This window comes from Pecten maximus, chromosome 18 (assembly GCF_902652985.1).
Source record: "Pecten maximus chromosome 18, xPecMax1.1, whole genome shotgun sequence".
Classification (NCBI taxonomy): domain Eukaryota; kingdom Metazoa; phylum Mollusca; class Bivalvia; order Pectinida; family Pectinidae; genus Pecten; species Pecten maximus.
This window is the reverse complement of record NC_047032.1, coordinates 11,761,759-11,905,937: the sequence shown is the minus strand read 5'-3', so window position 1 is coordinate 11,905,937 and position 144,179 is coordinate 11,761,759. Positions and strand designations below refer to the sequence as shown.

Here is a 144,179-nt window from a genome sequence, read left to right as displayed (position 1 = left end):
ATGTAAGCTATTAAGAATTTCACATTCTAAATTTCCTATTGAAAGAGAAAGGTGGAATAAGCCTCGCGAGGAAAGGTCATCTGCATGGAGTGAATCTTCAAAACAAATCAACATACTAAATATCACGGTTTAATTTACCAAAGGAAAATAAAAGGAAGAATTACTTGATGTCAATTTTACAGAAAAAAAAAGAAGAAAGAAATTAAACTTCTTGAGAAATATGTTCAAAACGAGATATTCATTAAAGTATATTACAAAAATGTATGCTGCAATTGTTTGTTTAATTTAGGTAAAGATTTAGCGATACAGTACTAGTGTTCATTATTTCAACGACAACCTGCGTCTACACACTGTCTAGGCAGCAAAGATACCATGGTTGACTGACCGGTATAGTATACTGGTTGATTACACTTTGGTGATGTCATCTTCTTGGCAATTAGTAGACGACCAATTAAATGACTACAGCTAGAGAATAATACGAAGCCAATTGAAGAAAATGACTTATTACACATGTGTCATCTGATTTAACTACCAACACATCTAAATTGAAGATAATTTTAAAGAATATACGGTAAGATATATATCATTTAAGTGTCACTCATTTTTAAATGCATAAAAGCACATAGATATAATACATTAAAATGTCCAAACTTATCAGACTTACGAGACACTATAAACATTTACATTTCCAACATTAAAAGTAGATATGCATGAGATCGAATTAATTAACCAATGACGGTTATATAACGTCACAATGAAGTTAAACTCAACCAGTGTTCAAAAATTTGAAATGTGAGTTTATTCACGTCAAATCCTTCTATAGATTAACTGTCTATGTAAGAGCACTGACAAATATATATTTGGTATCAGTGGCGTAGCTCGTAGCTAGACCTGTTTCGATGTGTACGCAGATGTGGTGCCGAAGGTAACAAATGATTTTTTATAGGCCTTTCGAGCACTTTAACGTGTTCTAGTGCCAATTTTCTGGTATAACAAAATAAAGAACAATTACTAATTGTAATGGGAAACATTTACAGAAGTCCCCCAAATGACCCTGCAGTCGTACCGCTGTTTCCGCCATCCATCAAAACCACTAAACACCAATTTTCAACAAAATCGAATAATATTTAAATTTCGACAAATCGGAGCATAGTAAATGACGACCATTTTGTTGGTTACGATAGTGACCGGTGTCCTATGTACCTAGATACCAAATTGCAGAAAATCTGACAATCTCTGAAACTTTATTTTTCATCCTTTATCTTTCAACTTACAAGAGTCGCTTGTGACATGGGGCGTATGCAGAAACCAAGATATTAAATCAACTGTATGTCCTCCGCCTCCTTTTAAATCTTAATATATATTGAATAATGTATTAATGCTACCTTTATGCTATTTGCATTTGGAAATAAACAAACTTTTAAATCTTTGGGTTAGATAAAAAAAAAACTGACGTGGTTAGAATTGTGGACTTCCAGCAAAACCTGTAAGGTGGCGCTGCTGTTACAGTTTGAAAAAAAAGAGAAATTGACCCAAATGACATGTATCCTACGGTTTTATGCTGCACAATGTTATATCAGCAAATATCACACAAAATTCTAATTATGGATACCCATAATTCAAGGTACGTTTCTTTTTACTCGCTTCTTTTTGTTGTTTGGTGGATAATTTTTTTTTCGATGCGTAGACAAGTAACTGATAAATATACCAAATTAAATGGATAATACATGTAGTTGAAATACCAGGCATAAACTTTTTATGTTGAAAAATGTGACCGATTCAAACATATGGAACATTAAGAAAAAAAATCCTATGTCGCCACTTTTCCTAGCATTTCGTAGTAAAGTTGACCACTGATGAGGTCACCTTGCCAATCCACAGAGCAATTAACTAATCAGTGTCAACTAACACATTGGGCACAGGTAAGTTTTGATACTAGCTATAGGCAAGGTTATAGCCTGTTTTGGAAAAGTAGCCGATTCTTAGGTGACTATTTACCGGTGTAAACTCGTGTACAGTATTTATTTTACATATCTCATAGAAAATGCCTTTGCTGCTTTAATTAAAGACAATAACCGTAGATTAATAGACCATTATAAGATTTTTTAATATTTCAAACTTGAAGAAGGATTATTGATAACTATCAAAAAACCTGATTTTCGCCGCGATATATTCATGGTCTACTCTCGATATGTCAGAAAAAAGCGTAAAAGGTTGATTTTTTTTTTAATTTTCACTGATAGTTATATTTTCAGTTCCTGGTTTAAACATATATTTTTAATTATACAATGTATATCAAGTCAGGTTCAAAAAGCATTACTAATGAAGCTGAATATATATTATTTTGGCTTGAATTTGAGGCAGATCATTCGTCATTTTTTGTAATCAATATTGATGTATCACGTTTCTAGAGTATTCATCGGGTACGTTTTGTTGTTTAATAAAATTACATTTATCAATTATATTGTTTGAGTGAGTAAGTAATTAAGGCGACTGTCTCACAGCTGTTGTTAACTTATGGGGTTATCAGTATTTTTGACGTCATATATCCCGGCAACGTCAAATAAAGTCCGCCTATGAAGGTAAATCTTGGCTTTTGTTTTATTTTTCTTTATATATACACACATATGATGAAGTTAACGAATTTTCAAGTAATATATATGTAAAACTGATGATTGACAAAAGAGTTATATTTTGCACTAGCGCTTTCACTGTATGTCTGTTTTGTCATTCCTTACTATGTAAACGGATTACAGACTCGTCCCAAGAAGAAAAGAAAAAAACAAAACATTTTGCCACAAAATGCATTCCTATCGCCCAAATTTTAAAACCATTTAGCCACTTGGAACCATATATCCCCAAGTGTCATTTCGCCACAAAAGCTATATCGCCCAATTATTTTTTTCTTGAAGAATAGATGCACAACTGTAAGATTCAGTGAATATTTTTTATGTTCCTGTCATAATTTGACGTTAACTATAATTAACTATAATTGATACTGGAGATAACTGCTCCATTAGAAGAGGTGTGTAATAACCTCAAGACTCAACTGCCAAAATAATTTCATAAATTTTGGAAAATGTTTCTTTTTCTGGATTGTTACTATTAATAAAGTTTTGTTGTCATAATAACAACAACCAAAACACATAGTGAAAGTCCATTATAGAAAGTGAATGATATGAAATCGATATGGCAATCGAGTTTCTGCCCTTTAATAATAAGTTACAAGTTTGCCCGGGCTTCATCAGTTGAGAGGCAAAAAGGATCAATTTATATAAAAAAAAAAAAGAATTAGAATTATTGAGAAAAAATAATAAAAATTGATCTGAAATCAATCCAGAATAAATTTTGAAATAATATCTAAAGGAATCAATTAAAAAGAATTATCAATAAATTCAAAAACAATTTCAAGAATGAATTTCAAAAATCAAAAATTGATCTTAACAGAAAAACAGCCAATTAAAAATTGATCTGAACAAAGAATTTAAAAAATATTAAATACATTTTAAAATGATTTCATCAATTAAAAACAAATCTTGAAAGGTTACACAAAAATGTCAAAATTGATCAGGTCAGTAAATTCAAAAATGTATTATTCAAGAATAAATTTCTTAACATTTCAAGAATGAACTCAACAAAATTAAGAATTTAAAAATATTTAAAGACTAAATTCAACAATGACCTGAAAAATGTATTTATAAGATTTATATTAAAAAAAGATACAAAAAAGGTTAAATTAATCCGAAGATCGAATTCAAAAACTTATTTAAAAAAATGAAAACCATTAAAAGCATCAATGATCTGAAAAATACATTCAAAATTTATATTTGAATAGTTTCATAGTTGCAATTAAAATTGATGTAATGATTGAATTCAAAGCTTTATTAATAAAATTTAAAAATTATCTGGAGAATTATGTTTAAACAGTTTCATGTAAAAGTAAAACAAAATAATCTTAAGATTGATTTAAAAAATTTCTAAAGAATAAGTTTTTAAAATATTAAAAGTTTTCAAAAAAATATTTCAAACAATCAAAAAAAGTATTTAAAGACTTATTTCAACAATGACCTGAAAGATGGATCTAAAAATTAGTATTTGAAAAATAAGTAAAAAAATATTTAGACTTCATGTCAAAATTAATCTGAAAATTTTAATTCAAAAATTTATTAAAAAATACATTTTAAAATAATTTAACTCAAAAATGTATTCAAAAGATTTAAAGAATATTTAGAACTTGATTCAACAATGACTTGAACAATGGATCTAAAAATCGATATCAGAAAAATCTAGTTTAAAAGTTTTATCTACAAGTCAAAAAATAATGTTAAGATTGAATTGAAAAACTTTTTAAAAAATATTTGAGGAATGCATTCAAAAATTTATATTTGAAAATTTCGATTGCTTATTGATCTGATGATTGAACTCATTAAAAAAGTTAAGCTTACAAGCTTACAAAATATATTTTAGAATTTTCAATATTAAAATTATTTCAAATCAGTTTGAATAATTAATTTAACATCGATCTGAAAATGAAATCTGTGGTTAATATTTGAAAAATTACATCAAAAAGCGAAAAAAATTGACCCCAAGAATAAATTTAAAAATCTATTTTTTCTACAATGTATATAAAAAATTCAAAAACACATTTCAAAACATAGTTTTTTAAAATATTAAAATCATCAAATCAAAATATTATTTAATAGACCAAGTAAACACATCACCGCTCCAGCCGCCATGGTCTTTTGCTCCTTTCTGGATCTGAAAAAGTATTAATCTAAAGAGTGTTATTTGGAAATATTTAATATAGTATCGTTTTACTAAATAATTTAGTAAAATCAATATTAGATTCACATCGATATAGTCGCACAAATGTTTTTCTAACCAATTTTGGTTTTATGATTTTATTTCATTCGATTTGCACATATTTTTGAATATTGGTAATATATCAATTGAATTTTGGTTTTACATTTAATTTTTAGATTTTTTTTCGTTGATGTTGAACTATCTTAACTTTATGTTTTGTTTAATTTTTAATTCATTTTTTATTGTTTCATTTATTTGAGTTTTTATATCTACTTTGTTTTCATACTGATATAATTTTGAAATTGTTTGATTGTTGTTCACTTAAATCTAATTATTTTTTTAGACATTTTAAATCTAGTTGATTTCTTATTTCTATGTTTTTATATTAACCTTATTCTGTATATTTCTTTATAAATTTTTATCAGTGTTATTTTATTTCAGTTTTAATAAGATGATTATTATTAATTTTATTTAACTTTAATGAAACGTAGAAAAAATACATGACATAACTATGTTCATCAGCCGTAGTTCAATAAGCTGCTGCTCCTTAAAAGGAACAGAAAAAATACATCTGACAAATAATCTGCCCTTCAATCCTACAACAGCAAAAAGACAGAAAAAAAATCATAACCTAGAATGGCGGGAAATACCTGACCGGATATCCGTCGGCTATATCTCCGTCGTGGTCCAATGGGCGGCTGGTCCTTCCGGGATCTGCAATGTATTGATATAAGAAGCATTAGAATTTGAAATTATTGAAAGAAAGTATCGTTTTACCAAAACTTTTGGGAAAAATTTTTTTTAAAAAAGGGGAAAATCGGTATTTTGGAAAATTTTATACCGGCCGTAAACGAGAAAGGGAACTTTGTATAAAAAGCTTTTTTGGGGGGAAAGGGGGAAAAAAAAAAAATTAACTTTGGTGGATTTAAAAAGAAGGGGTTTGAAGACCGTAAAACTTGAATTAAAAACTTTTTTTCCTGTAAAAAAAGGAAAAAAAATCCCCCTTCATTACCCCAAAACCCCAATTTTCTTCCAAGGGGCGGTCCTGGGGAAAATTTATCTGGGTTAAAGGGGGTTTGGTTTTTCCCCCCCAATTTTTTTTAAAATGGGAATTAATAGGCGATAAATGGAATTTTGGCAATTTTATCACCCCCCCCCGGATCTGGGAAAATTTTACAAGAACTTTTGTGAAGGGAAAAAATGTAAAAAATCATTAAAGGGAAAACCCCCAAAATTGTTAAACCTTTAAATTAAATTTGCCCTTTTTGAATTACAAAAAAAAAAAAAAAAAAAAAAAGGGGAAAAACTCCAACCCCGGGGTTTTTCCCCCGGGGGGAAGGGGGTTTTTCCTCGGGTCCAAGTATGTTTAAAAAGCAGGGAAAAAAAAAAAATTTTAAAAGAAATTTTGAAAAATTTTTTAAATTTTTTAAAAAAAAAACCCCCCCTAAAAAAGGGAAAATTTTATACCCCCCGGTTGATCCAAAGGCTATATGTAAAAAAGATACTTTTTAAAAAAGGGAAAAGGGGGGACAAAAAAAAAATTTCCTTCCCCCCCCTTAAGGTTTGAAGTCCCTTGAGAATTTGAATCTGAAAAATAATCGCCCTTCATTCCCCCAAAAACAGAAAAAAAAAAAAATTTTAAAAAACGGCCGGAAAATTGCGGAATATTTTTCCCCCCGGGGGGGCCCCGGGGGGGTTTTTTTAAAAAAAAAATTGTTTTTAAAGAAAAAAATTTTTTTTAAAATCGTTTAAAAGGGGTTTTTTCCCCCCGGGGAAAAAAAGCGGGGAAAAATTTGTTACCCCCCCGGGTTTGTTAAAACCTTTTATAAAAACGTTTTGGGGGGGAAAAAGAAAAAATCAAAAAAATTTTTTTCCCCAAAAGGTTGTTTTTGTAAGAACTTGTTAAAAATAATTCCCCTTCACCCCAAAAGCAAAAAGCAAAAAAAAAAATTTTCCTAGACTGGGGAAAATACCTGACCGGGAAATTCCGTCGGCCATTATCTCGTCGGGGCCCAATGGGCGGCGGGTCTTCCGGGATCTGCAAGTTATCAAAAAAGCATTAGAATTTAAATTTTAAAAAAATTTTTTCCAAATCGTTTTAAAAGGGGGAATTTAAAAACCCCCGCGTTTTAAATCAAAAGACATTGGGGGAAAATTTTTTCCCCGGGCCCCGGTCCGATGAAAGGGTACATACTGTATCAAAAGATACTTTTTGGGGGAAAGGAAAAAAAGAAATCTTTCAAATTGGGTGCTTTAAAAACCCCCAAAGGGTTTTTAATGTATTGTAAAAATTAAATTTTACAAAAAAAACCTTCGATCCTAAAAACAAAAAAGACAGAAAAAAAAAATTCCCTAGAAGCCGGAAAGACCTAAACCGGGGGATACCCCTTTGCCCAATGGGGGGGTCTTGGGATTTTTTGGGGAAAAAGCTTGAATTTGAAATTTTTGAAAGTATTTTTTACAAATCTTTTCGGAAAAATGGGAACTTTATTCACCCCCCCGCGATAAATAAAAATTTTTGGACAGTTTTTTTCAGGGGCCCTCATGATCTCAAGACATACATTGTTCAAAAGAACTTTTGAAGGGAAAGGGAAAAAAATACAGAAAATCATTAAAATTGGTGTTTCAAAACCCCCAAATTAAAGTAGCCTTGTAAAAACTTGAATTGAAAAAATTCAACCTAACCAAAACAGAAAAAAACAAAAAAAATTTACCGAGGGCCCGGAGATACCGCCCGGGATACCGGGGCTTATACCCGGTGGTCCAAGGGCGGCGGGTCCTCGGGTTGCAAGTATAAAGAAGTTTAGAATTTGAAATTGAAAAAAAGTATTTTCCAAATCGTTCGGTAAAATGGCGAACTTTAATACAACCCCGCGACAAATCGAAAGACTTTTTTTACAGTTTTGTATCCCAGGCGCGTCACGAGTCGGGAAAAATTTGTATCAAAAAGTATGTTTGGGGGGAAAAGGGGAAGAAAAACAAAAATTAAACTTGGTGATTTAACCCCCGGGAAGGTTTAAAACCTTTAAGAACTGAATTAAAAAAAATTGATCCTAAAAGAAAAAAAAAAAAAAAATTCTAGACGGGCCGGAAAGACCTGACGGTTTCCCGCGGTTCCGTCGGGGGGGGGGGCCCGGTCCTTGGGGGATTGCAAAAAATTAAAAATTGGGGAAAAAAAAATATTTTTTTTTTTTAAAAAAAAATGGGGGTATTTTAAACCCGCCCATCAAATAAAATTTTGGACAAGTCACCAGGCCCCCTAATACAAAACATACTTGAAAAAAAATTTTTAAAGGGAAAAAAAAAAAAAATTAAAATTTTGGGTTTTAAAAATCCCCTTAATTTAAAATGAAAACTTAATTACAAAAAAACCCAAAAACCCAACAAAAAAAAAAAAAAATTTTAAGATCCGGAAAAGGGGGCCCTTTGGCTTTTTCCGTGCCCCCCGGGGGGGGGGAGCAATTTTTTAAAATTTAAAAAATTTAAAAAAGTTCGTTTACCAAATCTTTTAAAAGGGGAACATCCGGAAAATTTAAGAAAACCGGACGTTTTATAAAGGGCTATTTTTGGGCAAAAAAAAAATTTGGTGGGAAAAAGGGGAAGCAATGAAAAACATATTCAAACTTGGTGCATTCAAAAACCCCCTTTAAGGGTTTTGGGGGTTTAAAGGGGAATTTTAAAAAAAATTTGCCTTCACCACAAAAAAAAAAAAAAAAAAAATTTTGGGCCAAATTGGGACCTTTCCCCCGGCCATATCTCCGTCGTGGTCCAATGGGCGGCTGGTCCTCCCGGGATCTGCAATGTATTGATCTAAGAAGCATTATAATTTGAAATTATTGAAAGTATCGTTTTACCAAATCGTTTCGGTAAAATCGGCGATACTTTATATACACCGCCGCGATCAAATCGAAAGATACTTTTGGACAGATTTGTATCACCAGGCCGCGTCACTGATGCTACAAGGCACTATCACTTGTATCAAAAGATACTGTTTGTAGGGAAAGGGAAGCAAATGTAAAGAAACATCATTCAAACTTGGTGCATTCATAACCACCCGTTAAGGTTTGAATGTAGCCTTGTAAGAACTTGAATCTGACAAATAATCTAACCTTCAATCCTACAACAGCAAAAAGACAGAAAAAAATCATTACCTAGACTGGCCGGAAATACTGACCGGATATATGTCGGCCATATCTCCGTCGTGGTCCGATTGGCGGCTGGTCCTTCCGGGATCTGCAATGTATTGATCTAAAAAGCATTAGAATTTGAAATTATTGAAAGAAAGTATCGTTTTAACCAAATCGTTTCGGTAAAATCGGCGATACTTTATATACACCGCCGCGATCAAATCGAAAGACACTTTTGGACAGATTTGTATCACGAGGCCGCGTCACTGATGCTACAAGGCACTCGATCAATTAGATACATTACATACTTCTGTTCCATTTTCTATATTTCTCCTCGCTTTATCCTTACTTGTATCATCTTTCTTTCTCTTTTATCTACTTGTCTACTGTTTACTAAACCTTGACATTGACCGAAACCAATATGTATATTCAAGAGCCGTTTTCTTTCTCGGAATAGTTTATAATGCTATTATTGTGAATGTTTCCGATGGGATCACTGTGCGGTTGACTAATTTTGATAATGGTTAGAAGGTGATATATCCGCAATTTGGCACAGAGTTTCTATCGGAGGTTTTTACAATGTAGCTTATGGGGGACTAATTTTTAAGAAGATTCATTTTAAAGGTCACATCAGTGCTAATTTTTTTTTAGATATTTTATCTAGTTTGATAGCAAGTTTGATATCCTTCGTCTTTATGTGCATACAGTCACAATTTGACAACATATTTGATTACAATATTTTATTATTACTGTTGATATTGGACATGGATATAGAATCAAACCCTGGTCCCGCGGAAAATGAATTGTCTATATTTCATTTAAATACTAGGAGTATAAGAAACAAATTGGAATATATTAAAAATATAGCAGATGAATTTGATATCTTGTGCTTTACCGAAACCCATTTAGATCACCATGTACCATTTTCTGAATTAACTATACCGGGTTTATGGAGCCGTTTCGAAAAGATAGAAATTTCTCAGGTGGAGGTTTATTAGTATATTATTCTGATTCGTTGAAATGTATTCGAAGATACGATCTTGAATTTGTACATGGAGAAAATATTTGGATACAAATCGAAATGGACAGGCAAATTTCATTACTGTGTACTTTATATCGACCGGAAGGTTCATGTCATCCTTTTTGGGAAAATTTTAAATATTCTATTGAGAAGGCCTTAGAAATTACAACGAATGTGGTAATTGTTGGAGATATAAATATTGATTTTTAACCATATCGCATAACCATATTTTAAATCAAATTATGTTAGAAATGGACTTAACCAATGTTATTAATGAACCCACTAGACACGGATTGACGAGACATAGCTTATTGGACCCTATTTTATTGAGTGATAATTCTAGATGTACAGATTCTCATGGTATTAAGATAGATCGTAATATAAGTGATCATGACGGATGTGTAGTATTTCTGTCTATACCCATTAGTCTATCCCGTAACTATACCCGTCAAGTTTGGTCATATAAAAATGCAGATTTTAATAAGTTAAATAATTTGATTAATACATTTGATTGGGAACCTTTTTTCCAAAATTTTGATTCTGTTGATATCGCCAGTGTTAGATTCACTGAACAGTTTTTATCATATGCTTCGGAATGTATACCAAAAAAATCAGTTGTTATTAGACCACAAGATAAACTATGGATGAATTCAGAACTCAGGAAAGCTATGCGGCTACGAGATAGACTCCGTAAAGTATTCAAGCGTGTTAAGTCCATTTCCAATCTAACAAAATATAAACAACAAAGAAATAAGGTCAATAATATGAAAAAGGATGCAAGGGAGTTGTTTTATGATAAAGTTGGGGACATTATTGATAAACTTGACACTAGTAACCCTAAATCTTATTGGAGACTTGTTCGTAAATTATATAAACAATCTGAGTCGCTGGAAGTTATTCCACCACTTACTAACCCAGATAGTGGAAATATTGAACTTGGTGATGTCGAAAAAGCCAATATTTTGAATAACTATTTTTGTTCTATTTCAACAATTAATGATAGGGAGGTTCCATTACCTAATTTTAATCTTAGAACTAATTCTTTCCTTGACTCCGTTGTAGTCAGATCCGACGAAGTTTGCGATATTCTGAAAATTCTTAAACTAGGGAAAGCATCTGGTCATGATACCATAAGTGACCATATGTTAAAATTTACTACAAATTCCATATGTAAACCTTTGTCAATTTTGTTTAATATGTCTTTTAATCAAAAAAGTTTTCCTGAAATCTAGAAGAAAGGCGTTGTACTTCCCCTTTTCAAAAAGGGTGATAGACATTTAGTGTCCAATTATCGACCAATTACTCTTCTGTCTTGTATCGGTAAAGTTTTTGAAAGAGTTGTTTTTAAACACATTACAATTATTTTCATGAAAACTCCCTTTTCTATGAAAAACAGTCTGGTTTCATGTCATGTCACTCTACAGTGCACCAACTTATCGAAATTTACCACAATATTTGTTGTTCACTAGAGGGAAAAAAACACGCATGTCTTATCTTTTGCGACATCTCCAAAGCATTTGACCGTGTATGGCATAAGGGTTTGTTAATTAAATTAGAAGCATATGGTATTAGGGGTGATCTTCTAGAGTGGTTAAAAAATTATATTTCTGATCGTCAGCAACAAGTTATAGTTAAAAATGTGTACTCCAATACAGGTTACACGACTGCTGGCGTACCACAGGGAAGCGTTTTGGGACCCCTTTTGTTTTTAATATATATAAATGATATTGTTGATAATATGAATAGTATATCTCGTTTATTTGCTGATGACACTTCGTTAATGTATTCTTCATCATCTCTTTTAGACATTCAAAGATCTCTTAATAATGACTTGCAAAAACTCAATAAATGGTCTCAAGACTGGCTCACTAAATTTAACCCACAAAAAAACTGATGTATTGCTAATAACAAATTCAAAAAATATTCCACCCTTGAACCTTACTTTTGGAGAAGAAACTTTGAAATTAGTTGGTAACCATAGACATTTAGGTGTGACTTTCAGTTCGGATGCAAAGTGGTCCCTGCACATAGCAGAAATAATAAAAACATGTATGAAAAAGGTATCGGTGTTAAGGAAATTCAAATTTTTGTTGAGTAGAAAAACTTTATTACGAATTTATAGAGTATTTGTGTTGCCTGTATTGGAATATGCCTGTGAGGTATGGGGTGGTTGTTCTCTGGCAGATGTAAATAAACTAGAACAAGTTCAACTTGAGGCAGCAAGAATCATTACCGGCATGTCATCTTTCTCTAGCAAACAATCTCTATATAAAGAATCCCAGCTCCAACCTTTATCTGAAAGAAGAAAGTTCCGTAAACTTTCAATGATGTATAAACTCCACAATGATTTAACTCCTTCCTATTTCAGCAATCTTCTTCCTCCAAGAGTAGGTGAACGTAATTCGTATAATGTTAGAAATAAAGAAAACTATACCGTTCCAAATTTTCGATTGTCTACTTCTTATGAATCCTTTATCCCATCTTCTGTTAGGTTATGGAATAATTTACCTATTGATGTCAGAGAACAGCCATCCATTAGTAGTTTTAAATCCAAAATAGAAAACAATCGTGATATATTACCTATTTATTATCTAACTGGAAATAGAAAATTAAATGTTTTACACACAAGGTTAAGACATGTTTGTAGTAGCTTAAACTATGATTTGTATAGAGTAAATATAGTTAATGATCCAACCTGTGCATGTGGTAATGAGTGTGAAAACGTGTATCATTATTTTTTTGATTGTATATTGTACAGAAGAGAGCGAAACTTTATTTGATAATCTCTCCCGCTATTGTAATGTGACTCTTAATGTTATTCTCTGGGGTTCTCCTAAACTATCTGATGAACAAAATGGCTATATTTTTCAATATGTTCAAAAATTTTATTAAATCCAGTAATCGATTTTAGGTCATCTCTCTCAATGTATTGATCTAAGAAGCATTATAATTTGAAATTATTGAAAGAAAGTATTGTTTTACCAATTATTGTATTGGCCATATTGTCATCCATAGGTCCGTGATCTGCAAGTGATTTATTTATTATTGAAAGTATCGTTTTATTATTTCGTTTATTTTACCTGGATTTATTGGGTTTTTATTCAAATATTTTATTTTTTATTTAATTTTTTTCTTCATGTTTTATTTTCATCCTTTATACAATTCATTGACACTGACTTATTGATGTTAATTATCGATTAATTTGCCTATTTATTATTGATGATTTTTTTTATTTTTTATTTTTTTATTTATTTTATTTTATTTCATTTATTTATTGTTATTGTGTTTTTTCAACAGTTTATTGTAGTTTAGTTTAAGGTTGATTTTATTTCATTGTTTTAATTTTATTGCTTTTGCTTTTGTTTAATTGTTGTTATCTGTAATTTTTGTTAAGCAGCTTTTACGTCACTCTTCGAAAAAACAGAAACAGACATTACCTAAGTTTTGAAGGTAGTACATCACCAGGCAATCAATCGCTCATATTGTCACTCCTGTTGTTCAGGTCCTCTGTTTCCATGATCTGCAATTTGCTATTCTAAGAAGTGCAGAAAAATGAAAACGGTCAAATTAAAACATATATACAGCATACACATTGCTACAGTAATAAAATATTGAGTTCCTAGTATAAAGGCTCAAGCCCAAGAGCAGCAATCTGATTCTATGTATTTAAAATAGTCAGTTAAAACATATATACACAATACATATTGAAACAGTAATAAAACTCCAGATCTTAGTATACAGCCCCCCCCCCCCCCCCCCCCCAGCCCCACCCACCTAACCTAACCTCAGTAATAAAAAAATCAAGGTCCCCCTCTCAGTCAATGTATTCAAAACGGTCAGTTAAAATATATATTGATAGTAATAAAACACTCAAATTCCAAATATAACCCCCCCCCCAATCCCCATCCACCCCCCCCCCCCCCCCCCCCCCCCGAAAAAAAATCTTATGCAAATGAAAACAGTCAAGTTAAAACATATATACAGAATACAGAATATATATTCAATATTCAATTTAAATACAGCCCCCCCCCCCCCCCCTTCCCTATTCCCCCGTAATGTCAGTTAACATATTTAAATTATGCGTTTAAGACCTACAAACAGAAAAAATGATATAATAATAGAACACAACTTAATATATGGGCTCACGCCCCAAACCAGCAATATCAGTCTAGTTAATTAGAATTGTTCTTTAAAACATACATAACGAATCAATTTATGTAGTTATAAAACAAGCTCTTGGAATAAAACCCCACCCCTCCCCGTCCCACCCCACCTCAGAAATTAAAAAAAACTCAAGGTCTTGGTATACAGGCTCAGGCCCAACCTCCTACCTCTCCCCCTCCCCTAATCTCAGCAAGGTATTTAAAATAGTCAGTTTTAACATATATACACAATACATATTGAGAAATGAAACATTTGAGTTCTTAGTATACCGGACCCCTCCCCCCCCCCCCCCCCCCCCCACGAACCAGTAATTAAACATTAAAGATTTAGTATACAGCCCCCCCCCACCAGTAATATAACATTAAAGTTCTTAGTATACAGGACCTCCCCCCCCCCACCAGTAATAAAACAGTAAAGTTCTTAGTATACAGGACCCCCCCCCCCCCCCCCCCCCCCCCCCAACCAGTAATAAAACATTAAAGTATATAGTATACAGGACACCCCCGAACCAGTAATAAAACATTCAGGTTCTTATTATACAGGACCCACCCCCAAGAGTAATAAAACATTCAAGTTGCTAGTATACAGGGACCCCCCCCCCCCCCCCCCCAACCAGTAAGAAAACATTCAAGTTCTTAGCATAAAGAAGCCCCCCCCCCCAACCAGTAATAAAACATTCAAGTTCTTCGTATACAGGACCCCCCCCCCCCCCCCCCCCAACCATTACTAAAACATTCAAGTTGTTGGTATGCAGGACCTCCCCTCCCCCTCCCCCGCCACCCCACGAGTAATGAAACATTAAAATTCCTACTATAAAGGACCCCCCCCCCCCCCAACCAGTCATGAAACATTAAAGTTCTTACTATAAAGGCCCCCCCCCCCCCCAACCAGTCATGAAACAATAAAGTTCTTACTATAAAGGACCCCCCCCCCCCCCCCCCCCCCAACCAGTAATAAAACATTGAAGTTCTTCCTATACAGGAACCACACACCCCTCCAGTAATAAAACATTAAAGTTCTTACTATACAGGACCCGCCCCCCCCCCCCCCCCCCACCCAACCATTACTAAAACATTCAAGTTGTTGGTATGCAGGACCTCCCCTCCCCCTCCCCCACCACCCCACGAGTAATGAAACATTAAAGTTCTTACTATAAAGGAACCCCCCCCCCAACCAGTAATAAAACATTGAAGTTCTTACTATGAAGAACCCCCCCCCCTCCAGTAATAAAACATTAAAGTTCTTACTATACAGGAGGACCCCCCCCACCCCCCCCCCCCCCGAACACAAGTTATAAAACATTCAAGTTGTTACTATAAAGGACCCCCCCCCCCCCCCACGAGTAATAAAACATTCAAGTTGGTAGTATACAGGACCTCCCACCCCCCACCCCCCAACCAGTAAGAAAACATTCAAGTTCTTAGTATAAAGACCCCACCCCCCCCCAACCAGTAAGAAAACATTCAAGTTTTCAGTTTACAGAGGAACCCCCCCCCCCCCCCCCCCCCCCCCCCCCCCCCACCTTTCACGGGTAATGAAACATTTAAGTTCTAACTATACAGGACCCCACCAACCCACGAGTAATACAACATTAAAGTTCTTAGTACACGGGACCCCCCCCCCCCACCAGTAATAAAACATTAAAGTTCTTATTATACAGGACCCCCCCCCCCCCCCGACCAGCACTAAAATATTACGTTCTTACTATACATGATCCACCCCTCCCACCAGTAATAAAACATTTAAATTCTTACTCTACAGGAACCCCCCCCCCCCCCCACCCCCCCCCCCCCCCCACCCCCCAACACCAGTAATAAAACATTCAAGTTCTTAGTATACAGGACCCCCCTTCCCCACCAGTATTAATACATTCAAGTTGTTAGCATACAGGACCCTTTCCCCCCCCCCCCCCCCACGAGTAATGAAACATATAAGTTCTTAGTATACAGGACCCTTCCCCCCCCCACGAGTAATGAAACATATAAGTTCTTAGTATACAGGACCCCCCCCCCCCCCCCCTCGAGTAATGAAACATATAAGTTCTTAGTATACATGACCCCCTCCCCCCAAAAAAAGTAATAAAACATTAAAGTGCTTACTATACAGGAACCCCCGCCCCTCCAGTAATAAAACATTAAATATCTTACTACACAGCCCCTCCCCCACCAGTATCAAAACATTAATGTTCTTAGTATACAGCACACACACACACCCCAACCAACCAGTAATAAAACATTAAAGTTCTTAGTATAAAGGCCCCACCACCCCGACCAGTACTGAAATATTACGGTTCTTACTATACATGATCCACCCCTCCCCCCAGTAATAAAACATTAAAGTTCTTACTATACAGCCCCCCCCCCCCCCCCCCCCACCAGTAATAAAACATTAAAGTTCTTGTTATACAGCCCCCCCCCCCCCCCCCCCACCATTATTAAAACATAAATGTTCTTAGTATACAGGACACACACACCCCCAACCAGTAAAAAATCATTTAAGGTCCTAGTATAAAGGACCCCCCCCCCCCCCCCCCCCCCCCCCCCCCCCCCCCCCCACCGACCAGTAATAAAACATTAAAGTTCTCAGTATACAGGACACCCCCCCCCCCCCCCCACCAGTAAAAAATCATTTAAGTTCCTAGTATAAAGGACCCCCCTCCCCACCAGTAATAAAACATTAAAGTTCTCACTATACAGGACCCCTCCCCCCCCCCCTCCCCCCAACCAGTAATAAACATTCAAGTTGTTGGTATGCAGGACCTCCCCTCCCCCTCCCCCACCACCCCACGAGTAATGAAACATTAAAGTTCTTACTATAAAGGACCCCCCCCCCCCCCCCCCACCAGTAATAAAACATTAAAGTTCTTGTTATACAGCCCCCCCCCCTCCCCCCCCACCATTATTAAAACATAAATGTTCTTAGTATACAGGACACACACACCCCCAACCAGTAAAAAATCATTTAAGGTCCTAGTATAAAGGACCCCCCCCCCCCCCCCCCCCCCCCACCAGTAATAAAACATTAAAGTTCTTAGTATACAGGACCCCTCCCCCCCCTCCCCCCAACCAGTAATAAAACATTCAAGTTCTTTGTGTACAGGAACCCCCCCCTCCAGTAATAAAACATTTAAGTTCTTACTATACAGGACCCCCCCCCCCCCCCCCCCCCCCAACCATTACTAAAACATTCAAGTTGTTGGTATGCAGGACCTCCCCTCCCCCTTCCCCGCCACCCCACGAGTAATGAAACATTAAAGTTCTTACTATAAAGCTATTAAGTTTTTGGTGCAAAGTGTTGAAAGGTATTAACATATCACTTTATAATTGTACTAGGGTGCTGATAATTGGCAATAGAGTCCCTCTGGAGTTAAACTATCCCCTGCCGGAGTTAAACTAAAAGATGTTTTTGGGATAAAACCAGAATTTTCAAATTTTTGGACTTAGAATATTTCTGCGTTAAGTTTTTGGTGCAAGTGTTGAAAGGTATTAATACATCACTTTATAATTGTACTAGGGTGCTGATAATTGGTAATAGACTCCCTCTTGGGTTAAACTATCCCCTGCCGGAGTTAAACTAAAAGATTTTTTGGGGAAAAAACCAGAATTTTCGAATTTTTGGACTTAGAATATTTCTGCGTTAAGTTTTTGGTGCAAGTGTTAAGAGGTTTTAATACATCACTTTATAATTGTACAAGGGTGCTGATATTTGGCAATAGAGTCCCTATGGAGTAAGACAATCCTTTCCTGGAGTAAAATTAAAAAAAAAAATGGATTTTTTCTTTATAAATCTGTGTTTTTTTTTGTTTTTTATTCTTTGGACTTTGTGTTAAGTTTATGGTGTGAGTGTTGAAAGGCATAGTAATACATGGTATTAGGTTCCTTGCGGGGGTTAAACTATTCCCTTGCCGGAGTTAAACTAAAAGATTTTTTTGGGGGAAAAACAGATTTTTAAAACATTTTGTGTAGATGTTGAAAGCTATTAACACATCATTTTATGATTGTACTAGAGTGCTGATATTTGGTAAAAGAGTCCCTATGGAGTTACACTATCCCTTCTTGGAGTGAAACTGGAAAAAACAAACAATGTGAAAATGCTCACATTAGACAATTTATACCGGTCCACATTTTTCAAGGGAGACAACTCTCATAAGGATAATATTTTAACAAAAAATTGAAGAAATATGTCCAAAATCAATTACATTTGTATTAAATATATTCATTTAATCTACAACAGCATATCTTGTCTCCCGAATGTTTGTCAATAAATAATTTATATATATATAAATTGGTATGGTTTTGAAAATTGCATGAATTCCCAAAACACAATCTGATCAAGTACACAATATAAATATTATTAATGTAATTTGCGAAACCATTCCTATTTGTGTATTTTAATGATTTATTGACAAACATTTTGCGAGACGAGCTATGCTGTCCTCCAACAGCTCTTGTTTTTATCTTACAATCAATTCCGGAATATCAGTGGTATATGTATTTGCGTTGAATTGTAGTTGATTAAACACCACTTTAGATAGGTTTCACTTCATTATAACGTGTAACATTTATATGCTCGGCCCGATATCTAGCTACTGATACAGTAAACGAAAATGCATTTGACGCTTTTAAAACAGACAAAAGTCACCGTGTCTAGTCGCAGGGGCAGACGTAAGAAATAGCATCAGCTAGGATAGAAAACAAAATCTACTGACATGGCCTCTTTGTAGTGGCGTGGCCTTCGGTCTTGATGTGGAGATTTTGTATGTGGGATTTTTTTTTAATGGGTCAACATTTGGCGATCGTGGATTCCTTGTCTTTATATATACATAGCTATCTATGGCTATTTTTCAGACTGGACATATCGGTTTTGACGAGGACTGGCGGCGTCGGTATACTTGAAAAGAAACTTACTCGGCCTACCTGTCATTCCTTGTACGCGTATGCAAATGCAAACGTCACAGGCACGTGCAATATCAAATGCTCATGGTTCACTGTTTGGAGATCCCTATGGAACTTTGCCTTTATCACCTGGATTTTGAACATTTGACCAAAATGCTTCTAAAAAATTTTATGCAAAATACACGATCATTCACCTGCCCAACAAGCTGCACAGGTAAGCGCACGCAAACCGCCAAGTGTATTCCAACAGACCACGCCGAATGGGACGGGTGGTCCACCATGGCCGGAAACTATGTATTTAACGGGGCTCAATTTACCCCCTCCCTTATCTTCTTCGTCTCAACCACGACCCTCTTCGACGCCACTACTGTACATGTACCTCCAGCTCCCGCCCCTCCTCCGATCCCAGCAGCAGCTTTTCAGATGATGACAGTCACAGGGACTTGAGAATTTGTTTAAGTCTACATGTATTTGGACCTCCCCTAATGTGTGTAGCACATTTTCAGACATTTTGGGAGGCTAGATCAAAATTCGGTAACAATTACACTTTAAAGTGTACCCTGAACGAAAAACGATAATCAAATATGTTATTCTTTGTAACCACCAAAGAAGAATGTCGCAAACCGCATCAAAATCGGTTGGACGAGTGCCGAGATATCGCACATCGAAGTACGCGATTTGCACCTGTCGGTCGACTGCTAATCAGCGTATCGGTCAGTCACGCTGATTTGGAACTCTTCAGTCTATGACGTCACAGGTTGAACGGAGTGACTGTTATGGTGGCCAGTAGCATAGAGGACAGTGTGAACAGAAGCAGCACAAACATGTCTGAATACGATCTGGACATGAGATATGAGGTTGTTGAATTTGACGAATATTGCCGACAAGAAGTCGGAATCCAACAATATAAGTTTGAGTTTAAAAAAAAAAAAAATAGTGAAATTGACTCTGAAAATGACCGCTTGGTTAACACAGACTGGTGTAATAATCGGTCGATCACCAATAAATGTATATTAGTTAAGTGTTTACCATTTCTTACTCATTACCAAAGAAAGGAACACAGTATCAACATTTTTAAATAAAATAATGTGCTATTTCATTCGCAAATTAATATTCAAATAAACATACCAACAATACAACAGTTCTGGATACTCTCGTTTGTGAGAAAAGACGAACACACGTACAGTAAATTCATGCGTTATATAGTCTATATTCTATAAAAAAAAAACGCTTCTAGTCATGAAGGGCACTTAATTTAGAAAGTGATATATTATAATCATCATGATCTTCAATAGACTAAATCTCTCCCGTATGAATACCAGTGTTGAAGTCTACAACAAACTTCTACATGTACATATACCGATTTTATCCCCCTTTTTTTTACATGCCATGGTCTCAGGGATTAAGGACGATTAAATGCTTGAGAAAGATATAATTTATATACGATCGTTGTCATTGAAATTATATAAAATTGATACTTTCTGCACAGGTATAAAGCATAGGTACTTATTAAAACCATCATTTTAGCTCCGTTTTTTATGATAAAACACATACAACTTATTTCATCGTGACTAATCATTATTAATACTAAAACTTATAAACTCGCAATGATTTTCGTGTATGATTTTTTTTTCAAATTTTATGTATTTTTTGCTATTATTTTTTTAATTGTGTCATTATTATGAAGTGATCGAGATCCTTGTGGTTTTGCTTTCCATTCGTGTCCCAAGTCATATCTTCACTTAAAAAGGGACTTTTAAAAGATGTATAAACATGTTTGAATGGGTTAGTATACCACTAAACAATTACCAGGTGTGAAATTACGGTCCACAAGCTCGTCACACCTGTCACTGCACCACAGGTGTCTGTGATTTCTGGTGTTCTAATCGACACACGCCGATAATTGCTTGTGAGTTCACGTGTTTGGTTTCTGTGCACTTCAAAAAAGTTCCGAAGACATGCTTTTACAGGTTGTACATAAAGTGAGCTTGAATTTTATTAAAAATTGCGTTTATGCTATAGGGAATACATTTTCAAGTTGTTGAAATCAAACACGTTATTTTTGGAATGCAGTGAGTTTCGTTTTCCTTACAAACGAAAAAATTCATATCTCAAAGGTTTATCTATAGAATAATTAACCTAAGTTACCTCATTCATATATATATACCCATGATGTTGAAAATTTACTCTATGAATCTTGTCTGGGAGTTAATAATCTTTCATGGACACGTTTTATCAATTGCGGACAATTACCCAAAAATCACAAATAACGGTATCATTGCTGTTTTGGCTAATAAAAAATTCAAAATGATTAGCATTTATTTCACATCTTGTATGAATTGCATTTTAAACTTGTATTACTAGAAGTATTATAACCGAAATCAATACTGGTACATTTGTATGTAACAAACCGGTCATGCCCTCATAATAAAGGCTATATGATCGATGTAAGTCATTTTAAACGGCCCGTTATTCAAATGTCATACATGTTACAACGACTCGTTAAAATAATTAAAAAAAAAAAAATTAAATATACATGTTATATACGACCTGTTATAATATATACGACCAGCTGTTATAATAGAAAATAAATAAGATGATACACGTTGTATTTGGCCCGTTAGAATAGAAAATTAGTAAGATGTTACATGTTGTATATGGCTCGTTATGAGAGAAAATGGCCCGTTTAAAAAGAAAATTATATGTCCCTGGTTTCGGTAGCACTTGTTATTAACTAATTCACAAATATAACTCAGAGAGTTTATTCAGCACTTTCATTTTTGTTGTCTTATTCGCATTAATCACAGGCACGTGTTCACGTTTGTTTCTATATATTTCCTATATGGCCGCTTCGATCGTGTTCAACCTGTGACGTCACAGGTCAGAGGTCACCAAAACGAGGTATTCGGCTTTGGGCTTCAGGTGTGTTTTCGAGAAAAATCGCAATTACTCGGTAATGGGTCGACCGATTTTGATGCGGTTTTCTGCATTCTTGTTTATTAATCAATACCAATAATATATTAAAATATAATTTTTCGTTCAGGGTACACTTTAATGTTGCTTTAAATACTTGGCTATGGTATGGTGTTCCGATAGAAAGAGCGAAAACACGATGACGAAGGAGCGAAGGAACAAAGACACGATGGCAAAGGAGCGCTCCTTCGCTCCTTCGCGTTTAGGTTGAAGGAGCGAAGGAGCGATTTTGGAAACCATTTCGAGAGCTGGGCGATGAAACTGCAAATATATAATTTTAAAGGAAAATATTATAGAGTTATAAAAAATATGGATGAAAATATCAAATCATGTGTAAAATACAATTGGAAGATATCTGATTTCCCCCCTTAATCGGGGTTAGGCAAGGGGAAATATCTCGCCCATATTATTTTCTATGTTTTAAAATGATCTAGAATGTTCAAATCTCTGAAAAGTGTTCCTTTACAAAAATGATTTCTGAAGAATTTTCAGATGAAATATTTGTCCTGTCAAAGTATACGCTGATGATGCTCTTCTCTTTGCTGAAACGCCAGACGGGTTACAAAAAGCAATGGATATTTTTCAGAAATATCGTGAAACTTGGAAATTGGATGTAATTGTTGACAAAACCAAAATTATGTTTTGGCTCTAGGTGAGCTGTCATCAGAGGTTCGACCAGAGCTGAGACATGTAAACAACACTCTGAGATAAACAACATATATACGTACAAATTTTCGTGTTGGGCTCACTCCTCTAATTGTCTATCTATTGGGCTTGAAGTGGTTAAATGGACTTTGATTTTATCAACAAGTGTGGCTAAATTCACTATTTTATCAACAAGTGTGGCTAAATTCACTATTTTATCAACAAGTGTGGCTAAATTCACTATTTTATCAACAAGTGTGGCTAAATTCACTATTTTATCAACAAGTGTGACTAAATTCAATATTTTATCAACAAGTTTGTCTAAATTCACTATTTTATCAACAAGTGTGGCTATATTCACTATTTTATCAACAAGTGTGGCTATATTCACTATTTTATCAACAAGTGTGACTGAACTTCACTATCAACAAGTGTGGCTAAATTCACTATTTTATCAACAAGTTTGTCTAAATTCACTATTTTATCAACAAGTGTGGCTAAATTCACTATTTTATAATCAAGTGTGACTAAATTCACTATTTTATCAACAAGTTTGTCTAAATTCACTATTTTATCAACAAGTTTGGCTAAATTCACTATTTCATCAACAAGTGTGGCTAAAATTCACGATTTATCAACAAGTGTGACTGAACTTCACTATCAACAAGTGTTAGTAAAATTCAATATTTATCAACAAGTGTTTCTAAAATTCACGATTTATCCACAAGTGTGACTGAACTTCACTATCAACAAATGTGAATAAAATTAACTATTTTATCAATAAGTGTGACTCAAATTCACTTAATATTTTTTCAGTTAAATTCAGTGTGGGAATTACTTTTAACACTGATTCACTCATGCTAATTTGTAAAAAGTGATATTATTAGTACAAAAAGGCCATTCAGACCTATAGGCCTAATATGTGATATTATAATTATAAGGTTGAAGCAATGATATTTTAACCAGGGTTATAAAATAATTATATATGTCCCTGGCACAATCAAATATTTTTGTCTGGTTATACATTTATTTCAAGAAATGTGTCCACAAATACTGTATAATCAGAAAATACACAACAGTTACTTTACCAGAACAATAATGTACAAGTAGTGCTGTACTCCAGAATAGCTTTCTTGTGGCCTTATAGAAAATTGTCATCCTGAAAATGAAAATATACATGGAGCAAATGGAAATTTATATAAACTAATTCAAAATTTAACTGAATAAGTTGAACCTGAAAAAAGAAAGAATACAAACCATACTAACTAAATGGTCTAAAAGTAATAATAAAATGAAACACGTTTTTTATAGTCTAGTATGTGGAGTCAGTCATTAAAATACACCTGAGTTATGTAATGTTTTGGCATATGTATTGGTTTAGATCAGTTAATGTTGATCTTGTCGCTATTTGACGTTCCTAGAATGTCCATCACTTAGTCAGATATTAGTATGGCGGATGTAATAGGTAATTGCATGATGGGTATTAAAAGCACATGTTGAGACCGCCATGTTATGCGTTTGTTCGCTCTGTGTGATGTCCCGAGATAACAAGTTAGTAGATTAGAGACCTGAGAATTCCCGCCAACGTACATACTATATTACTTACTGTATTGCTATCTAAAACTTACGACAAGGGAAGTAACCCGTACAGGAAGTGGATTTTTTTTAAAATACCCCTACCCGTGTTATTTGTTTTTAGTTTCTTTTGAATTGGTAATAGTACGAGAGTAATTGCCTATTGCGTCTCAATTATCAGATAGAAGACACTCTGAACAAAGAACAAAGATAACAATTTCTTTACTACTTATGTCTTTTAATTGTTCCTAAACTTACAAGTAAATGGCGAATGATGGTCAAAAACTTCAACCACGTCACAGCTAAAGAGTTGGAAGAAACTGGGAACAGGATATTCCTTCAGACTCAAAAGCTGATATTATCATGTGATGTAAAATGATATAAACTTTCCAAAAAAGCAGAGCAATATGTTGTCTACTAGAAAAATACCGCCAGCACCTCTGCAGGTCGTGGTCGAAGTCTTGACGAATTGGAGAACGTGCCTGTAATATAAAACAGAATAGCCCAAAGCAGAAAAGGTGTGAAAAAGGGGAGGGAGGGTGGGGATTTGCCTTTCTCGGTAGCTTTTCCAAATATGCCTACTGGATATACTGTGCAAAGGGGGATAACTCCAAGATTATGGGAGGTAACTTGGTACACTGCACACAGAAATGAAGAGAAATACTGCATGCAGTGGTATAATTCATGTGCATACTAGAAAAAGGAATTTTATAAATTCATATCAAATTAGCCAGACAATTAATAAGGCGGTCTTGATAAATTAAATTAAATTAAATTTTAGAAATAATTTTTATTAAATGGTCACACTCTATAATATTTTATTTGCGTTTAAACAACAGTCTTGTGATTGTTATACAAAGTGCATGTACTATTTATTATGGTTGCTACGATAGCGTAACAATCTTAAACAGTGTGTTGTTAGGCACATATTGTGGTTGCATTGTGATGGATCTTGCATCTTTTCTGTAAATAAACTTAATAGAGATTAGTATGGCGGACGATGCAGACCAACAACCAGATAACATAGCAACAGAAGAAGAGGAAAATCAAGAAAAGGAAGATATTCATGAAGATGGCGAAAAAGAAATCCCGGAGTTAACCGTTACTGAAGAACTCACGGAAGATGCTGAGGCATTAAAAAATGAGCTCGACAAAATCGTGGTGCATCCCCCGACTATTGACCTATCGTAAGTATTTTAATAACGGCGATTAGATTATATATTTTTGGAACAATATAGTAAATTGAATGATATTTCGGCTGTTTTGTTATGTCCGTGTGCAATATCGACTGTAGTAGTCTACGTACGCAAACAAGTGTCCAGGGCGTATTCTATCACGCCCAGGAAGTCGTAATTTACATTTTTTTCATATAGTGATTATACCCTTATCGAACCGAATGCCAAATTTCATTTCATAATACTAAATTTTAACATAAATCTTACAAAGTTACGATGAAGTTGCCCTGTAGTCAGTAATTGCAACCAAATATGGAATATTGCTTAAAATCGTTGCCACCTCAAATTATTGCAAATAAAGATATTAGTAATATTTCGATTCATTTTCGAGGTAACACGATGATTGATAGATTTCGACCTTTGAAGATGATATTGACAGCTGAATGGGTACAAGCCGATGTATAATAGTGCTGTCACACTGGAATGCCATAGTTGAACACCGTAGAATGATACCAGCCCGGTAATATTGTATTGAACATGGGTTACCAATTCTTACAGCCCGAGGTAGTATAATACCCACCCGGTCACATTGTATTGAAAATGGGTTACCGGTTCTTACAGTCCATATTAGTATAAAACCCACCCGGTCACATTGTATTGAAAATGGGTTACCAGTTTTTACTGGACGCCTCTTTAAAAGCAATCACCAAACAGAAACAAATTTAAGACCTAGAAATTACGTAAATTAGGAGTTTTTTTGACGAACATCAAAAATATGTTAATTAACTTTAAACCCCTATAAACTCTTCCGACCATGAAAGTCTGAGAAACAAAATTAATAGTGGTGTTAGTCACAAAGACTTGATCTTCGAGCAACATTTATGCCAAATACAAACCAAAAATACGTGAATTAAACATCATTTTGTGTGTCTTTGGTTAATAAGACAACATATCGCTTATATATATACTTCTTACCAGGATACAGCTAAGGTAGAGATATTGCTAAAAAAATATTTGATTGGCTCCTTCACATTTTCTTATCGAGATTCCAGCCAATCAGATTAAAGGTAACATACGCTATAGAAGCTCATATGGTTTCTAGAAAGTTAATATCAACTGGTTTAAGCCATTTAGCAGACTATTATTGAATCCCTTTTTGCCTGGCAGAGATGACTACTAGATGATTACATGTCCTGTTCCTAACATTCCAAAAGCACTGCTAGGTTATATACTTAAAAAACACCAATGACTTGTAGGGCTTCTTGTCCACCATATATATTTATCACAGCATCTGCACGCCTTCATGGGCGCAGCCATTTTGTTGAATGTACTTTTTAATATCCCCCCTCTAAACTGAAGAGTTCTATTATGAAAGCGTTTTGTTAACTGATTTTTATTTATAGAGTGACGTTAATGAAACAAGTTAATCAACGGGTGATAAGTGTAGCGTATCGTAGTGCAATCAACCATGCAGTATCCAACGATGGCAATAGAGAAGGTATCGGAGACTCAATCCTGTAGAGAGACGTCGCTATGATCAATCTTGTACGACATGAAATGGCGTGGTCCGGATCGTTCATATTATTCTGTGTTTTAATCCCAGGTAAGTTTGGCACAGTAAATAGTGAGATGGACTAAACACAGAATATAACTTAGCCTTAACTAAAAATAGTGACATTTTAAGAACTTACTTCGTCTGGGTGTAGAACTTTAACGCCGTGTTCGGTGGTTTTTGTTTTTACTAAATAGATGGATGCATTGTTAAGCGGTACTGTATACCTGCATCATTCTATATGTTGTTTGTGCAATATATTAATTTCATTTTGTTTAACATATATTCTTACTTGTTTAACATGGTAGGTTAATCGGCAGGCTTTCGTAAATGACGAGAATGTTGTGTACGCAGGGAATGGGTATAAATCCCGAATCCACGGTCAATGTATTAACTAGAATTAATAGATGCAGCCAAAACATTGCCTCAATACTCATATCTTATATATAATAGTGGAATTGATCTTAAACCTCATAATTTAACTGGGTATTTCGAAAAAAAACTCTCTATAACAGATTCAGATTCAGATATGTTTATCAAAGTATCACGTATTGATATATGCATTATACATACAATACAGGCATAGCTTCATTAAAACATTAGAATACATCAACACCCAGCCATATTTGGCTTATGAGACACTATCACTGTACATGTAACATTTTCTTAATAGAATCGATTTATTAAACATTTGATGAAGAATTCTATTTCCGCTGTTGCATATAAAACAATGATTTGGCAACATCTTTTTGTAAATCATCTATAGTACTTTTCATTCTTTGGTGTTTCATCTTTCTGATCTGTCTTTTGCAGTATGGACCTTGGACCCCGTATTTGTATTTATCCGTTTTCCATATTCCTTTCTTTTTTCTTTCTTCCTGCAGTTTCTTGTCATCCTTTCTGTTTCGTGAGATCGTTTCTTATTTCGACATTTGAAGAAACTAAACGTTTTTTTCACTTTTTTTCTTTTAATATAATCCTAGTTTAAATGGGCATTTCTTCGTTTGAATAAAGTTTATGTCGTCAAAAAATAAAATAAAATAAATACGTATTTTTTCCCAAGCAGTAAAAGCTATAATCTTTACATAAATGATACGGTTTTAATCTCAAAATTAACTAAAAGTTCTTCGAGTATTAAGTTCTAAAAATTCTTAATTCGACTAAGTATCAATAATTACCGCAAAGACATAAGGTATTTGTATTTGATACGCATTTTTCTTGTACATTTCGGCGTTCATTTCATTACATGAAGGCATAGACACTCACATAATCATCGTTGGACATAGATTTCATCAATAGAAATTGTGCATGTTTCTGATGATAAAACAGAACAGACGTCAAAGTTTTCCGGATTTATTGGCATCATTTAATGAGATAAACCCCACTGAAGTATCTGAGAGAACTTTAAAGAGAAGACTCAGTGATTTGGATCATAAAAGGTGCGCTGTAAAATGGTGTCGAGATCATCGGACATGGACAGTTGAACAAAATTGGAAAAATATCATTTTTACGGATGAAAGAAAGATTGTCTTAGGTCAGGATAGAAAAGTATATGTCTGGAGAAAACGCGAAGAGACATGGAAACCGGAATGCTTTGGTCAGTATAGTGCTCATTCGCTACGATCAAATATCTCGGTCATGTTTTGGGGTTGTATAACTTTTCAAGGAGTGGGGATATTGACCCCAGTGGAGGGTAATATTAATTCTGAGAAATATATAAATGTTTTAGATACACATTTGTGGCCAGTTGTTGCGAAAATGTTTGAAAATTCTTATTGGATATTACAAGAGGACAACTGTCCCGTTGTGACATAGGAGAAAACCATCGACTTGTAGGTTGTCCAATTGCTGATATTTTAGATGTAATGTAAAGTGTCCGATACGATATGGGACCGCTCATTGGGACAAACGATCGACTAAAAACATCAAGAATTCAACTCAAAGGGACAGAAGATCGACTAAAAAGATAAATAATTCATATCAAAGGGACAAAAGATCGACTTAAAACATCAAGAATTCAACTCAAAGGGGCAAAAGATCGACTAAAAAGATCAAGAATTCAACTCAAAGGGACAAAAGATCGACTAAAAAGATCAAAAATTCAGCTCAAAGGGACAAAAGATCGACTAAAAAGATCAAGAATTCAACTCAAAGAGACAAAACAGATGAACTGAAAGGGACAAAATTTCAACTCGGAGGGGCAAATAGGAGTAACTCAAGCGGGCTAAAAGGAGTAACTCAAAGGGGCAAAAAATCAACTTAAACGGTCAAAAAAGATTAAGTTAAAGGGGCAAAAAAATCAACTCGAACTCAAAGGGGCTAAAAATAAAACTAAAAGAAATTAACTCAAATGGGCCAAAAATTCAACGCAGAGCGGCAAAAATCAACTCAAAGGCGATGAAAAACAATTTAAAGGGGTTAAGATCAATACAAAACGGCATAAAATCAACTCGGGGAAAAATTAAGTCAAATGAGCAAAAGATCAGCTGAAAGGGGGAAAAGATCAACTCAGAAGTACTAAGGGGATAAATTCAATTGGGCAAAAATTCAATTACAAGTGGATACACTTAATTTAAAGGGGTTAAGATCAACACAAACTGGCGCAAAATCAACTCAAAGGGGGGAATTAACTCGAAGGAGCAAAAACTCAACTGAAATGCTTAAAAATCAACTCAAAGGGACGAAAGGGATTAACTCAATGAGGCAGAAAGTCAACTTAAACTGCAAATGCGAGGGATTGGGAGTGGGAAACATTGGAAGAAAATTTGTTAAGAAACATAAAGATCAAGATTCCACAACAAGTCGCCTATTAGAAATAATGATTTCTTTCTCTTTGTTTAAATTTGGTGTCCCCCTAGATGGCCTCATATGACATAGACTGTTACCGATGTACCCTAGATTACCTCATCATCACATTGACTGTCACGATGAACAAATAGAATAGTAATGTTTGATAAATGAGACTGATGTATTTCATTGTTTTTAATAATTAATTAATGTATAGAGATATTTTGTTTGAACCCCGTGTAATTACAGGTACCTAATTCTAAATGAGGATTATCATGGTGATCTAGTTCTCGCTCCACTTACTTCATGCTCGAGTGATCTACAATAGATAATACACACGTTGGCTATCATCCCACCTGTTTTAGGTAGCGCATCCTATCGACCACCTGCGATAAAAAAATGAGGTTACTGAAAACATCATGTACGCGTTCATTAGCATGACGTGTTTAGGAATAGTCGTCATGGTAACCTGAGACAAAATTATAACACTTAGTTTACGTCATTGTATTTTATCTAATTATATTTTCATCTGACTATTAATTATAACCACCGGCACCGCAACATCATTTGGTAAAAGAGGCCTGTGATACAATTAGAATGTCTATTGTCCGGAGACAACTATATTCTGTATCCAATTACCATGATAATCATCTGTAATGCTTTGTTGTCTATCGGGTGTACTAATTACACCCCCGATAAGTTGATGGCGTGAGGGTATTAGTACCATCTGTGATGCCATGTTGTCGATCAGGTGTAGTTTTTACATCTCCGATAAGTTGATGGCATGAGGGTATTAGTACCATCTGTGATGCCATGTTGTCTATCGGGTGTACTTATTACATCTCCGATAAGTTGATGGCATGAGGGTATAAGTACCATCTGTGATGCCATGTTGTCGATCAGGTGTAGTTTTTACATCTCCGATAAGTTGATGGCGTGAGGGTATGAGTATCATCTGTGATGCCATGTTGTCTATCAGGTGTAGTTTTTACATCTCCGATAAGTTGATGGCGTGAGGGTATTAGTACCATCTGTGATGCCATGTTGTCTATCGGATGTACTTATTACACCTCCGATAAGTTGATGGCGTGAGGGTATTAGTACCATCTGTGATGCCATGTTGTCTATCAGGTGTAGTTTTTACATCTCCGATAAGTTGATGGCGTGAGGGTATTAGTACCATGTATGATGCCTTGTTGTCTATCGGATGTACTTATTACACCTCCGATAAGTTGATGGCGTGAGGGTATTAGTACCATCTGTGATGCCATGTTGTCTATCGGATGTACTTATTACACCTCCGATAAGTTGATGGCGTGAGGGTATTAGTACCATCTGTGATGCCATGTTGTCGATCAGGTGTAGTTTTTACATCTCCGATAAGTTGATGGCGTGAGGGTATTAGTATCATCTGTGATGCCATGTTGTCTATCAGGTGTAGTTTTTACATCTCCGATAAGTTGATGGCGTGAGGGTATTAGTACCATCTGTGATGCCATGTTGTCTATCGGATGTACTTATTACACCTCCGATAAGTTGATGGCGTGAGGGTATAAGTACCATCTGTGATGCCATGTTGTCTATCAGGTGTAGTTTTTACATCTCCGATAAGTTGATGGCGTGAGGGTATTAGTACCATGTATGATGCCTTGTTGTCTATCGGGTGTACTTATTACACTTCCGATAAGTTGATGGCATGAGGGTATAAGTACCATGTATGATGCCTTGTCTATCGGGTGTACTAATTACACCTCCGATAAGTTGATGGCATGAGGGTATAAGTACCATGTATGATGCCTTGTTGTCTATCGGGTGTACTAATTACACCCCCGATAAGTTGATGGCGTGAGGGTATTAGTACCATCTGTGATGCCATGTTGTCGATCAGGTGTAGTTTTTACATCTCCGATAAGTTGATGGCATGAGGGTATTAGTACCATCTGTGATGCCATGTTGTCTATCGGGTGTACTTATTACATCTCCGATAAGTTGATGGCATGAGGGTATAAGTACCATCTGTGATGCCATGTTGTCGATCAGGTGTAGTTTTTACATCTCCGATAAGTTGATGGCGTGAGGGTATGAGTATCATCTGTGATGCCATGTTGTCTATCAGGTGTAGTTTTTACATCTCCGATAAGTTGATGGCGTGAGGGTATTAGTACCATCTGTGATGCCATGTTGTCTATCGGATGTACTTATTACACCTCCGATAAGTTGATGGCGTGAGGGTATTAGTACCATCTGTGATGCCATGTTGTCTATCAGGTGTAGTTTTTACATCTCCGATAAGTTGATGGCGTGAGGGTATTAGTACCATGTATGATGCCTTGTTGTCTATCGGGTGTACTTATTACACCTCCGATAAGTTGATGGCGTGAGGGTATTAGTACCATCTGTGATGCCATGTTGTCTATCGGATGTACTTATTACACCTCCGATAAGTTGATGGCGTGAGGGTATTAGTACCATCTGTGATGCCATGTTGTCGATCAGGTGTAGTTTTTACATCTCCGATAAGTTGATGGCGTGAGGGTATGAGTACCATCTGTGATGCCATGTTGTCTATCAGGTGTAGTTTTTACATCTCCGATAAGTTGATGGCGTGAGGGTATTAGTACCATCTGTGATGCCATGTTGTCTATCGGATGTACTTATTACACCTCCGATAAGTTGATGGCGTGAGGGTATTAGTACCATCTGTGATGCCATGTTGTCTATCAGGTGTAGTTTTTACATCTCCGATAAGTTGATGGCGTGAGGGTATTAGTACCATGTATGATGCCTTGTTGTCTATCGGGTGTACTTATTACACTTCCGATAAGTTGATGGCATGAGGGTATAAGTACCATGTATGATGCCTTGTCTATCGGGTGTACTAATTACACCTCCGATAAGTTGATGGCATGAGGGTATAAGTACCATGTATGATGCCATGTTGTCTATCGGTTGTACTTATTACACCTCCGATAAGTTGATGGCGTGAGGGTATTAGTACAATCTGTGATGCCATGTTGTCTATCAGGTGTAGTTTTTACATCTCCGATAAGTTGATGGCGTGAGGGTATTAGTACCATGTATGATGCCTTGTTGTCTATCGGGTGTACTTATTACACTTCCGATAAGTTGATGGCATGAGGGTATAAGTACCATGTATGATGCCTTGTTTTCTATCGGATGTACTTATTACACCCCCGACAAGTTGATGGCGTGAGGATTTAAGTACCATGTATGATGCCTTGTTGTATATCGGGTGTACTTATTACACCCCCGACAAGTTGATGGCGTGAGGATTTAAGTACCATGCATGATGCCTTGTTGTATATCGGGTGTACTAATTACACCCCCGACAAGTTGATGGCGTGAGGATTTAAGTACCATGCATGATGCCTGGTTGTCTATCGGGTGTACTTATTACACCCCCGACAAGTTGATGGCGTGAGGATTTAAGTACCATGCATGATGCCTGGTTGTCTATCGGGTGTACTAATTACACCCCCGACAAGTTGATGGCGTGAGGATTTAAGTACCATGCATGATGCCTTGTTGTATATCGGGTGTACTAATTACACCCCCGACAAGTTAATGGCGTGAGGATTTAAGTTCCATGCATGATGCCTGGTTGTCTATCGGGTGTACTTATTACACCCCCGACAAGTTGATGGCGTGAGGATTTAAGTACCATGTATGATGCCTGGTTGTCTATTGGGTGTTTTTATCACAATGTATTACGGACACCTGTCCAACCACTTGTTCAAGTTCAAGTTCTTTTTTACTTTGAGGTAATTAGCTAATCAGTTTAGATTACAGTATATACAGTGTATTTACATATTCATAACATTATTATTACTTGTATCTATCAGTAATTACGTATTACATATTTGCACACTCGAAATATTTCATCGAGGTACTAGTAATATTTCTAAACTTTTCTTATTTGCAAGCTTTATATACTAAGAGACTTATTAGGAAAAAAAATGATAGCAGTCTTCACAGGGATGCCCACATTGACAACCAGGTGAATCTACGAGAGAGTATTTTGAGAGTTGTAAACGAAATTGTTGCTCTCAGACTATATGTGGATTTCGCAAATTATAAGGAACTACATTACCAATATACATTAGCAATAAGTCGATGAGAAAACCTGGTGCCAGATTATTTACTATGGAATAAAATAAAGAAAGTTTTCGAGCGTCTCTTCTCTTCGCAAGAGGTAACCATCCGGTTTCTTCATATGAGAAATCTGTTTTTGTAAATATGGGTAGCCCTGTTACTTTTCTTGAAGCTTTTAAACATATTTTCTTTAATGAAAAGGAATTTATTGTACCGCAGTTGTCCCATACTTCGCATACATATTCAAGTAGAGGTCGTATATAAGTAAAACACATTTTTTCTAGTCAATTTCTATATAGAATAAGTTTTATTTTACGAAGGGTAGCTAGCTATATATTTAGTTTCTTTATTAACTATGTATTCTACATGAATATTCCATTTACAATCATTGGTAAGGATAACTCCTAAATGTTTATGCTGGTTAGTGATTTGGATGGGGGTATTGTTAAATGTGTGAAGGACGGAACAAGTAGAAGTTGTCTATTTGAGATAACTAGGGCCTCAGTTTTGGTAAGGTTTAATAACATCAGCATTCATTGGACCAACGTCAAGTTTTTTAGGATGATAATTTTAGCATTTTGTGGCTAATACCGTCAGGGCCTGATGTCTTATTAGCATCTAGAGTTTTTATAATGTCTTCCACTTAACTGGAAACCATCATGTATTTCTGATAAAATAGAATCAGTCCTCCTTTCAAAAAATGGTAGGTCTTTATCTATGACATTATCTGATAGAGTACACACAGAGCTAAAGTAGTTATTTAACAGTTCACATTTCCTATCGTTGTCGTATATTATTTCATTTGTAGTACTATCTAGTAGAGGAGACATATCTGTATATTTTTTTTTAACTTTAACAAGGTTTCCAAGAAGTTTCCAATATGTCTTGGGGTTGTTATCACTATTACCTATAACTGTATCTATGTTGTCATCAAATATCTCTTTAGCCCTCTTTATCAAATTATTTACTTTATTCCTCATATACTTATATTTATTTTTGTTGGACTCAGTATTATTGTTAAACATAACCTTTTAAGTCTGTCTCTTTTTCTTATATTACGTCTTACCATTCCATTCATCCTAGGTTTATCACTATCGCGTACTACTATTTCGTTAGAGGGTATATATTCTTTCAACAGCTTTAAAGAATTTCTGAGTAAAAAAAAAATATGCACATTTCATTAACATTTGAAAGGTTGGTAAAAGTATCAATCCAATGTATATTATCTATCGTTACCTTTAGTTTATCTATGTCGGTTTGATCATATAACCATACCCGTCATTTATAATAATGTTTAATCTTAACAGGAATATTTATAATTGCAAAAACTGCATCATGGTCACTTATTTCAATAACATTAGAAAAAATGACATTAACCGTATCACTTACAATTATGGGGTCAACCAGTGTAGAGGAGGTATCGGATTGTCTAGTTGGTTCGGTAATCACATTGGTGAAGATATAATTGGACAAAATATCATAGATCGCCTCTGATTAGTTTCAGAAAATCAATATTTAAATCACCTGTAATCAATATATTTGGTGATTCTTCTAACGCGGTTTCAACAGAATGCCGTATATGCTACCACAATTCACTAATATTGTGAGCTGGGGGTCTGTAAACGTTACAAAAAAGATATAAATTATTACGAAATTTTATTTGAGACCATATCACTCCATCGTTATCAAATTCAAGATCAGTTCTTCGTTTGTCAACAAGTGATTTGGAAAAATATAAAGCTACCCCTCCTCCTCCAAACATGGTTCTTTCTTTACGAAAAGGTTCAGAAAAACCGTCAATTTTAATTTCGGAGGTGGGTATAAAGTATTAAAGTATACATAAAACATCGACATCATCTATCAGAGAGCACAAGTATTGAACATTGTTTCTCAAACTTCGAATGTTTAAATAGAGCAAACTAAGATTACTAGTAGCCGAGCTGTTATTGGAATTGGGCCCGGGGTTTGGGTGGATATCTCCAGCTATTAGTAAAATAATCAAGGTTGAGTTAAAAGGATGATGGATGTAGTGCGACAAATGCAGTAGCAGAATATATATCCGGTGGAGACAGTTAAGATTGGAGATAGCTGTTTTAAACACTTTGAAGAAGTCATTGTTGAAAATAAAGGTGACTGGTATACATGCTAACTTACAATAAAAGCATCCTATGGCAGCCCTCCAAGCGCAAAAATCATTACCCGTCATGGAGGGTCAAAAATAGATATATTGGGGAAATAATGGTAGTCTGTCATAGGTGACTTGTGCTCACACGTTCATGTATATATCCTGGGAAGGGCGGATAGGCGGATAAAGAAAGGATAAAGAGAAAGGAGAAAAGGATGAAAGCCATCAGGACGACAAGGCAAACAACTTTAAAAGGAGGTGGACAGAAGGAAAGTGGGGGAAGGGATACAGAACTGAAAGAGAGATTGGTTTTGATGAAGAGACAAAAAGAAGATACATTGTAGATAGATAGATATTAAGAATATATTTCCTAAATTTGCAAAACAATGATACACAAATAACAAATGGAACTCGCCTTCAATATTATTTGGGTCACACAAATCACAAACTCATTGATGTCGTCCAAAGTTACGATATCTGCTAGGTACCTTTTTGATATTAAGCAATTGATTTCAGCAATTTCAACTTCAATTTCAACCGATATCGGCCTTTTAAGATAATTCTGTGTAAGCTATAAGTTTTGTTCAGATTATAAAAAATATTGTTTCTGCACTCTCTTAAATATATTTTGTTGGTTTTTGCCCGGGTACACCGGTTTCCTCCTTCTCAAACTGCTCGCGCGCCTCCATCCGGGCCAACCAGCGTGATTAACATAAGTTGATATAACTTGTTACGAAATTTTGAAAAGTTCACACTTTGTCACAAATTAATCCTCGTTTTGACGGTTAAACGCATCATTGGTACATGGAGCTATATTTTGAAACCAAAGATATAATTTTTGGTTACAGTATCAGCATGTGTGATTCTGGAGACCATACTCACCACAAACTCTAATTCTGTCAGCATTGGCGTTAATGAAGAAGAGATAACTGCTGGAGCGAGATCTCGATTGTACTGCGCGGCATTCTGTGACCAACACACGTCATGTATCGGTATCGGCTGGAATCAAAACACCAAGACATGCAGAAGGTTCACAAGGACACTTACTCCAGAAGTAGCACACTCGAGTCTCATCGAAACTGATAAAGGTATGTATCGTAATAACTTTGATATCAAATTCCTGTTGATTTGTTTCTTTGGAATTTACGCAAGTGCTGCTTGTAGTTTGAAAATTATCAAATACATTATTATTATAAATTCAATTGAATTTTAGTGTTAATGAAACATATCTTAACATTTGTTCAGGCTGACTTGACATCCCTTGCTATATGCTGTAATTCTACATTTGATTCTGACCATCACAACGGTATCTTACACTATCTTAGGATACTATTCAATTATGCGGCTTTAGTTGTCGGTATCTTAACTTTATGTATTGATAAGATCTGCTTCTGAATTCTAAATACCGTCTTACAAAAACACCAGCAATTAGATCAGTTTCAGATTGAACGTAATCATGATACATAACACTGCGCATACTCACTCCCGGAAAAAGGTAGTAATAAATGGCCTCAGACGATAATTATATTTCCGGGTCTACGAATGTAGTACATATGGAAATTTCAAGGCTGTTGCTAAATAATTTTTCCCAGCTTATCTGTTGCAGATATGTAACAAACAGTTATTATGTTATTGAAAAGGTTTTAGAAAGTATGGATATGTTAGAACAATGTTTTACTTTTCAGTGATGTATACAAAGATGTTTACAAACTACACGACCATAGCTGGAATGTTCGTCAAATTTGTCTATACTCCAGAAGCGTCCTGGCAACAAGCTCAGTCCTATTGTGTAAACGAGGGAGGCAGACTGCTTGTTCTAGACACGATGGCGAAGCAACATGCCGTTCAAAGTCACATCATTATACAAGGTATCGTTACTTATAAACATTATAATTCTACATAAAGGGGGAATGCATAAAAAAGAGAGGTCACAATTAGACGTACAAAGATATCGAATTTCATAGTTACATAATTCATAGATGTAAAAAGATGTTGTAATTTACTGTTAAATAATAACTGCTCCCTATGCATTTGGAAATAAAGCGTACTCCCGGTGGCTTCCGGTTTCTGGTTTAGAAGCATTAACACTTGAAAACACAGAAATTTAGTCTTTAACACGGACTTATTGATTTATTACAAGACATATATTATTTTTTAAACTAGAGATATCTCTATTTAAAATAAATATCTCGAATTTAATATCTTTACATTGATTTCGCCATGTGTACTTTTAAAACGGTCCCGACATCCTTACTGTGGCTAAAGCTTCCGTTGCCCAGGTAGCTTCTGCAATTATTGTCGACAACAAAACGAATTTATATCAGAAACACAGAAAATATATAATTCCGTGTTGGAACACTTCTCTCCTATCGGTAAACTGATAGACCTAAAGGGGATTCACCGCTTTTCGTGAAATATACACACATATTTCAGCACACCAGCTGGGTTTCCGAAATATTTGTTGAAATGCATGGTATCATCAATGAAAAAAATCAGGGTGAACTTTTAGCATCACTATAAACAATAATAGTATACCGGCCAAGTCCAGGGAAGGATGATTGAATCGGACAGTGATTAATCTAGTATTCAGCTGTGACGTTTGACTTCGCGGTGTCGTCTTTGAATATTTGCGTGGAGTCATTTAAGCTAGTGTTAATGTTAATAAAACACACAAACACATTGATTGGCCTACTATAATTTCATTTCGTAACATTTTATAATTCATAATATATTACATTACAATTAGTCGTTCATCTTAAAAAAAACACAATAAAATTTCCTTCATTGCGAACTGTATTTCGTCGCGTAGTGATTCGGCTCACAGAATTTAGATGCTTCGTTGTGAGAATTTTGAATTGTGAGAACTCGTTAGCCTACTTTTGTAAAAAAAAAAAAAAAAAAAAAGAAGGAGAAAAACAAGTAGCCTACTTAGTAAAATTAGCCCAACGTAGTAACTTACAGTTATGGGATAAACATGTTTCCAAACGAGTGAAGGTTGTAAAAAACATGGTCGTGTCATTTCTAGATTTGAACATTAACTGGAGTTAGACAAGCATGACAAACAACCGTCACTTCTTGGGGAACCACTATCTTCGAGGGCTAATTGATAAGTTGTGAGTCTCGTATTGAAGGATTTGAATTTTGCCGGACATATTGTATTACTTTTCATCATAATACCCTTCAGTATCTATACACTTTTTCCAGCGGTGTTTAAGGGCCTCAATGTCACTTTTATAGAACTCCTTTTCTTGACTGTTCAGAAAAAAAACATCCACTGCATGTTAGGGTTAGTGTTAGGGTCATTGTGCCTGAAATAGCTATTTTCAGTTTTGGAAATAGACGAATGTTTGATGGAGCGAGATCAGGTGAATAAGGCGGATGCTCAATCAATTTAAAGCCATAATCGTGATTGGCAGCCATGGCAATGACAGACTCTTTCGTCCTAACCCTAACCGATTTTGCAAAAGCCGCTTGTCTTGTTTACTTAAGAGTGCTACCTTGTCGATATAAACTAACCAAAAGAGACCAGTCCTAGGGCATACGGCCCTATATAGTCAGAGAAAAGTAGGTCTTAAAAAGAACATCCTTTAGTACCTCCTTCAATACGAGGCTCACAACATATCAATCAGCCCTCGTATAATACCAAAATTTACATGCTTTACGCTGTAACCGCCCTCCAAATGTTTGCGTTATTAGAGTACTATCAAATCTATCCACGTTCGTCCAATTACTAGAAAGACAGTTAAACCATATGTGAATTTCCAACATCATTCTGCAAAATATACATACTTTAAAATAACTTAACTAATATGTTCCAAAACATACATGTGTGAAGAGTTACACAACATACTAAGCCAATAGTATGTAATATCCAGTACTATTGCATGGTTAATACATCATCCTGAATTTAACACTTGTGTAGTGTGTACGGTATGTCTAAATGTATGAGACATTTTTTTTTTCACTATTCTGTACATTATATACATATGTATTGTATTACGCTATTGTACTTTTGTTGACCTCTTGTTACACACAATATTATGGCTATATACTAATAAAAGATCTTAATTAATATATTGTCTTGAAAAGGAAATTCTGCGTTCCGTACTGTACCTTTATTTGTTTGGTCTGTAACTCATGGTCTTAACATTGGTCATTTAAGGGCGATATCAATTAATTGCGTTCATTTGTTTATATTAATTATATATATTTCTATAACATGGTAATCATTTTTTTTTTTTTTTTTTTTTGTGAGAATCAATGTTCACATTATGGGCAATACAACATCTTTTTAATTATGATCTTTAATTTATCATTACAGCACCAGAGCTTCGCCATTGGCATATAGGCCTAGTTCTTGTTAACGGAATACCGACTTGGACGACAGGTCAGGCACTGGACTCGAATATAACTGTATGGACTGACAACAATGTGAACTGTTTCGGATTCCTGCGTGCTGTTTTTGATGATGCCGCTTGCAATATTCCTAGTTCTTTCATATGCGAAAAGTAATTAAAAAGATGACAACATTAAGAAAACTAGGAAGAATGATGCTATTTTTGGGAGGGATATTGGAGAATTCAAAAATAAAGCCTGATGCGTTCAACTACAACTTAATCATTAGACAACACTATAGGTCTGACTTTCGCTAAATCTTCTGCAACGGACACTGGCTGCTATGTATTTCAGGTACATGTATTTGTTTCATGCTGTGAAAATATATTTTCGAATTTAGCAGATAAAAGAAGGCAAGGCCCAACAAACCTATTACGATCGGTTTGAAACGTGTTTGAAACGGAGATAAAATGCAATCTACAACCGATACAGATTTCACATCAAACCAAAGTCTGATAGAGAGAAATTTGAACAGTTCGTAACAGAACAGCAAGTTCTAGTTAAAGATTGAAGTAAGTTGCTAGTAATGAGATGGTGCATGAAAAATTCCAAAATATGTGTGAAAAAAAATAACAGTATTGGTAATACTTGACTAGAGCATTTATCACTGCTCGGGCTAGAGATAAGTCAAAGACAGAGTAAAACCAAACCAAGGAGCAGGAAACCGTTTACTAAAAAGACAATGGACAAAAAAAGGCTACTGTGATGTCGATTGTGGTTATAGCAAGAAAAAGAAGAAGAAGGAAAAGAAAAAAAACGCAAGCCGAAAAAAAAAACCATTACAGAATAAATGACAACTTTATCGCCATATATTTGCGTTATAGACTACACAAGGAGACATAAAAGGACCGATAACAACGAATGCACCAAGAGGCAGTTTTAGAAAGATAGTCGGAAGCGAGTGCTTTATAGAACCATAAACTGATAATTCCGATAGGTCATGCGCCAGGAAATATCTAAATTAGTACACTAATCTCATCTTGGGATTGTAAACCTAAGTCCTTGGCCAGCGATATATCCTACCTTGGCCAGGTATGGCTACCGATATTGAAAACACCGTCCAGAGGTTACCTTGTATGCAAACATCACGAGGGAATCCGAAGGAACCGTTAGTGGAACAAGAATTACCCGATAGACCTGGATTAGAGGTAACAGATGATTTGTTCAATTACAATGGAAATTAATACCTCGTATCAAATGACAATTACATAAAGTGGCCCGAATTAGCAAAACTAGACAATTTAGGTAGTACAATGTAGTAGTTGAACATCGCTTTATGAAATACCTGACTGACAATGGATATCAGTTCGTATCCGAGGAATTCAAACAGTTCTGTACCGATTATGGATTTAAGCATCGAACGCAAAGTCCACGTTTTCCGCAGTTAAATGGTCAAGCGGAAAGAACCGTCTAGACAGTCAAGAACGTATCTCGCAAAGCCTATTATCAGTTCGTTCAGTGCTCGAATGTCGAAACACCCTTATTCATGCCCCTGGCCAAATATCTCTGTGACGTAGGCTGATAACTGACCTGCCAACGACAATATCGTTATTAGAGCAAACGTCGACGGATAAGAAGAAACTCGAGCTAAGCATAAATACGCGACAGGGTAAGGCCAAACACAGTTATGACAAACACACAGGACACAAAAATTAGAATGTGGTACCCGTGGCAGCACCACAGGAGCATCCGCCTGGTACACCTGTACCGATCCCGGGAACCCAAGGACCCGTGGTAGCCCGCGAGGTGGTAGGGAGTTGCACACCCTGAATCGCTACAGACTGACATGTCCGATAAAATTCGAGTTACTTCGCAAACTTTAAAATATTTCCATTTGAATTCGTGAAACGTTTTAATATGTTGATAAAATGCTTAACTCTCATATAACTTTTAGTAACTTAATTCGAAAAGTTGAATTAGGACAGTTATATGAAGAAATACAAATGCACTGAAGATGGGTCCAATTTTTAAAGTTTTCTTTTATTTCAGAATTCTCCAGTCATTCTTCATATATATCATATATATTTCATTGAAAATTATTGAAATACCTGGATACTTAATGTTATACACTCTCCGCGTCGCATGAAGTCTGGAAAAAATATCATGTAAAGCCAAACAAATTGCATCACACACATGTGATATGAATAAACAGCAAATCTCCAATCAAAATTTTTCATCGGCGTCATATCATTCGGTAACCTATACTTTTACTTTCTTTATTCTGTTGATTGCATTTCAAACCCGAGTTTTATTCCAACTATTACATGAACTAATTCTACAGAAAATGAAAAATAAAGATTGGTATATTTTGCTTTGCCGTTTCCGTTTATAATGTTATGAGTAGTTTCCACAAGTTTGAACCACTTTCATAACGTACTCTGGATATCTTTCTGCAGGGAGGTTTTACTCTATGAAGGATGCGACCCCAAACCATTACAGTAGTCCAACCGAATCTATCACGTTTAAGTGTACGTTGACTGCTTCGGCGATTCAATCACAACATCTGCAATATATAGAGGATATCTAACGGTGTCTTCAGTAATACCAAATATATTTCACGAGTGTGGCTAATATTTTGATATTTCATATATTTGGTATTACTGAAGACACTGTTAGATATTCTGTTTGTTACATTTTTTATCAACGAAAAACCTACCCCGTATGCTAACTAGGCCTACAGCGAAAGTTTGCATACAAAAAAGTAGTTCCCCCTGTCCAGGTGCTGACATATATGTCGGGCTTTCTGATTGGTCAATTATTTTGGTATTTTCTAATCAGTAATTTTATTGATCAAATCAGCAAAAGTGATATTTTTCAGATATGATATTTCTAGTGAAAAATATCACTTTTATAGAATGAATAATTTTTGATATTTCACTGGTAAAAATGTAATAAACCATTTCTCTCCTGTCTGAGTAATACAGAGATAATCTAGACTCGTCAGCGAAATTCACATGCATCCAACGATATTTCCCAAAACTGAGAATCAAGTCCAGACCATTTCTAGTATATATAAATAATATGAATGACTGCGTATCAAGTAAACTTAAGCCTTTTTTCTGTTGATACTCTTTTTTATGATATAATAGATAATACCGAAAATGAAATTGCATTGAAACTTATAAATGGTTTAAGTAATTTAGGTATGTGGGAAAAAAATGGAATCAATCTATTTCAATCCGCTGAAAACAGAATCTGTACTTTTTTCGAGAGAACTTATTAATCCGTATATTTTCCTTTCTGATGATACATTTAGTTCTGTCTTAGTTGAGCAGTTCTTAGGTCTAACTTTCAGTAGTGATGGCAAATGGACTCGCCATAATACTATATCTATGACCATGCCTTTGAAAGAATGAAAAATTTGAAAATGTTAAAGCACAAAGTAAATCAAATACGTTCTATGATATCTTTCATAGGGCCAATATTAGAATATGAGGATGTTGAATGATACTGCCGCAATCAAAATATAAAAAGCTAGAATATGAGGCCGCGGTGGCCGATTGCTTTAGGTGTCCCGACACTTTAGCACTAGCCCTCCACCTCTGGTTCGCGAGTTCGAAACCCACGTTAGAACGTTAAACAAAATTGAACCAAATTCTAGAATCAAAACAATAATTACAGGATCCAAAAGAGAGACATAACACAATAAGTTTATGCAGAAACTGGTATTGGATCTCTTAGTTTTAGACGAAAACAGTACTATCGTGAAAACGTTTAAATAATGAAAGTTCTAAATATCTAAGAGATATTGTTGAACCCTTCCTTAAAGAAAATGAAAATGCTAGGAGTACAGGTTTTTTTTCTTCAACAATCAATGACATTTTCCCACTCCGTTGTGAAATTATAATATAATATAATACGCAACTTTCATTATAAATGGCATCAACTATTGCTTTAGTGCTGCCATGTCATGATGTTAATTTTGATTAAACAACAACATATTGTTTTTGATTGACTTGACTGGACGGTTATTATTCTCTAACAACAATAATGCTTTGTTCATTGTACATTATAATGTTGTTTTATAATCAAACTATACGTATAACATTATATGAAATGCTTTAAAAACAGAGTTACTAGTAAATTGTCATGCATTCCTTATTATGCAAATGGCCGGTTTATACACAGGGACTTTATTTCCTGTTTCCCACAGAATTCTTGCTTGGGGCTCAACAATAAATCTGCATCATTGGTATGAAGATAATTGATATTATGAACTTCTTTTACATTCTAAAATAAATAGGAGTTCTCTCCCTTTAATTGTTAGAGTTGCTACCACTGCAGAATGATGCATGTAAATATCAATTTGATGAAATAATTTGGAAAGGACTCACATAGAAGAGTCAATAAAATTGCGACAATGTACGATAGCAATTCGGCTATGGCCATTCATTAGCAACAAAGTTGCTCTACCCATTTACATTTTCCTTCTATTTTTTTTTTTTTTTTTTTTGTATATTTCGCATTTGTATTAAATATTTTGGAGACTAAATTATAGAGGGATAAGGCTACACATTCGCTTAAAGCAAAGGCAAATGAACATTGTCAGATGAGAAAAACTCCTAAGGTAGATATATTTCATTTGATAGGATTTTGTAGATCCTTAATATAATCTCCTAGTTGTCGTTTACTGGACAATGGCATCTCGGTCGCCGTTTATGTGATGTACATATGGGTATTATGGCTTTGATATTGATATTCTCTATATTTACTGCTCATTTTATGAGCGACGCATGTGGTTTCTTCAGCAATAACATGTGAACTATTCAAAATAATTGAGTACACATTGCATATATAAATACGGCAAGATACACTTCTTTTCACTTACTACTAGATAAGTAGTACCGTTAGATTAATATTATATTCGTTATAACAAATCTCGTCCGTACCAAAGAAATAGATTGAAAAAAAGGCTTTACAAATATTACTTTTTAAAAAATGAAAATTTTATTGCGTTTTTGGGTTCTCTGCATATGGATGACTTTTTTTGCGTGTGGAGACAATGAATACAATCTACATAGACTTGATATCTGTCGGCAAACATATCATTCATGTAAAAGTGTATTAAGGAATGTCTACTGTAGTTGTGACCGGATGTGTATTTACTATGATAACTGTTGTTTTGATGCCGCAACTATTACAGGTGGATGGAAGGATATGAGTGACGATGATCAACACCGACAGTACCTTAAAATAACAACATGTGAAATCATTGCTTTCAGATTTAACGATTATTTAAGTCAGGGGGCGTTCATGATATCGTCCTGTCCTGCGTCATGGGATAGTGACATGGATACAAGGAAAGCCTGTGAACTGTATACAGAAACTGATGTTCGTGACATATTGCCCGTTGTTGATACCAGCACTAATTTATCGTTCAAAAACCGCCAATGTGCCAAATGCCACAGAGTCAAAAATTATATACCGTGGTTATTGGAGATCAAATGTTCAGAAGAAAGGCTACCTCCGTTCCGTTCTATAACTGAGGGAGTGATGACTAAACTTCACAGTGACCATTGTAGTTACCGCTTTATACCACCTAATGATGTCACAGTGCATTACTGTTATCAGGAGTTCGACTACAGCATAATATCAAACATTTCTGAACTGGACAACAACTCAACCTGTCGAAACCGCGTATTTAGTCCTGTTGGTATTGACCAAGGTGAATACATACACTATTTCAGAACTTTACAATGTCTTATTGTTAATGAAGGCCCTTTATATCAGGAACTTCTGGATGACACAACCTGTGATTTTCTTTCAAAAAATCTATTCGTGGTGGTAGCAACACTGAGCAACCTTATTGATTTCTCCGATTTTTTTCGAAAGAGAGTGGCGAAATGTAAGGAGGAAGAAATTCAATTATCTGACGAGGTAAGAGTTTGGTGTTAATGTTTGATGTTAATTTACAAGGATCGTTCGTCACATTGTAGGTTCAATATTAAAATGAACTCCGAAACATGTTTAATCAATCTTGAACATCAACTTCTTAAAAACATTATACTGTGGCTTCAAACAAAACATTTGATTATTCCACTCTACAGTTGAGTGTAGACTAAAGATTACACTCCGAGTGCACTCCAAGTTTACCTGGAGTCCTATCAGGCTCCAATTCTACCGGGGTCCACATGTATCGCATGTACCTGTAACTAAGTACATATATATATATATACATACTTTTTATAGATACATTGTAGATGTGTACTCGTGCACATTTAGACTAATAACATATGTATCAATAAGATATGTGTTTCTGTTTTATCTTTGTATATATCATCTTATTATTTTCTTGGTTCATTTTGAGTGGGTTAACTAACAATGCATCTAATATGGTTGATTTTCTTTTATTACAAAACCCAATGTAAAATAACTGAATAGATCTGGCACTTCAAATAAAGTTATTTTCTTTGAAAAATGTATGGTAGCATTAATATGATTTATGAGTTTTAACAAGCCACGTAAATAAATAGAAATTGGGAACAAACTTTTTGGCAAGTTGTTGGTGGTCTCTCAAGATGTAGAGTATATATGTGCATTGGAACTATCTTGTACTCGAAGTGCTACTGTTTTTAATATTTAAATACAATTAATTTCCAACAGTTGACTTTTTTCTTAACATACTATACAAAAGAAAGCTGTTGTTTTTCATCCGCTTGATAGAATATTCCGGATCCAATGTCTAGTTTTGATTTACAATTTAATACCAGACTAACATTTCCGTTTGGTAAACCAACTTTTTCGTTGTCATGTTATGCTTGCCTTATTAAATCAAAGTCATACATGGAGTTTTTTTTACAGTTATATTAGATAAAAAGGCAACTTTTAGTCAACTTGACATTGAGGATACTAATCAATACTCAAATATACATTTATACTCTACCTAATAATATCATGATGACTACTTTTACTTTTTAAATGTCTCTGATATTATAATGGAAGTATGTATAGAATATTAGTGATCGATTTGTAAATCACGATAGATCAATAAGACTTTCATGTATGAGTTTAGTAAATACTTATCAAACGTTCTATACACTAACTGCAGATGGCTTTATGTCATTTAATTTACAAGTTCGGACATTTAAATTTGTGATTTCATAATTGGCTTGATCAACCATTGTACATTCATGATTCTAACCTGCATCTATTACATAAAATGTATGAGTGACACATAACAGTGGCGTAGGACATTCACAAATTTAGTGATAAAATCTCCTCCGAAAAAGGGACAATTTACCTAGAATAGGTATTTACTTTAAAAACTTATTATTTTTCCTTTATAATTGACAGGTTTTTAACTTTTCAAATATGATAGAATGTGTATCTTAAGCGAACCCTATATGCTGCTTATTTGTCAACAACAGATGCCAGTGCCGTTTCATTTTATACGTTGTTTCATTCGTACCTGTCGGTAATTATAGTATTACTCTATGCACGTTAAAACCGCGCATTCTTATCCGTGTTGTGTTTCTGTCTTGTTCTCATTATGAAATAATCAACTTCACAAATTATCATCAACTTATCGAATCTATGTGATGAAGTTAAGCAAAATTTCGTATTAAGAAATATATATTGACTTACCAGACTAGTGCAGACGACCGACACACAGGTCTGAGGATTGATATACTAGTATAAAAGTCGGAATGTTCCGGATGTACAAGATTAAGTTTTTATCGTTGCCTTCAAGAAAACATTTTCGGTTCGAAAATTTACAGATATTTATCGAAAAAGATATCAAAATTCGTTAGTTTTTTTCCCTTTTTTTAGATTTTGGATGTCAAAAGGTGGGGTGTCAAAAAGATATGTTTCCCCCACGTGAGTTTCGAACTCGCAACCCAGATGTGGAGGTCTAGTGATAAAGTATCAGGACACCTTAACCACTCGGCCAAATTTGTTAATGGTTTTACGTCTTATTTTGACATTTTAAGATGGTTATTTCTGTGAACACATTACAGTACCTGTAGCTGGCTACTAAAACTCGCCTGACACAGGTCTCAGGTGGGTCTGGTCAGAGTCAGTCATGCATGACCATTAATAGTAGCAATTATAACAGATACTGACACTTATCATGGGTAGTACACAACTACATGCTTGTGTGAACATTATGTCAGAACAGTAAACCAGGTAATGCTCCTAAATAATTGTTTTAATGATGCATTTGAATATAGAGCCTATATGAACTAAATGTATTTAGTTTATTTTATAATTACTTGCCGGTCAATAAGCAGTTAATATCAAACCTGCACTGAGTACACATTATATTTGCCTTTCATGTAAAGGATGTCTTATGAAAAACCACATAAATTATTAATATTGTAAACTTTCAATATTAATCATCATAATTACATAATATAGATACACTATCTAAAATTCCTTTAAAGTCGTGATATATGTACAAAAATAAATATTGAAATTATAATTTTATATCCAATTGCATTTTAATGAAATATGAAATGATAAGCAATGAACTTTCATAGAAACCTGATTAGAGAATAAATTGTATAAATGTCTTTATGGATCTTTATAAATATAAATTTAACATGTAAGCATTATTAAAACCGTGTATTTACAATAAAACAAATATTTCTAGTAGGCTAAACGTTAAACTAAAAGTTAATAGTAATATTAACAGAACAAAAGGAACTTGTAAAATGTATGTACATGTATTGATATATACAGTATAGTACTAATATATATGATATATAGACTGATTATGGACCCGGGGCAGACTTGTGTCTTATAGGACTCCAGGTAGACTCGGAGTCCACTCGGAGTCCACTCCCAGTTTACCCGGAGTCCAAACGGAATGCACTCCAAATCCAAATGAAGTGCACTAGGAGTACACGTGGGTGTAACCCTCAGTCTACATTCAACTACAGGGGTATCAGCATTTTAGTTAGGATATTTTGTGTTTCCTTTTCGTTTTTATTCCGTGTTAGATCACTGATATACCAATAAAAAAGCCTTATTTCTCTGTTTTGTAAGTGAACAAACGCAGAGAAAAAATGTTTTGAAACACCCACAGAACCGCAATATTTTGTTAAACGTGATCGGGAATACCAATATATTGTGATCGGAAATAAATCATTCTGTTGTTATTTTTCTTAGTTTTTCCTTTAATTTCCAACAGGATGGCTGTCATTGTTTGTACTGTCCTGCCCGTTCAGAACCATCAGGTGGAGAATGTGTTGATATAGAAATTACAAGTGACGGCTTCATACTCGATCTCTTATTTGAAGTGAATACAGATTTCAAAAGTGTCCTAACTGTGCAGCAAAGTTTAAAACCTATATTAGATACCTTGGTGAGAGATTTCGGATACCGTAGAGGGTCATTGCTCATGTATAATTATGTAGATCTGAAACACTTTCATGCTATACGGGGATCACTATTGAATTCAGAGGAACAATGTTCTGTCATTCAAATACACATCAATGTCAAAGGAATAGCACTAACCGGTGATGCACTGGAATCTGAAAGGCCTTGGGTTGCCAAGTATTTCAACAACTTCACGAAAATGAATTCAGATGGCAGCGTTATCAGACATATAGCGAATATTCAAAATATGTCGTGTATGACGAATATTTCCTTTCGTAATCCATCATATCTACTGGATATGATTTCAGTCGACAATGATTTACCATGCCCCGCAGTGAAACTACATTGCACTGGAAACGAATCTGACAGAGGAGACGTGATAAAAAATGTATCACATTCGTACTTCCATTTCAAAGGGACTCCTGTTTCACCATTGGATGTCGTCTACGCGAACGAAGACTGCTTTTTGTGTATTGACACGTTAACGTCGAAATACCAAAAGAATTCTCCTGAGTACGATACTACGGACAGCTACAGAAGTTATATCAACACAGCATGTGCGTCTATATCTATAATCTGTATGATCTATTGTCTGATTCAGTATTGTATTATTCCGATTTTCCGGGATGGAAAATCCGATTTGTTAATTGTCCTAATATTCTTCTTACTTCTCTCCCAAACCTGCTTCTTTTTGTTGTCTCATTTTGAAATTCCAAGCAAGGTTTGTGAATGGGTTGGAATATTTCATCATTTTACATGGTTAGTCGCATTTGTATTCATGTTTCTCTGTCCATATCGCTTTAATGCTGAGATAAGAGATCTTCAAACATATAGCAGATCTGAAAGAATGATGGTTACAGTTAAGTATATATTGGTCGGACTTTCTTTACCTTTAGTTGTCATTATTTGTATCAAAACCACAAACTCAATTTTAGCGCCTACAGAGGAATGGTATGGTGGACGTCTTTGTTTTATTTCACAAAATTTTGTCGTGTTATTTGGTTTCGTTGTCCCAGTATTCATGATTTTGTGTGGAAACGCATTTTTGTTTATTAGTATCATTCGCTTTATAACCTCAACCTCTATTGCTGTCAATTCAAACAAGTCTAATATGATGATATTTATCAAAATATCAACAATCATGGGGTTTAGTTGGATTATCGGAATTATTGCAATAATGTCTCAGTCCGAAGTACTTCTGCTAGTTTTTGAGGTCCTTTCAAATCTGCAGGGAGCTTTTATCACATTTTCATTTTCTTGTACAAGTCGTGTCAGAGCCTTTTACAAGAACTGTTTTAAGTGAGTCAAAATAAGTGAAAAGCTTAATAGATAACGTCTTTGCTTTTTGTTTGTTTGCTTGTTTTTGTTGTTGTATTTTTTCGTTAAATTCAAATCATAATAATTTGCTGTAATCATTAGCGAGAAACAAACAAGAACGTATCAATTTGGATGGGAGGAGAATATTGTCCTGTCTAGTCACTTTTCATAGGTCTCGCAGTTTTCGTCTCATATGTGATTGTTGGGAAGTTGACGGTGATCAAAAATGCCATCACAGGTTTCCCTAATTATTGAAATTACTTTTATATAGAAAAGCATTGGAATTTATTGGACAAGTGACAATATTCAGAAAATACACATTTCATTGAAGTTGTTTTGAAATTCATATGTAAAATATCGATACTAATTGTTCTAAGCAATCAAATGTTTTATCACAAGAAAAATGCCTAAACAACACACGGCCGAACATCTTTTCGACCGATTTGAAGACGTCGTGTCCGATTTTGAACTAAATTTGAATGTTACTTCAGTGGCTCACGATAATGCCCCAAATATAGTTTCTGCGATAGCACAGTCAGAAGAATACAGTAACTTTGTTTTGGACACATACTTTATCATGAAAACTAGCAATCAGTGCTGTGTAAATACGCTTGAATAGTACGGTTTTAATATATGAGCAGTTCTTGTTTTGGTTGTTTTTAATTTTTGCAATGTCATGATAAACGATTAAGCGCTTACTCTCCGGAAAGAATTTCCGAGTAACCTGTTAATGAAAACCTACCGGTTTCACAACCCTAATATAGACATATTCTGATACTGCATCAAAAACATGTCATTGTTTAAAACGCCTATTGTGTATTGCTATGAGAAAATACTTCTTCTGTGATTAGCAAAGAGGTGTCATGCAGGTTTGTAGATATTCGGACAATGAATAAATGTCCATTCTAAGGTAAACCAAGGCATTGAGTATTGGTGTTGTAAAAGGTCTTAAGTGTTGTTCGTATTGATGATAGTGTTAATAGTGGGTCGATACGTGATTTTATTATAATTATATAAGAATATGTGTTACAATTGGATACAGTTATTGTGTTATACATATTTATATATCAGTATTGTAAGTTGTGAAATATTTGTAGCTGTATCAACGGTCTTTGTGTGTAATGAACACAACGTGTTTGTAGTTGTTAGGATGCTAATATAAGAAAATTGAATGAAAGATAACTGAATTATTGTCCATGTTTAGTGTGTTAAAATATTCTGTGAGGAAATTTGACACTTATCCTTTGATTTATATTCATTATCAATAGGAATTCCCATTAACAACAACGTTGATAATATCATCATTCGAACGAACGAACAAAACCGTAGTATACCAATACTTATATAACCCTTAAAAGGGAAATAGCAGCTCAAATTTTGAAAAGTTTTGATAATTCAGTTGTTAATCATATATCTCTGATAAAGCTTCATGGTAACTTGTCACCCCGGACAATCAACAGATACAAACCGCTTGTTTAACTACGATACATGTTTCGCATTTCCCGCTAGACTATGTTTAATCAGAAATAAATGAAAAAAGTGCTTTGATTTCCAAAACCACTAAACAAATCTCCATGGTAATAAAGTGAAAGTGATAGGTAGGCAACCTGTACACATTATAGACATAATGATAATGTTTCATTATACACCGCGAAATCACTATTTCTCAAAATTCGCCAAAATTTGAAATTTTACCAAAAATAATTCCTGTCTCTAAATAGAAACTTATCAATCAATGTGTACATTCAATAAAGCGATAAAGACGCAGTAGGTTTTTCTAACACTACCTTAAGAATGAACAAAGTAATCCAGATGTCAATACAATGAAACTATGTCCCAGATTTGGTAGGAATAACAGTTATACAGTTTTAGACGAAGAACTACATTAAAAAGTGCAAAACTGTTCATATTCCCAACATCTCATATTTTAAAAAACAATGGACCATTAATTCTAGGCGATTTTCTGTAAATGAAGTGTTGGTTAAGATGTCTATCTAACTATATATCGTTTGATGTTTTAACATTTGACCAGAAAAGTGAAAAACTAACGCCGTGGGAAAAGTTAAACTAGTCGTTCTTTGTGACTGTTCGTGGCAGACGTTGAAAAAAGACTATTACATTAGATTGGAATTTGAATATCGTTGAACTTGAACGTTTGATATTGGTATACTGAGTAAAATAGTATCGTGTGAGAAATTGAGAAATGTAACACTAAATGAAATAGTGAGATAAAAACAAACTTGAACATCCACATGAAATTGAAAACTATAAAATTCCGATACGAATGCACCTTCAAGTTTATCACAAAAACACTTAATTCACATTGATTAATTTCTCTATGTTTTTCAACCACCCTCCTTATGGTCTTCTTCGAGCATCTACTATAGTTACTATAGTCTTACTATTGTAGAAGCAAACTCACTATGGTTTCCTGTAATGCGCATGTGAAGAGAAACAAGAATTTACAATGCGCATGTCAAGTCGACTTTATCAAGCACTTGATCCAACTACAGCAACAAGTCTTCGTTTGCACATGCGTTACCATTTAAAGACACGGCAGTGATTGGTTGTCATTAATACGCGTATGTAATCACATTAGCCGGAACAGCCTGTCTATAGTAAATAGTTGACTCTCGAAGTAGGCCTAAATAGTAATCCGGCAATATTTGACCAATGAAATGATCAAACAAGGGTTGACTATAAAGTTTTTTCGCATACATATATAAGCTACCTTCTAGGGTAGGTTCATTTCGTTGATTCGATATGTCGTGTTTATGTGATATTGATGTGGCTTGATGTATCATATATGATTATTAATCTTTCATATGTCCAGCTTCCTAATCGGAAATTCAGTTATTATGTCATCAATATAACATTTCCGATAATGTTGTTTTATGTACAGTTGTGTTTTGTGTTCATACTAAAATTAATATCACAGGGTCTTACAGGGTATTCAAATCAAAAGCAAACACCGATTTTTTTCGAATAGATTAATTAGATAAATAAATGTCGAGATTATTTTTACATATCTATAATAAAAACATTTTTCATACTAGCTGTTAAGAATTTACCAATGCTGTCGCATCTTTAGGTGTTTTACAGATGAAAATAAAGACCGAAACCTTGATTGGACCGTCTAATCTTGTTTTTTTCAGTATTTTACATCGTATTTAATTGAAAATTATTTATATACATGCATACTGAGTATATATACTCTACAGGTTGCAAGAGGTCTGGAACATTATCAATGCAGAACCAGGATGATGGCATCACGGACATGCGATACAATTAAACAACCACACAATCCAAATTCAACCCACTCGAAACAGAATAAGAACATTTTTGAGATATTATCATTCCTGACATTTTCTTAAGTTAACAATACAGTTAGTTCTGTCTTAGTTCAGAAGCACTTAGGTCTAACTTACAGTAGCGATTGCAAATGGGCATACTATTTTAACTATCTTTATTACCATGCCTATAAAACAATGAATATTTGGATATTTTGATAAAACATAAAGTAGATAGAAAATGTTTTATGACAATATATACATACGATGAAAACAACATTAGCTTGTACTAATGTATAATATCTTAAATAATAAAAGTAAAAAATGTCTAAGAGACACTATTGAACCTGTCCCCAATAAGAATGAAAATGCTAGGTATCCTATGAGAAATAACATTATTTAATCACTTGCTATGAAGAACTGAAAATCATCGTAACAGTTTTTTCCGTCAATGATCAGAGAATTTGATATACTCCTTTTTTGATATATTACTAAAACCAACTTAACAACACTTGAAAAAATCAGTTGACTCTCACAGCCACATGGACAATCCAATCCAGCTTAATCTACGTAGATTAATCAGGTCACGTGATTTGAATTGAAGAAGCTACAAAGCCAAACAATCGATATATTTATATTCAAACAATACAAGAAGACGGATAGCATTATAAACTTCTATTTATTGATATAAAAACACATTTATCAACCTACAACTCTTAATTATTTTGTTAGATTTGGAATAATATTGCCACAGCTTCCAGCCCTGTTCCCTATGGAGAAATACTCATATTGTTTTCATATCCTCCTGACCGCCTGTGTTAGATACTTTAATTCCCGCCAGTGCCAGTAATAGAGATGATATAAATCCCCTCCGTGTAGACATGGGTGCAATCCAAGATCTGTTTTTTTTTTTATTATTATTACTTTCTTCCTGTCCCATTGGTCTCTAATGTGGACAACGCCTCCTAGAGATAATGTTAGAAAAAAAGTGGATCCCTCCGATACCCGTGAGTGGATCAACCTAGGGGGTTCCAAATATTGGAATAACCCTAACCTATATACCTGGACTACATATTCCAGAATCCTCTCAGGATCGTGCCACGTGAAAGGGTCTAAACCCTGTCATGCCATAGCCATGGGCCTATAACCCTTCTTAAGCCAACCCACCCCTCCCCTTAAATTTTATACCCCCACCCACCTATCCAACTAATATAGTAATTGATAAGTGCACATCATCATTCCTGTTGAGCGGTTTTTCCTGTTATAGTTGGATGCATAATGACCCTCCTCTGCCAAAATTTGTCTTCTAACCGCGGCATTCACCCTTTCCGTACTTTATCTATATTCACGTGATTTATTACATCATGCCAGTAGCACCGGAAAAGCATATCCGATCAAGTTATGGTTTTATTTGGGAGCAACATTTTGACACGTAAGACAGAACATTCTATATGATCCACATACTTCTCCTTGCTGAAGTCGTTAGCCCAAAGGTGTATAACAAGAGTATCCATTGGTGGTGTGGCCTTAAGGTATCTTTGTTATGATTCGTCTAATCCATCGCAATCCCAAATTGCCGTACTAGGAAACTACCATCCTCTTTCGACTTTTTCAGCCCGAGGGATGATCAACCTGGCCTTGAGTTAGAAAATAATTCCCGCCCATCTTATACGTGATGATGCCCGCAATCACGACAGATGAATATCATATAACGTAGATAATTTTGCCATAATTAGGTTTTTTTTCATTACCATATAAGAGTGCATGCAGGACTATGCTGGTATATGTCTCGGGGAAAATATAAGTCAGTTTGAAAAAAACTATAACAGTTTACCCCAAATCCCCTGGAAATATGGCCATTTACATACCTCTCATGTAGTACAAACCCAATCCTCGATGTTAACTCCACAGAATGAAAGTGACTTCTCTAACACTGATGGATAACTCTCATAATCACCATCTTTCTTAGAAACTAAGAAATCTTAAGTGCTGGAAGTGGCTGTAATTAGATAGACGATTCGTCCAGCTTCTCTTTCTTTCTGAATGTTTTACTGATTATTTAAGATGATAACTGAAGATTGTTTGCCTTAGTGATAAAGTAAAGTCAGAAATGAATCCCCCCCCCCCCCCCCCCCAAAAAAAAAAACAAAACAAAAAAATGTCACACATAAATGTCTTATGAAACAGGTGTGTCTCCATGTCAAAGATATATAACTTTAAAAATCAAATTCTATTGATCTCAGAAGTTAACTCGTCTGCCATGTATTTGATCCAGCAATCTACGTTTACTGATGAGGTCAAACAACGGTCGACTATAAAGTTAGTGTGTGTCCAACGTACATTTATGTTATCCTGTGGGATGCATGGATTTATTACATTGTTTGTCGTGTAATATGATATCATTGTGGTATCCTACATTATACTTGTTTCATATCATTTCAATATATAGCCATAAACATGAGGTCTATTATCACACATGCCATTCATATAATATCTCCAATGATGCTTGCATTTAATACTATTTTTATTATCATTGAAAGCTGAACTTAGATTTTTATAATATAGTAAGCATATGAAATAGTATTTAACTTAGTTCGAGGGATGTTAGATCGTGAGGCAAATCCTCAAAGTTCTTGCTATAAAGAGATATTGAGATCAAAGATCTTCAACAATTTATAAGTTGAATGAATCTATGGTCAATAGGTCAATCTGAGCTATTGAATCCTTTGTTGTTGTAGACGTCAATATGAAGAGTTTGTCGGGTAGCACAGTAGTAACACACTTGCCTTTCACCTAGGAGACCGGGGTTCGATTCCCCGATCGGACGTTAAAAGGTATAGGGTCAGCAGACTACCCTTACGATCAACTGCCCGACTTCGTGGGTTTTCCCCGGGTACTTCGGTTTCCTCCCACAGTAAGACCTTCTCCTCCCGCGCTTCCATCGGGGCCAACAAGCGTGATTAAAATAAGTTGATATATAAAGTTTACAAGTTTACGTCAACATAAAGACCGAAACTTTAATAATATTACATTGCCTGGTTTGTTTCTGGTTTGTATTTTACACTGCATTTAAATATAAATATATAAACATCTATAACCATATACAGATCACTAGGAATTCGCATAAAAAGCTGTCCAGACCTGCGACGCTTTAACAGATATGTGATACAAATACATAAACAGAACAAGGATGGTAGTATTGCAACAGCAATACAAAGTCCCGTGCCTGACATAGGAGTGCACCTATTTATTTCCCATTTATTTCCGGCAGAACTCAATAGATATATTAAACTAGTTTTCCCAACAGAACAACAGGAAGAATATTTCAGGTAGGTGAAACAACACGGAAGTTATGCCCGGACAAGCTCTAATTTCGAAAAAAAGGACATTTAACCTCAAATGACCTATGACTTTGAGCTATTTTACTCGCCAGGTGACGAGATATAGCCATTTTTACTCGCATTTCGGACTTTTTACTCCAAAACAAATGTGGGATGCACAACTACATGTTATACTGATCATGTATACCAAGTTTAGTTAAAATCGGAGTAGTACTTTAGAAGGAGTTGTCCGGACAAATGTTGCGTGACAGACGGACGGACGGACGGACGGACGGACATATAGTCCCCCCGTTTTTCAAACGGCAGGGGACTAATAAAGCAATTAGATCATCAATATACTCATCGACATTATCTATCTCCACAGACTCTACCTATGAGTATACAGTAGTCATGACAACCAGTATGTATTAAATACTAAGAATTCACGCTTGAATATCATTATTCAGATATTCAGGATACCCAATAGTGTCAAGGGAATTTGGCATTGCAATAAAGACACTTTCCATTTTTGTAAATGAGCTTTTGAATTAAAAAGAAAGAAAGAAAACGAGAATAAATTGTATTGCTTTATCTGTGTTTTAATAGAAAGTTCAATAATGAGAAGTGTTTAAGAGATTCCGTGATCTCCACTTGACATCAAAAGTTCGTATAAGAACAAATAATTTTATGGCAATAGCCTTTGACTTTCAAAGGCAATCTTCCTGGCGCTCAGGTAAGTTTTATGCGAATTATCACCCTTCTACAAGATTGTAAATTGGGTTCTATCTTATTGTATTGGTAACGTGGAAAACGCCGAAGTGCTAATAGGCAAAGATAGCTAGAAGCTATTAATCAGTCAAACCAAATCAATTTACTTTTAAGTTACATGAGGCCACAACAAATAGTTATATATATATTTAGAAAACCATTCCAGATACTAGATTCATATCCTATGATTTTGACACGTGTTTCGTATGTAGGATTTCTTCCCTAAAATTGCAGCACAATATAACTATTGTATTTTGTTTTCTTTTTAATGATAAAAGCATGGCAATATCTTTTGTGACAAGTATGAATTGAATTTGATAAGTTAACACACTGTTCTATGTGTACATGTCATTTTTATAGGAAAGCTTAACACAAAATGCATCCCCCAGATCCCTTTTTGTGGATGGTTGTTTCCCCCTTTATATTGTGGTTGATAAAGAATTGATGACGTCCGCGTCCACTGGTGATTTCAAGCGAATTTCCTTTAATGTCGTAAATAGTTACTGTTGCATTTTTCCAAACGCCAACTTTTTCCTTTGGAAGGTAGTCGATAGCTTCCTGGAGTAATCTGCGCATGCTCCCCTTTTCTTCATTGTCCACCGTACCTTCGTTTCCGCATTGTTTGAGTATAAGGCGCCCCAATTCTCTTTTATTGAATTCTTTGATCGTCACTTTGTCATCCTGGAAATGATAAAACGGTTATAAACAAAATTTTACCTTATGTTTCGTTATCTACCCGAGCTTCTTGAAAGGTGATCACCACTGCAGCATTTGACAACTTCCTAATGAAAGGAATAAAGGGCTTATTTCAAATAGTCTGTATCCCTATCTAAACTCCACGTTACACTAGGCTCAAAAATATGTGTAATTACACAGATATTTACGGATTTCCCCCCTCAAATTAACTGGTCAGACTGACAGGTTAACAAGCAAATGAGGTTCCAATATATATATCCCCCGAATCCCATAATGCAGTGCGAAAAGTGTGTTCTGTTATAATTTTAATATGGCCGGAAAAACACATGTTTGAGAGAAAACAACAACATATTTAAAGAGCAGAATAAGTTTGGCGAGGAGAGCATTTAAAGATATCTTCTGTTCAAGTTCAATTGTTGTAATGACATCAAAATGAGAGAAGAGGAGAGCTCTTAAGTTTTATGAACGTTTTTCTAATTAATTTGTCTGTTTCGTCAATAAAAATATGTTTAAATCATTCACTTGGATACTTGGTACATACAACTAATAACTAAACAAGCAGACGACACTTTCTGTTCCGCGTTCGTCTTTAACCTATGGGAGAGTAGTCTGAAGTTACACTTGACTGTATTTTTAACTACAACAGACTACACAAGGAACGTAAAAGCACGCAGACGGACGCACACAATGCATACTTGTATATTTAAAACAACACAATAACATTTAAATGAAACCGAGATTTATTCATCAATGATTTTTTTAATAAAACATAATCATTACATATCACCACAAGAAGCCTGACTTCTGATTCAGTGTTATTACCTGGACGGTTAAAACTAGCAGACACACATTATGACACAAAACTTTGCTTCAGTAGTCTTTTCCCGGATAATTAAAATGATAACCAATAAAACAGAACATCATAATTACAGACATATATTTACCTTAAAGGAAAGTTCTTGATCATAACTGGGATCCATCATTCGGTGTACTGCCAATGGTGTTAACGATCTGAGCTGAATAGTCCTAGAGGATGTCTCGAATTTGTTGTCAATAAACACTCAGTAATTTGTTTGCTCTATATGCCAATGTATCTTATGGTTCTACATGTATGTACAGGATGTTAAATTCAGTGCGTCTTTATAGAAAGGTTTGGAACAATTCTGTTTTATTGATTACGCACATATGCGTTTCATGGAAAAGCTCTATTTATAGTACCTTGCAAGGCATCTATGCAGCTTTCCAGTTCAAACCAGCTGTTTCAGGAAATCCCAGTCTTTAAATAAGTCCACGTAATATTGATTACATGATGTCATCGTCTGACAATCACTGCTTTCGTACCTCTACACAGAGATATAACGCCACGAAAGGTAAGTAGCTTTTATATACTTAGTATAAGTTAAATATATTTGTGATATTGTGAATAATGAGTAAAATGTTATTGACAACATTTTTCATTATATCCAGAAATGATCTTTTAATGTTTTATTTAATGTTATTGTTTGCTTTGATTTCGAGTCATTTTATGCTGAATGAGGAACTATTGCCTACAAAAGACATTTGTCCATCATGTGCAATAATGAACTCGAGCTATTTGAATAGGAAGGCAACTGTGTATCAATTATAAACGAAGAAATGTAATTCTGAAAGTTCTTATCAATGACCGTTTATCGCATATGGGTCAGTGTTGCGCCCCACCGTTTCGCTCATTAGTGCAGTCATATGTAAAATATAATTGTTGTATATCATAATAATCAGTTTATTCCGATTACATCAAGTTGCTTACAGGTTCCCAGTCCTGTTTGCACCGGTGGGCATAAAAGTTGTAATTTGGGAATACTTAGGATGAACGATATTTTACGAAAAAGCTAAATTTTGAATCTACTTCAAATTATTCTACTGTTTCGGTACATTAGTTACTGTTGCCTTGGAGTACTCAACACAAGATAGTTCCGGAATTGCGAGCCACCATAACCTCTACTCGAAAAATTAAGTGGTTAAATCAGTACACTAAATGGAAACTAAAGTCAATTAGTATTTCAAACTGAAGACTGTACAAAAGACGCTTAATTGAACAGTGCCTTTGATTACGCATTTATGGTGAATATCGATGAGGAATGTAAATATTGGCTTTATATTTGAAACTGGGCATAAATGGGTCCTTTCAAACACTGTAGACTTTAAGCCTACCAGCCAAGCTTACAAACCAGCAACTCAAAAGTATTATGGAGAAAAATAAGGCAGGAAAAACTATTTGTATAGCAATTGTGTCCCTGAAACCATAGTTGCCGTATTTTTCAGTAAGGCTCAAAACCATTCTGTCAAAAAAATTGTATCGCCTTCAAAGAAAAATTTGACACTGGACTTGCAGACAGTTGAGCTAAACCGTACAGTGCACCTTGTGACGTCGTCAATTTTCATTATAACATTCCAGTCTCCCAGTTTTATAGGTTTGTTCAGGTACATTGCAAACGCACTATCTCTCAAACCTAAATCATTACTGGTTTTCCTTTCCATTGCCCTTCATTATACAGTAACGTCCATCTTAATTGAAAATGATTACTTTTTCATCTCGATTTTTCTTTCTTTTTTTATCTTAAAATGATATGATTTGATGCCAAACTTCAATACATTATTTTCTTTCGTTCATTTGAAATGAAAATAAAACGTTACGTACTGCTTGTGATTTCAAATATCTTCCAAACAACTTGGTACTTTATTCTGATAACAAAGTGGCCCGGGATGTTGTTTTTTTTAACTAAAAATGCCAATTTACAACACATTTTCGGGTAGAAAATTAAAAACGAAAAAGCATGATTTTATTGAAGTAAAACGGCGCTTTTTCAGGACGAATAAAAGCGGGGGGGAAACCTGTCTAATAGGTGCCATTTAAGAAAGTCAAATCTGCAACTTGCTAGTAGGTGCACAAGAATAGTCTAGAATAGACAAGTTATTTTCTAAATATCACTCCATGTCGATGTTAATGTAAATACATGTAGTCGTTAACAAGAATCAAGTGATTGCAAATGAAATGTAAATTAGCAATAGTTTATGCAGTTTCAATATTTACTTTTGACCCACACACAGGGACACACCATTTCGTAATAGCACACAGGTGCCCTGTCTTCTTAATGTAGAGAATACATGTGAAAGTATAGTATACTAATGAATCAGTTGTTAAAAACTGCTGTAGTCCCGAATGCAAGGCTATCTGATAATGTATTCCACACCTAATGCATATATCCCCGTACCGTTGTCAATGTAAATAAACGTAAACAGGACATGTAAGTCATATGCAGAATTGACACGACATACCTGTTCCCAGAAATCAATTGATGTCGGGCCTCAGGTACGTTCCGAGAACGGAACAAGGAACAAAATGCAATGATAGAATAATCGATTTCTTAAATTATGATAAAAACGGTATACGCATGTATATATATATACATTGGCATGATTCATAAAATTGTCTTCCTTCCTCATTTGTGTTACTCGAGTATTTTGACAAATATTTTCTTTTTGTTCTCGAGTAACTTAATCATCACTGTTTAACTTATAAACAAGGAAAACATGAAAATCATTCCCTGAATATTGGTGAACATGTTTGCTTACCTTTAGAAATCTCAATTTATCATTTTTTATTTGTGATGAACATTCATTCGTAACCTTAATTCACAACCAGTGGTGATCAATTACAGGTAATCATCAAGGCATTATTAAACTTGTGTTCATAACAACAATAAATACAACGTTTTTTTACGGGCACAGATTATGTGATTACATTCGTATGTATTCCAATGAAATAAAGTACGCAAACACCTTAACACTAACACGGTTTAGAGTTATATGTTGGAAGCTATGGAGCAATTGTATTTTCATCCGAATTAGAAGAAGCGGCCTGATTAATCGAGTCACCAGCATCAATGAAAGTGACCAACACTTAAGCTGTAAAATGTATTCATCTTTAATTGCCACCTAGATAAAAGCTTAAATGTCCAATTACAACGCAAATTTGATTTATTGCTGATTCTGTATTCACCATATTAATTAGTGGTCAGTTGATGGACCCAAGCCAACAGGTGATAATTAATTAAGTCAATTAGTATCAAGAGAAATACCAGGGATACCAAATCATGTTGGAAAAAAACAGTAGTCTCCACGAGACAAATCATATTAAAGATAAACATATAAAAATATTAATGATAATTAAGTAGTTATTATTGAATTAGTTAAATCTTATGTTCTTAGTTCTTCCAAAAGAATGACCTAATATGATTTTGTTTTACAGTATTTAATCACTTAAAACTGTACAGTATCTTAAATATATATACATATTCGTACTATGGTTGTCTTTTGCCAATTTAGCTGATGAAAATGGTATATGGTATGTAAATTTTAGTTAAATAATGATGAAATGAGATGAATTTAAAGTTTGTGTAAAATACAGGTAAAACCATGTAAAGTGGGAGAATACAGGTAAAATACAGGTAATGTGGGAGAACACAGGTAAGATCCAGGTAAGGTATATATGAAGCAGACTATAATGACTGTCACGACATACCTGCCCCAATGTTATTTTTAAAAAGTGGGCGAAAGAAGAACACACCGAATTGACTCACTTATTCGCGTTGGTCCCGAATCAGACTTTAATCTGGTAATGGAATACATAATACATGTCCCTCGACGATATCGTTGCCAATGTAAGCAAACGTAAACAAAAAACCATTGAATAACGCCAGGCATCAAGTACGTTCCGGGAACACGATAGTGAAAGAGTTTTGAAATATAATGTAGGTGTTATTGAGATCAATATATATTTAATGTACATTAAACACACTACAGAGCAGTACCTTTCAATGAATAATGAAAAACAGTATCATATAGCTGTTTTTGTCCTATTTGCTAATTCTGTAGTTATATTCTAATTAAACTCATTCTCATTTAAACAAATTCCCATTCTTTACATGCTTGTCAACGCACAAAAGATAGGATAGTTCCTGATCTCATTACGTCGATGGCTAAGCTTTCCTGTCTAAATCTCGAAAAGGGGAGTATTTTTTATATTTTATTGCTGAGAATGAAATTCAATTTTGTTTTAGCATATTTTCACGTTCGGTTTAATGAGGTCCCTAAATTGTGTAATAGTACTTAACTCTAATTTTCTCACATACTTCACAGGGTTATCCAGCGGTTGCTAGGGAAAAGATTAATAGAATCTTTCACCCCCATGGGGGTGAGACATGGGAATCTCAACCCAAGGGGAAGATTCTTAAGTTGCCAAACACTCGGTAAGCCTCGTGTTTGGCAACTTGATAACCTTACCCCGAGGGTTGAGATTCCCCTGTCTCACTTCCATGGGGGTGAATGATTATTTTTCACTTACCCTGTTTACCTTCTTATGTATATAATATTGACGTTACATCAATGCAAGGAAATGTTGACGTGACGTGATTGAATTGTCGACGTGACGGCATGATACTGTTGCCGTGACGTCATGGTATTGTTGACGTGACAAAATACAATTGTTGTGAACGTGAGAAGAGCAGGTGTAGCTTGTCTTTCCCCTAATGTGAGATAAGCAAATCTCACCCCGGTAAAACTGCGGATATCCCTGTCCAGGGTAAGAGAATAATATAACCGTTCACCCCCTTGGGGATGAGACAGGGGAATCCCAACCCGAGGGAGAAGATTCTTAATTTGCCAAATACGAGGCTTGCCGAGTGTTTGGCAGCTTAATTATCTTACCCCGAGTTTTGAGATTCCCCTGTCTCACTTCCATGGGGGTGAATGATTATTTTTCACTTACCCTGTTTACCTTCTTATGTATCTAATATTGACGTTACATCAATGCAAGGAAATGTCGACGTGACGGCATTATATTGTTGCCGTGACGTCATGGTATTGTTGACGTGACGAAATGCAATTGTTGAGAACGTAAACAGAGCACGTATAGCTTGTTTTCCCTTTGGGGGAGATTAATAAAAACTTTCACCCTCTTTGGGGTGAGACAGGGAATATCAACCCTAGGGGAAGATTCTTAAGTTGCCAAACACGATGCTTGCCGAGTGTTTTGCAGCTTAATAACCTTACCCCGAGGGTTGAGATTCCCCTGTCTCACTTCCATAGGGGTGAATGATTATTTTTCTCTTACCCTGTTTACCCTCTTGTGTATCTAATATTGACGTTACATCAATGCTAATGCAATGACGTGACGTGATTGAATTGTCGACTTGACGTCATGGTACTGTTGCCGTGACGTCATGCCATTGTTGATGTGACAAAATACAATTGTTGAGAACGTGAGAGGAGCACGTGTAGCTTGTCTTTTCCCTTAGGGTGAGATTTTCTTATCTCACCCTAGGAAAAAGACAAGCTTCACGTGCTCTCGGTAAAACTGCGGATATCCATGTCAAGGGTAAGAGAAAAGAAAATCTCATCCCGGTAAAACTGCAGATATCCCTGTCCAGGGTAAGAGAAAAAACGATTTCACACAAGGGGGTAAAGACAGCTTGCACGCGCTACATGACGCTGCTCACAATAACGTAACGCCATCATTTTACATTGAGTAACCATATCTTAAACGATGACGTCATTAATTTTGACGCACATTCCAAACAGATTTGCAGATGGCGCGATGCAAAATTTTCATTAAAGCTAACATTTACTTGTACATTTAAGTATGTGAGGAAAATAATCAAGCATGGGTATGTTCCGCGAACAAGGATATCTCAACCCCGCGTGTAAGAGTTTAGCTGGCCCGCACTCGGCAAGTCTCGTGCTGATTGGCCAAACTCTTACACTCGGGTTGATATATATTATATCCCTGTCCGGACTCATGCTAGATTCTATCAATCTTTCCTTATATTTACAGAAACTAAAGAAAACAATGGGAAGTTCGAACTCAAGACGAAGAGAAACACCAGTACAGGTAAATAGTATACACAGTAGGATATGGCTAGGCGTCTATTTTGTATAGTCTACTAAGAACATACGGTACGTTAGTATACCCTTTATAATTGTATGTATAGATTTAATCAAGATTTGAAAAAAAAAAAAGGAAAGGAAAAAACATTATCAGCACTTTAGGCCTTCAGCATCGCCGACGAGACCTAGAAGGACAAAACAGCTACTAGATGCAGTTCGATGCATCTGTTGCGCTACTGTGTCTGACTCTCGATTTGTTTTGAAAGACCCTTTGTTTAACTCTTTGATGAATGCAATACAGACTAAGCAGCCATATTAATAAGGTTTACATGGTAGCATCGCCCATATCATTATACAATCATACATGATACATAAACGCTGCAAATAGCTTGGTTTGGACATATTTCTGATAATCAGGATATTGTTGAGCACTGATGATATAAGCTTAAACCGAATGGTCTGCATTCACTATGAATTATATTGATGCATGTATTTGTGGCATATCGTCGTTGAAAAATATTACTGGAGTGAAATAATTTTTAGCGATAAGTAGGCCTTTGAAATAAAATATGATATAACTTATTAAGACACTATCGAGTAACTTATTCCGGACAGTACCTAATATCGCTGATGAGTCCTAGAAGTGTAGTGGGTGGTAATGTCTAAGAACGACACAGCCGCTGGGTTCAACTTCAGACATTTATGAGATCGAGGAATTAAAAAACATTCTGAAATGTGTAATACAAGAAAGCAATTATAAGTACATTTTGTATTTATATGTAGCTCTCTTATCACATACACAAAAAAACGCACTCGCTACCGACAAATTACTCTCAATAAAAGCGAAATAATATAGTTTTACTTCACTTAATATTTAAACATATAGATCTATTATATATACATATAAAATCAAAATATCAAATGGAGACAAATTATTTCAAGTAAAAAATAACATTTAAAGGGTATAGTACTCGACCACAGTCTAACGTATCACAATTATTTTACTATTTGCATGGACACGACAGTACCTAACGGTAATTAATAATTATATCGTAAACAAAACTATTGATTACAGATACATATTAATGATTAACGAATTGTATAAAATCCTTCCTATTGGGTACACAACGTCTGGAGAACGCTGCGTTAATGTTGTAGGCTTGTTGCAAATAAAAAATTGGGGAACGTTTTCATACCGGTCTCATTTGATGAATTAGTGATGTCCTGTGAGTCTTTTTTTTTCACCGGAGGAATAAAATATCTGTACCGTTAAAACAACATATGTCTAGTGCTGTTCAGGACTTGTCAGTGGTGCTAGGGGCCTAACACAGAAAGAAGCAGGGAAAATTAAGCCAACATCTCAACAGTGCCTTAAAAGATAAGGGGATGTTTATCAGCCCCAAAATTTGATTAACTTGATTAATTTCTGACACCTTTTAAATGTTGACGGTGCAGAAGCCAAAATCTGTCTTATAAATCTGATGGGATCTTTTGTGTATTATGACATCACAACATATTTTCAAGGTTGAGCTCATCACTTGATATGCTGAATAACTAAAGTCATATAAAAAGTGTATATCAAAGAAAATTTGATGAACCTGATAATTTTTAAATTCTAAAGCTAGAAAACTATATTTACTCAAGTTATATATATACAGGCTGTGTATGTTAGTGTGTATGAAAGTTGTCTTTGTTTCTTTCTGTATCATGTGAATACTTTATGAGGAAAATATTAATAAAAATGTCAGAAGTTAAAAAAAACAAAAACATAAAAACTATATTTACTCAAATTTATTTTGCAGCAAACACAGATTTCCAGATCTCACTTATATTATACATGTAACATAATCGATGACCATTCCATCAATTATGCTCTACGGGAGAATGCCCATCGTTTAACCTGGGAAGAAACAGCCATGGGACGTGAGGCTCAAAGTCTGGCCACTCAGGAGCTGAACAGAACCATGAGGAACTGTGAACTTGTGATGTATCTTGCCAATACTACTATAACACTTGAAGCCGGCGATTGTGATAATAAAATTGTAATGCAGAAAAGATACGACGGTGAAATAGAATGGAAATTCACGAGAAGATCTTTCACACAGACTCTGTATAGTGGTGTGAGATCGTTAGGAAGTCGCTTGCTCGGCTTCTTCGGGCAGCTTCCAGGCATTGCAGCAGCTGCCGCTGTGAAAAGTATCATGCCTTTTTGATAATGTCTTGTGTCCCTGAAAAATAGGCATATATGTATTATAATAAATTATCGTGTGACCTCGCTTACAGGACCATACCGTAAATTGGGATATTTTACGTCTAATTGTCAGCCTTTTTAAAAATATATATACTTATGTTTCTGATATGATTCTTGTTTTATTTTATTTTGTAGAAACTAAAAAATAAACAATGTTTTAAAAGAACATCTAAAGTGAAAGTTATTTTTCCATGTCAACGTCAAAGGGTTGCTTTGTTAGAGCGAATAAAATGTTATACATATACAGTATAATCGTCACTTTGTTGTGTATTGTATAATGTGATCCTAATGAAGCGTTTTAACTATACGTGTACTTGTATTTGTGCCTGAATCGGGTAAGTCAGTCAGAACAAGAACTCGGATAGCAGTGTGACCTACATGTACAAACAACACACGTGTCACGTCCCGGAGGTTCACAAACGAGTAGAAATTACAAACGTTAAATACCTGAAATAAAAGATCCGATATGTACAACTTACCAACAGTCCATATTTTTATCGTAAGTTAAAACCCTTAAGGTAGACCGACCCTTCGGGTTTCCTCTGATAGATCTCCTTAATTTTATTTTTATTTCAATGTTAAGTATGCTCTTATCACTAAAAGCACATAAAAAACATATGTCACCACGTTCGTTTTACTACCAGGGCCACATAAAGATACGTATTAATTAATAGCTGAACCATATTTTTAAGGATTTTGGTAGATTTTATCTTTCCCCGATAATATTCACCTCAAGCATAAAAAGAAGTTTATATCTCATTTATATCATCAGTATGAGCAATATCATTTATAATTATCAAAAAAAGAGAAGATTCTTTGGGTGGTTAACAAACTATGGCTATTTTTATACGAAAAACCTGTTATTTTTAGTGAAAAATTGATTTAAAAAAATACATTTATTTTTTTTCCTGAAAAAATGAACAGAAAAATGACCCCCTTTGTTTTGCTTAATTAAAAATTTCATATGTATGCTTTAAGAAAAAAATAAATAAATAAATAACACCTCACCATATTACTTTTCACACTATGGCCGTTTACTTTGCTGGTACCCCAAAACTTTTGCTTCCAGTATGGCAGAAATTACCAAATTAGAGCAGGTATTTTGGAATCTGAGATTGATGAATTTTTTTGTTAAATCTTTACCATTTTCTTTCATAAATTATATTGTAATCTATGTTACTGGTGCTTTCTTTTTTTCTAAAAGAATTTTATTTGTTTGATTCCCCAAACGCAATTAACATTTTCCGGATATTTTCCTCTTTTCCGGATGAAAATTAGAACATTACACTAACGGTCCTTCAGACGCTTGCTTCTAATACGCCATGTCAAACGAAGCGTATCGGTGATACAGATTGCCAGAATAGGTCGAGCGTTCCAACCTATGCGATAATGTAATTTAAATGAAGGCAAAGCCTTAGAAGAGCGCAGCTATGACAGTAATCACTCACCGTAACATGTATATACTACCATATTTTCAGATTTTAGACTTTTTTTTAGGGGGGGGGGGGGGGGGGGGGGGGGGGTTAATTTAAAAGAATGACACACAAAAAATGCTACAAACTAGGCCAAAATATAAAAGGTGATTATATCCCCTTTTTAAAAAATCTAAATCTAAACATGTAAACACATTGTAACATAAACTATGTATTACATCTAAACATCTATACATGAAAGTATATATGAACATTCCTTAGACAGTATGTCTACAGAAAATTGAAATCCCATAGCCCAAGTCATTTTTCCATAGACCCATTTTGTAAACATATTGTTAAAAAGTAGCATAACTGTCACGCAAACGCTTGCATCATCCAGTAATAACACGCTATTATGGGTTAAAAAACCTCTATTTTAAGCTCTGATTTCATATCATCATTTGTCAGAAAATATTGAAATGTTGTTTACATGAATTGTAATGTATGTCAGGACTCAAACTTTTCATAGCCAATGGGGCCAACACTAAGAAATTTGACATAGACCGACCAGGTTTTCTATAGCCTCTGGCCATCGGACCACCTTTACTTTCGAACACTGAGTCAGACAGAATTGTTTATTGTTTGTCCTGATGTGAATTTCATTGTCTTTACTTTGCATTGTTGGATTCCAAATGATCGTGCACTTAATAATGGCATCAGTATTCTACTGCCATATTTCTTTGCTACTAACAACGTAAAAGGGCAGACGATACAACAATATTTTCATGATATATATAACAGGAAAGCGAATTTAGTGCCTCCACAAGGGGTTAAACCCGCGACCCTCTGCTTACTGCTCCGTCGCTCTACCGACTGACTTAATGGAAATTCCCCCACCTGAAATCACTATGTACCCTATTTACAATTAAAACCTGCCTCACTATTCCTCACTTTTCAAACGTGTTCGCCCCGAACACACATTAACCCAGGTTTTATCCCCAACGAAGCCTCTCATTTTCATATAGCTTGCACTTGGAGTGGTCGACCGATGTAACAGAAAAGCAAGTAGTGTGCCTACACCGTCATCGAACCGCGACCCCAGGCTTTACTCACCGGGTTCAATCGTACTGACCGGGCGCCGGTTGCTTACACCTGGGCATCGATGAATTTTACACCCGGGCAACGATAATTTCTATAGAAAATGAACGCCGAAGACGGGATCGGAAGAACAGTTGGGATATTTTTTTCTCTTTTTTGATGTGATAATGATGTCCTTCAAGGAAAATAACCCGACCACGGAACAAAATGATAAATTGGCTATAACTTGCAAGGATAACTGACAGGAAAAACACCTCTCATTTTTTTTGCTAATTCGCCCACATTGTATGCGGGTATTGCCATAACACCACACCGTATTCCTGGTACAAGTCACTTTATTATACGTCGATCATGGTCATACAAACGCTTAGCATAGTAGGACAGTATTGCTATAGTATACAAACATGTGAGTGACTTCCGTTATACTTATTGACCTACAGTATGGACAATAGCGACAATTACCGACTGGTAAAATACATACATGACATCCTCCCATTTTTACATTTGACATTAAGTATACCACCATAACATGTAACATAGCTGAATGTACAAGATAAACATTATTATTATTATATAAATGTCAATTCAACTCAAATACAGTTGATCTTTATATGTTATGATGCCGTGCATTAAATTGTACTATTAAATCATTTCAAAATTGAACTTAATTGTTGTCTGTTATATTCAAGATGTTAATTTATATATATATATGAATACCAATAACATATACATTTGTAGGTGTTGGATACTGTCCAATTATCAGCAGTTCATAAATGACCAATTATTATTATGAATTCTTAACACATGATAAATGAATACAAATAATGTTCATCCGGATTATTTTTTCAGTTATTATAGTCAAGTCTGATCCTCTCTCCCTCTTTCATGAATGGAATTGAAGAATGGCAATCGAGCGGATATAAAAAAAAAATTCTTTTTTTTTTTGAAGTAATTCTTCAGCGACACAATCTTTTAAGCAAATACAAATTAATAAAACTGCGAATAACACATTTATGCATATTTTGCACCATTTAAAGAATATAATGTGACACATAATTCTCACAACACTTCAAATGCACATTTCACTGATTTTGTTTCATTTCTTTTCCTGTGTGCATTTTCTCTTTTCATATAATTTTACTATTTTCACAGAATTTTTACTGGAATTTCTTTGGTAATTTTACACTGCGGCCACATCTTGTTGCTATTGATTCTTTTACATAATCTTTAGACTTTTCCTTCCTGGGAACTCTATCTACAGGTATGTTGACCGATCGCGACACGGTTTCATTGTTTTCAGGAAACGACACACGTGTTGGTTTGATATCCTTTCGGTTCCTCCTGTATTTCTTTCCTTTTCTAGTTTCGACAATGTAATATCTTGGTTCTGAATGTTTCGCAACAACTTTGGCCGGTATCCATTTTTCATTCTTCTGAAACATGACAGTTTCACCGTTGTCCAAGGGAGGTAATTCTTTACCTGCATGCTGATCATAGTACATTTTGGCTTTTTCCTTTTTGATTTTCAGTCTCATCTTGATATCAGATGTTGGAATTTTATCAGATGACAACAGTGGAGCTGTTGTTGGTATATCTGTTTTTAATCTTCGACCAAAAAACATTTGAGCTGGTGAAAGTCCTAGATCTTCAATGACTGTGTTTCTATAAGCTAACAAGCCTTTATATGGATCCTCAGATTTCTTTTTTTTTTTCACCGGAGGAATAAAATATCTGTACCGTTAAAACAACATATGCCTAGTGCTGTTCAGGACTTGTCAGTGATGCTAGGGGCCTAACACAGAAAGGAGCAGGGAAAATTAAGCCAACATCTCAACAGTGCCTTAAAAGATAAGGGGATGTTTATCAGCCCCAAAATTTGATTAACTTGATTAATTTCTGACACCTTTTAAATGTTGACGGTGCAGAAGCCAAAATCTGTCTTATAAATCTGATGGGACCTTTTGTGTATTATGCCATCACAACATATGTTCAAGCTTGAGCTCATCACTTGATATGCTGAATAACTAAAGTCATATAAAAAGTGTATATCAAAGAAAATTTGATGAACCTGATAATTTTTAAATTCAAAAGCTAGAAAACTATATTTACTCAAGTTATATATATACAGGCTGTGTATGTTAGTGTGTATGAAAGTTGTCTTTGTTTCTTTCTGTATCATGTGAATACTTTATGAGGAAAATATTAATAAAAATGTCAGGAGTTAAAAAAACAAAAACAAAAAAACTATATTTACTCAAATTTATTTTGCAGCAAACACAGATTTCCAGATCTCACTTATATTATACATGTAACATAATCGATGACCATTCCATCAATTATGCTCTACGGGAGAATGCCCATCGTTTAACCTTGGAAGAAACAGCCATGGGACGTGAGGCTCAAAGTCTGGCCACTCAGGAGCTGAACAGAACCATGAGGAACTGTGAACTTGTGATGTATCTTGCCAATACTACTATAACACTTGAAGCCGGCGATTGTGATAATAAAATTGTAATGCAGAAAAGATACGACGGTGAAATAGAATGGAAATTCACGAGAAGATCTTTCACACAGACTCTGTATAGTGGTGTGAGGTCGTTAGGAAGTCGCTTGCTCGGCTTCTTCGGGCAGCTTCCAGGCATTGCAGCAGGTGCCGCTATGAAAAGTATCATGCCTTTTTGATAATGTCTTGTGTCCTTGAAAAGTAGTCATATATGTATTATAATAAATTATCGTGTGACCTCGCTTACAGGACCATGCCCTAAATTTGAGGTTTTTAAAGTAAAACCAATTTTCATGAGGTAATACTTACCATAACTTTAGTATGCATATTCATCACTTACACCCATCTTTGTATCCCCAAAAAACAAGATTAAAAAATCCCGCCCTCCCTACCGTCACGTGACCTGTATCTTAATGATTACGCAACAGAGTGATCTCCCATCCTCAAAAACCTTTATGGAGCCACATGGGCAGCCAGGATAATGAGTTAAGGGGAGGAATAAAAGGGTGGGACTCCATAAAGTTATGGTAAGTATTACCTCATGAAAATTGGTTTTACTTTAAAAACCTCAATTTCATTTCAGTAATAATTACCATAACTTTAGTATGCGAATTCGTCTTACCGTAGTGGAGACTCGAAGCCAGGCAGCCCATAACGACGGCACAGCAACCCAGACGCAACTCCAGGTAGGTAGGGAGATAAATAGGTTCAAGAACCCCCCAATTTTAGCCGACAATGATTAAAAAATGGCAACTACCTCCGCGTATGCAGAGCAGGTGTACCATTGTGATGCCTGATCGCATGATAAATTAAAAAACCCTACAGATTACTGTGGAGGCACAGCCACAGACTGTGCCACCACCACCGGACCAAGAGAGTACAACCCATCTGAATGCGAAGCCAATGACCGGAGATAAAAATCTGTAAAGGTATTCTGCCCACGCCAGAAGGCAGCGGACATGACATCCTGAAAGGAGGAGCCATTGAGAAGAGCCCATGATGTAGCAAGGGCCCTAACCTCATGAGCTCTCACCTTGTAACGAGCCTGAACCTGATCATCAGAATGGTCATAAGCAAACTTGATAACCTGACAGATCCATCTGGAAATGGACTGGGAGGAGATCTCCTGCTGACCCTGCTTGATGGACAAGAAAAGCCGGGATCGAGTACCCCGCCCCCCCCCCCCCCCCCCCCCTTGGTTTTCTCAAGGTAAAACCTAAGTGCCCGACAGGGACAGAGCAGTTTATCCCGCTCCACAGAACCCATTGAGCCCTGCAAGGAAGGGATCTTGATAGGCTCAGGCAAGAAACCAGGAACCTGATTCTTAGCCAAAAAGGCAGGATCAGTGAGAAGGGTCACGGCAGAAAAGTTCCTAGCCCAACGGAGGCAAGAGGGGTGAGAGGACAAAGCATGGATCTCACTTCTCCTACGACCAGAAGCCAAGGCGATGAGGAACACCACCTTGAAAGTAAGAAACTTCAAGGTGGCCGACTCCAAAGGCTCATAAGGAGCACGCGTAAGAGAATCGAGCACCAGAGCCAGATTCCATTGAGGAGCCAACTGCCGTATTCTAGGTCTGTCCAACCCAAACCCCCTAATCAGGGCAGATAGAGAAGAGGATGAGCTCACCTCTGATCTACCCTGAAAGGAAAGCACACTGGCTATCGCCGTACGATAACCAGCAATTGTGCCCGGGGCAAGATTGCGATCTCTGAACAACCAAAGCAGAAAATCAGCAATCAGTTGTACAGATGCCTTGACCGGATCAACCTTCCTGCCGACACACCAATCACAGAAAATCTTCCATCTTGATTGGTAGACGGCAGAAGAGGAAGACCTAATCGATCGAGCGATGCGAGCTGACACGTCTCTAGAAAAGCCCGCCTGAGCGAGGCCTCCTGAGATAGCCTCCACGCGTGAAGGTGGAGTATCTCTGGACGAGAGTGCATCGTCCTGGACCGAGGCTGGCGAAGGAGATTCGTTCTGAGTGGGAGAATCAGAGGATCTTCCACCAGAAACGACAAAAGCTCCGGAAACCAAGGCTGCCTCGGCCACAGGGGTGCTATCAGGAGCAGGGAGCAATGATGCTTCCGAAACTTCTGCAACACCCTGCCCACCAAATTGAAGGGGGGGGGGGGGGGATGCATAAGCATGCATCCCCTCCCAGTCCAGAGATAGAGCGTCCACGGCCCAAGCCCTCGGATCTGGAACCGGAGAGACAAACGTTGGCAACTGATTGTTCAGGGATGTGGCGAACAGATCTATGTGAGGTCTGTCCCACACCTGACAGACTCCCTCGAAAATCGAAGGATTCAGTTGCCATTCCGTCAACACCGGTTGGCGGCGCCTGGACAGAGTATCCGCCAACACATTCAATCTGCCCGGAAGATGCTTGACAAGGATAGTTAATTGCATCTCCTGGCACAGAAGAAGAACACGGATAGCGAGGGCACACAGGATGTGGGACCTGGTACCCCCCTGCCTCTCCAGATACACGACAACTGTTGAGTTGTCCGTAGCCACACAAATCACCTTGGATTGCAAGATCCCCCGAAGAGACTGCAATGCCAATAGAACAGACCTCATCTCGAGCACGTTGATGTGCTCGGAGAGCTGTTCCCCAGACCACTCCCCCGACCGGCAATGCCCGTCGAGGTACGCCCCCCAACCCGTCATGGAAGCATCCGTGAACAGGGTCATAGTGGGAACGGGCTTGGACAAAGGAACCCCACGGAGAACGTTGTCCTGAAGGGTCCACCAACGGGCAAACTCCTTGACCGACTGGTCCAGAGGAATCCAAGCTTCCCAGTCCCTTGACGAAGGGACCCAATTGCCAAGAAGGAACATCTGGAGAGGTCTGATGTGAAGTCTCCCCAAGGGGACCACATCTGCCAGGGAGTTGAGAAATCCCAGGAAACTGAGAAACCAACGCACCTGGACCCGAGACCAGCCGATGAAAGTCAGGGCGAGATCCCTGGCTTTCTCGAACTTCTCCATTGGTGGAAGGGCAATGCCCTGAACCGTGTTAAAACGGTTTCCCAGGAAAACGAAATCCTGAGATGGGGTCACCTCCGACTTCTCCCTGGATGGAATGAAACCGACCTTTAGGAAGAGTTTCAGGACCAATCGGGTGTCCTGCAACAAGGATCTCCTCACTAGGTGAAGCATGAGGGAATCGTCGAAATAGATGTGAACATCTATTCCCCGAGAATGCAGGAATCCCACGACCACCTGCAGCAGCTTGGTAAACACCAAAGGTGCAGTCGTGAGCCCGAATGGCATGGCCCGGAACTGAAAGACCTTCCCGTTGCAAGTGAACCGGAGGAACTTCCGTGCCGACTTCTTGATGGGGATGTGGAAGTAGGCATCCTTCAAATCTATTGAAGTGGCCCACATTCCATCTCTCACGGAGGCGATTATGCCCCGAGGAGTCTCCATCTTGAAGTGAGGAGAATCTACGTGCCTGTTGAAGGCACTTAGATCTATGATCGGGCGCCACGCCCCGGACTTTTTCCGTACCAGAAACATTCTGGAATAGAAGCCGGGGGTGCACTCCGCCAAAGGTACTTCCTCGACCGCGCCCTTGACAAGCATGGTCCTTACTTCCTCCTGGAGAGCCAAAGCCTTTCCTGGATCCCCGGGAGGAGGAAAAAAGATTGGCCTTGACGCTAACGGCGGATCCCGCAAAAGCGGAATGCCTAGCCCCTCCTTGACCACAGACAAGGCCCAGGCATCCTCCGTGATCTCCCTCCACTCTGGGAGGAAGGCGGATAGACGTCCCCCCACAGGAAGATCTGGCCGTGGCAGATCGAGCCCTTGCCAAGCAAGAGAGTCATCTGCCAAGCCTGATCCTAATCCTGCGAGAGACGGACCGGAATCTGAAACGGGAGGACTGCACTCCTCCCGTACAAACTCCTCGTCTGAAAGGACCAAGGAGGGTAGAAGAGAGTCAGGAACTCTTCTTCTTACCCCCAGGAGGGTTCTTCCCTTTCTTACCTTTCCCTTTGTTGCCCTTGAAGGAAGGCTTCGCCTTTGGCTGAGCAAAAGTTTGCGTAGCCGAAGGTTTTGCCTTCTTCTTAGGAGGCGCTGACCCCTGCGAGGTGCGGGCCTTCTCAGCCTGAATCCTCTTCACCAAAAGTGCTGAGGCGACTGAGTCCTCCTTCAAATCCTTCTGAACAGAAGGAAGGGACCCTCCAAAAAGAGTGGACCCAGAGAAGGGGGCAGTCAACAACCGGGAGCGGTAAGGTTCATCGACCGGGCGGTTTTTCAAAACTGAAAAACGCCTAGCCAACAAGACATTGACCAGCAAAGACACCTGCAAGGCTGCCAGAGCTCTCAATGCCCCGTTCAGGGCAGAGGTCATCCTGTCCTGGATGTCGGCCTGTTCTGTCTCGGAAATCCGACCCTCAGGCACATCGGAAACCCTATACAGACAAACTGTCAGAAAGTCTATATATGACAGAATCTGGATGGAAAGACGCAGCAGTCTCTCCATCTTGTGGTGCTCTTTAGATCCAAACACCACCTGATCCACTGACTTACCGGGCCAAGCCGCCAGCTCTCTCGATTCCAGTCTAGCTGGTTGAGAAACAAGCAGGCCGTCATGTGTGGCATAGTCAGAGGGATGAACCTCAGACAGGTCACCAACACTGAGCTGCAACCCAGCAAACCCAGGCGTACGGGTTGAAGACGAATTCTTCTCCAGAACCCGTGACTGGGCAGTGGCCAGAGCTGAAGACACAATAGTGCCTTCTGGCAGAGAGCGGTCCGACTGGGCGGATGCTCTAGGAGCCACCAAGGAACCCAAAAGGGTGGTGGACTCCGGGATAGATGACGCAGAAGGAGGTGGGCAAACCTTCTCCCCGAGAATCCGGGAAACGTCGGCCCTAAGGGCCCGCATACCGGACAAGACGTGCTGGACCTCAGCCTCAGCAGCCTCAGGGTCACCCTCATCCTGGGAATCCCCACCTACAGGATCGTCATCAGACGACCCGGACAGACCAGCGTCTATGTCCGAGCACCCAGGAGAGAGATGAACGACATCCTCCTCATCTGCCATACCCGCGTCCTCACAGTCCATAGCCTCCACACTAGCGGGACATGAAGTCTCGACTGCATGGAACGGGCCAGCCATAGGAACCAATTCAGGAGAATCCTGAAGGGGCTCCACAAAACGGCGTTTAGGTGCAGATCGCCTAACAACCGTGGCTGCAGGCTTAGACTTAGAAGTCACAGCCCTGCCCTTGGACCCGGACACAAACGAGTCCGCACGCGAGGCAGAAGTCCTAAAGGTGCGGCAAAACTTCTTAGGACCGGCCACAGTGGCCCCCGAAGAAGCAGAGCGCTGGAGGGGTTTAGCGGAACTGCCAAAACGTCTCCGTGAGGGGGAGACCAAACCCCAAGGGTTCCAAGCAGGAAAAGCCATAGGGTTAAAACCATATCCCTGAGGAAATGGAAAAGGTCCCGCGGGTTGGGAGTGACCCCAGAACTGGTCAAACTGACCCGCCTGAGACTGGGGCTGGCCACCCAGTCCGAAAGACATGGGTGGACCACCACTCCCACCAGGTGGAAACCCGGACATGTGCGGGCTAGGCCCGCAACTGCCGGGATGCTGACGATACCCAAAACCATCCGCAGGCTGGCTTGGGTGGCCCAAGGATGGTTGCCCGCAGGCAACCCTATACCCTGAACCAGAGGGAAACGGCGCCTGGAACCCAGTCGCCTGTCCAGCAAAACACTCCCGTGGGAGAACACCCCCTGGGAAACCCGAACCAGCACACTCCGGGCTGAACCTAATAGGACCAGGGCCGGGTAACTGGCCAGGATGAAAAGCCGGACCAGAATTGATGCAGGAATAAGACAGCTGCGCATCCCTTACCCCAGTGGAAGTGGACAATCCCGCAAGAAAATCCGTAACCCCTGGACCTGAACTCGGAGGAACAGGCCCTGCATCAAAACTGCCCCCATCGACAACACCACCTGGATTGCCGAGATCACTGACCAAACCAGTGACCGGCGGCTGAAATTCCCTACCCAAAGGCAAGCTCGAAAGCTTACGGGAATTGTCAGCCAATTCGACCCTGGGCAGAGTTAAACCAGGGTCGGGATGTCCCTCCCCTACTCCAGGGAGTTCCTGAATGGGAAGGACCACCCTCCCGTCACGAGAAGAACCCGACGACACGGGAGCTCCCGAGATAGGAACAACAGAGTTGACAACCGACTCAGAGCCGGGAGCAACATTCTTAACATGCTTCCCTCTCTTGCCGGAAGATAAAGACGAATCCTTCCTACGGGAAGAAGAGGGTCGCCCAGGTGCTAGAGAAACCCCGTCATGAGGTTCGTCCTGAGTAGTAACGCACGGCAAATCCTCATGACCGGAACGATCAAGGGAACATATCTCATTAGAATCCCGTTCTCCGTAGAGATAGGAACGCTCATGAGACGAACCCCGTCGTAGTCCCGAACGAGACATACTACCTACTAGCACACGACGTTTGTATTCAAAAAAACAACAAACACGTAAAAAACAAACTAAAACATACAACGTACGTAAACAAGAATGAACTTTACATGCAGTGTAAAACAGGAACGATGTCAAAAAAAACAACGAAAAACTGCTACAAACGGCCGAACAAAGACCGGCGATTTACAAACGACAGCGACTGCAAAACAATGGCGGACCACGTGGTACACCGCCCGCACACGTGGAATGTAAACACCGGCCGAAAACGGCACAAAACAAAAATATGTATATACAAAATGTATGTAACTCAACACAAAAGGGGAGATGGGCAAAAAGCAAACAAGCGTTGCCAAAATTTGACCAAATAGTCAAAACAAACAGCTAAATAACAATGTCGGGATATCCACAAACTATGAGCCGTCAGCTATCAGCAAGCGCCATAAAGGAAAGAGGATGGGAGATCACTCTGTTGCGTAATCATTAAGATACAGGTCACGTGACGGTAGGGAGGGCGGGATTTTTGAATCTTGTTTTTTGGGGATACAAAGATGGGTGTAAGTGATGAATATGCATACTAAAGTTATGGTAATTATTACTGAAATGAAATGGGATATTTTGGTTGTAGTTGTACATTGGACCCTCGATAATCCGAACACCTTCGTTCCCAGCCCAAACCGTCTGGATTACGAGTTTTCCGGACTGCCGAATTCCGTCTACCAGATCAAAAAAATTGTCGTGTTAGAGTTCTAAATCTCCCTGGACTATATACAATGTGGGACGTTTAAATGACATACTCACATTTCATAAACACGTCTAATTGTCAGTCTTTTAAAAAAAATATATACTTATGTTTCTGATATGATTCTTGTTTTATTTTATTTTGTAGAAACTAAAAAATAAACAATGTTTTTAAAAGAACATCTAAAGTGAAAGTTATTTTTCCATGTCAACGTCAAAGGGTTGCTTTGTTAGAGCGAATAAAATGTTATACATATACAGTATAATCGTCACTTTGTTGTGTATTGTATAATGTGATCCTAATGAAGCGTTTTAACTATACGTGTACTTGTATTTGTGCCTGAATCGGGTAAGTCAGTCAGAACAAGCACTCGGATAGCGGGCATATGTGACCTACAAACAACACACGTGCCACGTCCCGGAGGTTCACAAACGAGTAGAAATTACAAACGTTAAATATCTTACCAACAGTCCATGGTTTTTGCGGTTTTTTTAACATAAGTTTCAAACCTGAAATAAAAAGACACGGTCTTACCATCAGTCCATCATTTTACGATTTTTACGTAAGTTTAAACCTTAAATAAAAGACCCGGTATGTACAACTTACCATCATTCCATGTTTTTTTTGTTTTTTTTTGTTGTTTTTTTTACATAAGTTTAAAACATGAAACAAAAAGACACGGTCTTACCATCAGTCCATGTTTGTAAGTTAAAAAACTGAAATAGCACTAGGCTTTGTATAACAGTCCTCTGTTGTAAATTTGATTAAAAACAACATATGTTCAATCAAGTACTAACACATTCACAGCACTAATTGAGTTAATCAGACACGGAAAACTGAAGAAGGGTCGTCTGTCGTCCTGTATGGGTCTTCCTCCTCTCCTGTAGAAGTCTGTCTGTATAAATCAGTTGATTAAGATTTCTTTGGTTCTCTTCTCTCTCTTCTTCTGTTGCAGCAGTATGTTCGAAGTGGGCTATGGTACTCTCGATGTGGGTTCTCGCCTCTGTGATGGTGACCTCTCTACTCTCTGTTCCGGACACTTCCTCGTCGTCGTCTTCCTGTACATCGTTCGTCTCGTCGGTGCGGCAAACAATCTTCAGGATGTCATCGTTGTCTAGACTTTGGCCGGTCTCCTCACTGTCGTCAATTTTGAGAAACTCGTCGGCTGTCATGTTGGCGTCGGGCATCCTTCGCATTAAGTCTCTCAGCATCTTAAGTGGCACGTCGTCGTCGTAGTCGTCGTGTTGAACCAGCTGGCGGGAGGGATGTCATCATCATCGTCATACTGGTCATCGTCTAGTGCAGGCATGATCTTCGTATGGTTAAAGCAGCTGATGATAGTGGTCTGGCTCACACTGTCCCAAGCTGTCTTCACCATTCGAATGGACTGTCGCAGGTCTATTGTCTGTGGGTCTCCTCTTTCTACGCAGTCTAGGTAGTGTCGCACCAGGCTATGTCTGTAGCAGGCCTTGAAAGCCCGGATGATCCCTGCGTCCATAGGCTGGATGTGAGAGGTGGTGTTCGGCTGCAGGTGATAGAGTTTGACGTTGGTCAAAGTCTTCCAGACTTAACTGAGGATACATGACACTTTACTGAGGATACATGATACTTTACTGAGGATACATGACACTTTACTGAGGATACATGATACTTACTGAGGATACATGACACTTTACTGAGGATACATGACACTTTACTGAGGATACATGACACTTTACTGAGGATACATGATACTTTACTGAGGATAACATGACACTTTACTGAGGATACATGACACTTTACTGATAATACATGATACTTTACTGAGGATACATGACACTTTACTGAGGATACACGATACTTTACTCAGGATACATGACACTTTACTGGGGATACGTGATACTTTACTGACGATACATGACACTTTACTGAGGATACATGACACTTTACTGAGGATACATGACACTTTACTGAGGATACATGACACTTTACTGAGGATACATGACACTTTACTGGGGATACATGACACTTTACTGAGGATACATGACACTTTACTGATAATACATGATACTTTACTGAGGATACATGATACTTTACTGAGGATACATGACACTTTACTGAGGATACATGACACTTTACTGAGGATACACGACACTTTACTGAGGATACATGACACTTTACTGAGGATACATGACACTTTACTGAGGAAACGTGATACTTTACTGAGGATACATGACACTTTACTGAGGATACATGACACTTTACTGAGGATACATGACACTTTACTGAGGATACATGATACTTTACTGAGGAAACATAACACTTGACTGAGGATAACATGACACTTTACTGAGGATACATGACACTTAACTGAGGATACATGACACTTTACTGATGATACACGATACTTTACTGAGGAAACATAACACTTGACTGAGGATAACATGACACTTTAGTGAGGATACATGACACTTTACTGAGGATACATGATAATTTACTGAGGAAACATGACACTTTACTGAGGAAACAACACTTGACTGAGGATAACATGACACTTTACTGAGGATACATGATACTTTACTGAGGAAACATGACACTTTACTGAGGAAACATAACACTTGACTGAGGATAACATGACACTTTACTGAGGATACATGACACTTTACTGAGGATACATGATACTTTACTGAGGAAACATGAAACTTTACTGAGGAAACAATACACTTGACTGGGGATAACATGACACTTTACTGAGGATACATGACACTTTACTGAGGATACATGATACTTTACTGAGGATACACGATACTTTACTGAGGATACATGACACTTTACTGAGGATACATGACACTTAACTGAGGATACACGATACTTTACTGAGGATACATGATACTTTACTGAGGATACATGACACTTTACTGAGGATACATGATACTTTACTGAGGATACATGACACTTTACTGAGGATACATGACACTTTACTGAGGATACATGATACTTTACTGAGGATACACGATACTTTACTGAGGATACATGACACTTTACTGAGGATACATGATACTTTACTGAGGATACATGACACTTAACTGAGGATACATGATACTTTACTGATGATACATGATACTTAACTGAGGATACACGATACTTTACTGAGGATACATGATACTTTACTGAGGATACATGACACTTTACTGAGGATACATGACACTTTACTGAGGATACATGATACTTTACTGAGGATACACGATACTTTACTGAGGATACATGACACTTTACTGAGGAAACGTGATACTTTACTGAGGATACATGACACTTTACTGAGGAAACATGAAACTTTACTGAGGAAACAATACACTTGACTGGGGATAACATGACACTTTACTGAGGATACATGACACTTTACTGAGGATACATGATACTTTACTGAGGATACACGATACTTTACTGAGGATACATGATACTTTACTGAGGATACATGACACTTAACTGAGGATACATGACACTTTACTGAGGATACATGACACGTTACTGAGGATACATGATACTTTACTGAGGATACATGATACTTTACTGAGGATACATGACACTTTACTGAGGATACATGACACTTTACTGAGGATACATGACACTTTACTGAGGATACATGACACTTTACTGAGGATACATGACACTTTACTGAGGATACATGACACTTTACTGAGGATACATGACACTTTACTGAGGATACATGACACTTTACTGAGGATACATATGTGCTAATTAATGTTTGTTTTGAATGTTGTATAAAAATGAACACTGCTCATTGTAGCTAGGGTAAGTTTTGACATTTACGATCGACTTTTTGTTCGAATTTAATCAGCCAAAACGTAACAATATCTAGTTTTAACTTGCACTGGCTATAGTCGAGAATTAATTTCTTGTGTATGTTATTATTTTAAACAAAATAAGTTGGAGAATTCTATATATCACGGTAGATCATGTATCCTCAGTACAGTGTCATGTATCCTCAGTAACGTATCATGTATCCTCAGTAAAGTATCATGTATCCTCAGTAAAGTATCATGTATCCTCAGTAAAGTGTCATGTATCCTCAGTAAAGTGTCATGTATCCTCAGTAAAGTGTCATGTATCCTCAGTAACGTATCATGTATCCTCAGTAAAGTATCATGTATCCTCAGTAAAGTATCATGTATCCTCAGTAAAGTATCATGTATCCTCAGTAAAGTGTCATGTATCCTCAGTAAAGTATCATGTATCCTCAGTAAAGTATCATGTATCCTCAGTAAAGTATCATGTATCCTCAGTAAAGTATCATGTATCCTCAGTACAGTGTCATGTATCCTCAGTAAAGTATCATGTATCCTCAGTACAGTGTCATGTATCCTCAGTAAAGTATCATGTATCCTCAGTAAAGTATCATGTATCCTCAGTACAGTGTCATGTATCCTCAGTAAAGTGTCATGTATCCTCAGTAAAGTATCATGTATCCTCAGTAAAGTATCATGTATCCTCAGTACAGTGTCATGTATCCTCAGTAAAGTGTCATGTATCCTCAGTACAGTGTCATGTATCCTCAGTAAAGTATCATGTATCCTCAGTAAAGTATCATGTATCCTCAGTAAAGTGTCATGTATCCTCAGTACAGTGTCATGTATCCTCAGTAAAGTATCATGTATCCTCAGTAAAGTGTCACGTTTCCTCAGTAAAGTATCATGTATCCAGAGTAAAGTATCATGTATCCTCAGTAAAGTGTCATGTATCCTCAGTAAAGTGTCATGTATCCTCAGTAAAGTGTCACGTTTCCTCAGTAAAGTATCATGTATCCAGAGTAAAGTATCATGTATCCTCAGTAAAGTGTCATGTATCCTCAGTAAAGTATCATGTATCCTCAGTAAAGTATAATGTATCCTCAGTAAAGTGTCATGTATCCTCAGTAAAGTGTCATGTATCCTCAGTAAAGTATCATGTATCCTCAGTAAAGTATCATGTATCCTCAGTAAAGTATCATGTATCCTCAGTAAAGTATAATGTATCCTCAGTAAAGTATCATGTATCCTCAGTAAAGTATCATGTATCCTCAGTAAAGTGTCATGTATCCTCAGTAAAGTATCATGTATCCTCAGTAAAGTGTCATGTATCCTCAGTAAAGTATCATGTATCCTCAGTAAAGTATCATGTATCCTCAGTAAAGTATCATGTATCCTCAGTAAAGTGTCATGTATCCTCAGTTAAGTATCATGTATCCTCAGTAAAGTATAATGTATCCTCAGTAAAGTGTCATGTATCCTCAGTAAAGTATCGTGTATCCTCAGTAAAGTATCGTGTATCCTCAGTAAAGTGTCATGTATCCTCAGTAAAGTGTCATGTATCCTCAGTAAAATATCATGTATCCTCAGTAAAGTGTCATGTATCCTCAGTAAAGTATCATGTATCCTCAGTAAAGTATAATGTATCCTCAGTAAAGTGTCATGTATCCTCAGTAAAGTATCACGTCTCCTCAGTAAAGTGTCACGTTTCCTCAGTAAAGTATCGTGTATCCTCAGTAAAGTGTCATGTATCCTCAGTAAAGTGCCATGTTTCCTCAGTAAAGTATCGTGTATCCTCAGTAAAGTGTCATGTATCCTCAGTAAAGTGTCATGTATCCTCAGTAAAGTGCCATGTATCCCCAGTAAAGTATAATGTATCCTCAGTAAAGTGTCATGTATCCTCAGTAAAGTATATGTATCCTCAGTAAAGTGTCATGTATCCTCAGTAAAGTGCCATGTATCCTCAGTAAAGTGTCACGTTTCCTCAGTAAAGTATCATGTATCCAGAGTAAAGTATCATGTATCCTCAGTAAAGTGTCATGTATCCTCAGTAAAGTATCATGTATCCTCAGTAAAGTATAATGTATCCTCAGGAAAGTGTCATGTATCCTCAGTAAAGTATCGTGTATCCTCAGTAAAGTATCGTGTATCCTCAGTAAAGTATCATGTATCCTCAGTAAAGTGTCATGTTTCCTCAGTAAAGTATCATGTATCCTCAGTAAAGTGTCATGTATCCTCAGTAAAGTATCATGTATCCTCAGTAAAGTATCATGTATCCTCAGTAAAGTATCATGTATCCTCAGTAAAGTATATGTATCCTCAGTAAAGTGTCACGTTTCCTCAGTAAAGTATCGTGTATCCTCAGTAAAGTGTCATGTATCCTCAGTAAAGTGCCATGTTTCCTCAGTAAAGTGTCATGTATCCTCAGTAAAGTGTCATGTATCCTCAGTAAAGTATCATGTATCCTCAGTAAAGTATTATTTATCCTCAGTAAAGTATCATGTATCCTCAGTAAAGTATAATTTATCCTCAGTAAAGTATCATATATCCTCAGTAAAGTATTATATCTTTTCACTAGAATGTAACCAGGTATGATATCGTGCTACAATGCTATAAGGTGGCATTTCGGTGTAATAAACCTCCGTCATTTCCCTGTCATGTGGGAAACCCGTCTTTAATTGGCCTTATTTTGTAAATAGATAAGATACGATAAGATAAATTTTATTACCAGTGCAGGACCTTTTGATCCTCTATACCGGACTCCAAAATATGATTATTACAATAAATAAAATCAATAAATTGTGACAACAGTTCCAATTCCTATATAATTTCACACGTATACATAAAAGTTCCTGATCTTCCCAATGATTATCTAGTCCGTTTTTGAAAGAATTTATTTTGGTGCTAAGACAACATGTTCTTGGAGATCGTTCCATATTCTAACAACGCACAGAACAAAAAAGTGTTTTCTTATATCTAGCCGAGAATGCTGCGGAAATAACTTTTTATCGTGTCCTCTTGTTCCGTGTCTTTGAACCTCTCGCTACAGAGCTTGAGAAAGTCCGCAGGTTTGATATCGCTGATATTGCTAGTCAATTTGTGGACTTCTATCATATCGCCCATCATCCGTCTGAAAGTGAGTGTAGGTAATTTGAGCCTTTTCAGTCTATCGGAATAGGACATGTCCCTAAATCCAGGTAACTGCTTGGTTGCCCTCCGTTGTACAGCTTCAATCATATCAATGTGCTTAACTTTATATGGGTGCCATACAGCATTTCCATATTCGAGATTGACTCTAACTAGAGTCTTGTACAGCAACGGGAAGTTGTATTCATTTAGAAAATTAAAAGACCGTCTTATTAATTCAAACATAGAGTTTGCTTTCTTAACTTGGGTACTTATATGTTCATCGAAAGATAGAGATTGATCTATAATTACTCCAAAACCCCTTTCCTTGTCCACTTCCTGTAATTCTTCATCTTTTACATAATATTTTCGTACATACTTATGCCTGCCAATGCGCATCGATTTGCATTTTTGGGGGTGAAATTGAAGCAGCCATTTATCACTCCAAGCTGACAGGTGATCCAGGTCATCCTGAAGTTTACTTACATCAGCATTTCCCTGTAAGCATCTGAATTACTTGGTGTCGTCCGCAAAGAAATAAACATCTGACTGAATAGTATCTGGTAGGTCATTTATGTAGATGACGAACAATGTTGGTCCGAGGAGTACCGATCCCTGGGGAACTCCGGAGGATACATCGCTCCAGTTGGAATGTTTGCCCTTTAAAGTAACTCTTTGTTTCCTGTTGACAATGAAGCTGGCCGTCCATTTGATAAATGTTTTACTGATTCCATAAGATGACATTTTGCTTAAAAGTCTTTTGTGTGGAACAGTATCGCACGCTTTCTGGAAATCCGTATAATATACCATCGGTCGAATGCCTGCTATCTAATTGTTTAGTGCATTCATCTAAAACTTTCAGATGTTGTAATGACGTGGACCTTCCAGCCATAAATCCGCATTGCTTATTTGAAAAGAACGCGTTTTGTTTCATATATTATGTGATGTGACTTCTTAGCAAAGTTTCTAATGTTTTGCATACAATTGATGTCAAACTAACCGGTCTATAATTCCCGGTCTATAATTCCCTGGTTCGCATTTATCGCCCTTTTTAAAATTTGCTGTTATCTGGGCTTTTTCCAATCATCTGGTACAGTAGTAGTTTCCATCGAAATAGTGAATAACTTTGCCTAAGGTGATGCGATCGTTTCTGTCGTTTTCTTGAGAAATATTGGATGTAATCTATCAATTCCTTGCGACTTATCAATCTTTAATTTCAAAAGTTCTTTTAAAACCAACTCACGAGTTATACACAATGGCTGCATCGGGGAAACGATATGTCTCTATATGGAAGGAGGAGGTTTCTGTTTCTTCATCTGGTTCCGTAACAAACACACTTTTGAATTAAGAATTTAAAATATTCGTCTTTTCCATGTCATTTTGTTCTTTAAGAGAGTGTTTGTTACCAGGTTCTGTATATATATACGTATCTCTAATTTCAATTTTTGTTTTTGACTTCGATCGGATGTATCTCCATATTGCTTTGCGGTTGCTTTTTGCGTGCGCAGTTGATTTTCAAAATCCTTCCTTAATTGTTAATTTCTTTACTTTATTTCTTATTGCACGGTATTCCTTCCTCACTTGCTCGCCACCTGTAACCGTCTTCTTTCCGAGGGGATATTGTTTTCCTTATAATTTCTTTCACAATTGTTGTTTATTTAAGAAATAATTAACGATGATTCGTGTATTATTGCAGGATATACAACGAGGACGAGGATATTTTGCAATTAAATTAATAACGAAGGCCGCAGGCCTGAGTTATTAATTAAAATTGCAAAATATCCGAGTCCGAGTTGTATATCCTGCAACAATACACGAGTCAAAGTTGATTATTTCTATTCTACCATGTACTGTTTAGTTCTGAGATCGACCTCTTTCTGATAGAAAAACAGCAAAGAAACCCCGGGAAAACCTTGTAATTTATTTCTTGAGTATTGCATTATTTGTTGATGAAATATACAGGCAATACAGTACTACGATCAAGAGCATCTATCATATGGCATTGATTTTGAAAATTAAAAAAAAAGGATAAAAAAAAAAGAAAAAAAGTGGGGGCCTCCGTAGGATTCGAACTCGTGTCGTGATAAAAATATATTGAAAGACTAACCCATTTGCCCACTCGGCTATAGTAACTTTTTATGAATCGGGTGAATATTAGATATTTAAAATTGTAACAGCCGTGACTCACGAGCGTGTATTATTGGCACGAGCGTGGGTTATTGGAAAATAATACATGGTTTTTAACCAATCAAAACTGGCGTTACATAGCAAACATGGTAGAATGGAAAATCGTGCTTTTTGTGTGCTGCTTTTGGTATTTTACAGGTACATGCTGTTCCTCAAGTTCCATCAGTTTATTGTAAAATATTTCCCAGCTGTAAATTACATCATTATCTTTGAAATTATTGGTCCAATCAAAAATCTCAATCTCTTCGTACATTTTTGCGAAACCTGCTTTATCGTACAGCTTACTTGGTCGTAAGGGTTTGGCTGTTACACAACAACATATGAAATCAAAGACAAGTGCACAGGGGTCACATTTTCCAAGGGGGCTTTGGTATTCTATGTTCTCAACCATATTCTCCTCATTTGTCAATACGAGATCCAACAAGTTAGGTTTGTTTGTACCTCGCCATCTTGTTTCTATGGTGACATGCTGGTAAAAAAACGAGTCTTTTACGCATTCGATAAATTTGTATTCTAATGATTCGGTACTTTTTTGCATTCGTGTCCTACGTTGTCCAGTTAATTGCAGGATAGTTACAGTCCCCTAACACAAGAATATGCGAATAGTGTTTATTAGATACGTCCCGCAAAAAGGCTCGTAACATTTCGTTATTTTCGCTCATCCCGCTGTTGACCTCTATACTAAACACACTATCATTTCATCTGTGTTGTTTAAAGTAATGCTTATGTTGTGAATGTACGTGACGAGGGCCGTGCGTGACCACTATCATCTTTCACAACACTTACACAAAGATATTCTTCATAATCTGTGTTAAAGACAACTTCCTTACATATAAGATCGTTACTATTATAAAGCGTTAGGCCTCTTCCAGTAGGGATATTCATTGTTTGTTTGTTTGTTTGTTTGTTGTTGTTTTTTTGAAAACATACAAAAAAATTCCTCCAACATTGTATTCCAATTCCTAGACCGCATTTTTGTTTGTTTGTTTGTTTGTTTGTTTGTTTGTTTTTGTTTTTTGTTTTGCTTTAACCTCAGTTATTCCGATAATTTGTGGATGTTATATATTTGTTCGAATCAAAGTTCGTCTAGTTTATTCCTAAGTTGGTCCGCGTTGTGTATAGACATTTTGTATTGTTTTGACTGATCTCCTTTTTCTACGTTCTTGGGTCCTTGTGTGATTTTCACAATTCGCCGTGCCTATGAAGGTTCGCGTACTCTGTATATGAATTCCCCCGATGACTTCTGCTCCTTTTCCTTTGCTTCCTCACCAGTTTCTTTTCCGATCTTCTCTCGTTTGGGGTCATATCGTTGCCTAAGACCTCATCTTTGTTACGAAGATTGCTGATATTGCGGAATAGGTCCTTTTTAATTATTCCTATCTTAAAACTACAATGATAGGTCTCTTCAAAACGCCGTCACCTTCCGGTTTTTTTTTTATATTTCTCTAGTCTTGAAATTTGGGTAACTTCTTCCGCAAGACTCACTTAACAAGCTGAAAATATATCCTTTATTTTCTCTAAATACGTTCTTTTCCTCTCTTTTCCGGATTGGTCGGTTTGGTATGGGATGTCGTAAACCACAATATGTCGTTCTCTGTTCTTCCTCTCCGATAACTCGGACATTACAGTGTCAAGTGTTTGTTTGCGTTCCTCCCTCCTTGCTGTTGTAGTGATTGGGATATTTTCCTGACCCCCCTTTCCTCCTTTACAATCTGTCTCACCCTATCCTCGCTGCATTTGCTATCCATGCACTTTTCCAACTCCGTGATGTGATCTTTTAGTTCCTTAAATATTTCCTTACATTTCTCCTCTATGGTCCTGTCTTCCGAAATGCTCCTTTCCACATTGGGTCGGCATTCGTTACAAAATCAAATGAAGTTGGCTCGGCAAAGAATTTGTACTCATTGTCCTTAATTTTAAGGCATTTTATGCAAAACAGATCCTTGCAACGCCAACATTCTAATCGTTTCAATTTCTCCGATATTGCCGTCTTGCATTTTGAGCACTCGTTTGGATTTTTTTGTTCTTCATCAAGATTCCATTTAATCAGAAACGAAGACTCCGTATTCTTCGATGGATTCGAAACATGCTGTTACAAAGTGTATGTCGCTCTTATTTAGGGGGCCGCGGTGGCCGAGTGGTTAAGGTTTTCCGACACTTTAACACTAGCCCTCCACCTCTGGGTTTCCAGTTCGAAACCTACGTGGGGCAGTTGCCAGGTACTTACCGTAGGTCGGTGGTTCTTACTAATTTTCAACAAAACTATGGCGCAGGAAGGATGTCGTAATTAAATATTTTTTGCCTAGGCAAGATTATTTCTGCCTAGGCAAAAATCGAATATTGCTTAGGCAAACATATTTCAGCCTAGGCAATATTCGATTTATGCTTAGGCAAAACTATTTCTGCCTAGGCAAAAATCGAATTTTGCCTAGGCAGAAATCGAATTTTATCTAGGCAGAAATCGAATTTTGCCTAGGCAATATTTTATTTTTGCCTAGCGTTAGGCAAAATTCGCTTTCTGCCTAGGCAAAAATATTTAATGATAACATCCTTCCCGCGCCATACTGACTTCAATTAAAGGAACTTTCCTATGCATAATTTTAAATTTTCAAAATATGAAATAACCATTTATTGCGTCATATTTAGGAGAAATGGCAAATAAACTCGCCTACATCGATAAGTGTCGCAGTCGCTAAGGGGACGTAACCAACGTAAACCGCATCCCGTATATCTGGGTATGAAATGGTTACTGTATAATAAAATGGTACGACAATACGTATTTTATTATTTTAAGGTGTGCATATATTTTCGTCAGAATCTATTTAATTAGTTTTGGATTGGCCTTAGAAATAAATTATTGTCAAGTGATTACGATCTTTAAAAGGTATATCGAATGCACCGCTGTATCGCTTAACACATACAAAAATAATCAAATATGTCTCTAATATCCGATATGATTATCTTTATGACTTTAGAAGTGCATGTTTGGATAATTTACACTATTTTCTTTCACGAAATAAATTTAATTCATTCGTTTTATACTAACTTTGATTTATTTTTCAATGTCATATGCGACTGGAGAGAAACACGATGGCTGACATTCCCAAACCACCGCCGACGAAAACCCAAGCCGAGAATAACCCCGAAGACATCTTAGAATGGAAACCAAGAACGGATTGGACTGTCTTACCATCAAGTTTTTCCTCGGGACCATTAGGCTTAGGTATGCATTCAGCTATCACAAATTAAAACGGGTCATGCATGGGACGCTCTTGACTTTGACCGGCTTGCGCTGTTTACGTAACACGTAAATATCTGTCACAGTTCAGTGTCATTCAAAGCTGGTGTTGTCAATGTTTGTATAATAAGTGGACTGGACGGGTTAAGGATAAACTTTCTAATCTCTGTAATCCATAAATTCACGCTTAAGACCGAATGTCATTTATTATGTACTAAAACTTCTTGAACCCATTATTCTCCACAATTTCATCATGCACAGGGCTTTACTCATGTAGCGGGACTGGACCGGGTCGATCATCGGTGACCAGGTAGCTCAATTGGTAGAGCATCCGGCTAGTGTTCGGAGGTCCCGGGTTCGAACCCCGGCCTGGCCGCTACATTTTCTCCTCTCCTGTTACACTCATATAGACTAGTACCGTTACTGTATGTATATGAGGTCTTATATAATTAATAGTCCACCTGATTACATTGGTGGATATTACAACAACCTGTCGAAAGTTTCCTGTCGTGTTAACCTCTAATGTTATTGGAGTACCATATGCTAGACAAGCAAAATACTTGGTTCTTATACCCAGTCCTAACCTAAAATGGAACTCCCACATAAACAATATAATTACTAATAAAGCAAATTCCACACTTGGCTTCCTCCGTTGAAATTTAAAGATAAATTTAAAGCATGTGCATACAAACCATTAGTCTGTCAAACCACAGGGGTATGTCTCAAGTCTTATATTAAAAAATAGCCAGAAATACTCATCTTCTATTTTGATTATATATAGGTAGTTCTGGCTCTTTTTTAATATAAGACTAGATCTAGACATGCCACTGTGGTAAAACCCTAGAGTTCGCCTGTCCTGTTTGGGACCCGTACACCCAGGATAATATCAATAAGAATGAAATGGAACACTGTACATGTAGAACTGCTGTCATATATGTATACGTTACATAGTAAACAAAAATGTCCATATATACACATAAAACATCCAGGTAGCACACCACAGTAAGACAGCCTGGCCATGGGCAATTTTTTTGTTAAGCAAATAACTCCTGTATTATGATATGTATAAAAAATGAAAAAATAAATGTACACTATAATTGGTATATCCAGTATGAAGTAGTACATACAGGCTTCACATTTATTAAAACAAAAATCAATAAATTGGTTCCGGATTTTAAATATCCGGATTTTCCGAACGTGTGTTTTTTACAACATATGTCCAAACAAGATTAATTCTGTCTTTGGGATAGAGATATCTATTTATATAAACTTAATTTACAACATATGTCCAAACAGATTAATTCTGTCTTGGGATAGAGATATCTAATTTTAAATAGGTTTCAGAAAAAAAATTGTGTAGAGAATTGTGCCATTTTGGGTCAAATATCATAATATTTTGCAATTTTTGAAAAATTTTTAAGCTGTTACCATGGTATTCACAGCTCTAAAAATCACAGAAAATATCAGTTTACTTATCCTTCAGAGCTCTATTAAAATTGCAAATGTTGTACAGATTTCAAATATATATACTTTATTAGAGGTTATATGTAAGGTTAACTGGCAATGTTTACATATCTAAAGCATGTGCCATATTTTTCAGAATTTGGCATTTTTACTGTACACTGCTACCTTATAAGGGCTGAAAAATGTTATTTTTTGGAAATTGTGCTTAATTATGCTTGATTAAGCTTCATTTTAGTTCATTATTGCTCAAAAATGCATAAAAACAATTTAAAACTTGTTTATTATCAGGCTTGTCATATTAGAGGAATCAAGGGAGGTAACTCGCATATTTACCCATTTTAAGGGTGGATTAATTAAGCATAATGTTAATGAGTCAGTGTAAATTGAAAAGATATTCTATGTTTTATAACAAACCCAAAATAACTTATTGGGTATCTAACAAACCATATAGACTGAATTCTGGTTTGTTTTACCTGATTTATTACCCCGTATCCATGGAAACTATTACAGTAAGTGTTATTTTTTGAAATATTTGGTGAAACCATTATTTTCAATTTATTTATACATTGGTAAGCATGTAATTTCAATTGATGGAGTGTACGGTTGATACAATATTGTCAATTATTGTCACTTCCTTCGGTAAAGCAGAAAAAATAGCATTTTCTGCATAAAATGGGATCAGCGGACACTTTCATATGATCATTGGTACATATCTGAATTACCGGGGTGGAAACAGATGACTGTGATGTCATAGGCATGACATTTTGAAATCTTGGATGTCATGTCATGATTTATCAGTTAGAATATTGCATGTGTTGCTAAGCTGAGGTTTGGAAAGGAATTTGGTTATTTATTATGACACCATTGAGTATTTATGACGTCATAGATACCATCTGATGACGTCATAGTTACTGATGACGTCATGGTAACTATGACGTCATATTACAAGGCTAAATTTGATAGTTGTATAGTATTTTTTGCCTGATTACATGCACAGAGACTCAAAGTACCACATTCAACTCAAAACACAACTTTATTCAAGAGATATACAGAATTATGGGAGTTTTCATCTTTAAAATTACCTCCCCTTATTACTGGATTGGGAGAAAAAGTTGTCAAAATACACCTCTCAGGGAAATCAGCAATACTCGGTGACTATTAAAGATACACAGTAACCCGATATGTCGTTTTGTTCGTCGGAACATATTCTAGACATTCATGGGGTTTTTAGTAAAATTAGAGTTAACAAAAGTGATGTATAAGGTAGCACACCACAGTAAGACAGCCTGGCCATGGGCAATTTTTTTGTTAAGCAAATAACTCCTGTATTATGATATGTATAAAAAATGAAAAAATAAATGTACACTATAATTGGTATATCCAGTATGAAGTAGTACATACAGGCTTCACATTTATTAAAACAAAAATCAATAAATTGGTTCCGGATTTTAAATATCCGGATTTTCCGAACGTGTGTTTACACAGGAAATTTAGTTTCGCCTACAGCGCAAAATGGAAGCCCACAGAAAAGGTAAGATAGCGGAAAAACTTAATTTACAACATATGTCCAAACAAGATTAATTCTGTCTTTGGGATAGAGATATCTAATTTTAAATAGGTTTCAGAAAAAAAATTGTGTAGAGAATTGTGCCATTTTGGGTCAAATATCATAATATTTTGCAATTTTTGAGAATTTTTTAAGCTGTTACCATGGTATTCACAGCTCTAAAAATCACAGAAAATATCAGTTTACTTATCCTTCAGAGCTCTATTAAAATTGCAAATGTTGTACAGATTTCAAATATATATACTTTATTAGAGGTTATATGTAAGGTTAACTGGCAATGTTTACATATCTAAAGCATGTGCCATATTTTTCAGAATTTGGCATTTTTACTGTACACTGCTACCCCAGTGTCTCCGATATGGTGAACCATCTTAAATGGTGATCCCTTGCCGACAGACGTAGAAACACATGTCTATATATATATGTTTGATGTTCAAAATTGTAAACAACCAGGTAGCTATTAGTAAACATACAAGACTATAAATACCAGCAATCAAAGCACGTCCATCAAAATTCCATGCCATTGCAACACTGCAGAACCAAGGTAGGGAAAACAATTGTTCTTTCCCGCTATCAATATCTGATAAGTAGCCATGGTTATATATACCCTGCCCTACTACTGAATCTTTTAAATCTGATCAATGTATACATTCAAAATTAAACCTACACACATATATATATATATATGTATACCATTTAGCTTTCTTGGAATCAACTAAATCTCTTTCTCTCTCATAACATAATCTTCTACTTGTTAAATTAGCATTTAGAATTTAAGAAGAAGAACCATCAGGGTCACAGGAAAATCAGGCCACCTCTGAGCATGAACCATCTTTTAGTTAAATTGATACACAATGTGATTTACTTGAAAAGTTGTACAAATAATCCCAATATGAGATTTAATTTTCATTTAAATGATTTTCACTGTTCTTATATTATCTGCTTTTATTGATGCAATGTCTCATGTAAAGCTATGGTAATAAGTAAAAACTGACTGGGAAAAAGACAACAATGTGCTGTCCATTGTTGTGAAGAGATATATGTCATCCACTGAGTATGAAGTTTCATTACTAATATAAGTAAGTCATAATTATAACTCATCAGAGGTAAAGTGGGCAGAGTCTGCAGACCTTTAATTATCAATAGTTGCATAAGGTGGCGCAATATAGTGTAGGGTGGTGTAGGATGGCACAATGATGCTCTAGGTGGTACTGTTATTGTATGATATCCACAAACAATGACAATTACTAGACAACACAGATATCTTATATCTTATTATAATATTGAAAACTATGTCATTAATATTTTGTTTATTGTTGCATTTTTTGGTTGCTGACGTTTATTTGGTGCTGATCTCCATTTTAGGTGATCCAGAAGACACATCTCTGCGGAAAGTTGAAAAAGAGGTTTTAATTCCCATGGTGATGAGAGACAAAGCATGGATGGAGAAATGTCGTCCGGAAGTAATAGGTAATCCTGAAATTGATCAGTTATAATAATACTCAGAAGTGTATGTAAATTATAAATTCATTATAAAGTTGCCAAGTTTGATACAATGTTATAATATAAGTAATGATGAAATTCAATGTTCCCTGACGTGATAGTTAGGTATGATGTAAGCTTGCAATTGAAGATTGCCTTAAAGTGATGGCTTTAATTACTGTGACATTTTTGATTGAATAATAAGCAAGTCACTCAGCCACAGTTTACCATTATATAGAAATTAAGAACCAATTATCCTTTGATTAATAAAAAGTAATTAGTATATCACATAAAAAATTAATAAGTTATTATAAATTTTTTATCAAATCATAAAATTCATAATCAATTACATCTTCTGTGAATTTCGAATTCTTTCTCGTGTAATTACTCATATGGTCAGAAAAAAATCATTTGTAGAAAGGTAAGACTGGTAGAGTGAATAGGTGTGTTTGTTAACAAGCAGATTATATAATTAGGTATATAATGAAAGTGCAATAAAAATAAAACTGATAGAAATAACAAATGAAATCCTTAAAACATCCAATTAAAATATATTGTAAATTGTGTTTAACTAGTAATTGATCATTATTTTCCTACCAATTTTTATCAATATACTATGACAGCTGACCAGTAACATACCAGGTAATTGGGTAAAGTAAAGTACAGTGACATGCCAAAAGTATTCCGTCACTAAATGTGTCATTCATTGTGATTCAATTAATTTTATGACAATTTTTAATGGAATTTATTGAAATTTCTCTTTAATATAGAGAATTATTTGCTCAATATATCCTCTGAAAATATTTGTTTAATTTTGCTTAACTGATTTTTTAAGAGATATTGCATGGTACATTTTCTTAATTTTAGCAATGGTTATTTTTAGTAGAAATATTTATTGTAGTGATTATCACGTTAAAGAGCATAGCAATGCCTACTAGTGTGTGAAATTTGAAGAAAAACCACCAAAAGAAGCAATATATGTTATAAGAATTCATCAAAAATTTGTAAATATACACAAGATATATATAAAAGAAATGTGACAAATACCTTTGGCACGTCACTGCATCATCAAAAATTTCATTTCTAGATTGAACAATTTGGGGGAAATGAAAATAAAAGAATGGAAGAAGCAGCTTAAAAAGTTTTAACCTTCAGTAACTATTTATTCATCCTCTTTTGCCAGCTTTTGAAAAATGTGCCAAAGCAGAAGAGTTCATGATGATGTTCAGATGTCGAGAAAAAAACAATATAATGCAACGTTGTGTTAAAGCTTGGTAAGTAATAAGATATGTAAGTGATGATTTGGTAGTGATGGAAGTGTTCCACTTATAAATCATGATTATGCTAATATTAGTTCCTATATAATTGGTTTCTATGGAAAGAATTGTGGGTGTACCAATTCATTATTTTGCTAAATTTGTTTGATTCAGTTAAAGTTGTGCTCTAAATTATGGAATAGCAATTCAACCATTAACAGTATAAACAAGAAATATCTTTAAAAAAGATAAACGGCATAGTTTTAATTTTGGTGGTTAATATAATGTACAACTGCTGGTGAAATAAATCAACAAACTAATGCGTTTCAGCACGGATAACAAAATTATATCAGTGTGAATCAGGAATATAATTTTATCAATGTGTCATTTGAAAAGATACATCCACTTATTCAGCTTGCATTCAATCTTAACTTTGTTTCGGTTTTAACTGCATATCTGTGTTTTTCATTTACCGCTACATTGACCAATCACATACTTCATCTTGACCAGTAACGCCACCTGTCGCGTCATATCCGGGGCAAAAATAATATTATACGGCTATGCCAAAAAATATAATTATTTCAGTGAAGACATGTCTATTTGAGAGTGGAAGGGTAGACCAGTTAACAGGACTTAAATTCATAATTACAGGGTTTGCAGAGGGTATTTTATAAATGAATCCCTTTCAGATTAGATGTGGTCGATCGCATCCTGCTGTAAAGATTAAATGGACGTCCTGAAAATAAGTGGGGACCTTTTTTCCATGCTTCAAAAGTGTATGGGGACTTACTCAAACAATGTTTTCCTTAGACCTATAAGGTTATATTAATTGCAACTGGCATCAAGACAAATAATGATCGATCCACTCAGATCTTTAGCTAGCTGAAGAAATGGAAACCGTACACTTAATGGGGACCGTGCTTCAGTGCTGACTCTGAATTAGTTTGGATTCTTGTGTTTCCAAAGACATGTCCATTAACATATGATTGCTATTCTACACCCAGATTTGTAATTTGACCCCTGAAATTTTCTAACTGTAAACAATCAATTAAAATCCCTGCGGACTAACAAAATGTTTAAAATTGAAATGTTAACCAAGGTCATATGAGATGAAACTACTATTGTCAATGTAATCACATTTAATGGTATATAATTGCTTTTTTTTTCCCGATTTCAAGATGTAAATTGTATGACTGATTTATCTATGTCACAGGTTTCAAGATGAAGATTTCAAAGAAGAATGTAAACAGATCTATTTGGACAAACGGAAACATTATCGTAGCACCGGAGAAGGACAAAAACTAAGAAGAGAGGAAATGAAATGGCAGTGATATTTGTTTATGTAGAGGTGCCATGCATATATCTGTATACCATCTCTGTGCATGTCGTGTTTGGTACTGGACATGAAGGATTAAACTTTTACCATGAGGAACAAAGTGAAGTTGGTTTCTGCAGTGATTAATCTACAATTACATTTATAAGGGTCATTTTCCTACAGTTTTGTTAAGACTATATGAGTCCTACTCTGTAAAATTTCAATATTTCCAGAATTCCTGCGGGTCCTGACAAAATTTTGTGAGTCCATGACCCAGGACTTGCATGTAGATTTATCACTGTGTATGGATGGGCCATGCTTATTCCAATGAGTCAGAAGAAACAATTACTTTTCCAAGACAATATCTTGGCTCCTGGCATCTTCATTCTTACTAATGAAACCTCTCTACCAAGTACAAACGAAGGTCATGTCTTGACCATGTCGGACAACCATACATAAGTAATGATGGCATTGATTTCATTCTATCTTCTTCTTTAAGATCACTACTGTGTGCTATTACCATGCAAATCAGTAAGGCTTTTAATATCTCTATACCTGGGTATTGATTGAAGTGTTTAAACATCTCTTTACCTCAGTATTGAGAATTAAGTTTCCAAATATCTCTAGTTTTAAGATACTTTGGTATAGGGAGTTTAAGTGTTTGAATCTCTATACGTGTGTATGTTGGTAGTTTATTTAGAAATTATATATTCTGAACCTAGGTACTGAGAGACAAGTGTTTAAATACCTGGGTATTGAGGGTTAAGCTTGAGATATATCTCTACCTGTTGTATTGAGAGTTAAGTGTTTAAATATTTCTTATATATACCTGGGTATTGAGGGTTAAGCTTAAGATATATCTCTACCTGTTGTATTGAGAGTTAAGTGTTTAAACATTTCTTATATATACCTGGGTATTGAGGGTTAAGCTTAAGATATATCTCTACCTGTTGTATTGAGAGTTAAGTGTTTAAATATTTCTTATATATACCTGGGTATTGAGGGTTAAGCTTAAGATATATCTCTACCTGTTGTATTGAGAGTTAAGTGTTTAAATATTTCTTATATATACCTAGGTATTGAGAGTTAAGCTATAAGATATATATCTCTACCGGAGTATTGAGAGTTAAGCTATAAGATATATATCTCTACCGGAGTATTGAGAGTTAAGCTATAAGATATATATCTCTACCTGAGTATTGAGAGTTTAAGTGTTTAAATATTTCTTATATATACCTGGGTATTGAGGGTTAAGCTTAAGATATATCTCTACCTGTTGTATTGAGAGTTAAGTGTTTAAATATTTCTTATATATACCTAGGTATTGAGAGTTAAGCTATAAGATATATATCTCTACCTGAGTATTGAGAGTTAAGCTATAAGATATATATCTCTACCTGAGTATTGAGAGTTAAGCTATAAGATATATATCTCTACCGGAGTATTGAGAGTTAAGCTATAAGATATATATCTCTACCGGAGTATTGAAAGTTAAGCTATAAGATATATATCTCTACCAGAGTATTGAGAGTTTAAGTGTTTAAATATCTCTTATATATACCTGGGTAGTGAGAGTTAAGTGTTTAAATATCTCTGATGTATATACCTGGGTATTGAGAGTTAAGTGTTTAAATATCTCTGATACAAAAGTGTATATACCTGGGTATTGAGAGTTAAGCTATAAGATATATCTCTACCTGAGTATTCAGAGTTAAGTGTTTGAATCACTTTACCATGCCACTGTATTGGCAGTTTAGTGATTTCGTATCTTGAACCTGGATATTGAGAGTTAAGTTTCTAAATATTTCTATACTTGAGGTAAGTGTTAAATTTTCTCTATACTAGTTTATTTGGAGTTTAGTGCTTAAATGTCTCTATTTCCGGGTATTGAGTTAAGTGTAAATACCTCTGTACCTCGGTATTGATAGTTGAGTGTCTATGTCTACACCTGAGTATTGAGAGCTGAGTGTCGAAATATATCTATACTGGGTATTGAGAGTGAAGTGTTTGAATATCTCTTAATGTTAATATATATAGGTGAATGTGAGATGTGTGTTATGTGATTGTGAGAATATATTGCTAGATTGAAATAAAAATCACTGATCTTAGTCTGTATGTCATCAGTTGTTAATTATTGAAGAAAGACTTTAAGCACTTACCAATTAAGAGGTATAGGAATGTCATCTAATGTGAACTTATTCACATTTTCCCTAGTGTCAAAGTACTGCAGTTGTGTAAAGGATTAAAGATACAAAGATCAAGGACATTTAAAACCAAGTTCAACCAATTATGTGTCATTATTAGCTCACTTGCCCGAAGGGTAAAGGGCTACCATTTTTTTAAATGAATGACCTTGATCTACATTCAAGGTCACAGGGGTCAAATATATCAAAATCTTTAAACAATGATTTTTCAATAGCCAAGAGACTCCCCAGACCTGATATTAGGCCAATAGTATGCTGGAATGAAGGCTTACGAAATTTACTTGAATAAACCTAGCAAGCCTTCTCTGATATTGTGATAAAGTGGTACATTGGTAATCATCATTAGTTAGTATCTGCATATAAATGACCTAAATCAACTTCAGAAGTTGCTCTAGAAGCTGTGAGCTTTTAGGCCCATTGGGCCTCTTGTTCTGGGAGTATCATTTGCTTAAAAAAACAACCTCAAATACAATTTTATCTCGGCAACTAACAGTCAATGTCGCTGCTAGTATTTACAGAAACCTGTCAAGCAATGGTGCTAATTTACGTGGGAATTGAGGTTTTCATGTCTAAGGCAGTTTTAGCTGATCTGTTGCCCAGTGAGCATGTCAGTGCTTCTACACATCCATTGTGAACTTTTTATGTAAGTAAGATTTTTTTTGTGTAACTAAGAGGTCAACAGTTATGGTGAATTCAGCTACTAGCATTGCAGGATGAAGGGCTGCATTCCAAGTTTGTTCAAATGAATGACCTTGACATACTTCAGGTAGGGCACCTGACATCAGATTGTCATGAAATATACATTTGCTGAGGTCATGCTACTAAAAATACTAGAATTTTCAAGGTCCTGAGCTTCAACTGTCATTAACTATAAATTCATTTGTTCACGGGCATCATCACTTATGATGGGATAACATCTCAAAATATGGTTGCAAAAAGTGAGGTCACTGTTACTATAAATAAAATGTTCAATGTCTTTGGCTTTCATCCACATATTATTAAATTATGCATATATATATATGTATGTATGCTGGTACATGTCACTTGTTAACAACCATTGTCTCGTATAGTTCATATTATCTAATATCAATTAATTGTCTGGGTCTCTTTAAATGGAATTATAATGACCCTGGTCCAGCAACTTTTAATCTGTATCTGATCCTCATGAAAATATACCCACAGTTGGTTAAGGTAACATATTGGTTTGCAACATCTACAACTTGTAGCATGCGCTTCATAATACTTCTGGTTAGTTCATGATGTGAAGGGATTAGTTCAAGATGTGAAGGGATTGGTATCATCTGTGATTTCTTGTTAAATGAATGGTTAAACCAGGGAAAAAGCTTTACGGTAATTCAAAAAACAACAAGTCATAAGCAAAATGTTTGAATATTTTATTTGTATGTACGCAATATGCCAGTAAGCATAAAACAAAAGAATTAATGATAATCTCAAAAAGTAAATAAACATACATGAACAAAGATAAAAAAAGTTGTTAAATATGTACAACAATAAATATCACAATTGACAGGATTGGTGTGACTTCACTTGAAATGCATTAATATACGAGCATGTGGTAACAAGTCTTAAACAAGGGGAATAACTCCCATAAAAAATAAACAGAAAGACGTGCAGTGGAATAGTTAAATATATATACATAAATTTCAGAATTTATTAGAAATGTTTATCATAATTTATTCAAATAAGTGCAAAATCAAAAACAGTGTTTGTATTCACATAATTTACAAGAGGCCCAGATGGTCTATCTTTTTTCAGGATATTCCAGCAATTTTTAAAGACCTGCTCATTTATAGTTCAAAAAATTCCCCAAGTTTGGGTTCTTTAAATTGTGCCCTTCATTTCATTTTACAAATTTTGTAGCAATTGTTAGTGAACTCATGACTCAGGTATCAAGCCATTTCTGTCCTGACAGCTGAAGAAGTCTTTTGAGCAATTTAAAAATGTCATCCCTGTAACCTTGAGAAATAGGTGGCAATATCATCTTTACAAGCTATGTTTGGATAGATTCCAAGAATCTTCTTAACAAGTATCCTAAACCTACTCCCGATAATGGTTCATGAGAAGAAGGCGTTCGACAGATGATGAACCATGCCATATAAAGCTAGACAACTGGGCCTTCAAGAATTAAGGTGATCTTTAAATTATTTGTTTCACCATTCAGCTTTCTACAAATTGGAAGTTACCAGATGATCATACTGTATTAAAATTACGATAGATCTAAAGTCTGAAGTCCTTTATACCCCTATACATTTTTTGTTTATTTATTTTTTTATTTTTACCCCCCCCCCCCCCCCCCCCCCTTTTTTTTTTTTAAAAAATAGTGATCTCCACAGTTTCACAATTTAACAGACATTTCTTGCTCACTCACTTTCATTCCAAATCTACTAAGTTTTTTGACATGAACACACATATATATATATATAAAGAACAAGTCTACAGTAATATATACTGATAAATATATGTTAATGTAAGTGTACACAGTATCATATCAACATATTCGCAAGACTCTTTGATGTTTATTTTAGTAAGCTGAGATACATGTACATGTATTAATAATTTCACAACTACGTGTAAACATATAAAGCATGTATCCGGAGTATAAGTCAAAGCTCCAGCAAAGCATTTACTCGGGTAAGTTCAATATTGCATAAAAAATTGCTGTTAAGACGTGGCATTCATGGAGGTATGAGTGACATTATTTTATATGGCCTTAAATACCGACACATTTTTACAAACTCTTCAAAGCATTGTCAGTTAGTTACCATTATTTTGTCAGATATGTAGTTAATTTTCTTAAGCCCACAATTCTAATTGGTTTACTGAAATATTTTTCCCTTTTCTTGAGAAATAGTTGTAATGTAGATACAATATATGCGGCCTTCGTTATTAATTTAATTGCAAAATATCCTCGTCCTCGTTGTATATCCTGCAACAATACACGAATCATCGTTAATTGTTTCTTAAATATATAACCTTTTAAAGTAAGGTTATAAAAATGATTTATGTAAAACAGTCTAATCTGGAGTGATCAATAAAACTATCAATGACTAGTTAAAAAAAATTATCCATGACAGAGCTAATGAATTATCCATGACAGACCTAAAAAATTATCCATGAAGGGTCTATCAAATTATCCATGACAGGTCTAACAAATTATTCATGACAGGTCTAACAAATCATCCATGACAGGTCTAACAAATTATTCATGACAGGTCTAACAAATTATCCATGACAGGTCTAACAAATTATCCATGACAGAGCTAATGAATTATCCATGATAGGTCTAACAAATTATCCATGATAGGTCTAACAAATTTATCCATGACAGAGCTAATGAATTATCCATGATAGGTCCAACAAATTATCCATGATAGGTCTAACAAATTTATCCATGACAGGTCTAACAAATCATCCATGACAGGTCTAACAAATTATCCATGACAGAGCTAATGAATTATCCATGACTGGTCTAACGAATCATCCATGACAGCTAGCCTAACAAATTATCCATGACAGGTCTAACAATAAATATAAAATTAGATATAAACCAACAACCACATATTTGTATGTACAAAAATATAAGCATGTACTGATATAGTGAGTACATCAAACTTCAGTTTTGTATAAAGTGTTATTGTAATTGACAGGTCTATTACATTTGTTAAGATATATGGTCATAGAATCAACACTGACGAAAGAGTCTTTTTCATTCTTATTGATCTAATTTGTCTCCACCATTGATGTCTCAAAAAATAATTATTACGGAGTTGATGTCAGTGCATCTGTGGCCAGAGTGAGAAGTTCCTCGACGGTTTTGCCAGCCAGGTTTTGAGAAGACAGCCATGAAAGTGCCTTCTTCTCTATCATCTCCCATAACGCCTTCTCAGACATGTATTTTTTCCGTAAACAAGCGACACTCAAAGCTGTAGCCCACACCATCTCCTCCTGTACATGTGTAAATACAGAGACATCTATAAATGTTCAGTTTGATACACTGCCCTCCAGACCTTTATTGACACTTCTCGGGAAAAAAATACCTAAATTTCAGTAAGTGTATCCCCCAGTATATGTATTAATGTTTATTTGGTTTTAACGTCCTATTAACAGCCAGGGTCATTTAAGGACGTGCCAGGTTTTGGAGGTGAAGGAAAGCCGGAGTACCCCAAGAAAAACAACCCATCTACGGTCAGTACCAGGCAACTGCCCCAAGTGGGGTTTGAACTCGCGACCCAGAGGTAGAGGGCTAGTGATAAAGTGTCAGGAAATCTTAACCAATCATAAGGGTGGTGGTTAATCCCTTTTTTTTTTTCCCTCTCTTTCTTTTTTCATTGTGAATTTGACATTCAAAAGTGGGGGGTGCATAGGCTTATTACCGAATTTTGGTCTATGCAGAGAAAATGTGAAAAATGGAGTAGGGCTTATACCCAGTAAAATATCCTAAAAATAATGGTGCAATAGCTATATATATATATATATAGTTGTGACCCCTGTGTGGTAAATTTTAGGCCACTTCCGAAGAATTTTTTTTTTTTTTTCAAAATCAAGGATATACATGTACATTGTATATATAAAAGCTAAATGTTTTAAATATCAAAATTCCTACACACAGTCAGTAGAACCTGCATTAAAGGCCCAAAAAAACTCTCTAAAAAGGCCACACATTGTATATGCATGGACCTGTATACACTGATTTGAAGAACACAGACTTATTCTGTCTGACTTGAACATCATACTTACAAGATGATCAGGAATTTTTGCTTTTAGGGTATCTTTGCTGATCCCGAATACTTGAGCTAGACCATCATCCAGTAACCAACTACCATCAAATTTCTGGAGGTCTATCAACATCATCAGGTTTGACTTTTGGTCATCAGTATTATTCCTCATTTTCTCTTTTCCTTTTTGTCTTGAATGACTGTAGCCTGTTAAATGAAACATAAGAAAGTGTAGTTGTATTCAAGAGGTGTTAAGGTATACCTGATAATGTTGTAAGTAAATCCAGAGGGAGAATGGATAATCAGGCCAAATCTATAAGCAAGCACATAAATTGCAAGTGAAATATAATAGTTTGTTTTAAAATTTAACCAAAATTATAACAGATCTATATCTAAGATATTCCCATGCAAAACAACATTGTTACATTTACATACCCTTTGGCTATAGACGAACAGAGACATATAGAGACTCGGGAGATAGACAGGGAGTCCTTGTCTGGTCAATTCCAGGCTATATGACTGTTGTCTTCACATGTACAATTTTAACTCTACATACTTTTTGTAAATACATGTGATATGTATATATCATAGATATATATACAGTATGAAGACCATAACGAAGACTACAGCTTCACCATCACTCAACAAATCAACAAAACAATTAACCTTAAGGATCATGACATTATACAACAAACTAGAGATATGGCCAGGTTTATGATTAATTTAAAGTGTTCTATAGGTTTCTCCCAAATATTTGGCTTTTTCAGGACATATGAGGTAGTGTAGTGGGAATCTGTGCCATGTACAAGTGCTTGTGATCATACATTTTGGATCTTAGCAAATGACAAATGTTAAAATGAAACAGATATTAAAAAAACAAGAGGCCCAACGGGCCTTAACGGTCACCTGAGATTTGAAATACTTAATTTAATTAATCCTTTTTGGCCCCACCCATTAGTCCTTGGGGTTCAGTCGGGGCCAACATGTACATGCCATTAAGCTGTCATCCCATGCTGATAATTTTAAGAAAGTTAGAATAAATTCCAATAGAAATAAAACAAATTATTGTAAAAAATGTGATTTCCCTATTAACTATAGCAAAGTTTACCCTCTCCCAATGGGCAAACGTGAGACCCCATGGTCATGAAATTCACAATTTAAGTAAAACACCATAAAACCCTTCCTTCTATGAAAAGTATTTGATTCTATCTTATATAGGTCTTGAGAAGAAGATTATTGAAATTTCAGTCAATTTGGCCCTTTTTAGCCCCACCCTTTAGCCCCTGGGGGTCAGTCAGGGCCAACATGTGCATTCCATCAAACTGTTATCCCATGGTGATAATGTTGACCAGGTTAGAATGCCAGTTCCAATACAAATCCAACAAATAATAGGCAAAAATGTGATTTCCCTATATAAACTATAGTAAAGTTTATCCCCTCCCCAGGGGCCAAACACGAGACCCCAGGGTCATTAAATTCACAGTTTTGGTAAAGCACCATAAGACCCTTCCATCTATGGAGAGTGTTTGATTCTACCAAATATGAGAGTATAGAGAAAAAGATTTTTGAAATTTCAGTCAATTTGACCCTTTTTAGCCCTGCCCATCAGCTCCTGGGGGTCAGTCAGGGCCAACATGTGCATTCCATCAAACTGTTATCCCATGCTGATAATGTTGACCAGGTTAGAATGAGTTCCAATACAAATCCAACAAATAATAGTCAAAAATGTGATTTCCCAATATAAACTAAAGTAAAGTTTACCCCCTCCCCAGGGGCAAATGTGAGACCCCAGGGTCATGCAATTCACATTTTTGGTAAAGCACCACAAGACCCTTCCATCTATGAAGAGTGTTTGACTACACAATATCTGAGAGCAGAGAAGAAGATTTTTGAAATTTTAGTCAATTTGACCCTTTTTGACCCCACCTCTCAGGCCCCTGGAGGGTGGGGACCATATAATTCACAATTTTGGTTGACCTTCAGCCATGTTAGCTTTCTGCCAAATTTCAATGAATTTGGTAAAGCAGTTTTGGAGAAGAAGTCGAAAATGTAAATTGTTTACGGATGCACGACGGACGACGGACAGCAACGGACAAAAGGCAATTAGAATAGGTCACTTGAGACTTCGTCTCAGGTGACCTAAAAAGGCCTTCAAACTACAATGTGCATACATATATATATATGTATATATATATATAGTGTACAAAGTTTCAATTACAACTCAGTACTGTATAACATCATGAAACATTCGTTGTATATAAACATTGTTTTCATGGTTCAAGCTATTGATCCATATTGATATATAAATACAATTAGTATTGTTGTATGTATTACTGTTATTGTTGTATGTATTACTGTTATTGTTGTATGTATTACTGTTATTGTTGTATGAGCTAACAATGAATATTTGTACCCATGAAATAATTTGAAAGCTCCAACTTACCACGAACAAGAGGCCCATGGGGCCTGTATCGCTCACCTGGTTGGATTTGACCAAATGTCAAAATAATGTTCATGTTCAATTCCTTTTGTTTGTTAACCTCAAACAATGCTATTTATGGTTATATCGTGGGGATCCCAACTGCTTTAAAGAAATAATGAAGTCCAGACTCTCTGAGTTTACAACATGCATTTATAACTTTATGACTGCCAAGAATGTTTCTGACCAAATTTGGTCAAAATCCAATAAGAACTTGATGACTAGTAGCGATTTGAAGCAAATGTTGACGGACGGACGACGGACGACGGACGGACGACGGACGCTGCACCATGGCATAAGCTCACCGGACCTTCGGTCCAGGTGAGCTAAAAAACTACACAAATATTTCATGCTTATACAGTAACAAGTAGCTTATACATGTAATACAGTACATCTAGGTATGAATTTTGAAAAATTATATTTTTCAAAAAGAAACTTCATAATAAAGAATATGGCTTGTAACCTATTTGTCCTAGAATAAAAAAATCAAATCTCAGCAAATTATTGTGGGTGAAGTATACATGCATATACATAGATCCTGCATGCTTGTTTAATTATATAACAGAACTATCTTCGAGGGAGAGCAATGGTAATTCATAGCCAGTATATATGAACGTCATCTGAAATAATTTATGTTATAATCATGTTGATATGACCCTTTACATATATATACAGTGTAGTAGTATTGTTGTTTTTCTACAACATTACAGTGTATAGAGATATGAATTCTTTTTAAAAATGAAAAGTTGTGTATTTGTTACCTCATGGGGTACTTGTACGCAGAATACATAGAGTTTGATTACCTTCACTGTCCATACTTCCCTCCCTCTCCTTTAACAGCGATGGTGCGGCGCATTCTGTATACTGAAGACAATCATCTGTATACCTGTTGACATCCTTTTTCGGAGCTGATTTTGCTGACTTCCCTTTGACAAATTAAGTAGAATGTTTAGCATTGAACCAAAGTGGAAACACATTACACTATAGCAGGTCACACCGAAATGGGACTGGTTTTTTTTATCAACAATTGTTTGACCTTTTTATCATCAATTGTTCAACATATTGCCTTTAACTGCAATCTTTTGATACTACCTTTATGTTAACAATCATATGATATATTGATTTCAGAAACAATTGTTTGACTTTGCTAAAATTACAAACCATTGTCTAACTTTGCTTTTATCATCAATGGCTAACTTTTCCCTTTCCAACCCTAACCCAAGCAAACTCATACCCAATATTGGCGAACTCGTACCCAACGTTGGCAGAGTCGTACCTAAAAGTGGCAGACTCGTACCCATCTTACAAAAATAATTCAAATGAAATTGACGTCCTTTTGATGAAAATTATATATATCGGTGTACCTAATGAATGATCACGGAGTGTCCAGGGGCATTTTGCATGCCCAGGAATTTGTTAATAATATTTTTTTGATATTTTCTTTGAAACATACTTATGACACCATTATCTAACACCATGCAAAATTTCACTTCGATCGAATGATTGCATAATACAGAAATGCACCACTGCATGAAGTCCCACAAATTTAATAAATTGAAACCCGAAATAAAAATAACAATGACAACTTATTATTTCATCAGTTAAGATTATTTCTTCAGTTACCCAGTACTAAGAATGCGAGATAATATCGGAAACTCTGTATTCTAAAATGAATACAAAAATTATATATATTCTAAGATAGATAGTTTTAATGAGTGACCAGGGGAGCCCTTAGCTGGACACTCGTTAGATAAGGTAAAATCAGAGACCTACATATGCTGTTTTTAGTACTCTAGTACAAGTAACGACTTAAAATATCATGAATATATCAATCAATTAATTAATCTCCTGCAAATGTAAAAGAATATAAAACGTTATCACAGAATTGATTCTTACGTTATAACTCTGTTGCTAAATCTGTTAAAAATCAAGTAAAATCGGCTACAGACTTATTTAACAATTGAAATACATAACATAATTGTAATATCTGCATTGCTGTATTCTGGTTCGCCAAATAGGAGAAAGTCAGAGGTTTGATTTTTGTGGAAAGGTTATAACAATGTTAATTGTAAATAGAAAACGAATAAGAGCCTATATGGGTCATACGCAGGGGAAATGATAGGAGTCTTTCAAGGATTACCATACATATATTCAGGAGAATTAATTTTAAAATATGCCCTGAAAAGGTCATAGTTAAGAGAGCTAGCACGGTTCTTCAAACGGCTATGGAGTATTTTTAACATGCAGGACCCACACACCAAGATGCAGTTATTATTGGACACTTCCTAGGTATATTTCTAATCATTAACTTCTAAGTAGACAAATTCTTTATAGTAATATCTGGATTATTCCACAGATTGGTTGAAGACGGAGAGAAGGAATTACGCATATTTTTTAACCGAAAGTTAGGTTGTCTCAGAAGATGGGAATTTAAAATATAAATGATTTTGCATTAATATTGAATATAACCATCATTGAGACAAGTGATAATCTCTGACATCAAAGATCTTCTATCCGTGACTCCGCCCACCTGCGGTGTAGTCTAATTGGATAAGTTTATATAACTTTGGCGGAGTCAGCAAGTATGCAAATACTGTTCATCTTCCTCTAATAATGTTTCTGACCAAATTGGGTTCAAATCCATTCATAGCTTTATGACAAGTAGCACTTAAAGGAATATTATCTCTATTTCCCCATTAGGCCCCACCCCTTAGGCCCCTTGGGGGTCAGTCACCATTTATGCAAAATCTGTTCCCCTTCCCCCAATGATGTTTCTGACCAAATTGGGTTCAAATCCATTCATAACTTTATGACAAGTAGCGATTTAAATGAATTAACTCTATTTTCCCTCTGGAGCCCTGCCCCTTTGACCCCTCGGGGGTCAGAGTCACCATTTATGCCTGTTCCCCTTCCGTCAATGATGTTTCTGACCAAATTGGGTTCAAATCCATTCATAACTTTATGACTAGTAGCGATTTAAAGGAATTACCTCTATTTCCCCTATTGGGCCCTGCCTCTTTGGCCCCTCGGGGTTCAGAGTCATCATTTATGCAAAATCTGTTCCCCTTCCCCCAAGAATGTTTCTGACCAAATTGGGTCCAAATCCATTGATAACTTTATGACAAGTAGCGATTTAAAGGAATTACCTCTATTTCCCCTATGGAGCCCCCCACCCCTTTGGCCCCTCCGGGGTCAGTCACCATTTATGCAAAATCTGTTCCCCTTCCCCCAATGACGTTTCTGACCAAATTAGGTTCAAATCCATTCATAACTTTATAACTAGTAGCGATTTAAAGGAATTGCCTCAATTTCCCCTATTGGGCCCTGCCCCTCAGGCCCCTTGGGGTCAGAGTCACCATTTAAGCAAAATCTTATCCCCTTCCCCCAATGATAATTTTGACCAAATTGAGTTCAAATCCATTCATAACTTTATGACTAGTAGCGATTTAAAGGAATTAACTCTATTTCCCCTATATGGGGCCCTGCCCCTTTGGCCCCTCAGGGGTCAGAGTCACCATTTATGCAAAATCTGTTCATCTTCCCCAAAGCATGTTTCTGACCAAATTGGGTTCAAATCCATTAATAACTTTATGACAAGTAGCGATTTAAAGAATTACCTCTATTTCCCCTATGGAGCCCCGCCCCTTTGGCCCAGGGTCAGAGTCACCATTTATGCAAAATCTGTTCTCCTTCCCAAATGATGTTTTTGACCAAATTGGGTTCAAATCCATTAATAACTTTATGACTACATATGTAGTAGCGATTTAAATGAATTGCCTCCATTTCCCCTATTGGGCCCCACCCCTCAGGCCCCTTGGGGGTCAGACTCACCATTTATACAAAATTTGTTCCCCTTCACCCAAGGATGTTTCAGACCAAATTTGGTCAAAATCCACTGAGTAGTTTAGGACTAGTAGCGATTTAAATGAAAAGTTGACGGACTGACGACAGACGATGGACGGACGACGGACGCCGCGCCATGCCATAAGCTCACCGCCCATTCGGGCCAGGTGAGCTAAAAATAAAATCAGTTTAATACCAATTATTATTTTCTCCATCATGTACTACTGCAACAACACGTGTACAACAAGAGGCCCATGGGGCCTGTATCGCTCACCTGGTTGGATAAGACCAAATGTCGAAATAATGTTCATATTCAAATTGTTTTATTTGTAAAACTCTAACAATGCTATATATGGTTATAGTGTGGGAATCCGAACTGCTTTAAAGATTAATGAAGTCCAGACTCTCTAAGGTCTGAAAGACCTCAAGAATTGTTTATAGAACATGCATTCATCACTTTATGACTAGTAGCGATTTAAAGGAATTACCTCTATTTCCCATATTTGGCACCGCCCCTTTGGCCCCTCGGGGTCAGAATCACCATTTATGCAAAATCTGTTCCCCTTTCCCCAAGGATGTTTCTGACCAAATTGGGTTTAAATCCATTCATAACTTTATGACTAGTAGTGATTTAAAGGAATTACCTCTATTACCACTATTGGGCCCCGCCCCTTTGGCCCCTCAGGGGTCAGAATCACCATTTATGCAAAATCTTTTCCCCTTCCCCCAAGGATGTTTCTGACCAAATTGGGTTGAAATACATTCATAACTTTATGACAAGTAGAGATTTAGAGGAATTACCTCTATTTTCCATTTTTGGCCCTGCCCCTTTGGCCCCTCGGGGGTCAGAATCACCATTTATGCAAAATCTGTTCCCCATCCCCCAAGGATATTTCTGACAAAATTTGGTTCAAATCCATTCATAACTTTATGACTAGTAGTGATTTAAAGGAATTACCTTTATTTCCCCTATTGGGCCCGCCCCTTTTGCCCCTTGGGGGTCACAGCCACCATTTATGCAAAATCTTTTCCCCTTCCCCCAAGGATGTTTCTGACCAAGTTGGGTTCAAATCCATTCATAACTTTATGACAAGTAGCGATTTAAAGGAATTACCTTAATTTCCCCTATTGGGCCCCGCCCCTTTGGCCCCTCGGGGGTCAGAATCACCATTTATGCAAAATCTGTTCCCCTTCCCCCAAGGATGTTTCTGACCAAATTGGGTTCAAATCCATTGATAACTTTATGATTAGTAGTGATTTAAAGGAATTACCTCTATTTCACCTATTGGGCCCGCCCCTTTGGCCCCTTGGGGGTCAGAGCCACCATTTATGCAAAATCTCTTCCCCTTTCCCCAAGGATGTTTCTGACCAAATTGGGTTCAAATCCATTCATATCTATGACTAGTAGTGATTGAAAGGAATTACCTCTATTACCCCTATTGGGCCCCGCCCCTTTGGCCCCTCGGGGGTCAGAATCACCATTTATGCAAAATCTGTTCCCCTTCCCCCAAGGATGTTTCTGACCAAATTGGGTTGAAATCCATTCATAACTTTATGACAAGTAGCGATTTAAAGGAATTACCTTAATTTCCCCTATTGGGCCCCGCCCCTTTGGCCCCTCGGGGGTCACAGCCACTATTTATGCAAAATCTTTTCCCCTTCCCCCAAGGATGTTTCTGACCAAATTTGGTTGAAATCCATTCATAACTTTATGACTAGTAGTGATTTAAAGGAATTACCTCTATTACCCCTATTGGGCCCCGCCCCTTTGGCCCCTCGGGGGTCAGAATCACCATTTATGCAAAATCTGTTCCCCTTCCCCCAATGATAATTTTGACCAAATTGGGTTCAAATCCATTCATAACTTTATGACTAGTAGCGATTTAAAGGAATTACCTCTATTTCCCCTATTGGGCCCCGCCCCTTTGGCCCCTCAGGTGTCAGAGTCACCATTTATGCAAAATCTGTTCCCATTCTGCCAAGGATGTTTCTGGCCAAATTTGGTCAAAATCCAATAAGAACTTTATGACTAGTAGCGATTTGAAGCAAATGTTGACGGACGGACGGACGACGGACGACGGACGCTGCGCCATGGCATAAGCTCACCGGACCTTCGGTCCAGGTGAGCTAAAAATGACCTTCTGTTACCCGAGTGAATAATCATCAATGTGTTTGTATGGCCATTATTTTTTTTAATGTGCGCACGACCGTTGTGTACATTAAACTTGCACAATCATCGGTAATATTATTTCATGTGGGTTACAGTGTGTTCATTTTACATAAAATGGCTTCCTAGTGCACTATTTCAGTTTACACAGCACTAACATCATCGGAGGCCACGCGGTTTCAGATGTATGACATGTGTGTTCATTACACACACATCATTTATTTTTTGTCGGTATCCAAAAAGGACAACAAAGAAAACAAGAATTGGTCATTGTTCATTTTGTCAGATTGAAATCATAGTATTGAAAAAATACAAGCTGTCTGCGTGGCTTCATGTACACACGTGTAGTGTATGTTTCTACATAGAATGTATATGTACCAAAAATAATGACTGAGATACATGCTGGAATAGATAAATAGGTACCGTAACAATAAAAATATTTTGACTATAGAAAAATCTTTAATATTTTTCATTATTTTAATTGAAATAGACGGGTACGGGTTCGCCACACTTTGGTACGAGTTCACCAGCTGTTTTTACGGGTACTACTTTGCCAAAATTTGGGTACGAGTTTGTGGGTACGACTTTGAATGAGTTAACTATCTCTTGTTTGATATCGCTTTTATCAGCAACTGTTAGGCTTTGCTTTTATAAGCAATTGTTTGACATTGGTTTTATCAACAAATTAATCATAACTTGCTTTTATAAACTTATCCTTTGACATTGCTTTTAAAAAACCCTTTAACATTTAAACTTTAATAGACAAAGGCATTATAACCATATAAACTGTTTTTCAAATACATGTACTAATGTATGCATACAACAAAATCACAAAACAGTAATATAAGGAGCTGCCCTTCATGTTAACAGATAACATTGTCATTGAAAAACTTACTTCTGATGAGAAACTTTGGCAAAAATGAGCTAAAACTAAAACTCGTTGAAAATCCCGCAGCAGATTTTGGTCTCTGGCATTTGCTACTGCTTAACGAACTGTAAAGACCGTAGCTTGGTCCAACGTCCTGTAAATAGTATCTTATTAAATTCAACAAGACAATTTGGAGAATCATTTCGTGAGGGGGTAATCTTATAATATTTGTTGCCGTTATTACACCGAAAACGTCCAAAAATTACATTTTTCGTCAATCAAGGGGCCATAACTCAGCCAAATAGCATCCGTGAAAATTCGCGATCGAACTTTACTGAGCCTCTTAGGCATCTAATGTTGTTACCAAGTTTCAAGAAAATCCAATAATTTTTGTTGTTGTTATTCCACAGAAACGAAGTGTGACAGACGGACGGAAAACAGATAGAAAAACCCAAATCAATATCCCCCGTTTCGTTTTGGTGAAATCATGGGATAATAAATATGGTGAACCCTTATGAAGTTCCCATGACAAGAAATGTTAGCAGATATAGCTTGAGCAAACTTTTTTCTTTGATGTAGGTCAAAGGTCAAAATGTTTGTCAGCTAGAGTGACCTACTTCTGGTACATCAATACACTGCCTGACCTTAGGTGGACTTATGATGCTATGTTATAGTGTCAATCTAATGGTGAATTTAGGAATGGAGGGAAGGTTCTGTACAGAGAATTGATATGAAGTTTAACGGCCCATCAATATCTGCGGTGATATATATTCAACAAATAAATAAAAATTACATCAAACAAGAACGTAAAGTCTTAAATTAACAATTACATAAATTTGATAAAGAGTTTGAAATGAAATGCATTCTAGATTTTGTTATACAAATCACAATCCTTAGGATGTATCAATATGGTGGAAACATCCACTTGGACCCCTACACACGCTCTTTATGTTATTAACGTGGTAATATTTTTCACGATTTATATATGGCAAAAATGGATATTCTATCATTAAGTGCGTAACAGAAAAAGGTTCATAACATGCCACACAAACTGGTTGATGTCAGTTCTCCCTTTAAAAGATATGAATGTGTAACAAATGTGTGACCCAGTCTAAGGTTGGTGAGAATGACCTCCTATTTGATAGCTCTCTAACCTTGATATCAAGGACGAGAGCAACCTTTGTAGCCCCGTCTGTTTCGTTTCTGAGAATGCCAACATGGCCAAGAACCCAGCACAATATAATGTGATGTCTGAAAGACCTACAGTGTTAACGGACTAACAAATTTGATATACGTCCATGTCTATCATATTTAGTACAGAATGTCGTAAGTTCTATTATCTAGTCCAACATATCTCCAGGCCACATCATTACACAGTCTTTATAGTTTCTTACTCCAGTAATGTTGGAAGTTCAACGCAGCCAGAAGCTTTTGACAGGTGTCGTTTGTGGCATCATAAGTAATTAGCTAGAGACTTTCAACAAGCTATAATTAAAAGTATGTAAGTTTCTGTGCCCATATTAACATCAAAATATATCTGTGCTATTGCCACAGTGTGATAGAGCACTGTCTTGGCTCAAGTAAATACAGTAATATGTAGATAAATACAGTGATATGTAGATAAATACAGTAATATGTTGATAAATACAGTAATGTATAGGTAAATACAGTAATGAGTAGATAATATAGTAATGAGTAGATACATACAGAAATGAATAAGTAAATACAGTAATGAATAGATAAATATAGTAATGACTCATGAGTAGGTAAAAACAGTAATATGTAGGTGAATACAGTAATATGTAGATAAATATAAGTAATACGTAGGTAAATAATATTAATTGGTAGATAAATACAGTAATATGTAGGTAAAAATTAGTAATATGTAGATAAATACAGTAATATGTAGATAAATACAGTAATGAGTAGATAAATACAGTAATATGTAAACACAGTAATATGTAAATATAGGTAATTACAGTAATATATAGGTTATTACAGTAATGTGTAGGTAAATACAGTAATGAGTAGATAAATACAGTAATGAGTAGATAAATACAGTAATATGTAGATAAATACAGTAATGTATAGGTAAACATACTGTTACTAAGTGTTTAGTACTGTAGTTATCATGCAGGTCACCTTCACTAGAGTTAAAGTTGGAATGGCTTATTGCTGAATCACTTAAATAATTATAATATTGCTTTTTAACTTAAAATTTCATGAAGGCATAAAAATGAAGGGGGCTTATTTGTAGACAGGGCTTACTTGTGGAAAGGAGCTTATTTGTGGACAGGGGCTTATTTGTGGACAGGGTTTACTTGTGGACAGGGGCTTATTTGTGGACAGGGCTTATTTGTAGACAGGGCTTACTTGTGGACAGGGCATATTTGTGGACAGGGGCTTACTTGTGAAAAGGAGCTTGTATTTGTGGACAGGGGCTTATTTGTGGACAGGGGCTTATTTGTGGACAGGGCATATTTGTAGACAGGGCTTACTTGTGGACAGGGGCTTATTTGTGGACAGGGCTTACTTGTGAAAAGGAGCTTGTATTTGTGGACAGGGGCTTATTTGTGGACAGGGGCTTATTTGTGGACATGGGCTTATTTGTGGACAGGGGGGTTATTTGTTGACAGGGCTTACTTGTGGACAGGGGCTTATTTGTGGACAGGGCTTACTTGTGAAAAGGAGCTTGTATTTGTGGACAGGGGCTTATTTGTGGACAGGGGCTTATTTGTGGACAGGGGCTTATTTGTGGACAGGGCTTATTTGTGGACATGGGCTTATTTGTGAACAGGGGCTTATTGGTGGACATGGGCTTATTTGTGAACAGGGGCTTATTTGAAGATACATGCCAGTACCTTGGAATCGCATGCCATCAGAGATGAACTGCTCACACAATTCAGATAACAATCCTGTAGGTATACAGACTCTTGAAGTCCACATCCATCAACTAGTTCCTTCTTCTCCTTGTCCACTCCAACAAATGCTGTATATTGACACACAACATTGGCGGATATACTCACTAGGGTTATCTCCCCTTTCTTATCATCTTTTGTATCACCTGTAAATATCAAAACATGGTTAGCCTTATAATTCAACTCCATACTAAAAGTATTAAGAAACAAATACTGCAATCAAATCTCCTCTTATGAGACAGCCAGGATTAATCCAGATAGTATGATTGTGTCTGTATATCATTCCAAGCAAGAATGAAAGTGTTATTAAGTGGGAATCTCATTACAGTAAACTCCGGTTTTCAAGAAGTCAGTCGGACCATGAAAACAACTTCGTAGAAACCGGACTTCGTGAAACACGACTAGTCCTCCCTGTCTAAAATTAGTCTCGATATATATACCGTTCACAAGCTGGCTAGCTAGGCCTAGCGTAAATGTGTAAACACTAACTGTATGATCAGTATTTAAAAACAACAATCACTGGACATTTTGTTAAACTTGTGTTACATTTTAATTATTATTTACAAATTGTTATTAGCACAACGTACGCTAAACGCATGCATTGAATCATGTGTACATTAGCCTATATACAGTACACGTGTACGTATCAGTTACACAGGAAAATATACCGGCGAGCGATCATCGAATTTTTTTTTTCATACTTTCGTAAAAAAGTCAGTCATTTGTTTCTGTTTTGAAGAATAATGACACTTGTCAGCAAAGTCAGAAAGTTTGGTGATACACGCAAACATTGTTTCATCGACATTCTCGCGTGACTCTACGAACATTTTTATTTTGTCAACACTGTCCACGAACTCTACGAGAGTAGGAATTTTCAATTCAATCCCGGTATCACTATCGCTGTCCGACTCAGAGTCTTCCGATTTGTTATCCATTTTGTTTTTCATTTCCTCAATAACATCACTCTGTGTTGTTTGTTCAGTGGTGACAATATCCTCGTTGATCGTCACACTTTCGGAGTAGCCATTTTGACACCTTCCTTCGTGTATAAAGTGACAAACAAATGAACAGTGACTTGTTTTTACAGCGATTTATATCGGGTAGGGTTAATGAGTTGTTTTCACAGTTCGTACATACAGGTAAATTATCCCGTGGGGACCCCCAGACCATATCGCACAAAGCGATAGTTCGTACATAGCGACTTCGTGAATACAGGATTAATTTACAAAGGTTTATATAGAGGCTCAGTAGGGGATTTTTAAAGACTTCGTGAAATGCGGTATATCGTTAAATCCGACTTCGTGAAATGTGGAGTTTACTGTACTATATTCTGCCTGAGGGAATACAACTGGGAGAGAACCAAACCAATTGGCCAGTTCTGAGACTTTTGAAACATTGATCTTCTAGTTGTGCAATGAACAGATTTTTACATTGGTAAGTCTGATTTTTTTTTTTTTCATTTTAAACAGTTAAAAATTATCAAGACAATAAAAAAACAATAAATCATACACAATGGAGACTCATGTAAAATTTTGATCATTCAATTTAAAGTCACCGCTTGAAACTACAGTAGTCGTTATCAGTTATTTTTAATTAATGGAAAAACTTTCTCATTTCATATGAACATATACATGTATTTATAAATGTATCTTACTATACATACAGAGTTGTAATAATATACCTGTAGTGTTTATCTCATAGTCTTTGATCTGGGCCTTTGCTGCAAGGCGGTGGACTGGAAATGACTCGTCAGATTGAACCTTAGTGATGAGGTCAAAGGTCATAGTGTGTTGTATTGTATTTTCTTTCCCCTATGTCACCTTTCAGGCTAACTGAACTTTGACCTCCCTAAAATATGTAAAAATGCTAGCTACATGTATCAACATGGTTATTGGTGTATGGCAGTAATAACAGATATAAGCTATAATTGAAAATCATAATTATCCACAGGTGGTTGTTATTGACAGGTTATAATTATAGAGAGGTTGTTGTTAAAAACAAGTTATAATCAAAGACAAGTGGTTTTATAGACAGGTGATCATTATAAACAGATGGTTGTTATAGACAGGTGATCATTTTATACAGATGCTTGTTATTGACTGGTTATGATTATAGACAGGTGGTTGTTATAGACAGGTGATCATTTTATACAGATGCTTGTTATTGACTGGTTATGATTATAGACATGTGGTTGTTATAGACAGGTGATCATTATAAACAGATGGTTGTTATAGACAGGTGATCATTTTATACAGATGCTTGTTATTGACTGGTTATGATTATAGACATGTGGTTGTTATTTACAGGTGATAGTTATAGACAGGTTGTTTTTGTTGACAGATGATAATTATAGACAGATGGTTGTTTTAGACAGGTGATCATTATAGACAGATGGTTGTTATAGTCAGGTGATCATAATAGGCAGGTTATTATTATAGACATATGGTTGTATTAGACAGCTAATGTTATTTAGAGGAATATGAAATTAGATGAAATATAAGTTACCTCTGTGAGATTTTCCTCTCCCTGGACCAGTGCATAGGCAATAACCTTCCCTCCCTTGAACACAGGTGGAACCTGCCTTGGGATGTTAATGGCATTACAGCCTGGTGGAAGAGTCCACTCCAGCTTTAGGTTTGTTATGGGCTGCTGCATGGCACATTTGAGTACAGCCATGACCTTTAAAAAACAGGTGTAGTCAGGTACTGTAGGAGGTTGTTTAAATCAATATGAAAAAGCATGAACATGACAAAAGAGAATATGCTATTTTGCAATGACATGGAAACTTCAGGAAGGTATTAAAAGCTCACTGTAACACAGATATTTCATGGTTTATGTTTACTCTGACATGAAGACTTAACTTATTCTGACATGAAGGCTAAGGATGTATGCTAAATTACTCTGACATGAAGGCTTAAGTTTGTATATGATTATTTCAATCTGTGTTCTACAGTGTAACTTAAGCCTACCTTACTGTGACATAGAGACTTAAGCATGTATGCAACCTTATTGTGATATTGAGACTTAAGGGTGTATGCTACCTTCCTATGACATGGAGATTATGGATGTATGCTACCTTATTGTGATATTGAGACTTAAGGGTGTATGCTACAAATGTATCTTACTGTGACATGGAGACTTAAGGATGTATGGAACCTTATTGTGACATAGAGACTTAAGGGTGTATGCTACCTTCCTATGACAAGGAGACTTAAGGATGTATGTTACCTTATTGTGATATTGAGACTTAAGGGTGTATGCTACAAATGTACCTTACTGTGACATAGAGACTTAAGGATGTATGGAACCTTATTGTGACATAGAGACTTAAGGATGCATGTTACCTTACTGTGACATCTGACTACAAATTCAGACTTACAGCAGGCATAATGCTAACCTTTCTACTTTCCCAGAAAAATCCCACTTAGAACAATATATCTTTTGTGTTGCTCAAGGGTGAAAATAACCTGGGGCAAAAAATACCATGTATACAGTATTGTGGCGGAGAAGGAAAAATGCATGTGTGCCTTCCGAACTGATCTGTCAGGAGATATGGGCCTGATCAAACGGTACTGAAATATTAGGAAAATTGTCACTCCATTGATAATACAGTGTAAGAGTAGTTCTAACATCTACAAATAGCGTAACATTTGATCATATCAAAATCAAAACAGATCTTAACCTTGTTCTGTAGCTTTTCATTGTCTTTAACAAAAGTCGCTAAGCCATTGGTAACCTTAGCAACATTCCTTGTGAGAGATGTGGATGCTCCAGAACCAATGCCAAAGGTGAAAATTCTGAAATTTATAAGACCAAGCATTGTTATTTTGATTTACAGTAAATCTTTGGTCAGTTCGAACAGAATTAAATCAATATTGATAAACCTGTTGGAATTATACAAAATTATGCATGAGTTCAGAGGTTTACCATATTTATACATGTAGATATTTGTTTGTTCAAATACAATGTAAATTAAAGCCTTCAGTCTGAATATGTAGAGAAAACTCAGATAAGTCAAAGTCGACGGGACCAAGCAAAATATTCGACTTATCCGATGGTTTGACTTATCCGTGTGTATACGAAGACAAAATTTTACTGACCCGAGTATTAACATCGGCTGTATGCCAAATAAGTGCTTGATAACATGGTCGAAAATAAGCTCATCAGATGTATTCAATTCAAGCATGTTCGACATAAGTGAGTTTTACTGTACATGTAAATAACAAGAGGCCCATTGGGCCTGAATAGCCCAAGCTGTACAAACCAGCTCAGGAACCCTAATTGATGTGAGTTTCAACATAGATTTACTTTATGTGGACCCAATTACATGTAAAACCATAAACTTTGTTGAGATTTCACCCGTACCCTAACTTTACGTAAATATTACTGTTATATTTAATTTGTTTACCCAAAAGGAGTTTTTTACACATTTGACTCCTGTGACCTTAAAAAATGGGTCAAGGTCATTCATATGAACAGACTTGGTAGCCTTTTACCTCGATACAGGCCTAATATCAGATCTCTCATTTGAACATACATGATCCTTGTGACCCTGAAATACATATGTAGGTCAAGGTCATTCACTTAAATAAAATGGTAGACCTTCATCCCACTGCCCCACTGGAGTCATCCTCGATACTCCAGGGGTTAAGTTCACTTTCGCTCACCTCCCCCTGGAATATGTCATACCTAATTGAAGGCACACAACTGATTTTGATCGGGAAACCTGAATAGTTGCTAAAGCTAATGCATTTCTTGTGAAGATTACAGAGGAATGACTGTGACCAACTTCAAAGCCAGTCAATTTAATGGTATGGCATATCTGAAATTTGCAGGATGTATCTCACTGTATATCAATTTAAGGATCTTAGTCTAGACACAAGATGGTTTTGATTTTGCTACGACATTTTCTAAGAGTAAAAAGAGGGAAATTTATTGAATGTTACCCCTGAAATATCAAGGATGACACTTAAGTTAATAACCAGCATGAAGCCTAAGACACTGGTACAAGTTGATTGAACTCAATGTTGATTAACAAAGTAATATCACTGACCTGGTAGTTAAGGCATTTTCCCTGGCAAGTTTAATTACTTCACTCGTATTGGATACTTCTCCATCTGTCAGCAGGAACACCTTCAGGAATAAAGCATTATACAGTCAATCCTGTCTATAAGGTCAGTGAAGGGCCAGTAGACCAGGTGGCCTTTATAGGCAGGTTCCACTATGCAGAACATATTATTGGAGCACAACAGTCTGAGTTTATAGCCTCTTTATGTTTTTGTAACCTATCAATTTTAATGAAATAACAACAATATATGTATTAAATGGTAAAATATATATACCCTATAATTAGGATATAGTGTGAGAATCAATACCATAGTTTTTGATAATTGTAATTAAAAAACGGGAAACTACCCGCTGTTTATGAGTATTCCCTAATGCTCCACTCTCTATATGTAAATGAGCCACAGAAAATATGTCATAGACCCTTGCGCAGACAGATTTGTGTTGAAGAATGGCAAACTGGAGATCCAAGCCACGAACCAGAGGGCCAAAGCCAATGAGACGAAGTGGTTACTGCCCCGAAGGCAAAGAAAAGGAATGGGTAAAAACCACAAAACTACTACTCAACACCAGTCGGTTGGGCAAAAATAAAAGGTAGTGGGTATGTTAAATGTGAAAAGCCACCATGAATCGGCAGTGAATCTTCTAAGCATTTGATAAACAAACACAGGATTTTCTGTTTTCATCTGCAGGGATGTAACTGGGCATGCAGAGTAAATGGCTCACATTCTTTTTTTAGATGTTTATTTCATACTCGGTTCCCATTCTATTTTTAGATGTTTATTTCATACTCGGTTCACATTCTATTTTTAGATGTTTATTACAAAGTTGGTTCACATTCTATTTTTAGATGTTTATAACATACTTGGTTCACATTCTATTTTTAGATGTTTATTTCATACTCGGTTCACATTCTATTTTTAGATGTTTATTTCATACTCGGTTCACATTCTATTTTTAGATGTTTATTACAAAGTTGGTTCACATTCTATTTTTAGATGTTTATTACATACTTGGTTCACATTCTATATTTAGATGTCTATTATATACTTGGTTCACATTCTATTTTTAGATGTCTATTACATACTTGGTTCACATTCTATTTTTAGATGTTTATTACATACTTGGTTCACATTCTATTTTTAGATGTTTATTACAAAGTTGGTTCACATTCTATTTTTAGATGTTTATTACATACTTGGTTCACATTCTATATTTAGATGTCTATAACATACTTGGTTCACATTCTATTTTTAGATGTTTATTATATACATGTACTTGGTTCACATTCTATTTTTAGATGTCTATTACATACTTGGTTCACATTCTATTTTTAGATGTTTATAACATACTTGGTTCACATTCTATATTTAGATGTTTATAACATACTTAATTGGTTCACATTCTATTTTTAGATGTTTATTATATACATGTACTTGGTTTACATTCTATTTTGAAATGTTTATTACATACTCGGGTCACATTCCATTTTCAGATATTTATTACATACTTTAATTATAAATTGTTGACACAACTGAGCAGGTCTGAGGGAAATTAAATGAAGATAAACCCAATGTGGATTATGAGAGGCTTCAATTTAACACAAGCAAGAGTGTTTAAATATATAATTATCATAAAGTATCATAAAGAAGAATGGCTAGGCATGACACTGGAAGTCATGTAATCTGATACATTATGGCTTGACATGGTATGGATGGAGGAAATTTTGAAATATTTTAAGCATGTTTTTGTTTGCTGTCACGTTAGAGAGGTCTTTGTGAGAGAAAGCATTGACTAACATGAGTCTACATGTACGCCCTGTACATAAAATAATTCTAAAGTGTATCATTGTCCAGGGATTGAGACAGACAGAGGCAGTATATCAGGCAGACAGGTGGGTCAGTGTATCAGGGACAAAGGTGGGGGCAGTGTATCACGGAGACAGGTGGGTCAGTGTATCAGGGACAAAGGTGGGGGCAGTGTATCAGGGACAAAGGTGGGGGCAGTGTATCAGGGACAAAGGTGGGGGCAGTGTATCAGGGACAAAGGTGGGGACAGTGTATCAGGGACAAAGGTGGGTCAGTGTATCAGGGACAAAGGTGGGGACAGTGTATCAGAGAGACAGGTGGGGACAGTGTATCAGGGAGACAGGTTGGACAGTGTATCAGGGAGACATGTGGGGTAGTGTATCAGGGAGACAGGTTGGACAGTGTATCGGGGACACAGGTGGGGACAGTGTATCAGGGAGACAGGTGGGGACAGTGTATCAGGGAGACAGGTTGGACAGTGTATCAGGGAGACATGTGGGGTAGTGTATCAGGGAGACAGGTTGGACAGTGTATCGGGGACACAGGTGGGGACAGTGTATCAGGGAGACAGGTGGGGCAGTGTATCAGGGAGACAGGTGGGACAGTGTATCAGGGAGACAGGTTGGGGCAGTGTATCAGGGAGACAGGTTGGACAGTGTATCAGGGAGACATGTGGGGTAGTGTATCAGGGAGACAGGTTGGACAGTGTATCGGGGACACAGGTGGGGACAGTGTATCAGGGAGACAGGTGGGGTAGTGTATCAGGGACAAAGGTGGGGGCAGTGTATCAGGGAGACAGGTTGGGGCAGTGTATCAGGGAGACAGGTGGGGCAGTGTATCGGGGAGACGTGGGGTAGTGTATCAGGGACAGAGGTGGGGGCAGTATATCAGGGAGATAGACGGGGGAGTGTATCAGGGGGACAGGTTGGGCAGTGTATCAGGGAGACAGGTGGGGGCAGTGTATAGAGGAGACAGGTTGGGCAGTGTATCTGGGAGACAGGTGGAGCAGTGTATCAGGGAGACAGGTGGGACAGTGTATCTGGGAGACAGGTGGGACAGTGTATCTGGGAGACAGGTGGGTCAGTGTATCTGGGAGACAGGTGGGTCAGTGTATCAGGGAGACAGGGAGGACAGTGTATCAGGGAGACAGGTGGGGCAGTGTATCAGGGAGACTGGTGGGGACAGTGTATCAGGGAGACAGGTGGGGACAGTGTATCAGGGAGACAGGTGGGACAGTGTATGAGGGAGACAGGTGGAGCAGTGTATCAGGGAGACAGGTGGGACAGTGTATCTGGGAGACAGGTGGGTCAGTGTATCTGGGAGACAGGTGGGTCAGTGTATCAGGGAGACAGGTGGGGCAGTGTATCAGGGAGACAGGTGGGACAGTGTATCTGGGAGACAGGTGGGACAGTGTATCTGGGAGACAGGTGGGTCAGTGTATCTGGGAGACAGGTGGGTCAGTGTATCAGGGAGACAGGTGGGGCAGTGTATCAGGGAGACTGGTGGGGACAGTGTATCAGAGAGACAGGTGGGGACAGTGTATCAGGGAGACAGGTGGGGCAGTGTATCAGGGAGAAAGGTGGGGGCAGTGTATCAGGAAGACAGGTGGGGCAGTGTATAGAGGAGACAGGTGGGGCAGTGTATCAGGGAGACGTGGGGTAGTGTATCAGGGACAAAGGTGGGGGCAGTGTATCAGGGACAAAGGTGGGGGCAGTGTATCAGAGAGACAGGTGGGGGCAGTGTATCAGGGGGACAGGTGGGGGCAGTGTATCAGGGAGACAGGTGGGGCAGTGTATCAGGGAGACAGGTGGGGACAGTGTAACAGGGAGACAGGTGGGGCAGTGTATCAGGGAGACAGGTGGGGACAGTGTAACAGGGAGACAGGTGGGGACAGTGTATCAGGGAGACAGGTGGGGCAGTGTTTCAGGGGGACAAGTGTGGGCAGTGTATCAGAGAGACAGGTGGGGACAGTGTATCAGAGAGACAGGTTGGGGCAGTGTATCAGGGAGACAGGTGGGGACAGTGTATCAGGGAGACAGGTGGGGGTAGTGTACCAGAGAGACAGGTGGGGGGGTAGTGTATCAGAGAGACAGGTGGGGACAGTGTATTAGGGAGACAGGTGGGGACAGTGTATCAGGGAGACAGGTGGGGACAGTGTATTAGGGAGACAGGTGGGGACAGTGTATCAGAGAGACAGGTGGGGGCAGTGTATTAGGGAGACAGGTGGGGACAGTGTATCAGAGAGACAGGTGGGGGCAGTGTATCAGAGAGACAGGTGGGGCAGTGTATCAAGGAGACAGGTGGGGCAGTGTATCAGGGAGACAGGTGGGGACAGTGTATCAGGGAGACAGGTGGTGACAGTGTATCAGGAGGACAGGTGGGGACAGTGTATCAAGGAGACAGGTGGGGCAGTGTATCAGAGAGACAGGTGGGGACAGTGTATTAGGGAGACAGGTGGGGCAGTGTATCAGGGAGACAGGTTGGGACAGTGTATCAGGGAGACAGGTGGGGACAGTGTATCAGGGAGACAGGTGGTGACAGTGTATCAGGAGGACAGGTGGGGACAGTGTATCAGGGAGACAGGTTGGGACAGTGTATCAGAGAGACAGATGGGGCAGTGTTTCAGGGAGACAGGTGGGGCAGTGTATAGAGGAGACAGGTGGGGCAGTGTATCAGGGAGACAGGTGGGGACAGTGTATTAGGGAGACAGGTGGGGACAGTGTATTAGGGAGACAGGTGGGGGCAGTGTATCAGAGAGACAGGTGGGGCAGTGTATCAAGGAGACAGGTGGGGCAGTGTATCAGAGAGACAGGTGGGGACAGTGTATTAGGGAGACAGGTGGGGCAGTGTATCAGGGAGACAGGTGGGGACAGTGTATCAGGGAGACAGGTTGGGACAGTGTATCAGAGAGACAGATGGGGGCAGTGTATCAGGGAGACAGGTGGGGCAGTGTATAGAGGAGACAGGTGGGGCAGTGTATCAGGGAGACAGGTGGGGACAGTGTATTAGGGAGACAGGTGGGGCAGTGTATCAGGGAGACAGGTGGGGCAGTGTATAGAGGAGACAGGTTGGGACAGTGTATCAGGGAGACAGGTGGGGACAGTGTATCAGGGAGACAGGTGGGGGCAGTGTATCAGGGAGACAGGTGGGGCAGTGTATCAGGGAGACAGGTGGGGACAGTGTATCAGGGAGACAGGTGGGGACAGTGTATCAGAGAGACAGATGGGGGCAGTGTATCAGGGAGACAGGTGGGGCAGTGTATAGAGGAGACAGGTGGGGCAGTGTATCAGGGAGACAGGTGGGGACAGTGTATCAGGGAGACAGGCGGAGGCAGTGTATCAGGGAGACAGGTGGGGACAGTGTATCAGGGAGACATGTGGGGTAGTGTATCGGGGAGACAGGTGGGGCAGTGTATCAGGGAGACAGATGGGGACAGTGTGTCAGGGGGACAGGTGGGGGCAGTGTATCAGGGAGACTGGTGGGGCAGTGTATCGGGGAGACGTGGGGTAGTGTATCAGGGACAAAGGTGGGGCAGTGTATCAGGAAGACAGGTGGGACAGTGTATCAGGGAGACATGGGGGGTAGTGTATCTGGGAGACAGGTGGGGGCAGTGTATCGGGGACACAGGTGGGGACAGTGTATCAGGGAGACAGGCGGAGGCAGTGTATCAGAGAGACAGGTGGGGCAGTGTATCAAGGAGACAGGTGGGGCAGTGTATCAGAGAGACAGGTGGGGACAGTGTATTAGGGAGACAGGTGGGGCAGTGTATCAGGGAGACAGATGGGGTAGTGTATCAGGGAGACAGGTGGGGACAGTGTATCAGGGAGACAGGTGGGGCAGTGTATAGAGGAGACAGGTGGGGACAGTGTATCAGGGAGACAGGTGGGGCAGTGTATCAGAGAGACAGGTGGGGACAGTGTATCAGGGAGACAGGTGGGGCAGTGTATAGAGGAGACAGGTGGGGACAGTGTATCAGAGAGACAGATGGGGGCAGTGTATCAGGGAGACAGGTGGGGCAGTGTATAGAGGAGACAGGTGGGGACAGTGTATCAAGGAGACAGGTTGGACAGTGTATCAGAGAGTCAGATGGGGGCAGTGTATCAGGGAGACAGGTGGGGCAGTGTATAGAGGAGACAGGTGGGGACAGTGTATCAGGGAGACAGGTTGGTACAGTGTATCAGGGAAACAGCTGGGGGTAGTGTATCAGGGAGACAGGTGGGGACAGTGTATCAGGGAGACAGGTGGGGACAGTGTATCAGAGAGACAGATGGGGGCAGTGTATCAGGGAGACAGGTGGGGCAGTGTATAGAGGAGACAGGTGGGGCAGTGTATCAGGGAGACAGGTGGGGACAGTGTATCAGGGAGACAGGTGGGGACAGTGTATCAGGGAGACAGGTGGGGACAGTGTATTAGGGAGACAGGTGGGGCAGTGTATCAGGGAGACAGGTGGGGTAGTGTATAGAGGAGACAGGTTGGGACAGGGAGACAGGTGGGACAGTGTATAGAGGAGACAGGTTGGGACAGTGTATCAGGGAGACAGGTGGGGACAGTGTATCAGGGAGACAGGTGGGGGCAGTGTATCAGGGAGACAGGTGGGGACAGTGTATCAGGGAGACAGATGGGGTAGTGTATTGGGGAGACAGGTGGGGCAGTGTATCAGGGAGACAGGCGGAGGCAGTTTATCAGGGAGATAGGTGGGGCAGTGTATCAGGGAGACAGGTGGGGACAGTGTATCAATGAGACAGGTGAGGACAGTGTAACAGGGAGGGGTAGTGAATCAGTAAACATAATATCCTATGAATCATGTCCTACTGGGGGTAAATACACACAGGGATAACCTAACTATAAAGTGAATAAAAAGTGTGTATTGGGGTTTTACTATAAGATATAAAATATTGCTACACAGTATGTACAATAAATTAGGAATACAAATTTATCCTATTTCTCCATAAAATGACCTTCTTTTGCCACTTACCTGTCGAAATGTGTCAGTTTTCTGGGCATACAAGGATTTAAGGGGCTGCAGTATTTCTGTCCCACCCAAATTTGCATCCAATGCTTTCTGTAGTATAAGAGCTTCCTTTAAACTTTCTTCACCATATTTCTTGGAACTAAAATTAATAAAATGAATTATTTTTATATATGTATAATACATCTTATGAGACTGAATATCTAGAAATTGATGATCTGGTAAGCAGATAATATAATGTCTTGTTATGACCTGGTTCATTATTAAAGGTATATAAACTAGGGCCTGGTTCATAAAAGTAAAAACTAGGACCTGGTTCCTTAAGGTATAAACTACGGTCTGGTTCATTAAGGTATAAACCAGAGCCTTGTTAATTAAGGTATAAACTAGGGCCTCATTTAACTTCATAAAGGTATAAATTAGGGCCTGATTAATTAAGGTATAAACCACAGCCTTGTTAATTAAGGTATAAAACAGGGCCTGATTCATTAAGGTATAAACCAGGGCCTGATTCATTAAGGTATAAACCAGGGCCTGTTACATTAAGATATAAACTAGAGCCTGGTTCATTAAGGTATAAACTAGAGCCTGGTACATTAAGGTATAAACTAGAGCCTGGTTCATTAAGGTATAAACTAAAGCCTGGTACATTAAGGTATAAACTAGAGCCTGGTTCATTAAGGTATAAACCCGGGCCTGATTCATTAAGGTATAAACCAGGGCCTGATTCCTTAAGGTATAAACCAGGGCCTGATTCCTTAAGGTATAAACCAGGGCCTGATTCATTAAGGTATAAACTAGAGCCTGATTCATTAAGGTATAAACCAGGGCCTGATTCATTAAGGTACAAACCAGGGCCTGATTCATTAAGGTATAAACCAGGGCCTGATTCATTAAGGTATAAACCAGGGCCTGATTCATCAAGGTATAAACCAGGGCCTGATTCATCAAGGTATAAACTAGAGCCTGATTCATTAAGGTATAAACCAGGGCCTGATTCATTAAGGTATAAACCAGGGCCTGATTCATTAAGGTATAAACTAGAGCCTGATTCATTAAGGTATAAACCAGGGCCTGATTCCTTAAGGTATAAACCAGGGCCTGATTCATTAAGGTATAAACCAGGGCCTGATTCATTAAGGTATAAACCAGGGCCTGATTCATCAAGGTATAAACTAGGGCCTGATTCATTAAGGTATAAACCAGGGCCTGATTCATTAAGGTATAAACCAGGGCCTGATTCATTAAGGTATAAACCAGGGCCTGATTCATCAAGGTATAAACCAGGGCCTGATTCATTAAGGTATAAACCAGGGCCTGATTCATTAAGGTATAAACCAGGGCCTGATTCATTAAGGTATAAACCAGGGCCTGATTCATTAAGGTATAAACCAGGGCCTGATTCATTAAGGTATAAACCAGGGCCTGATTCATTAAGGTATAAACCAGGGCCTGATTCATTAAGGTATAACCTAAAGAAAACATTACCTTGGAAACCACCAGTTGAATGAGCTCCCAAAGGCTACCAAGTTAAAGGAGCAGCCTACAGGTAGACTTTTAAGTAGTAGTAGAACTGTTTCTTTGGCCTTTGCGATCCGCTCTCCTCTCATGCTTTCTGTCACAAATAAGAACTATTTGTATAAGGATATATACATCATGTACCTATATAATGTATATAGCTAGATGATATCAATTAAAGGGGCATTCCTTCCTTCGAACATCAGAAACATGTACATTATCTATTGATGAAATCTATGTACGAACGATGATGATATGAGTGTTTGTGCCTACAAGTAATGAAATTAACGCCGAAACATACAGGAAAAAGGCATATCATATACAAATACTTTATGTCTTGCTGTAATTAGTGATAACTTCAGGTCAAATTAAAAATTTTCAGGATTTAATACTCGAAGAACTTTGGTTTATCTTGAGAGCAAAACTGCCTTATTAACGTAAAGATTATAACTTTTACTACATGGAAAAAATACATATTTTCCAGTAAGTTTAATTTCGACGACCTAGGAAAGTTAATTCAAACAAAGGAATGCCCCATTAAGAAAGTTTTTTAATCCCTATTGCACACCTCAATCATTACGTATGTAACAAGGATGGATAGTATTGCAACAGCAATACAAAGTCCCCTGCCTGACCTAGGAGTGCACCTATTTATTTCCCATTTTTTAAACTATGTGTTATACTGATCATGTATACCAAATTTCGTTAAAATCAGAGTAGTACTTTAGGAGGATTTGTCCGGACAAGCCTCAACCAATGAGAAGCCGGTGACCATTTTGAAAAATGTTTTATTGAGAAAAACAAGAGATCTCAAAGGGATCTTGGCGCCCACCAATGAATGATCTTTATAGGTTCCATCTCAGATTGATCTTTTCTCTATTTTTCCCTTCCTCTTAATAATCTGTGCAAATTGAGAAACATCCCTCAAGTACTTTTTAAACAAGGGGAACCTATATATGAAATTTGAGAAAGATCCCTTTAGTACTTTCTAAGAAATAGCGATAACAAACTTCAATTGTCAAAATCCAAGATGGCTGTCTGTCGGCCATGTTGTTTTCCGACTGGTCCCAAAATGCAATATGCATTACTAGGGACCATGGGAAACCTACATATGAAATTTGAGAAAGATCCCTTCACCACATTCTGAGAAATAGCGATAACAAACTTCAATTGTCAAAATCTAAAATGGCTGCCTGTCGGCCATGTTGTTTTTTAATTGGTCTCAAAATGCAATATCCATAACTAGGCACTAAGGGGAACGTACATATGAAATTTCAGAAAGATCCCTTCAGTACTTCCTGAGAAATAGCGATAACAAACTTCAATTGTCAAAATCAAAGATGACTGCCAGTCGGCCATGTTGTTTTCTGATTGGTCTCAAAATGCAACATGCATAACTAGGCACCAAGTGAAACCTACATATGAAATTTGAGAAAGATCCCTTTGGTACTTTCTAAGAAATAGTAATAACAAACTATAATTGTCAAAATCCAAGATGGCTGCCTGTCAGCCATGTTGTTTTCCGATTGGTCTCAAAATGCAATATGCATAACTAGGCGCCAAGTGGAACCTACATATGAAATTTCAGAAAGATCCCTTTAGCACTTTCTGAGAAAGAGTAATAACAAACTTCAATTGTCAAAATCCAAGATGGCTGCCTGTTGGCCATGTTTTCCGATTGGTCTCAAAATGCAATATGCATAACTAGGCACCAAGGGGAACCTACATATGAAATTTGAGAAAGATCCCTTCTGTACTTTCTGAGGATTAGCGATAACAAGAATTGTTTACGGACGGAGGGACGGACGGTCGACGGACCACGGACGCAGGGCAATTTGAATAGCCCACCATCTGATTATGGTGGGCTAAAAATGTGGGATGCACAACTACATGTTATACTGATAATGCATACCAAGTTTCGTTAAAATTGAAATAGCACTTTAGGAGGAGTTGTCCAGACAAGCCTCAACCAATGAGAAGCCGGCGGCCATTTTGAAAAATGGTTTTTCGAGAAACAAAATGTGGGATGCACAACTACATGTTATACTGATCATGTATGTCAAGTTTCGTTAAAATCGGAGTAGCATTTTAGGAGGAATTGTCCGGACAACTGTTGCGTGACAGACAGACGGACGGTCAGACGGACGGACAGACGGACGGAGGGTAAACCTAAAGTTCTTCAGTACTTGATTTCCTGTACAGGCCTTATATGAAGTATTTTACATGTGCACATGTTATGTATATGTCTTTCGTACTGAACCCCTGTTATACTGCCAAAGTCTGCATGGGACAAAAGATGGCAGTATAATGGGGGACACCTGTATATTGTAATTCCTGCGTGTGGCAAGAGCAAGAATACCTGAGCAGTCAATGACGAAGATAAACTCTGAAACTGTCATTTCAGGAACTGATCTTAAATCTGGCAGGAAGTCCACCATTACAACATCACTCTTCAGGAATCCATCTGTAAACAAATATGAAAACTGATACCAGTAATTAATCCAAGTTCAACATATACACTGTACACATCACTGGGAATATATGACAAGTGCTGATACCCCTGCGAGATGATATTCATGAGTTCATGAATGTTCATGAATCATACATGAACTTTCAAGAATACTGTTAGTTTTTGATTCATGAAAAAATGTTCATGAATATTCATCAAATACCTCTCATGAACTCTTCATGAACTTTTATGAATAATTTTACAAATTCATTAAGATTCATGATAGTTCATCATATGTGATTATGAACTATTCATGAACTTTCATGCATAGATGATATTCATTAAAATTCATCAAAATGAATGAAATAGTAAAAACAGTTGATAATGAATTTTGAAGAACTTTAATGAATGAGAATTTTATGTGATTATGAACTATTCATGAATTTTCATGCATTGATGATATTCATTAAAATTCATCAAAATGCATAAAATAGTAATGAATTTTGAAGAATTTTAATGAATGAGAATTTGACTTTGAAATTGAACATTTTCTTGAATAAAAAAATACCTTACATTTTAAATTGAATAACAAACTTAATATCTAAAAAGTTTTAAATTTAATTCCATGTCTATATTACAATTTTGATGTTGGCTTAAAGAAGAATAAGGAAACAATAAGAAAACTTCAAATTTCCCGCCAAATTTTTCCCGCCTAAAAACTTCTAGCAGGAGAGTTCCAATACATGGCAGCCATGAGGCTTTTCTCACAGAGATGAATTACATATTATTTTACAAATGAAGGCAAGTATTAATCTTTCATACCTGCTTCATGATCAATACAACACTACCAGGAAATGAAATATTCAACTCTGGAAATATGTCAACCTGTTTATAGGTAAGAATTAACTTAAAATCAATCACCATGCATGTGACCTAAATTTACATAGTGCACATAATATTCAAATAGCTTTGGCATTTCTTAAATTGCATTGCCCATTTAACTAAATTGTTCAAACACACATCATATGTGCAATGAGAATATATAATGCAATAATGAAAATAAATCACTCTTATCTGAAGAATATTAAAAGGATTTTCCATCCAAATGATTGTGTAAATATACTCATTTCAAGCAGTTATGAATTTTGAAACAAGTGATGGATTCATTTGAATGCAATTTTTAATGGAAGGACTACAAGGATATTGTCAAACATGCAGAGTGATACAGTTCATGACAAACTTTGATGAAATTAAGTGGTAAAATGCATGCAAATTCATTTTCTAAATAAGTTCATAACTCATGAATTAATCATGAATTATCATGAATAGAATAGTTCATGAATATTCATGAAATATGATGATTTTATGAATGAAAATCTTGATTTCAGGATTAATGAATGTTCATGAAATATTTCATTCATGAACATTCATCATAGTTTTAAGTTCATGAATATTCATGAACTAATCATGAATATTCATGAACTAATCATGAATATTCATGAACTAATCATGAATTGTCATGAATGAAAAAGTTCATGAGTATTCATCATAGTTTTAAGTTCATGAATATTCATGAACTGATCATGAATTGTCATGAATGAAAAAGTTCATGAACATTCATGAACTATGATGATTTCATGAATGAAAAAGTTCATGAACATTCATGAACTATGATGATTTCATGAATGAAAAAAGTTCATGAACATTCATGAACTATGATGATTTCATGAATGAAAAACTTTCTTACATAATTCATGAATATTCATGAACATAATTTGAAAAAAAATGTTCATGAAGTTTTAAGTTCATGAATATTCATGAACTAATCATGAATTGTCATGAATGAAAAAGTTCATGAGTATTCATCATAGTTTTAAGTTCATGAATATTCATGAACTAATCATGAATTGTCATGAACGAAAAAGTTCATGAACATTCATGAACTATGATGATTTCATGAATGAAAAACTTTCTTACATAATTCATGAATATTCATGAACATAATTTGAAAAAAATGTTCATGAAGTTTTAAGTTCATGAATTTCATGAAAATATTCATGAATAAATCAAGAATATTCATGAATTTTGTTCATGAATAATTCATGAACTATTCATGAATGTTCATGAATTATTCATAATCGTTTCACAGGGGTGGTATTACATGTATTATGTTTATGAACAGAATGAATTCTTCCGCAACCTCATTTTAAAGATATTAAAATATATACACATACCTAGATACATAGATATACAATTTCAAGGGATTAAACATCTAAATAACAATTTATTTCTTTGATTATTTGTTCAATATTTACTTACTATACATGCTTTATATATATACAAGTATTAAATCATAATCCTACTGTCAAGGGTAACGATTACAAATCTCGCATCACATTCATGACATCCATGAATCTGACCGGCAAAGGCTTGTACCTGCGTATAGTGCGCAGGGGATTTTTTCACTTGTCAAATTTTGAAAAAAAATGTGCACTATACGCGAATGTTTATGGTACATACTCCAGGTACGATCAAACCAAAACTGAAATTTAATGAATATGGACCAAATATTTTTGAACTTTTTCCCTTATACATTTGTATGTAAATGTCCAACTTCCTATGATAAAACATGATATCAGTGAGGTTCATGACACTAATAGCAGAGCATACTGAACTACATTAATTTTCCTTTGGGACTTTTAAACATTTTAAACAGCCACCATTTACTATCAGTAGCTTGTGATTTAAAAATCTGACATGAGGGCAAGAAATGCTTGAAAACACACACTTTGAGCATATGCTACATTAAAATATCTATGTATATATGTACAAACAGTTTATGTAATTTATGCATACCTTTGTCCTCTCTGCCCTTCTCCAATATAACCGTTGGCTTAAAAACATCTTCATACTCCAAGGTCAGAGCAAGGTCATGGTCAAATTTGAACTTGACCGCATCATCAACGGTTATCTATAATAATACAAAAATGTTCATCTAATAAAACATATCTAATTAGATATTATAAGTGGTAACAGTATTCTAAAATTAAAATAAAATGTGTTTCCATTATGCCCTTTCTTATACAAATGTATGACGCTTCTGATTAATTTCCATAATTTGAGGCCTCTCTAGAAAAATGACCAAGAGTTATCCCCCCTTATTTGTGAGTAGCTTAAGCAGCTGATGGCAATGATATATAATCCTGACAATAAAAACTGAACGAGTAGTAAATTATTATGTTTGTTTACTGTGTTCATCGCCCCATGAACGGCCAGTGTCATTTTGAGGCGGTGTCTCCTTGTAGTATTTGCACTGAACAATTTTAACATACATGTACGGGAGGCAGGGCTCAAAGTAGATATTTTTACCAAGTGGCCTACCGGTATATCACTTCCAAGTCATAAAATCTAGACGCCAATTGGAAAAGTTAGTCACCTGGCCTAGTTGTCATAAATTTGAAAAAAAAAAAAACCTTTCAATTCTTTCGATTATAACATAGATCTTTCTGTAACATTTTTAATTGTGCATGAACATCATTTTAGCATTGACTGCAACCTTTGAAAGTTTGACCAAATTGCAAATATACACAACATATTTTTAGTGGCCATGCAGGCGCCTTATAGGTCAATAACAAGTCGCCAATGGTGAATCTAAAGTGCCCTGGCCACTAAAATAGGCGCCACTTTGAGCCCTGGTAGGCCCATCACCTGCCATCAGAGTGTTGAATCATGCGCACCTCCAATTTTCACCCTGCTGAGAATTTGTGGCCAGCGTTCTAGCCAAATGAGCTTTTCATGATGTTATCATTCAATTTCAATAATTGAAATTAACATAGCTACACATTTGTTTACACTTGTTGCAGTGAAACCATATTCACTTTTTCTACCTCACTATTTTCTTTTACGGTATTGAATTATAATATTATTTCAGGAATTAGGTTTTTATCTTAAGTTTGTTCATTTGTGTTTAAATAATTGACAGCTGTTTTCGACTTATTTGCCACTTGTAAGACACAAAACAATTTTTACAAAAAGAAGAATTATCTTACATTTGCTGACTTTTTGTCCTCAGAAATGTCCACTTTCATGGTTTCCTTCTTGGGCACAATATTTTTTATCAAATGCTGACCTTCCACTTTTGTCACAAATCTCATTTGATATGGAATGTCTGTGTAGTGGATGGCATCCGAGGAGGGAGCAGGTACTTCAAAACCTAGAGAAAGCATGAACAATACTTAAATAATGTATGTAGTACATGACATTATTTACAGTCAAACCAGCCTTAATAGCGACCTTCGAAATTAAGCGACTTACTAACATATGTAACCATTTCTTCCCTTGTAATATTATTTACTACACTATAGTTACCTGAACCTTGATTAAGAGACCACCTGTCAAATGTGACCGTACCCCCCCCCCCCCCCCCCCCCCCCTCCCCCCAATGTTATTTACAACACTTAAGTTACCTGAACCTTGATTAAGAAACCACCTGTCAAATGTGACCGTATCCCCCTCCCCCCAATGTTATTTACTACGCTAGTTACCTGAACCTTGATTAAGAGACCACCTGTCAAATGTGAGACTGTATCCCCCCCCCCCCCTCCCTATACTATTTACTATACTAGTTACCTGAATTAAGGGACCACCTGTCACATCTGACCGATGATTATTAATAATAGTACATTTATATTTATATTCCACTTGATTTTATTTATTATTGTGCTAAACAACAACTTTTTGTAGTACTTTTGAAATCCACTTTGGCCCTCTTGGAAATCAGGTGTGATGATGTAATTGAAAAGTAATTGGGCATGACAGGCATTTTGTATTTTTTATGAATTACATTACCATTACAAATAGATATATTTTCAATTACTTGGGGAAATGCAATACATTGATTACCCTCTGCCTTTACATATTATGACAAGTTTTAATTACTGGATTTGATATTTCACAAGAACAACAAATACTACTTATGTGTAAAAGCAAGAGCATTTACCATCAAATTGATAAAATGTATCATAGTTACAAATTTTATACATGTAAAACTGCGGATTAAGGGCAGAATAATCATGTATAGATATACAGTAATTCCGATAATGTAGCTTAGATGTATTTTTACTTTTTATTGCACATAAGTTTTGGTTTGTTTGTGTGTGTGTGTGTGTGTGTGGGGGGGGGGGGGGGGGGGGGGGGTAGGTAACATTCTATTAACAGCCAGGGCTGTTTAAGGACATGCCTGGTTTTGGAGATGGAGGAAAGCCAGATTACCCTGAGAGAACCACCAGCCTATGGTCAGTACCAGGAAACTGCCCCACGTGGATTTGGACTCACAACCCAGAGCTTTGGTTATAACAAGCTAACGTATAAGGGGCTGACCGCTACCCTGCCCATCTATTTTCCTTGTTTATGATATAGAATATATATGTATGTCTATTTTCTATAGTGAACTCTAATTTTACTTCATGAATTTATTTTCCCCCATATAATCTACATTGTAGTAATCTATTGTAATGAACGTATAGTAATTAAATTTTTTGTATAACCATAAACAACCCTGGCATGCATGCAGATTTTGCATTGTGAAACATTTTTATAACAGACTTCTACTAAAACTCCAGCTGTAGATAATATTGTATCAATAGTAGTTAATTAACAGTTTCTTAATTTCATTTTAAACGAGATCATGTACTAATAAAATTTATTTTAAAAAAAAGTATCCTTATAAGAATTTCTATCTAAAATTGAATTATGATATCTTTTTTTATCAAAGACTTTAAACCTAAGTCTGTATTTTGATGATTTTAACTGAATTTCTTACCAGCAGGTGTGTATCTTGGGTTGAGGACAGTTGGTAATGTAAAGGTCGTGACCCCATCACTGTCAACCGTCAGCTCAGTGACATAGGAAAATGTTAGCATGGCAACTTTGTGAGGTGGTAAGTTGCCGAGCTTACACTCAAATGTGTCTCCAGCCGTGTCCGACTCGGAAAGCAGCATGGCCGTATGACCAGTTTCTAAGGCATCTTTGTATGTTTCTCTTGCCTTGAAAAATTTGATGCATAAATCCAGTACAGATATAATCAAAATGCATATATAATTATTGTATATCTATTTGTTTTATCCTTTCGCAACATTTGGACATTTACCGTAAATCAGTAAAAACACATCCAACTGTTTTATCCTTTCGTAACATTTGGACATTTACCATAAATCAGTCAAAAAATATCCAGCATTTATTGTTCAAAATATAGGGACATTTACCACAAGTCAGTAAAAAAAACAAACAATGATTAAGACATTCTATCCTCATATATAAAGCCTTAGGAGATAAGTTTTTCAAATTTTAAAGATTAACAATCCAAAAATTATGAAGTGTCACTTGAGCTATATATATACTAGTATATAATTATGGTGAATGACTAAATTAATCAGTCTGATTTAACATTCAATAAAACTTTCCCTGAAACATTCAATACAATGTACACTGTATACTGAATATATAAGAACTTTACCTGTGTTTTGTCTTGGCACTCTGCAACAATGTGACGACCGTCTATATCAGCTTCAAAGTGGTATACTGCCGACTGGTCATCTACTGGAAACACAAACACTGTCTCCACAGCAGTATCCTTCTCGTTCTCATAGGTTAAGGTCGACTGGACATTTGCAACAAAACCTTTGATTGTCACATCGACTCCTACTGCCTTCAAAGGCACTGCAAAATGAAATATTTTACCATATATATTTTCATCAGGATCGTAAGTCATAGGTAACAAATATATCTGTTCGTCAGTCTCTGAAAACAGAGTTGTTGATTTAACACTCGATCAAGAACAATATTTATGAAAGTCAATCTATAATAATCTTGTTTTATTCAAGTATTACATACTCATCTCTAGGTTCAATCTTGCGCATAACCCACAAAAGCAAAAAAAGTTTTCTAAGATGTCACAACAAAATGTGTTTATCAGTGAAAAAACACAAAATTTTAACTTCTCCTTTGACCTAGTGGGACCTTGACTTTTGGTTAGATGACTCATTGTTTAATTCCAACCAACATTATTTCATAATAACAAAATGTTCATCAGTAAAAAGATACAAAATACTGTATGATCCTGACCTAACCCGAGTTTCCTCTGGCCCCAACACCATGTCTGGTAATTATAAGGGTCCGCACACACCAGACATGTTGTCAGGGCCAGAGAAAACTCGGACTAGACCCTGGCCATGATGTTTGACATTGACAGCTGTCAGGTCTTGTTTAACCCGTTTTATTAGATCTAAATTGAATCCCTTTGAGTTAAATTTTAGATGCTTCAGACCAAATGACAATATGTTACCACAGGTGCCCGACTCGTTTAATAAAATAATAACATATACGAGTACATGTACATATAAATCTCATTTATAAAACGAGTCAGGCACCTGTGATGGGACAAAGCCTTTCATTCCAACAGAAGATTTGAAGGATGCTATAAGTTAAGACCAAATTTTAATCCTTTCGTAATTCGTTCAATAAGAATGGACTTTTAAGTAATTGCAATGTTATATAACCCCTCAGACTCTACGGGGTCAGACCTTCTATTTACACTACACCAAATTGGACCCACCAAGGTCCTTAATTATGGCGCGGGAAGGATGTCATAATTAAATATTTTTGCCTAGGCAAAAATCGAATATTGCTTAGGCAAAAATATTTCAGCCTAGGCAATATTCGATTTATGCTTAGGCAGAAATCGAATTTTGCCTAATTATTTTTGCTAAGGCAGAAATATTTTTGCCTAGGCAAAAATCGAATTTTGCCAAGGCAATATTATTTTTGCCTAGGCAAAATTCGATTTCTGCCTAGGCAAAAATATTTAATTATGACATCCTTCCCGCGCCATAGCAAGGATGCTTCAGACCAAATGTGATGAAAAACAACTAGAGTGTCTATGTCCCATATGCACCTGTATCCCGCCGGGTCTTAGGCCTACCTCGAGATGCCTTCGTCTCATTTCCTAGAATCCTCAGGCCGTGCATTTTCTCCTTTCAACAGGTATCTCACACTGCTATCAAAAATTATATATAAATCTTGCAGCTCGTGTTAGCTACAGATGTACTGTAGTAGACCTAATCAACGATTTATAATATCCAAATAACTATGACGTTTATATTCTACATATAGATATTACCAGAGACTTGTGGTTTTAAAAATTCTCAGCACGCCATTCCTTGGGCATAAACAAGGAAGCACATAAGCTTCCTTAAGGCCCCTTACATTTTTTTTCAACAATGTTCGTCATCCCTACAATTTTAGCAATGAAAAACCGGTAAAGCCGTACGCGTTTGACTCGCCAGGTATATGTGTTCCTTGGTTACAGAGAGCCACATTTAGGAATCAGTCCGATCACCAAGACCTAATCAATGCAGTAGAAGCTACTATATATAGTTGTGATAAATTCAAATAGTGCATTTAACGATCAGAATCAGTCTGTAATCCTGTAATCGCCAGGTTTATATTACATTAACATGTCATGACTATTTTTAGCACAAAACGTAACCGGTGTTGGTTGTGTTAGTCTGGGTATTTCCACAGAAAAGAACACTCAATAATCCAGACGTTATCGTCTGTTTCGCGCGCTATTGAGAGAGAAAATGTCTAAATAAAAGGACCGTTTTACAATGTACTGTGTTCATCATTTTTTTTTTGTTCAGAATGATGGATGAATTTAGATATTTTTAACGAGAAGAGGATCTCTTTCAATGATTTCTAGATGTCTTGAGCAAGATGGAATTTCTGCTTAGGAGATCATGCACAGAAAACGGTTTCACGAACTGTCCAGTCTTTTAGTCTTTCATTTAATAGAATGCAAATTGCATAAATTAGGAAATCATTCAATACGGACTTTAAAACTGTTCTTAATCAGCCCTAATTGTATGCCAATTAGCAAGCTAAGTATTAGTTTGATGGCATGAAAAGCAAAACCTCTTATTTAAGTTCCGTTGTTATCATCCTAGTTCTCAGACAATATGTGACCCGAGACGAATGTCGCCATTGTCAAAGCAGAAGACGCTTGCCCTTTAAGAACGCATGGTCTTACTCTTCTGGTACATTATAGCTATTAAACTCTTTTTATTGAGTTAGGATTGCGTATCTATTAAATGCACTGTCGATATTATCTAATGTTTTAATATTTTTCGTGATCCTATACCACAACCTGGATAGCTCATTCGCTCTAGCATGGAGTCTGAGGTCTACATTTCTAAGAGGGGGAGGGTGGGAGACTTCACAATTAAAGC

The 144,179-nt window shown here is 36.7% G+C and overlaps 4 protein-coding genes, 1 long non-coding RNA gene and 1 other non-coding gene across 7 annotated transcripts; 4 read left to right on the top strand and 2 right to left on the bottom strand.

Moving 5' to 3' along the window:
• The first annotated feature begins 3 nt into the window (after nt 1-3).
• On the top strand, nt 4-160 carry LOC117317028. The gene is made up of 2 exons (XR_004530079.1): nt 4-51; nt 91-160. It is a non-coding gene; the product is annotated as an uncharacterized LOC117317028 (long non-coding RNA).
• A 58,012-nt stretch (nt 161-58,172) lies between these two features.
• LOC117316696 lies at nt 58,173-60,251 on the bottom strand. Its single transcript, XM_033871431.1, has 2 exons — nt 60,007-60,251; nt 58,173-59,047 (listed from the first exon to the last, which is right to left on the bottom strand). The coding sequence occupies exons 1-2, from the start codon at nt 60,043-60,045 to the stop codon at nt 58,733-58,735; spliced, it is 354 nt and encodes a 117-aa protein (XP_033727322.1). The 5' UTR covers nt 60,046-60,251; the 3' UTR covers nt 58,173-58,732.
• Nucleotides 60,252-60,328: 77 nt separating this feature from the next.
• On the top strand, nt 60,329-68,400 carry LOC117316695. Its single transcript, XM_033871430.1, has 3 exons — nt 60,329-60,432; nt 65,934-65,990; nt 67,789-68,400. The coding sequence occupies exons 2-3, from the start codon at nt 65,949-65,951 to the stop codon at nt 68,197-68,199; spliced, it is 453 nt and encodes a 150-aa protein (XP_033727321.1). The 5' UTR covers nt 60,329-60,432; nt 65,934-65,948; the 3' UTR covers nt 68,200-68,400.
• A 24,223-nt stretch (nt 68,401-92,623) lies between these two features.
• On the top strand, nt 92,624-101,981 carry LOC117316055 (COX assembly mitochondrial protein homolog). 2 transcript variants are annotated; one of them, XR_004529812.1, is made up of 5 exons: nt 92,624-92,773; nt 97,185-97,289; nt 98,485-98,575; nt 99,771-101,068; nt 101,194-101,981. XR_004529812.1 is itself a non-coding variant. In XM_033870528.1 (4 exons), exons 1-4 carry the CDS (start codon nt 92,641-92,643, stop codon nt 99,886-99,888), a joined length of 447 nt encoding a protein of 148 aa, XP_033726419.1. In that variant the 5' UTR covers nt 92,624-92,640; the 3' UTR covers nt 99,889-101,981. The 2 variants fall into 2 exon arrangements, 1 of the variants encoding a protein (XP_033726419.1); XM_033870528.1 differs by having other exon boundaries at nt 99,771-101,981.
• Trnat-agu lies at nt 93,093-93,164 on the top strand. Its single transcript has one exon. It is a non-coding gene; the product is annotated as a tRNA-Thr (tRNA).
• Nucleotides 101,982-104,388: 2,407 nt separating the features above from the next.
• LOC117316228 (von Willebrand factor A domain-containing protein 5A-like) lies at nt 104,389-143,392 on the bottom strand. Its single transcript, XM_033870767.1, has 19 exons — nt 142,874-143,392; nt 141,410-141,612; nt 140,717-140,939; nt 138,945-139,108; nt 137,752-137,866; nt 134,806-134,910; nt 132,417-132,543; nt 130,935-131,070; nt 124,141-124,220; nt 122,770-122,884; nt 121,593-121,766; nt 120,769-120,847; nt 119,869-120,126; nt 119,021-119,233; nt 118,578-118,735; nt 116,197-116,323; nt 110,095-110,217; nt 106,835-107,019; nt 104,389-106,042 (listed from the first exon to the last, which is right to left on the bottom strand). The coding sequence occupies exons 1-19, from the start codon at nt 142,917-142,919 to the stop codon at nt 105,857-105,859; spliced, it is 2,817 nt and encodes a 938-aa protein (XP_033726658.1). The 5' UTR covers nt 142,920-143,392; the 3' UTR covers nt 104,389-105,856.
• Nucleotides 143,393-144,179: the final 787 nt, after the last annotated feature.

Coding starts and splice junctions, on each gene's coding strand:
- LOC117316696 (XM_033871431.1), bottom strand. CDS start 60,045: ATGATGGATCCCAGTTATGATCAAGAACTTTCCTTTAAG. Junction 59,048..60,006: donor ATCAAGAACTTTCCTTTAAG/GTAAATATATGT, acceptor TATCATTTCCAG/GATGACAAAGTGACGATCAA.
- LOC117316695 (XM_033871430.1), top strand. CDS start 65,949: ATGGGAAGTTCGAACTCAAGACGAAGAGAAACACCAGTACAG. Junction 65,991..67,788: donor GAAGAGAAACACCAGTACAG/GTAAATAGTATA, acceptor TTTATTTTGCAG/CAAACACAGATTTCCAGATC.
- LOC117316055 (XM_033870528.1), top strand. CDS start 92,641: ATGGCTGACATTCCCAAACCACCGCCGACGAAAACCCAAGCCGAGAAT. Junction 97,290..98,484: donor ATGTCGTCCGGAAGTAATAG/GTAATCCTGAAA, acceptor CTCTTTTGCCAG/CTTTTGAAAAATGTGCCAAA. Junction 98,576..99,770: donor CAACGTTGTGTTAAAGCTTG/GTAAGTAATAAG, acceptor TCTATGTCACAG/GTTTCAAGATGAAGATTTCA.
- LOC117316228 (XM_033870767.1), bottom strand. CDS start 142,919: ATGCACGGCCTGAGGATTCTAGGAAATGAGACGAAGGCATCTCGAG. Junction 131,071..132,416: donor TTCAACTGGTGGTTTCCAAG/GTAATGTTTTCT, acceptor TATTAATTTTAG/TTCCAAGAAATATGGTGAAG. Junction 120,848..121,592: donor GAGAGGAAAATCTCACAGAG/GTAACTTATATT, acceptor CTCATCACTAAG/GTTCAATCTGACGAGTCATT.